Below are 144,179 nucleotides of genomic sequence, written 5' to 3'. Positions count from 1 at the left end.
CAGCGGGGCCCCTTGGGAAAAGTTCTGTATCCGCCACTGCGTCCCGACTGCTTTCATGCATAGATCAGTCAACGGAAACTCCCGAGATAAACGCTCAACATTTGCAGGAGAGAAATCCCGGTGACCATTTATCATCTGTATAGTAACGCCTTGTGTTAAGCATAGTTTAGTTCAAACATATTTTATTGTACAAAAATGGATTAGACACAAGTTTTTCAACTTAGTAACGTCTTCTCCAATACATACATACATATACACATGAATGAACACTTCCCTTCCGTAGCAGCTGATATCATCCAAAGTGTTGGATGGGGTTCATGCTGCTTAGTTTTAAGTTTTCTATGTTGTGTCTTGTGTACTAGTATTTGTCTGTTGTCTTTTTTCTTCTTTGGCTATGGCGCTGTCAATTTATTTTCGATCTATGCGTTTGACCTTTTGTATCTTTCGCCACTGTTTACAGTAATGTATTTTTGGGCACGTGAAATTATTTTTTTGACTGAACATTTTGTAAAATGCAAAACAACCTATATATAATTAGATATACACTATATGTTTACCCGTGTCTAGAACATTTGCATATTCTTCAATATAACGTGGACCCATACTATTATTTGTCTGTTTGTCTTTTTATTTTAAGCCATGACGTTGTCAGTTTATTTTCAATCATTGCATTTCACCGTCCCTCTGTTATCTTTCGTCCCTCTTTTAAATATATCTGACTTTAACCAATTATTATTTTAGCATGAAAATATACAAATAAATTACATATAAATTTGAAAAATAGAATACACGGATATTTTCCACTTAATTAATTAATCGAGTGCGTCTATTTTCAGAAGACATAAACACAAACACACAGATCTATGTAAAATAAAATATGTTTTAAAGCATTATCTACATCAATTATATTACTGAGGTCATTACTGGTAGTACTACAACTATTACAATGTATTAATTCTAGTACTACTACTGTCATAAATAGTGTCATAGCTTAAAACCTTAATATTGAACATGTTAAACAACGTGGGTTCCGGTTATGGAGGTTCATCATAAGGAATTGAAAAATATGGCCGTGTTTACACCCCAAAAATTACTATGAGTACAGACAAACTGGTATATCCAGGACAGTTTTAAGGCATGGCAGGAACTAGATATATAAAAGTTATACGAAGTCTACGTTTCAGAAAATTAAAAACTTACCTGGATTTTCATGTCCAGTTTTTTTCAGTCTGCAGAAGATAGCAAAATAAACAAACACCCGAGTTTCATTTGATACGGTCCACTCAGTTACACAGTTTAAATCACCTATTGTTTACAGGTGTCTATTGTCCATCCATTGTCCATTTAAATCAATACTACTCACAACATTGATTATATGAGGGGAGCTTCTCAATCGTTTTCACTACTTAGTTAATTTTTGCACCTTCTGCAGGAACGAAAAAAACTGGAAGTCAAAATCTAGAAAAGTTTATAATTTTCTAAAACATAAAATGCATTTAAAATTTATATATCTAGTTCCTTCCATCCCTTAAAACTGTTGCAGGTGCATAGGTTAGTCTGAACTCAGAGTAAAATTTGGGGTGTAAATACGGCCATATTAGACAAAAGGTTATAATGAACCTTAAGGTAAGGTTCATCATAAGGAATTTAAAAATATGGCCGTGTTTACCCCTCAAAATTTACTATGAGTACAGAAAAACTGGTACATCTAGGAAAGTTTTAAGGCACGGCAGGAACTAGATTTATAAAAATTACATAAAGTATACGTTTCAGAAAATTAAAAACTTACCTGGATTTTGATGTCCAGTTTTTTCCAGTCTGCAGAAGATAGCAAAATAAAGAAACACCCGAGTTTCATTTGATACGGTCCGCTCTTATACACAGTTTCAATCACCTGTTGTGTGCAGATGTCAATTGTCCATCTATTGTCCATTTAAATCAATACCCACACAACATGTATTATATAAGGGGAGATTCGCAAACCTCTTTCCCGACTTAGTTTATTTTATTTTTGCAGGAACGAAAAAAACTAGAAAGCAAAATCTAGTAAAGTTTTTAATTCTCTAAAACATAAAATGCACTTACAATTTATATATCTAGTTCCTGCCATCCCTTAAAACTTTTGCAGGTGAATATTTTTGTCTGTACTCTGAGAAAAATTTGTGGTGTAAATACGGCCATATTAGCCAAAAGGTTAATAATATGATGAACCTTAAAATTGACCTTTATATAAATGATCATGACCAAAAATGAACACTGTAGTGTGGTTATCAACTTACTTTTTTATTACTAGTAACTGATAATATATTTACATAGTATTTAACTTATCTCTATCTATATATAGAACGCGTAAAATACACAGTCCTACAGTAAGTGTGCTCGGGTGTAAATATAAAAGAATGTGTGAAAAGGTAGGTTTTCAAATGTAACTTCTATTTGAAAGAAGCTTATATAACAAATGCATAATACATGTATATGTTTAAATGTTATTAGAATATTTAATGCGTATAATTTTAAACAGCATCGGGAAATATAGAAACGTTTAGCTACTTGATATGCAATATCAAAAAAAATAATGATTGTTTAAGTGCATTGTGAAACTGTAGACGGGTTGTCTTTATAACGTTCTACTGTTTCCAAACAATCTGGTTTTGTGTAAGTGCTCCAGAGTTTCATGAAAGCTATTTGAAAGGTGTGTATGGGTGTGTATCAGTAATAAACCGGGTAAGTTAAGATAAACATGATAAAACGATGTCAACTATTTTAAGGATTTATTCTCCTTGTAATTGTATCATCAGCGTTTTAAGCATATTTTTCTGTTTAGAAGTTAAAAAAAGCAATATCTTAGAGAAATATAAACCTAATAGCCTATCAATTATATTAACATTGTTATAAGAGATCTGACCCTATATATTAAGATCGTTCAGTAGCTGATATATATCTGTTTAAACTACATACTGAAATGTCTATAAATTTACTGAACAGTCATGACAGATATAGGAAGATGTGGTGTGAGTGCCAATGAGACAACTCTCCATCAAAATAACAATTTAAAAAGGGGTAAACCATTATAGGTCAATGTACGGCCTTTAACATGACAGAACTGAATTGACTACATGCGAATTGTATGTTCAGTACTGCAATTACCGGTCTATAAATCTAAGTATCAACTACAAGACTGAACGTGAATTGATAATTTATTGTTCCAACCTGTCATTTGATGTCCAGATCAAAAGACCGTTGCAGACTTAAATTCGTTTACAAGTGTAGGATATTGATAAAAAGCAAAAGATAACGGAGGTTAAATTTTCTTTGAACAGATTAAATTTGTGCATCAGCTGGATGTCAAAATGTAGACATTTTTAATTCATAGATACAATCATATCAAAACAAAACAAATTGATGAAAGTCATTTCATGAGATTTATGCAAAATGTATCGAATGATACTAACTGCGAAATTAAAACAAATGCCCCAGTCGCAATGCCATATCAAGTTTTCATACCAAAAATATTTGGTACCGTCTATTTTCATAATATTGTATTTATCTTATTAAAGCCGACAAAAAAATACAAAAGTGAAATAAATATCTACAAATTCATTATCTTATTAAACATATAGGTATGATGCGGTTGTCAATGAGGTAATTTTACCTTATAATGAGAAAAATTTATATCTGTATGACGTCTGAAAGTATTATTTTCTTTTTTAAGATGGCCAACTTATCCATAATCAGTTAACTTACTCTTTCACATGAGCAACGGGTCCACGGAATCTATAGTTATAGTTGTAGTTGCAATACTATTTCTCTTATCATTGATGGGATATTGTTGTATTAAGGCAGCATGTGCACGCAGAGCTTCCTCCAATCTTAACACAAGTATGTGAAAGTAATTTCAAAATGAATACTGAAAAAAACTTGTTTTTATATAACTAGAAATAAAGCTGTTATTATGTAGACCGAAAATTAGATTGATTAGATAAAACTTGACAGAATGAAATTAGACGAAACGCGCGTCTGGCGTATATAGTAAATTTAGTCCTGGTATCTATGATGAGTTTATTTACATCAAACACAATTCATAGCATGTTCAGTTTTATGTATACATCTTTCTTTTACAAAAATAAACCAATTTAATATCATTATATTTTGAACATTAATTATATAATAGTTCTTGAAAAACTGGTCATTATCGTGATATATGGACTGCCCACAGGACAGTGGTATTGACTAAGAAAGTGATAATGACTGAGGCGAAGGCGAGGTCATTATCGCTGTCGCAGTCAATACCACTGTTCTACGGGCAGTCCATGTTTCACGATAATGACCAGTTTTTCAAGAACTATTATGTTTATTTCATTGAGAAACCATGTTTTGGAAAATTCTTATAAATTCAAAACGCCTAAAGCGAACTCGAGTAGTTGTACGATTTCTATAGCAAAGAGTGAAGACCAGTCGTAGTAATACTGCCATTCATTTTAGTGCAACTTTTCAGTATATAAATTCTTAATTAAGTTCTCTTTAATTTTACCATTAACGAAAAAATGTAATAAACAATTCAACAACTTAAAAGTAATATCAAAAACAGGAACATGTTTTATAAAAGGTCCATCTTTCTAAACAGAGAAACCACGCCCCAACAGTCATTATCAAACGGAAACAACGCCCCAACGGTCATTATCAGACGTAAACCACGCCCCACCGGTCCATATCATGTAAAAGTTCATTAACGACCGGTTTTCTGGTCCGTATTGTTTTGTTAATGACCGATGGAATTCATTACTGAAGATTAATGAATGTCATGTGACCCCTTTTTATGCAATAAGAGAATCTTATTCTCAACCGATATGAAATAACATTCGTTACTCATCATTAAGTACAAATATACCAATCCACTACACCGTAACGAATAATCTTTATAAGCATCACCAGAGTGAGAGACGAAAGTTTGAAAAGCAAATGACAGCAAAAAACATCAGATTCGTCTCTGTATGACTCTGAATATATTGTTACATATCATCTTGTCATATTGGACTTAAACAATAATTTATCGTGCAAAACTTTTTAAAATTACTACTCTTTGTTGTTTTCTAAATTTGCTATAGTTGAAGACACGCCAGTATGGACCCTACCACCGGCATATTCTGATTTATCTCAGCATCTCCCTCCATCTTACAGTCAGGCTTGTCGTGTAATTGACTATACAAGATCAGAAGACAACATTGTTGATGGACAGATAAACCCTAGTTTTGAGATTCAACCTGATGATACCGATTCATATTCGAGTTCAAGTACGAACAATGTTATAAATTTTCCAGATGTACAGGAAAATCAACAAGAGAATATGTGAAATACATGTATAGTGTTCTCAATTCATCCTGATTATTGCAAAATTTCACAATCAATTGTCTAACATGAAGACAGAGAACTGATGAAGGAAGAAGATGAACTTGACAGGAAATAAAGAACATACTCTAATGACCTTCGTATGAAATGTATAATAGCTTATTAACCAACAGAAATCTTTACGTAATAATCGAAACTGTTCAAGGTCAAATTCGTTTAGAAAGTGGTCTAGAAAAGTCGGTAACAGTTTTGTGACAGATTCTTACTGTGTTGAATTGATTCCAAATGTACGGTCTTAAATATTGGAAAAGTATCTATACAAGACAAGTTTTAATTCAATTTAATCAACTACACTTGAATAAGATTGATTTACAAAGTTAACAATAACCAATTCTAGTTAATAGCAAACGCTGCTCATAATTATGAGCGTCACTGATTAGTCTTTAATAGACGAAACGCGCGTCTGGCGTATAAATATAAAATTTAGTCTATGATGAGTTTATTTATAAAGAAATCAAAAGAAGTACAAGGTCTGCTGTATAAAAACCACAAAATGTAATCCTGGAAAAAATGATTTTTAGAAATGAACGCTTTGTTTTGATATGCTTATATAAGTTATTAAAAGGGTGTAATTAATGATAACTGCTATCTCTTTAACTATGAGACAGCACTTAACAAGGAAAATTGTGTTGATAATACATCATGTAAAATTAATGTTACTTACTTTTTGCCGACCAGCGGGTCCAGACTCCATTTGCAAGATGGTATGGTTTCTGAAACATGGATGAGATTCGCTTCACGAAATGAACTTAACCTTTTTCTTAAAACGTCATAGTCATACTTGTACCTTTTACTTTCCGTTGGCTTAAATATGATCGTGTTTACTTTGATGACATCCATAGGTACTTTTCCATATAAAGAGATTAAAACGTAATATTTAACGTAGTTCCTGAAATAAGACATACAAAAAAGAGGTGGTAGATGTAAAATGGACAATCAAGTCACGTAAATCGAAGAGAAACCGACAACGTTTAAAAACGTGGTCAAAAGACGAAACGATAAACCGGTCCTAAAAAACTAAAAAGATCATTAGAAACACGAATCCAAACCAGACACAGGGGTGAAACTGCGCCATTAGTGACAGCCGCATTGCTGATCATGGTTCATATATAATTCGTTATTAATTTTCATTTGGGGGAAAAGAAGTCAGAATTGTGGTTAAAACATGTGGAACATTTTCTTGGTCATCTGATAACGGATTACCCAAATCCTAGTAATGGTTCATCAACTCGTAAAACGTTCAAAGGGCTGACCTTATCTTTTCTACTTAGAATTCTTGGATCAATAACAAATTTTAAGCAGAAACACTCTATTACGGATATCATGATAGAACGAAGGATCTAGAATATCGTATCGAATGGAAAATTTAATCCTTATACAGTCGTTGCTGAAATTGTCTTTACACACACAATTAGATAATTTCCATTTGAGGAGTTGAAGACATCCCCTTTGTCGTACAGATTTGATCTAAGCCGACCCTTATAGTTAATTTGAGCTGTGATATGAGACTGACGTAACTGTATTTGTAATCTCCTTTCTTTCAAAATCGACTTAAAAGGTTCGTTCAACAAATTTTTTTTTTTTAGTTTCTTTTTTTCTTTCTTTTAAATTTTCTTTTTTTTTCTATTTTCTTCTTCTCTTTTTATAAAGTTCTCTTATGCTCATTAGGAGAGTTATTGTCTTGTACATAATTGTTAAGTCATTTACAACTTTATCCTTAGTTTTAATAGATTCTTCAGTATGAAGAATTGATAGATATAGGAAGACGTGGTGTGAGTGCCAATGAGACAACTCTCCATCCAATTAACAATTTAAAAAAAAGTAAACTATCGATATCTACTTAATTGTTATTGCTTTTTTCTAACACATATATTTGCTTTATCCAATCTTGTTTAAATTTAAGGTTAGATAAGATAATAATTTCTTTAGAGTAAATAACAAAATGGAAAACGGAAATCTAAACCTTTATAGCGGAATATTAAGTTTGAAGATAATGATAGGATCTTTCCTTTTACTCCTGTATGAAGTCTGTTTCATATGAATAAAAGAACACATTGACATAAAGAGGGGCACGGTTGCTACCGAATAAGACTTTTTATTAGGTTTGTACTAATATGATAAAAACGACGAGTACCACATGTAGAGCAAGATCTACTTACCCTTCCGGAACATCTGAGTTTTTGGTATGAGGTTGCATGTTTTACAGTTTTCTATGTTGTGTCTTGTGTACTACAGTTTGTCTAATTGTTAATTTTAGCAATCGCATTGTCAGTTTATTTCCGGTCTACGAGTTAAAATGTCCCTCTGGTATCTTTCGTCCTTCTTTTGCCTCAAATAGTATGGCTGATTGTTTGTTGACAATCCCGTCCTGCAAAAAGAAAAAAATTATAACGCATTTTTTGTTTGTTATTGTTATTGTTATCATGAAGCACTGTTAAATGTTTCGTAACGTTTGTAAACAGGCATTGGCTTCAACAAAAATGTTTACCTTTTTGCATACAATATACACCTCATTGACAAGAGAACGTGTGAAATAAAATCAACTAGATATCTACAATAAAGCTCCATTCCAACTTTTTCAAATCTCATTTGAATACGGTTCTTTGTATTTTTTAAGTGATAAATTAGTTTGCCAGTAAAGATTACAAAATACATAAAAAAATTGAAGTACCCACACATATTGTCTATCACAATCGACCATTTTCCCCGTAGAAACAACGAAGAACGGCAAATGAAAGAGAAATAAGAAAAAAGATACACTTATTCAAATAACATAACTTGTAGGTGCACAACATGGTGTGGTCTGGTCGTGCAACAGAGATATGTCTACACTTTTAATGATATCTTAGATAAAGCAAAAAAAACATATGTTAATGAACTTGAATGGCTATGTTTTACTATAAAAATTGGTTATTTCCTAAATGAAGATGTAAAAGAAATGCCCCGACTAGAATGATTGTCTTCACGTATTCCAATTCGCCTATACATCTTTTCCTACTGCAGTGACCGGGATTCACGTAGCGCAAGTTCTAAGAGAATAATCCTAATGAAAATTAAGGACAAAACAAACATGGATTAAAGATGATATTATCAATCTTTTTTATGGATAAGTTTTTATATTTTATACACAAAATCATTAACTAACTATTATGACACCGTCTAATTTACCAAATGGAACACAAAGACAATACAAAGAAATAATTAATATCACTCCAATATTTCACTCATTCTTGCGTTCTCCGTGATCTTTTGTTTGTTTGTCAAGGTCAAATTCGGTAAATGGCGACACACGAAACCGTAAATTTGATTAACAACCACTAAAAATGATATTTGGTCGATTATACGTTGCGAATTTGTCATAGAAATTAGAAATAAAACGTTCTCAGAGGACTTTGTTTAATAACCATACATGCATTGGTTCAATAATTTCATGACTTTAAATATATTTATGTACCATACAAATAATAAAAAAGAGTATACCATTGATAATTCACTATATGAATTATTTTTAAATTATCTGTGTAATACAAGGACACACATGAAATCATCTTAAAATGATGCGCACATTTTAAAAGACAGGTAGACAAATCTTTGCATAAACTTTGTTGAATTGCTCGCAATATTTGTACCTATCATATGCATGGATACAGAAAAAATGTTCGTCTTATTTAAGGTGAGTGATTTTTTAATTTTATACGTAAGTACAAATTCGAGGACTGTAAAGAAATATAGTGTACACAGTTAAAAATATACATGTATAATATCGACATAAATTAGCTTTGAGAAGTAACAGTTTGGGTTATAATCTATTGACCTTTAGAATGAGTTGTCAAAATATACTTTTAGATTGCATAAGAATTATATGTACGGTTTTAAATTCGTTTTCATAGCAATTTTTACAATTTTTTTAATGCGAAGACGCTTTTAAAGGTAACAGAATCATTAATCGAGTTAAATAAATAAGAATTGCCTATGAAACAACTTTTAACTTTGGAATTTCAACCAAAGATGAAGAATTGGATCTTCCATCACTTTATTGGATACCTAAACTACATAAGTGTTCTTACAAACAACGGTATATTGCTGGGTCTTCCAAGTGCTCCACGAAACCTCTTTCTAAATTATTAACATCTGTTTTATCATAAATCAAAGACGGGCTTCAAAGTTATTGTGAAACTGCCTATTCTAGACGTGGCGTGAATCAGATGTGGATACTTAAAAATTCCAAACATCTTTTAGAGTACATACAATCTAACCCTCTTTCATCTTGCAACAGTATTAAAACATTTGACTTTTTTACTATTTACACAAGTATTCTACATTCCAATCTAAAAGACAAATTGAAAGAGTTGGTATTACTTTGCTTTGCTTCATAAAAAAGAATATGGCCAACGTAGATACAAGTATCTTGTCTTAGGGAGGGATAAATCCTACTTTGTAAAGAATCACTCTGATTCAAACAAAACATTATCTGAAACTGATATTATCAAGATGCTTGATTTCTTGATTGTCAACATATTTGTTACGTTCGGAGGACGTGTTTTTCAACAGACTACTTGCCGACTTGTTTCTTTATTATTATGAGGCTGACTTCATGCAGGAATTTCGTAGGAAAAAAAGATAAGAAGTAAGCAATATCCTTAAATCTTCTTTCCGCTATAAAGATGATGTTCTTTCAATAAAAAATTCAAAATTTGGTGACTATGTGGAACGCATCTATCTCATCGAACTAGAGATAAAGGATACTTCAGATACAATTAAGTCGGCTTCATATCTTGACTTACATCTAGAAATTGAGGGTCGGTTGAAAACAAAACTTTACGACAAAAGATATGATTTCAGCTTTCCAATTTCTAAGTAACAACATTCCAGCAGCACCTGCATATGTGGTCTATATCTCCCAATTGAAACGATATTTCCGTGCTTGCATTTCCTATCATGATTTTCCTGATATAAGGTTGCTGCTCCAAATGGTGAATTTGAAATCATCCTTTCGTAAATTTTACGGACGCCATCACGAGTTGGTTGACCGTGATGGAATAACCGTTTCACAAATGATATCGGATATGTTCCTTACGTTGTAACTACAATCCTCTTGTCTTTCATGAATGTGACCTACCGAATTAGACTATTTACACATAAGCAAACCGACGGGTGCCACATGTGGAGCAGGATCTGCTTACCCTTCCGGAGCACCAAAGATCACCCCTAGTTTTTAGTGGGGTTCGTGTTGTTTATTCTTTAGTGTTCTATGTTGTGTCATGTGTACTATTGTTTTTCTGTTTGTCTTTTTCATTTTTAGCCATGGCGTTGTAAGTTTGTTTTAGATTTATGAGTTTGACTGTCCCTTTGGTATCTTTCGTCCCTCTTTTTTTAACAAGTGACCAAACGACACAGAAATTAACACGTATAGGTCATCGTACGGCCATACCGCATAGTCAGCTATAAAAGATCCCGAAATGACAAATGCAAAACAATTCAAAGAAGAAAACTAACGGCCTTATTAATGTATTAAAAACTGAACGAAAAACAAATATGTGACAAATCAACAAACGGCAACCACTGAATTACAGGCTCCTGACTTGGGACAGACACATACCTACAGGATGTAGCGGGGTTAAACATGTTAGAGGGATCCAAACTCTCCCCTAACCTCTTGAACAACTGTATACTACTGTTGCCTTTATAGTCAGGTCTTTTGATCTACAAGACATACTAAAACTAATATTGTTTGTATACATGTACTTGATATAAGTAAATGTCTGAGTTTTGTGTTATTTCAGATGTCAAAGTAAATGGTACACATTATAATGGTTATGTTTCATGGCCTCAAGTTCTGCTGTTCTTGCTGTTGTTGCCACTGTTGGTGTTATATCAGCAGTTCTAGTATTGATTTTGTGTTGTCTCAAAACACTATGTGAACACAGACTCTCACGAAATGATACTATACGTATGTAGACACGCAATATTTACAAATACAAAGTTGAATGCAAAAATGAATTTTGTTGAAATATTTAACAATATTCATAACAAAGAAATTAATGTATTGCTCTTAATGCAAAAAACAAACAAAAATTTAAAGAAAAACTGAGTTTTTTTTCCCTACCAATCCGCCATATAGAAGATTGTCATTCCTGATAAAAAGGTATGAGATTATCTCCAAAATTGGGTTTAATATCCGATATGGGTGTAATACTCCAAATTGGATATGAATTTAATTTGCAAACAAAAATGGATGAAAGGAAAAATAACGCATAGTACAAGAAATAACGATTGTGCAAGTGATTACATAAAAGGCAACAGATTTTGGTTAACAACTGTTCTAAATATCTGGTTGTGATTCTTGGAACAATAAACAAATCTTATTCTCTCTCTGGAAAAGTCGCCCGGTAAAGTGCTACCATTCGCCTAAAATTGAAACAAAATTTACTGCATTTTTCAAAATGTTTACCTAATTCAAAATTTAAGATTTTTTGCATAGAATAATATTTTAAACGTATATCCCAATTGGGCTATCATATCACAACTTATTAGATAATTTCCAACTGATGAAATGAATACTATATTTGTTATATTATTAATTTCCGAAAATATTTGTATCAAAATCAAAATCGTCATTTTGATTTTGTTTGAATTTTAAAGATACATTTATATTTACAATATATTAAGTTGTTATTTCATTTTTTTTTTGTCATCTTATGTATTTGAAGATTTTTTTCGTCAAATAATCGTTCACAGTTATCATATGTTACAAAACGTTTAAGATCGTTTAACAATATTCTGAAATGCATTACATGACGTCACAAAGTATATCGGTTTTTAGATATTCTAAGTATAACCGTGCAATTTGCTCTTTGCTATCCGCCGTTTTCTGTCTACCTTCGAAAATATATTTTAACGTGTGACTATCCCTAAACGAATCAAATTTGTTAACATATACGAATTAATTATATAGAACAATGCAGTGTTCCATACGGAAAATTCTTCTAAATTTCATCAATAGAGGCAAAACGAGCAAATAAAAAGTGATACAATCAATAATTAAAGTATGTTTATTTTTTAAGTTACAGAATTTAGTTCCTTACAGAATGAAGATACAGCTCCAGAGAACACTGCACAAAATGAAGGGACATTGCCACCAACATATTCCAACCTTTCACTTCTTCAACTACCTCCGTCGTACAGTGATGCTTGTATTGTAGCCGATAGACAATCATTGGATAGCAGTATTGACATTGACAGGGGATCACTAGGAAGTATTTCAGAGGAAGAAACTGTTTTATGATAAAATATGAATCATACGGAGTAAATAGTAAATGCTCACTTCTTGCTCTTTAGTAAATCAAAGCTAAACTATCTCATTACGTCACGTTTGTTCTTCATTTCATTGGTGAACAGATTTGAAAAAAATGAACAGACAAACCAAGAAGGCTAAGAGTAAAATTTGAGGTATTTCGCCTCCAAACGTACGGATTTGACATAGTTATTTTATCTGTGTAAAGGACATGATTGTTATAACTTACCGTAAATATGAATTCTAAATCAATCAAGTACGTTGATTATTTTAAGTATTGAAAATTACAAAATGATAAAAATAGAGCATGATGTCGTTTGATAATACATTGTAGTTATGTTGGAATCGTCAAAATATTACACTTGCCATCAACAATCATGTACATTGTATGTTCCACTAGTGTTGATTACCTGCTGCTTCCGATAATAAAGTTCGAAGGCGAACAACATTCAATATGTTAGACGAAAATTAATATATTTGTACAATATATTTTAAATATAAATTAACAACAGCACATACTATGTATATATTTTACAGCAAACTGTGACATATTGATGGATCGAATCATTTTTCCTCATTTATTTAAATGGACAAAACCTTTCAAACTATTGAAGATACAATTTTTAATGTATAATGATTATATTTCCACTGTTGCCTGTACTACAAAATATGATACATGTATTTTATATATGTAATTGTCAAGGATAATGCCAACAGCTTGCTTGTGTGTACACTAATAAGTCCTTTATAAAAGTCATATTATTAATTAGATGATCTATTTTTAAAAGTATGAAATAATTTGTAAAATAGAGAAACTGACAGAATTAATAAAAAAAAAAAGCTTTTGTTTACAGCACGTTAGTTCATCATCAATATTATTTTAAATTACAAATGTTTGAGTAAAAATATTAAAAGTGCTTGTACACAACCAGATGGGTCAACTGTGTTATTTTGTTCTTATAAGCGGCAATATTGAAATTCAGATGACAGCTGTGGTTACCTTTGTAGTCTAGAAAAGCAATTGGAATGTTTGAACACATATTGTCAAAGCACAAATTCACATTTCTGAACCACGTGTAAGTCGTTATTTTGGTTGAGTCTTAATATTATTTTCCCAAAGAATCGGGTGCTGTTTGGCATAGTCTGTTGTGGTGACTAATATTGTTTGTGAATTTTTACATCTTTTGTGTATATTTTTCTTGTTTACAGATTTAGAATTTGAAGTTACAGGGACATTAGCTTTCAAATTCATGTTCACTTATAACAGACTGAAACGTATATCAAAATAAAAAAAGTATAAAACAAAAAAATCTACGATGCATCCGATTGAAATTACGTATCCGCATTTTGTGTGTGTATTTAGGTCTAGGGGCCATCTAATTTACCATCGAATTGACCTTCCGAAGACAGCCGACGGTTGCATAACCCGATATAAACAAAAACATCAATATAAATAGATAGCCAACTCGTGCACTTGAAATTACTCTAGGTCCGTTTGATTTTATTTTGTAGGTTAAACAATGTGTTGATATTCGTTGTGTAAGAATGAGTTTTTGAAAATCGAAACAGTCAACTACATGTAAATGGTGTACTCTTGTTTCACTTTCAATGATGATATCCTGTCACGTGTAACCCATCTCTAAGTGAAAATTCATTAGCGAAGCTTTTTTGCTTATTTTGACAAAATGGAACAAAACTGGCTGCTAAAAGCGATTTTTTTTCTCTCACAATTTGAATTTCGCGCTCATTAATGATTGAACAAATAAAATCTATTTTTTTCTACATCTCGTCACTACTTCCCCTTTAATTTAAAGGCAAACTTTTGCGATTTGGTACCTACGACAAGCCTAAATTATATGTGCATTATTGAATAAGTACCTTTTTTGATACTTAAAGTTTTAAGTTTTGTTTATTTAAATATGATCTACAATGTTAACCGGCAATAATGTATGTGCTTCTGAAAAGTACACATATTTCGCTCCAATTGCATTAGTCGTATCTGATAGTTATATAATTTGGAAGTCAATGTGACAACGCGGCACATAAATATATCGGAGGAGTGTTATCAGGGAAGGTCGTATCAACAAATAAAACAGAAAACTAAAGTTTGTTTAAATCACATGTATTGGATATTTATATTATCCTGTGCATTTTTGAGTTGACTAAAAGAAAATGTTAAATACACATGATAAATTAAAGTGTTCATAGATTAGACAAGTCGAAGTGTGTGTATATTATACACTTGTAGACAATGGTATAAAAATATACTTGCATTTACAGTTTGCAATTATAACTTTACATTTGAACAAAACAAACTTCGTTCACTTTGATGTAATGGACGTTTCAACTTAAACAACACTTTGTTGAAAAAATATTATGGTAAGCATATTATTTCATGCATGTTTTATTACAGTAGATCAAGGATATAATTATTCCACTTTTTTGCATATAGAGAATGTTCCTTCCTTTTATGTTCATTTTCATAGGTACAAAATGAGCCTCCCTTGTGTAGAGATTTTGATTGTTCGTTTTATGATGTTTGAGGTTAGATGTTCGCATTTTATCATGTCATGCATGTTTACATCTTCTTTTTGTTTCTGTTGGATATGTGTCGCAGTAGCAAACAAACCACGTCTTCCTGTTTTTATATATCAATTACATTTGTGAAGTAAATACATATTTTATGTTTTTATTTTCGTTATGTTATTTCCTTCTTCAATGAAAGACCAAAATGGGGAATAGATTAACTAGCCCATCCTGAGCTCCCTGTTTTATTTCCACATTTTCTTGACAAAGCTGAGGTGTTCAGTATTGTATGATGATTAACTATACAAACAATGGCGTAGCTTACTTTGTGACAACCAACCGAGGCAAAGACAAATGAAAGAAAAACCAACTGTTAATTTAACACTACACAAAAGCGTCTGGTGATTTTTTGTTTGTCTCAGAACATTATTGTGTAACGAAAAGGTATATTCTCGTCGCTGCGGTTGACATTAGACTTTAAATTCGGGGACGGTGTCAAAACATTGATTATAGATTTAAACATGTAAAATTTAAATCCTGTGCGTCTTGGTAAATTGAAATCACATTTATTTAGAAAATCATTATGTAACATCCTATATGACAATTGCTTTTGTGATATCATTGCTGGCTATCACACGACATGAAATGTTTGCCCTTGCAGGAGTAGGTGGGCTAGAAAAAGGGGGGATGAGAGTTATACAAGGTCATTCGATTCTAAATTGAATATATATTCACAGTAAGCCAGTTAGATATTAGTTTTATTGTTGTATTACAGTTCCTGATAAAGTTTAATCTGTCGCTCCACTTATCCCGCACAAAGTTCTACAGACTGCTTGATTTTGTCTCTCGGGTGTCTCTATCAGCTTCCAATGACTAAAAGTTTTATAGCGTGTTCGACATATACCCGACACTCTGATATACGCAAATTCTTTTTTTATTTTTACATTTATTCTTTCTGTTCGTGGTTTAGCTATTTGTTAATGGCATCTGTAGGTGGTAGAGAGGGGCGATGACAAAATTCTGGTACAATTAAAGGCAAACGAATATTCATTTTGGTGTCCTAGAAAACCTATTCGAATAAATCTTATATGATTTCTGTTGTCCACAATCACTTTTGTATGAATGCAATGTCTGTGTCTGTGTTCTTGAGGCTCCGTCTGAGGTCTGTATAAATGACATGAGAGGTTCTGTCGATTGCAGCTAACGCTGATACGGGTAATGTATGCCACCCACCGCGTAGTTGGTGCCAATTGTTTTTCGGATGGCCAAGAAATATTGGGGCATATTTAATTTCCCAAAGAATGAACAGAAACGTCAAAGAGTTAAGACAGCATTACATAGCAAGGGTAGCTTCTCAATCACAAAATTACCATCATTAGACGGTTGATTGGAAATTCAATTGTGCCTAACATTTCCGATAGTGTTTCTGGTGTCACAAACCTCTTCTGGTTCTGAAAATGCATGACATATTTGCCTCTGGATGTTAAAAAACCAACGATCAATCAATCACAAACCCCTTATAAAGAAAGAAACAAATTGAGCTTTTAAATTCAGACAAAGTTGGAAAGAAATAAAGGAATAAAATACATGATTTTGAAGCTATATGACAGGGAGTAAATTTTCTAAAACTATAATGCATCATGTTTCAAATTGAAATTGTATAAAAAATCGTGATTTAGGTGTTTTGAAACAGACCTTGTTCGATAAAAATTTAGGTGGCAAACAACTGAATCAAAAAACATACACTCCTTCGCTTGCTTTTCATAACTATATAAAAATGACCGTTACATATATATTCAAGAGTAGGTATAAAACAGAATATATAATACTTAAGATTATTTGCAAGGTTTATTAAGACCTCGCCGAAGAATTCACACACGTGTGTACCCCGTGTCTCCGTTGCCCTACACACCGACTGCATTTACATATGATCGCTCCCCCTCATTATTTTTACATTAGAGTTTCTTAAAAATATTATAGTTGTTAATCATACTGTTAAACAGGTTCAGGTTCGACTGCGCTGATATCGCGTCAGACAGCTCATTCCGGAGTGTAGGTCCAGGAATGAAGTCGAAATTGTGTTGCTCTCACCTGTGGTACTTCAAATGTCTCTAGCTTTCTGAAAGATTAAGGTACATTTTTAAAATTCATAATATCATGGAGATGAATTGGTGACTATTTATGAAACATTTTAAAAATTTATTTTGCCATCATTCTTAGAAGTCCTTTTTTTAAAGAAATTAACCAGATTTTAACAAAGAGTTTCTAAGTCACTATTGATAGCTATCAATGTAAAATATCATTGTGTTATTGTTTTATGGTAATTTTTCGTTTTGTGTCTTTCATTTTTGCTAATGTGCTACGTCTATATGCTTTTTTGTGTTTCATTTATACATATGACTTAGCTCTATACTCATACATCCCGTCATTGTGTTATTGTTCAATGGTATTTTCTTGTATTCTTGTCTATCGTTTTTGCTAATGTGCTTGTCTATATGCATTTTAGTGTTTCTGTGATACATATGACGTGGATCTGAACTTAAACATCCCGTTATAGTGCTATGGTGAATGTTTGTATTCTTGTCTTTCATTTTTTCTACTATGCTTTGTCTATTTGCCTTTTTGTCCTTCTTTCTTACATATTTGTACAAGATCTAGTTGTTAATCATACTGTTAAACAGGTTCAGGTTCGACTGCGCTCGTATCGCGTCAGACAGCTCATTCCGGAGTGTAGGTCCAGGAATGAAGTCCAAATTGGATTGCTCTCACCTGTGGTACTTCAAATGTCTCTAGCTTTCTAAAAGAGTAAGCTACATTTGTAAAATTCATAATATCATGGAGATGAATTGGTGACTATTTGTGCTACATTTATAGACGTCTTATTTTTAAAGAAGTTAACTAGATTTTAACAAATAATTTCTAAGACACTATTAACATCCTCATAGATGAACCTCAAGGCACGTTCTTGTAGTTGTTTCTATTTTTTTTAGTGTTTACCTCTCCACAAAAATGCCAAGCCACTGGACAATATTTGAAATTAGATATAATATATGAATGATAAAAAGTCAACCTTTCCAATTTAGATAGATGTCTCCGAATTCGTTTTAGTACATTCAACTGCCTTTAAATTAAGTTCATTTGTGGAGTTAAATATAAACTTGGTTGAAATATTTGTCCCATACTGTATCTAGCCAATTAAGTAACAGTTTACTATTTATTGTTTTTAATAGAGAAATATATATATTTTTTGCAGACATATTATGACCTCGTTGTAATCATCCCAGTTGTTATACTAGTAGTTGGAGTAGCTTTTGCTGTCCTTCTTGTGACAGTTATTTACTGTTGGATGAAAGTTCATAATTCACCAATAAACCACGAAGCTAGTAAGTGATAGTCAGTGTAGGCCGAACAATTTATATCGATTTTCCATGTAAACGATATTATTTGATGATTTACAGTCCCACTGTATCCAGTTAAGTAAATTAAATGTGTTCCAAATTACTTTGTATAAGGGTAAGAATCCCATGTGAATGGCGTCTGATTACCTTTGATGGATGTATAAATATCTATATAATATATATACGTCTGGTCGGAATACATTGCCGTTAAATTCGATGCCTCCTGTAAGGTGAGTGCAATGTTCTTCAAGCTAAGACAATTCTACAACGACTATTTGGGCTCATCCTTAGAATCATTATTTAATAATATTATCTTGATATAATTCCTTCAATGAAGAGATGTCAACTAGTAATTGAATAAGTAAATATTTAATTTCAAACCGGACATATGCTATGTCAAAAGTCTCATAAGCGGTTGTTTTAACACATAAATAACTTGTTTTTCTTAATTAAAGATTTAAAAAGGTTTATAGTAGATATTTGTTAAGACTGATTTTTGGTTGTCTGCACTCATAGTATTTCAAATTTGACAGTTGTCTTTTATTAAAATGGCTATTTCATTTACAAAAACCAGACATATTTAATTTATTCATATTTACAATTGAAACAAATTATATATATATGCTAGGTGTCGTTATTTGTTTAATGAATTAAGGGGCATTTTTGTATTTTTATAGGCACTGGCAACGTTTTTTCTACAGACAACATACCGCCTTCATATTCAGAATTATCGTTTGGTCTCCCACCCTCGTACAGTCAAATTCATTGTTCAATGTTATGTAATACACAATCAAGTGACGGGGTATCTTTGGAGGAACAGACGGCGAACACTGAACAGGTACTAGCCAGAATAAATCATACAGAATCACTTACACATCTGAATGGACTGGAACATACAGCGCACAGTGAACAGGAAACCAGTATACATCATACAGCGAACAGTGAACAGGAAACCAGTATACATCATACAGCGAACAGTGAACAGGAAACCAATAACAGACAGCAAACTTTGAACAAGAAACCAGTAATATATCAGCAAGTATGACTGGAATGGAACAGACAGTGAACACTGAATAGGAAACCAGTTTACATCATACAGAATCATCAGCAGATCTCAGCCATATTAATGTGATATTTTTTTTCACACTATAATTGAAAACTTGTGAATAAAACAGTATGTTTTCATATCAAGAACGTTTGATTTAAAACATTCACATTCTCGGTTCAGATTAGTCCAAATAATTATGACGTCTTGAAAGGCTATTATAATTTTTTTTCTTTGACGCCTTACATCGAAGTAAGGCGTCAAAGCAAACAAATTATAATAGCCTTTCAAGACGTCATAACTATTTGGACTAGGTTCAGATGCATGATACTCATTGTTTTCCGAAGTGATACATAATACTTTACTGAATCTCTTTGTGTTAGTTTTACTCGAAAAGCCATGTAAAATAATGTGTTTAAATGTTTAAATGCAATTGTATTATATCAATTGCAATAATATGATTTTTTTGATTTTTTATTCACATCTGCAATTTATAGCAATTTCATATTAGTCTTTTACTTTTCGATTGAAGTTGTATTCCAATTATAGGAAAATGGTAATCTCTTGCTCTCAGATAATGTGCACCATTAACACTCTATGATGTTTAAAGACCCTCCCATGACAAGTTGTTGGTATGCAACCACAATTCAGGGACGGTCGATCAATTATAGGTAAAATATTTGGGTAGTTTTTGTATCGAAATGAAAGCCTGAGGACTTGGGATCACTGTAGAACCCTTGTTAAAAGTTTCTTTTGTTTGATAAAGATGTATATAACATTTTCATAGAAGGGCACATTAATGTTGTCCTATTGTCCATATCAGAAGTACCTGTTTTGTACAATGTACTATCAAACTTCCGGGAACCAGTAGTCTCTAATTAGCAACTTCAAGGATGTTGAATTATTCAGCACAAATTAGCATATGATACAGTGTTGTCATGAAATGACTGCCGCTTTAATTGAATGTACTAAGACAAAGTAACAATTAATGCTTGAAATTGCAGAATTTAATATAGAATGCAATGAGGCTATGAATTAGTGATTTGTACCTGTTGGATTTGCAGATATCCTTTTTCAAGGTATGTTTTGCACATTTAACTCCTTAAGTATTTCAGAGCGTTCAAATTAATTTTGTTTGGTAGTTCCATTCGAAGATTAATCCAGAAAACAAGTTCGGACACATCAAATTCATACATGTAAAGTCATGGTTATATTCATGTACCTTGTTTGACTTTTATTTCCCCTTTTCCAGAAATGTCATGATTTTACGCTCCGTCATTATGCATAAAAACTTCCCAACAACAATTGTTTTAAATCTTAAGTTCAAGTGTTTGATTATTTTGTTTTACATGAATCGTCAGATATTTTCTCACGATTTAATGTGTTTCTATCATAATTATATTGATGACAAAATAAATACAGTATATAAAGTGTATATCGGAGTTTTTAAGAATTATTCAAGATTCTGAAAAGCTTTAAACAAGGCCTTTGATAGAGTTTGGCGAGATGGCCTTTTCTATAGAAAAAATGGCATTCAAGGCAAGTGCTGGAAATTTCTTTATAGCAATGTACATGTGTATCTAATAAAGTCTTGTTTGGTGCTAGTGAAACAGTTTTTTTCGACCAAGAATTTGGCTTAAACAAGGCTGTGTTTTGTCTCTAACACTTTTTCTGTTTTAATGAATGACCTCGCAGAAATGCTTGAAACCAGTAATATTGGCGTCGAGCTCTCCTCACAAATTTTGAACTGTTAAAAGTTTTCTGATGATGTAGTCCTTACAAGTAATAGCTTTTCTAAAAAGCTTGCCGTATTTTAGCTGATTATATTGAAATCAGTGGTTTGTGAGTAGTTTATTTTCATTGGAATATTGCACTTCAAGCAATATGAAAACATAGCGCTTTTTTGTACTAATATGTAATTTTTGTTGTATTATTGGTGGACCTGTGTTAAATGGAAGGAGACTTTATAAAAGTGAGAATGGAAATGGGGAATGATATTATAATAAAATGTATTCTGTGTCTATAATCAACTTGATAAAAATAGCATATAATGTAAATGTACTATTGAGGATTACTACTTGACAAAATAGACAACAACAGAAGGCAGTGGCAGATCCAGAGGGGGGCGTAGAGGGCGTACGCCCCATCCCCCCTTTTGCTTTTAAAAAAAAAAATGATGAATCATACTAGACTATGCGAACTTCGCCATTTCCTGTGTACTCTATTATTTGATTTTTATGCGACAAATCTTTACTTAAAAAGATTTTTTTCCGCCATAATTTACTGATTGTCAAAGTCATGTGATTCACTATGGTGGAGTTGACCAGTGCTTCGAAAAACGCGCTCAGTGATTTTGAAATTCAAATTACAGTAACACATTGCTTAAGCTGAGGATGACAATCATGACACAATCAAAGCAACATAGGATTGAGCAAGAACATATTGACTTCTATTTCACTATTCCACCAAACAGGAAGTAATACTCTATAGAATATTACAGTCTCATGAAAAAAATGGCAATATTATTAACCTACGAAAACATGTTTAACCCCAAACGGCATTGTCATGATTGATATGGACTATATAAAATTGTTGTTTGGTGTGAACCAAGCTTTGCGTTGAAGACCAAACTACAACCTTTAATAGTTTACTTTTATAAATTGTGATTTGGATAGACAGTTTTCTTTGGTACTTACATGTATATGAGATCCAGTAATGTCTATCTTCAAGATTGAGAACACATTTTTTTGTAATAAATTTAAAACATATTTTATTCTGTAATATCTGATAATATGTATCAGGTATTTGTGATTTTTCATTTGATGTGTACCGGTACTCTCTGGTAATGTCAGTATCAGCATGATTAGTTGATTGGTTGTGATAAAAAAAAATGGGCAGTTGTACGGGGCGCCGAATGGGACTCTTGTGGTTTTGTACAAAATTCAATTCTGTCATAACAAAATCATTTTTGTCTTACAAAACTATGTGCTACAGACTTGTTTTGTGAGAACTTCAATTTTGTGATGACAAAATTCAGTTGTGTAGACAAAATTCATTTTTGTCATGACAAAATTCATTTTTGTAGACAAAATTCATATTTGTCATGACAAAAGTCAATTTTGTCTTAAAGGTATGCAAATATAAACATATTTGCATACAAAATTGACTTTTGTTACCTGATATGGAAATTAAATCACAAAAGTCAATTGTGTACGGTAAGATTCAATTTTGTGAGACAAAATTGACTTTTGTGAAACAAAATTAACTTTTGTGAGACAAAATTGACTTTTGTGAGACAAAATTCAATTTTGTCATTTTTGTTGAGACAAAATTCAATTTTGTCATTTTTGTTGAGACAAAAGTCAATTTTGTTAAATTTGTTGAGACAAAAGTCAATTTTGTCAATTTTGTTGAGACAAAAGTCAATTTTGTTAATTTTGTTGAGACAAAAGTCAATTTTGTCAATTTTGTTCAGACAAAAGTCAATTTTGTCATTTTTGTTGAGACAAAATTCAATTTTGTCATTTTTGTTGAGACAAAAGTCAATTTTGTTAATTTTGTTGAGACAAAAGTCAATTTTGTCAATTTTGTTGAGACAAAAGTCAATTTTGTCAATTTTGTTGAGACAAAAGTCAATTTTGTCAATTCTGTTGAGACAAAAGTCAATTTTGTGACGACAAAATTCATTTTTGTGATGACAAAATTCAATTTTGTAACAACAAAATTGACTTTTATGAGACAAAATTGACTTTCGTGAGACAAAATTGACTTTCGTGAGACAAAAATCAATTTTGTTGAGACAAAATTCAATTTTGTTAATTTTGTTGAGACAAAATTCAATTTTGTTAATTTTGTTGAGACAAAATTCAATTTTGTCAATTCTGTTGAGACAAAAGTCAATTTTGTGACGACAAAATTCATTTTTGTGATGACAAAATTCAATTTTGTAACAACAAAATTGACTTTTATGAGACAAAATTGACTTTCGTGAGACAAAATTGACTTTCGTGAGACAAAAATCAATTTTGTTGAGACAAAATTCAATTTTGTTAATTTTGTTGAGACAAAATTCAATTTTGTTAATTTTGTTGAGACAAAATTCAATTTTGTCAATTTTGTTGAGGCAAAATTCAATTTTGTCAATTTTGTTGAGACAAAATTCAATTTTGTCAATTTTGTTGAGACAAAATTCAATTTTGTCAATTTTGTTGAGACAAAATTCAATTTTGTCGATTTTGTTGAGACAAAAGTCAATTTTGTCAATTTTGTCTCACAAAACAAAAGTCAATTTTGTGTAACAAAAGTCAATTTTGTGTAACAAAAGTCAATTTTGTGTAACAAAAGTCAATTTTGTGTAACAAAAGTCAATTTTGTGTAACAAAAGTCAATTTTGTGTAACAAAAGTCAATTTTGTGTAACAAAAGTTGATTTTGTATGCATATTAGTTCACAGAAACCGAACTAAACTAATTTAAATACAAAATTGACTTTTGTCGCTCAATTTTCAAATTAGGTAACAAAAGTCAAGTCTGTGTAACAAAAATGAATTTTGTCATGACAAAAGTGACTTTTGTCCGCTGATAGATAATTTTGTATGACAAAATTTCAAATTTGTAGTATGATACAAATTTTGTTAAACTGAACTCATTTTTGTTGAACAAAAGTCACTTTTGTCCGTACAAAATTGAATTTTGAGTACAAAATCACAAGAGTCCCATTCGGCGCCCCGTAAGTTGTCATGTGCAGGTACACCACATGTGGATCTTCTTTCCCCTCTCATTTATAAAATTGTGCATGATATTTATCACAGAAACGCACCAGTATTTTGGTGAATAAAACACTTGTCATATTAAATTAAAGTCAGAGGTTGAGTTAGAGGGTTTTTCTGGGGGCCTGGGCCACCCCTTTTGTAGGAAAAAAAATATTGTTTTTATAGGGAATCACTGAGGCATGACTGGAGTTGGCCCCTTCTTAGGCAGTCAGTGGGTTCTGATTATAAAAATTTCTGGATCCACCACTGAAAGTTTGAGTATAGTTAGATAACAATTTAATTTATGACAAATAATGTTAAAATTTACACAGATAATGAATGAAAAATCTAGTAAATTAAAAAATAGGCACTACATGTTTTATTAAAAGCTTTCCTTGCTTATTCACAAGGACATATAATATCCTTCATGCTATTCTGATCTGATTTTTTATTCATACATATATGTAATCTGGTGCTGTTCCAAGTAGTCTTCTTTTTTCAGTTTCTTGAGAAGTATTTGTTTTACCTGTTCAGTCACTGTAAAGTGTTACAATTCATATTTAAACGCAACACATAAATAGTGACCAAAAAGGTACGGCTATCACATGAGAATCTAGAAAAAAGTAAAATGTATATATTTTAAACACTTTTGTGGGACCATAGATAGACAATAGTCATAGAACAAATAAGCAAACAAATTCAAAGGAGATGTACATGTAAGATGAATTATGAAAAATAAGAGCCATGGCCTGGCAGGGGCCCTAAGCTTGACAGCACTTGGTGTTGAACAGGTAAAATGTTTGCATTGACAATAAATATAGCCTTTGTTAGAGGTGACCCAGGTGGCCTTTCTCTAAATCAGCTATATTACACATTTCTGGACCGGGTTGAAAAATGAATGAAAATGACTTTGAAAAAATCTAATAGAAATACACCAAATTTGGGAGACATCTATTAAAATGTTTGAAATAATAAGGAAGTTGACAAGAACTAAGCTTTTTCAGATAATATACAGACTATTGCAGTCAGCCTATAAAAGACTCTGCCTTCTGAAATGTTTGCTTATACACTGTGCTTTCTTATAATGATTTAAAATCAGTGTGATAGTTTTCATGAAGAACACTGAGCGCACAGGTATTATGACAAGATAAATGTTGTGTTACATGTATCTACCCAAATAAGTAAAATATAAAAATTCTTGACTTCTAAAACCAGTGATTGATCTCCTGATTTACATCTCATCACTCTATGAAGATGCTGTGTGAAAAAAAAAATTGACTTACCAGTATGCTTCTATCTATTGAGTTGATTTAATATTAATTATTTTGCTTTGAATACACCTTATTGCTACAATACATGTATGTGTATGTGTATGTCCGCCATTACAAACTGAACATGTACATCACAAATATTCCATGTAAAAATTTGATGTTTTAATACAAAATATATGATGCCACAATGAAAAAGTAATTGTTTTATGACGTTAATGGTTATAGAGGGACAGATTCTCAGTTCAGCTGGGACAATAAGTGGGGGTGGGGGAGGTGGACGACTTCTCCAGTCATGCTTCAGTCATTCCCTACATAATCAACCAAATAGTAATGTTCATGATGAAAAAATATACTAAGTGTAAGATCTGATGATGTGAATAAATTGAAATCAGACATATCAAATGAAATTTTCAATGCTATTGATATATCAATGAGCAATCTGATGAGTTAAGCCTTTTTTGACTGATTTTTATAGTTTGTTCGTATGATGTACTGTTATACATGTACCACTGTCCAAGATTAGGGGGAGGATCGGAATCCCGCTAACATGTTTTACCCCGCCACATTATTTATGTATGTGTCTGTCCAAAGTCAGGAGCCTATAATTCAGTGATTGTCGTTGATTAATGTGTTACATATTTGTTTTTCGTTCAATTTTTTATATAAATAAAGCTGTTGAATTATTTTACATGTCATATCAGGGCCTTTTATAGCTGACTATGTTGTATAGGCTTTGATGATTGTTGAAAGCCGTACGGTGACCTACAGTTGTTAATGTCTGTGTCATTTTGGTCTCTTGTAGACAGTTGTCTCATTGGCAATCATACCACATCTTCTTTTTTATAATGACTGCTGATCACCACTGTGTCCATACTGGGACTTTTATATGGTCCAACAACCAGTGGGGGATCCAGAAATTTTCATAAGTGCAGGCCCACCAAATTTCCCAGAAACGTATGGAATGCCCCCTGGTCCCCTTCTAAATCAGCCTCCTGACAACTCCAAAGAATAAATCACCATGTTTGAGTACATCTAAGATCATCAAACTGTTTAACCCAACATGCAAACATCTTTTTGGGAGTTCGCTGTGTTACAAGTTTTTTGGGTTCAAAGGATCGTATAAATGATTGCCTTGGGGGTCATTGTCAAATATAGAGCTGTGCATTGTAAAACGCTAAATTATATAATTTGCAACAGCTGACACTATAGTATCCTATAATGCACTTGAAACCTTGCCAATAATAATACCGTGACTGATGCTTGGTGTAGGCTTCTTTGCACATATTGCTCACCTTGTAATTTTTGTATTCTTCTAATCAGTATCGTCGGGTTTGTTTATTTACACCAGAAATCAATGAAGCGATGAAAGTGCTGGAAACGAAATTACATCTTCGGTAAATTCCGTGATATAAATATTTTCTAATCAATAATTCCAAGCAATGAAAAATAAATGGTTATTTGTTTTATACATAAAGCATACGTTTTGTGTATTTACTATTTAAAGTTTAAGCTTCATACGAAGAAATCTAACACAAAAGTATCTCAATCATTTTACCGTTTTAATACGCTGTGTAAAGTGTAAATTATACACATTACTGTTCTATTTTTAGAGAATAGCAATAATACATAAATGTACAGTTTTTTACCATAATAGCAACATAATTTCAAGATTAAATCATCACATTGTCACATGATTATATAATCTGCACCAAATTGACAGTTTGTCGTGAGTTATCATCATAACTATCAATATAGCAAATGAACACTTTATCATAATATGTTCCTATAACTTAGTATCATGATTTCAATCCGACCCCACTTACGGACGCGTGGAACATATAATGCATGCCACTCATTAATAGCCAATCAGACGTTAGAATGACCTTCATTTCCCCCAGAATCATCCCGGAAACAGCCACGAAGCAGCCATTAGATAGTATTTATAACCAATGAAATAACAGAAATACCGTAAACAGATTTACCCGAACCTGACGTTTAGCCTCTGACTAATCAGACCGTATCACCATGTTCCTATAACTTAGTATCATGATTTCAATCCGACCCCACTTACGGACGCGTGGAACATATAATGCATGCCACTCATTAATAGCCAATCAGACGTTAGAATGACCTTCATTTCCCCCAGAATCATCCCGGAAACAGCCACGAAGCAGCCATTAGATAGTATTTATAACCAATGAAATAACAGAAATACCGTAAACAGATTTACCCGAACCTGACGTTTAGCCTCTGACTAATCAGACCGTATCACCATGGTGATACGGTAATCAGGAAGTCCGAGAAGGAACTGCAGTGACTGCTGGAGACTGCTGGATATAACAGCAAAATTTGCATGTAAGTGGAATTTAAAGTTTAACCCAAACAAATGTAAAAAAATTATAGTAGGTAAACGCTTAGATAAAACTAAGAAATGGTACCTAGGAAATGAGCATTTGGACGAGACTAATGAATATAAATATTTGGGAGTTTATTTTACACGCTCTTTGACTTTTGCTTACCATATCAATCATTTCTTAAAAATATACTTTCGAGCGCAAACTGAAATATATGACTAAGCTACTTAATGAACACGAATCTTTTAATTGCATGTCTTATTGGGATGCTCTCTGGAACTCGGTCATCCGTCCTTCTCTAGCACACGGATGTGCCGTATGGCTACCGTCATCCGCTTCTAGTCAACATATACTTGAAACATGGCAATATAAAACCGCGAAACTGATTTTTCATACTAAAATGAATATTCCAACGGCTGCTTTATTCCTAGATTTGGGATGGGAGCCAATAAACGATTTTCTTCATAGACAAAGGGTGTTTTATTTTGCTAGGATTCAAGGCCTTGGCTCAAGTAAAATATCGGCATAAAGGGACAACCCGTGGTAAAATCTAGATATATTCAAGCCCCCATGAATTATTTCGATTCTAATAGGACAAATACGGCAATTCTTTTGGATCGAAGCGCTCTAGGTGGAGGCAAATATTTGCCGTTCCCATAAATTAACGCACTTTTAGATTGGCGTAAAAGAACGGAGCAAACAGAATAAATGACATGCTCAACATATTTACAATAACGTATTTAGATAGATTTGGATGAATTTTAATGATAATTTACTTATATGTCTTCTATGTATAAAAAAATGGGCTTATACCACATTTTAGCATCGTTTGTTTACGTTTCCTTGTTGTGATGATTTGCGTTATCAGAAGCGTGTATTTTCCCGTAGAATGCTTAAATTATTACGTCATCATTCTATGACGTCGGGTACTTCATTCATAAAAAAACATATGACGTGGGAGTACGATCGGAACAGCCAATGCAATATATTCATATTTTACCACGGGTGTGTACTCAAAGCGTTTGAAGGACGTCATGTTAGAATAACTGATATAAATGAATATCTATGTTTTACTTTCCCGGGCCTTTGCTTCACAGAGTTATCGTCTCACTGGTTGGTGATTGTTTTTATCAGGTTGATCCCTACATTAGTAAAACTTTGGACAGTTTTAGTAAAAAGATGTTCAGTGAAATGTACTCTAAGAGAGTATTGGTTTTGGAACCTAAACTTTAAATCTTATTTTTTACGTTACTTTTAGTTTAGTTATTATTTTTATGCTGTACATAATGTTTATTTTTCTTATGTAAAGATGATGTCTTATTTTACAATGTACCAATTTTAAGTCTGAAAATGTTTTATGAATATTTGTTCTTGTCTGTATAATTATATTCATTGCATATGTTGTTAGACAAACTTGTGGATACCCGGCCTGCAAGTGCCCCCGTTGTAAAGAGGTAGTTTCTTAATAAATATATATAGAGCCCAGGTGGTCGTGTGGTCTAGCGGGACGGCTGCACTTTAAATGTTATTTTTTACGTTACTTTTAGTTTAGTTATTATTTTTATGCTGTACATAATGTTTATTTTTCTTATGTAAAGATGATGTCTTATTTTACAATGTACCAATTTTAAGTCTGAAAATATTTTATGGATATTTGTTCTTGTCTGTATACAAATGTATATTCATTGCATATGTTGTTAGACAAACTTGTGGATACCCCGTCCGCAAGTGCCCCCGTTGTAAAGAGGTAGTTTCTTAATAAATATATAGAGCCCAGGTGGTCGTGTGGTCTAGCGGGACGGATGCAGTGCAGGCGATTTGGTGTCACCATATGACAGTAGCATGAGTTCGAATCCCGGCGAGGGAAGAACCAAAAATTTGCGAAAGCAAATTTACAGATCTAACATAATGATTGTTGGGTTGATGTTTAGACGAGTTGTGTATATATTATAAACCACAGACTTACCTCACGGTTGTTTATATATATTATATATATATATATATAAACAACTGTGAGGTTAGTCTGTGGTTTATCGTTTTCAAAGACGTCTCCGAAAGCATCACGATACGGACAGTTTGACGATTCTCTCTTTAATCTTCATTAAATTCTCTCACATAATTGTTCATTAAACGAGACGTTAGTACTTTATATGAGTTTGGGGGAACAAATATAGGCCTCCGGATACTATTAATTCTCTTTTATTTACAAACATTAAAAAAAGAACAATAAAGTACATATTGAGAAAAAAGTTAAACCCCCAAAAATACTGAACTCCGAGGAAAATTCAAAACGGAAAGTCACTAATCAAGTGAGATACGAAATATGAGATCGCACACATTTTGTGTGTTTCTTTTTGTCTTGTTTCTAACGGTCGTACAAATAAGTTTTATTTTTTCGACAATGTGCATGATGATATTGTATATAGATACGATTCAGGGTTACCAGCTTATTCAATGCAAACCAAACAATGCACGAAAAGCTCTTGATAAATCCGTTCCCTTTTCGTAAATGTGACCTACCGGTTTACACTATTTACAGGGTTTGACTAACTTGAGCAACACGACGGGTGACACGTGTGGAGCTGGATCTGCTTACCCTTCTGGGTTACCTGCGTTCACACCAAGTTTTTGGTGGGGTTCGTGTTGCTTAGTCTTTAGTTTTCTATGTTAAGTACTATTATTTGTCTGTGTGTCAGTTTCGTTTTTTAGCCATGGCGTTTTCAGTTCCTAAGTTTGAATGTATCTTCTGGTATCTTTCGGCCCTCTTTTAAGCGAGACATGAGTAAAGAAATAGTGTCACCTAGACTTTCAATGTCAAGGAGTATGATTCATGAAGAAAAAAATTAATTTAGATTACGGGGTGTATAAATACACAGCTATGTTCAATATGAACATTCAATTCGAAAGTAGGAAGAATATGATACGTTTTTCTCTTTGCAAACTTGAGTGTAGTAAATATGCATGAATTACAATGTATATTTGTCACTGCCCGTTTGGCACACTTCAATTTATCATTTATACCGAAATTACCGAAAAAAACTCAAGACTGCTGACTTATTGTGTATATACAGAAAAAGTTTCAGTGTGCATGTAATCATAATATTTCTTGAAAATGTGATAAAAACCCAGCCGTATGGCCCCCTGTCGAATATTATGAATTTTGTTTGAATTACTGAATTCGTTTTGAAGAAATTTAACCATATGTAGTAAAGGAGCTACTGAAAAGTCTTGATTTATTTTCACTCTTTTTCATTTCCTATTTTACTGTTGTTTTGCAAAGTTTTACTGTACGTATTAAATATCCCTAAGACAAAAAATAGAACGTTCATTTTGTAGTATGACCCAACAAACAGGTAAGACGTAAATGTACACCAACATTTTGTTTTTACCAATTTGTTTTAGTTGAAAATAAAAATAAATTTAATAGATAATTCATATTTACGGAAGCGTATTAGGGACATAGAAAAAATCAAATTGGCAGTGAACTTTTTTCTCAAAGTCGAAATTTTGACTTTTCAAATCTCGAAATTTTGACTTAAACTTGAAATTTTGACTTTTCAAATCCCGAAATTTTGACTTAAACTTGAAATTTTGACTTTCTAAAATCTTGAAATTTCGACTTTTAAAAAAGTCGAAATTTTGCCTTTTTTCAAACTCGAAATTTCAACTTATAAAAAGTCATCAAAATTTCCACTTTAAACTCGAAATTTTGACTTTTTTAAAACTCGAAATGTCGACCTATCTTTAAACTCGAAATTTCGACTTATCTAAAACTCGAAATTTCAACTTATTTTAAACTCAAAATTTCGACATTTTTAAAACTCGAAATTTCGACTTATTCTAAACTCGAAATTTCAACTTATTTTAAACTCAAAATTTCGACTTTTTTAAAACTCGAAATTTCGACTTATTTTAAACTCGAAATTTCAACTTATTTTAAACACAAAATTTCGACTTTTTTTTAAACTCGAAATTTCGACTTATTTTAAACTCGAAATTTCAACTTATTTTAATAAACACAAAATTTCAACTTTTTTTTTTAAATCGAAATTTCGACTTTGATCTCAAAATTTTGACTGTTGAAATCTCGATTTTTTTTACTTTTTCTAAGTACTCTTAAAACTTTGATGTTAGTATTCAAACAGTTATTACAATTTTAGAAGGAGTAGACATGGACGCAAATTATTAAAGCGTCATTTACTTATTTTGGCAATTTATATTCAGAAACTGGTTTTGTTCTTAAGATATGGATTAGCATTTAATATTAAAGAAACCATTCGTAAAGAACATGCATGTTTACAAAATTCCCCCCCCCCCCCCCCTCCGCATATTCCATGTTTTAGTTTCCACGACACTGTCATAGGATCGTCAGACCTGAGGACATTTAGCATCACAGTTGCAAAGGCCTGTTTGGTATACCAATAGCAAGTCACTGACTTTGCCTTGTTTAAACAATGGTAAATCAAGTAGCCCAAAATGCCATGCATATTCAGAACGACCAATGAGCTGCCCCAGTTTTTCTAGTTTTGGAAGTTTGCATTCTTATAACACAACTATTAACCCTTGTCTTTATATATTAGACTGTTGAATAAAAGTATGTCGTAATATAGGTGTGTCGGAATAGCGGGGTTACTTGATACACATATCTGAAGTCCAGACTTGAAATATGTATTTGAACGTGAAACATATTTTATTTATTCTTTGGCAAGAACAATATCTAAAATAACCTCTTTAAAATGTTTTAGTTTATTAAAATATGCTTATGAATCTTTTGTAGATAGTTGTCTCATTGACAATCATACCACATCTTCTTTTTTATATTATGAAGTTTATGATGTAAATGACTCTCCGCCTCGTTGATATAAATGACTGTGAATGTGGTAATCGCAAACGTATAAATACTGAGGAAAAGTCGAAATTTTAAGTTTTACAAAAGTCGAAATTTTGAGTTTAAAACAAGTCGAAATTTTGAGTTTGAAAGAAGTCGAAATTTTGAGTTTAAAAGAAGTCGAAATTTCGAGTTTAGAAAAGGTCGAAATTTCGAGTTTAGAAAAAGTCGAAATTTCGAGTTTAAAAAAAATTCGAAATTTTGAGTTTAAAAAAAGTCGAAATTTTGAGTTTAAAAGAAGTCAAAATTTCGAGTTTAGAAAAAGTCGAAATTTCAAGTTTTAAAGAAGTCGAAATTTTGAGTTTAAAAGAAGTCGAAATTTCGAGTTTAGAAAAGGTCGAAATTTCGAGTTTAAAAAAAAGTCGAAATTTTGAGTTTAAAAGAAGTCAAAATTTCGAGTTTAGAAAAAGTCGAAATTTCAAGTTTTAAAGAAGTCGAAATTTTGAGTTTAAAAGAAGTCAAAATTTCGAGTTTAGAAAAAGTCGAAATTTCAAGTTTTAAAAAAGGTCGAAATTTCAAGATTTTAGAAAGTCAAAATTTCAAGATAAGAAAAGTTAAAATTTCGAGTTTAAGTCGAAATTTTGAGATTTGAAATGTCAAAATATCGACTTTGAAAAAAAAGTTCACTGCCAATTTGATTTTTTCTATGTCCCTAATACGCTTCCGTACATATTCAATGGCGACACTAGAGAAGTGAATAATCGATATTGATAAACAGCGCAAATCTAAAGAATGTTTCATAAACAGAAGATTTGATATACGCTGCACATACATATAATATTCAAGTTATTTAAATATGCTTTTGATATTCAAGGAATGCGTTTGTAAGGAGTTATGATACATTTGAAGTACATGTATGTGCACACGAATAGTGTTGTGATCAATAATAACATGTCGACATTTTGCGTATTTCAGTATCAAATAAATAAATATTTTGATGAGATAAGAAACGTCGAACTATATATCTTAACAGATAAAAAGATTTGATTATATTTTAGATATTATAATGTTGCCAAGCTAAACACCCGGCAAATAAGACATCTGCAGAGTTTGCTTGCAAACCTGAGAACTGTAACCACTGTTTGGATAGGTCTCAAACTATTTTCAGATATTTTAGCATTTTCCCAAAAAAATCCAAGTGAATAGAATAACCCTGTAGACTCATCCATGCTCAATTGTTCCTGACAAATAAAACAAGAAAATATAAAAGTTAAACGAGGATCTTAACTATTTCCAAGATATTTCAGTCACTATTATCAGAAACGGAAATGCACTGAAGAGTCTCACTCTATTTATCCTTTAAATTATTTCATTTTGACATTTGAAACAAGTCAATGCATGGCTAAGGGAGAGAAATCTTCACAAATTAAAGATATTTCAACGTTCTTATTAAATGGGGTTGGGATGCCACTTGTGACTCAACCTATGATTTAAATAAATTTGCATTTTGTCATGTAGAACATTTTCCATTCATTGAATACATGTACTCCATATTTATTACGTATTTTGTGTTATATTCAAAATAGTGTCCAAGGTCATAAGCGACTATTAACCTCTGACCCTTGAGTAAGTCGGAATATCCAATTATAATTACTAACAATCTAACTCTATCATTTACTATTCTTAAGTAACTGTTATAAACAATAAAAATCTGATAGTAGAAGTTTTCTCGTAGATTTCAGTCAACCTATCTTTGTTTTAATACAAGCAGTACCAAATATGAAATAATTTTTAAAAGATATTAATTTTCTACTTTATAATATTCATGTACGTTTCGGCAATAGTGTTTGACAGATTTTAGGTAGTCCTATAGTCACCAATTGCGCCCCTTTATTAGCAGGCTCGTTGTGTACTGTTATGAATCACAGTTTATGACCATACTCATAGAAACTCCGTCTTAATTGGATTAAATAAATAAAGTCAACAACACTCAACCTTATCTTGATAATATTTTTTCGTTATATAATGTAAATATACTGCCTAAATTTACAGAAAGGAACTTGCATAAATAAATCAAATGTAAACGCTAAGAACTGTCTTTTCTAAATTTAGATATTTCAGTTTTACACGGGAAACTCCACACTTACATTTCCGACAAAAGGGACGATTATTCTTTCTTTTGTTAATTTTCCTTTTTCAGATGGTGATGTTCCATTTCACATTATAAAATTATAGTACCTTGAATTAAATTGCAAACAGTCATATTTAAATTAAAAACCTCAAAATGTTTTTTATTTGTAAATTGTATTATTTGTAGAATATATTTAATGCTTAATTGAAAAATTGTTATTCCGAAATAATTTTATTAATAAATTGTAAAATGGTTTTTTTTTGTATTGGGTTATGCATTAGGGAGCTACCATTTGATTTTTATGGGGGGGGGGGGGGGGCTAGGATGAAAAATTTTGTCCTGCATTTTTATTTTAGTTGTAATCTCTGTCCTGCCTTTTTTTTTTAGTTGTAATCTCTGTCCTGCCTTTTTATTTTTCACTCTATCCGGTCCTGCTTTTTTTTTTAGTTTATCCTGACTTTTTTACATAATATCATCCTGACTTTTTTTTTTGTAAGTGTCTCATCCTGCCTTTTTTTTTACTCAAAACTCCTGTCCTGCCTATTTTTTTTCAAATTTCATCCTAGCCCCCCATAAAAATCAACTGGTAGCTCCCTAAGTGGCTATTCTCGTATGTTATATTTAACAATTAGAATTCCATTAAATTGACAACGATGCGTGAACAAACCAAACAGACATAATATGTAAATATTAAAAATACAGCAGTCAACATTGTTTTATAATCTTAATCACGTTTAGCAAATGTAAAAAAGAAGCACACAATGAAATATAGACCAAGTATATTAGCAAAAATTGAAAACAAAAATACACAAATTTACTATTAAAATAGTACAATAAAAAGTTTTCGAAGTAACACCAAAGGGCATATAGACAAAGCACATTAGCAAAAATGAAAGACAAGAATACGTCTAACACTGATTAGACAGACTTCAATAAAAAATCTGAATCAAAGTAATTCAGAGAACAAAAATATATACCACAACAATGCTAAATAATGGTCAATGAAATTTCGTTACCATCGGAGTTCCAGTCTGTTTGTTGTTAAATTCAAGAAGTAATAATGTTTTTGAATCCAACAAAGATAAAACACCAAACAAATGAGAGAAAAAAAGAATAAAATAAGATTTAAAAAAAAGTTAAGGTGAAACAAGTTCTTCTGTCTCCAAGTACCTAATGGATTAAAGGTGTATGCCACGATGTCACAACGTGATGTTAATATCCTCTCCACGAACGCAACATGCAGCTATAAAATAATTAAGATGTATAAATAAGAATGGTCCCACTAAACTTTTACAACGAATGAGAACGGCTAGACTGTTTTTATGGAAAGGGATGTATAATAAGAGACAAGCACCAAAAGTTTAATTTAACTTTTTATAAACGCTTTTATGTGTATTTCCGATTTTATGAATCAAATCTAAGACCTAATCAGCTGCTTTTTTCAGTTAATAGTTCAAATGTTTGACGGTTTGACTGTTTCAACACTATCCCAAAACGAACCTTTGATTCAGTGGTTGTCGTTGGTTGAAGTCTGAATGTCATTTATTTTGTTAACTGTTGTAGTATAAATCATATCCCTCTGCTTTAGTGCTTTGTAGAGTATCACTTTTTGTCATCCCATTGCCTTTAACATAGTTGAAGGTGTAACTTTCCATCATAGCAAGTAATCTGAAATATCAGTCATCCAGAAAAGCTGTTACAAATTTGAAAAGTCTTCTCAATAACTGTTGATTTCAAAACAAAACTAACTGTAAGTCTTCATTGTTAATAAAACCAAAGCGTCTTAATTTTTAAATTACATAAATAATTCCTGGTATAAAAGAACGTTCAAAGTCTTGAAAATACTAAATTCATGGTGCAAGTACTTTTGAAAAAGCTGTTATGATGCAAATATGCTGGCAAATTAAGTTATGTAAATCCACTTACTTACTTAAAAGTGATGTCTATGGACTTAAGAAGTTTCTATTAATTATTCTAATAAACATACGAATCACAAATATTAAAAGTAAAAGTGAAATGATAATGATTTATTAAGTCTGTATTGTCTCTAAGTAAATGTGTACGATCAGAACGTTTTGATTTGTACAATTTAATTGAGAAAAGTATAGAGTTTTATATAAATCAACACGCAGGCATATTTTACCGTTAGGTACATTGTAATTCACATCCAATCTTTTAGTGTAATATTCTATACAAAGCACAACAATGTCGGAATTCACCACAAAAGCTAAATGAACATTTTAACAGACTTATTCAGATGTTCATTAAAGATGCCATCATGGCATATTATGGTGTATATATTGATTCACTCATAGGGTCTTTGCAACGGAAATACATACAATTATTCCTAAACCAGTTGTTTGTATGATACGGGTTATATTTTCTTCTTTTATATTTTATGATGATATGATACTAAATCCCTAACGGTTGGGATTGTGCTTGATTTTTAAATGATGAAGACATAATTTTCTAATCAGTTTAATTGAGGTCTATAACGACTAGTCCCTTCTTAATTATGTATCATTGTCATTTGTTTAGTTTCTGTTGTTACCTATTCTGAAATCGGACTCGATCAGATTTCTTTTGAAAATTTTACTTTACGTATTGCTGTGTGCTCGTAATTCTACATATATGTTTTGGAGTTTAGTGAAATTTCTGTTTTCTCTAAACTTGTATACATTTTTAAAGGGCTAGCTGAAGCGGGTTTTTTTTTGCCGTGGGCCATTTGGTGATCTTAGGCTGTGTTCTGCTCTTTGGTCGGGTTGTTGTCTCTTTCAAATATTCCTCAGTTCCACTCTTCCTTTTATTAGTATAAGCTTGATGTTTTTCATGATTATCAGAGACCAATAAGGCTTCACTTCGCATCTATAAATGTGTAGTTTGTTTTTACATACGATAGCAAAGAGAACACAAATACATCGTTTTTCTTAACTTAATTCCATAACATGCATAGCGAATAACAATAAAGTGACAAAAGTTTTGACAAAGCCATCAACTGTTGGGTTATTGTCCATAAATAGTACCAGGATTATAATTTAACACGCTCAGATCAAAATAGTTGTAAAACCAAACAAGTACAAAGTTGAAGAGCATTGAGGACCCAAAATTCCAAAATATTGTGCCAAATGCGGCTTAAAAGTAAAAACACAAAAAAACTGAACTCCGAGGAAATTCAAAAAAGGAAAGTCCCAAATCAAATGGTAAAATCAATAGTTCAAACACATCGAGCGAATGGATAACAAGGTAATCTTTTCCTGGAATAAGAAAATCCTTAGTTTTTAGAAAAATTCAAGGTTTTGTAACAGGAAATTTATAAAAATGACCACATAATTGATATTCATTTAAACATAGAAGTGCTGACTACTGGGCTGGTGAAACCCTCGGGGACGAAACGTCCACCAGCAGTGGAATCGACCCAGTGGTGTAAATTGTTATCAAAGGTACAAGGATTATAATTTAATACGCCAGACGCGCGTTTCGTCTACATAAGACTCATCAGTGACGCTTAGATCAAAATAGTTGTTAAGTACAAAGTTGAAGAGCATTGAGGACCCAAAATTCCAAAATGTTGTGCCAAATACGTCAAAGGTAATCTATGATTGGGATAAGAAAATTTTAATGTTTTGTAACAGGAAATTTATAAAAATGACCACATAATTAATATTCATTTAAACATAGAAGTGCTGACTACTGGGCTGGTGATACCCTCGGGGACGAAACGTCCACCAGCAGTGGAATTGACCCAGTGGTGTAAATTGTTATCAAAGGTACAAGGATTATAATTTAATACGCCAGACGCGCGTTTCGTCTACAAAAGACTCATCAGTGACGCTCAGATCAAAACAGTTATTAAGTACAAAGTTGAAGAGCATTGAGGACCCAAAATTCCAAAATGTTGTGCCAAATACGTAAAAGGTAATCTATGATTGGGATAAGAAAATGTTAAGGTTTTATAACAGGAAACTTATAAAAATGACCACATAATTGATATTTATTTAAACACCGAAGTGCTGACTAACAGACAGAAACTTAAATTTTGCCATAAAATTACATTCTAAAAACTATGCAGAATGTTAATATCAATTAAGATTGTTTAAAGTTTGAAAGTGTTCTGCAACTACACATTGAGGACGAGTCGTCAAGTTTAGAGTGATAAAAAGTTATAGCGCTTAAAGATAAATAACATGTCTCGCTTAATAAGTTTTGTTGGCACCAGCTTGTAGACATATGAAACTTCGTTTTTAATATGTAGAAGTAATAATAAATATTGTATGAAGTAATAACATACAATTTCTAGAAACAGTAAGTTCCTTAAGTTGACAAAACAGTGGTAGCTTTAACATACCCTTACAAAAAGATAAGGCGGTTGCTCAAGTATAAAAGCACCGTAGCGGCTTTTTGACAAGCAGAAATCAATAACTTGAATAAGGTCACTACACATGATTTGGAATCCGGATAAAGAAGAAAATAATATATCTGATGGTATTCGTGATCTACATAGTATATATTCTTCTTTCGTTGTAAGGTTTGTTCCAATGCATTGTTAGATTGTTGTATCCAAATCTTTTCAAATTACCTTAATGCCCGCGTCACACTGTCTTGATTTTTATATACGATGGACACCCGAATTCGAAAATTGTAAGTTCGGGCGAAGTTGGTCCCGATTTAGTTGAAATACCAAAAAGTGACCGAAGCAAGTACGATGAATTACGAAGTCTGTACGATGGTGCCGACATTAAATTCGATAGCAAAAGATGGACATACGAAGGTTAACCGAAGACGGGTATTTAAGCTTCATATCTCAGCCGAAGCCAACACGATGGATCACGAAGACTACACGGTGGATTACGAAGGCGACACGACGGATTACGATGATGGCGCTATGGCCATACGATGTCTAAAAGACTTAGTTTATTATCCCCTCGCCAACTGCATGTAAGTTGCGAGTAGAAAAAAATTGTTATGGACACTCTAGAACAAAAATGTTCAAAACTTGGTATGGTGTTACTCTTCAAGAATATCTTAAGCGCTATTGACTTTAAAGTTCAAAGGTCAAGGTGACAGTGGCAGTTGTAATACAAGGCAATATCACCCTTGTGGACACTCTGAAACCAATATGCTTCAAAAGATTTTAACCACATTTGGTATATTGTTCCTCCTTCTAACGATCTGACATTTTTTACGTTCAAGGCCAAAGGTTAAGGTCATGCAGATGGACTTGATTTTTCTCTCGTTCAAATAGCATAATGCACAGGAAATTGGTTGCTCATTTTTTTAACTGCTGGTTCTATAGACAATTTTAAAGGTATTTCCAGTTACTGAATGTTTTGGTTGATTTCTAAAAAAATAGTTTATGTATCAAATATGCATATTCAATTTACCATTTTCTGAATGTGTCATACACAAATATAGTGTCCATGTTTGTCCCTAACATGTTACATACGAGGGGATGCCACTCTCGGCATTGCCTTGTTTGAACTGTAAAATGTGTGCACAAGTCTGAATAATCACCCATAATTATGCCCTTGTTTACTGATCTATCTTAAAGGTATGACAATGGGTTCGTTGATCCCTTTTATTCAAAAAGAGCTCTTTCCATGCAGGAGAATATCATAATATAGACAAAAGGAAGGATGTGGGGAAAGCAACAAATGCGGCAAAATATGACATAAAGAAAACAAAATGGTTATGGAGTAAGTATTCCTGTGACAACAACTCAGACGATACATAAAAAATCAGAATAATGAAGAAAAAGTTGGTTTCCCTATATACATGTACCTGCAGTGTTGGTGTACGAGGCGCGTTTATGATTTTCATTATGTTACTTGATATGAAAAATTGACAAAAAATAATATTTTACTTGTAAAATTAAATTCTGAGCCTGTAATAGCTGCTCTTCTTGATCCATTTGAATTAATAGAAACAACACTGTCGCCTTTCTTGTTCTCATAGAATCATATGATATGAACTCCATGTTTTGTGAACGTTTTTTTAACTGTCGAAACCGACATAGTAAATGTGAAAAGTAGGGTTTCAGATTTGGAGGCAAGTTCAGAGGGAACTGGTAATCTTTTTGATGAAGTGAAGAGTAAAACTTGCTCTTTAGAAAAAGATATCGAACAACTTAAGAGAAATAACGGAGATGGTAATGATTCTCAGAGTATTAAAGACGAACTTAGAAAATTAGAAAGTTATAGTGAGAAGCTAAAAGGAAAACTACTGGACATGCAATGTAGGTCTATGAAATATAATCTCATTTTCACGGGACTTCAAGAGCAAAGGGATGAAAACTGTGAAATGAAGATTAGACAGTTTATTTACAATGAAATGAAGATCCAAAAACCGTTAGAATTTGGAAACATTCACAGATTTGGTAAAAGTGAGCCAGGGAAACCGAGACCAATTATTGCAAGATTCCTTTATTATTCTGACCTTGATATGGTGAAAAAAGCAGGACGAAATCTAAGAGGTACATTTTACGGTGTAAACGAGCAGTTTCCACCAGAAATAGAAGAACAACGACGAAAGCTATACCCAATAGCGAAACAGGCGAGAAAAGAGAAATTAAAAGTTGTAATGAAAAGAGACAAACTTTACATTAACGACAAACTTGTTAAGCCAGATGAAATCGCAGACGATACCGAGCATAAAGAGCCTCAAAGATCAACCACCAGACCGAATAAACGTCCACGGGTGAACTCTACTCCTGAACGAGACGGTTCATAGGATAACCATGGAAGACATAAGTGTATTAATAAACCAATCGATAATGATTTGTATAATGTAAATAAATGTTTAGTAGACAAAACAGTTATAAATATAATTACCCTTAATGTTTGTGGTTTAAAGAGGCGTATACAATACCCAGAATTTTTAGAATTGTTAAATGAATTTAGTATTTTGTGTTTTGTAGAAACAAAAACTGATGATTTAGACGTTATAGATTTGCCAGGTTATAAATTTGTAATGAAAAATAGATCTCACTTAAACAGAGTAAAATCAGGTGGAATTGTACTTGGTTTTAAAGAATCATTATCTGATCATATTTCTGTTGTTGAAACAGACAGTAAATATATTTTATGGTTTAAAATTGACAAACATGTAGTTAAACTACAACAAGATATTTTGTGTGGTATTGTGTATATTCCGCCTGAAAATTCTGTATATTGTGTTGGTGATCCATTTAGCGAAATTGAAAGTGAATTTTTGAATTTTAGTACAAGTCATGACAATATATGTCTTTTTGGAGATTTTAATGCTCGAACTGCAGAAGAGTCAGACTTTGACGTCGTAAATTTTGAAGAATTTTCAGGAATGTTAGACATTGAAAATGAGGGTGTTTGTACTTTAGATGAGTTAAATATAAATCGATTAAGGAAAAGTATGGATCACAAAAAAAACAATTTTGGTAACTTGCTTCTTGAATTTTGTAAGAATAACAATATGTTTATCCTAAATGGAAGAATGTGTGAAGACAAAGGTCTGGGTAGTTTTACATGTAAAAACACTAGTGTAGTGGATTACAATATTGCTTCCCCAAATTTTCTTAAGCTGGTTCAAAATTTTTCAGTATTAAATTCTAGCGTTTTATTTTCGGATATTCATAATCCACTGTCGTTAAAGATTACTTGTTATGAAAAACAAAACGACGTCAGTCATGATGATGAAATGCCTGAGGAGAAGATTAAGAGATGGGAAAATGAGCAAATAGACACCTTTATTAGTAACATTGATAGACTTAAAGTAAATGAAATACTAGCTCAATTAACGGAAATGGTTGAAAATACAAGTGAAAACTCAATTATTAATAAAGTTGTTGAGGATGTATGTCATTTACTTACAAATGCGGCAAAGTCTACATTCGGCACATTTACTAAAAGAAGTAAGCATACACAAAATATAAAAAAATCAAAACCATGGTTCGATAGCGAATGTAAGGAAGCTAGAAAAAAGTTTCGGTCTAGTAGACGAAAACTTAAGCGAAACAATACTGACGACAGAGTGAATGAAACAAAGAAACTAGAAAAGAGTTATAAGCGAGTAATGGATAAGAGCATTCGTAAACATAGAAAGAAAATTAGACACAAGATAGAAAACTTAAGATCGATTAACCCGAAAGAATACTGGAAGATTTTGAACGGTGGTAAAAGGGGAAACAATCCATGTGTACCTATTAATATTTTGTTTGATTATTTTAAGAACTTAAATTTAGGAAATTCTGAAGATGAAGAGATTGTTTTAGAAAATTTGAACAATGTAAAAGATTTAAATGTTACATTAAATTCACCTATTACAGAAGAGGAAATTGAAAAATCTTTGAGAAAGTTAAAAAATAATAAATCCTCTGGTGATGATATGATTGTAAATGAATATTTAAAACACTCTTTTAGTGTTATGTCACAGGTGTTTGTGAAACTTTTTAATATTATATTTGACAGTGGAACTATCCCTGAAAATTGGCTTTCTGGAAATATTATACCTTTATTTAAAAATAAAGGAAACAAACATGATCCTAGCAATTTTAGACCTATAACAGTTATAAGCTGCTTTGGGAAATTATTTACTTCTATTTTGAATTCACGTTTGAATAAATTTTCTGATGATTTTTGTTTACTATGTCAGAATCAAGCTGGTTTCAGAGAAGGTTCTTCTACTACAGATAATTTATTTGTTATCTACATGCTTATTAGTATCATGAAAAATAAGAAAAAGAAACTATTCTGTGCATTCGTAGATTTTGCTAAAGCCTTTGATACTGTTTGGAGAAAGGGTCTTTGGCATAAATTACTTGTGAATGATATTAACGGTAAAATGTATAATGTAATTTTTAATATGTACACTGGTATTAAATCTCGTATTATGTATAATGGTGAAATGTCAGAATACTTTTCATGCAATATCGGTGTAAGACAGGGTGAAAATATGTCTCCTTTTTTATTTTCATTGTATTTGAACGACCTTCAACAGTTTATTGAAGAAAAAAATGTATGTGGTTTAAATTGCATTACTGATGAAATAGAGAATGAGTTTGATATCTACTTAAAACTGTTTGTGTTATTATACGCAGATGATATTGTGTTATTTTCGGATAATGCATCCGATCTACAGTTGCAATTAGATATGTTCTTTGAATATTGCAGTACCTGGAAATTAAAAGTTAACACAAGTAAAACTAAGATTATAATTTTTTCTGGTGGTAGATTACCCCAAAATATTAACTTTATATATGACGGAAATGCATTGGAGATAGTCAATGAATTGACATATCTTGGGTTGAATTTTTCAAGAACAGGTAGCTTTATGAGTGCTAAGAAGATTTTAGTTAGAAAAGCAAATAAAGCAATGTATGAAGTATTGAAAAAGGGGAGGTTGCACAACTTGTCAGTGAAATCACAATATGATCTTTTTGATAAAATTGTGAAGCCAATTCTCCTGTATGGGTGTGAGATTTGGGGTTTCAGTAATACTGATATTATAGAAAAAGTGCACCTAAAATTTTGTAAATTATTATTAAACCTTAAGAAGTCGACACCCAATTTTATGATTTATGGTGAACTTGGTATTTATCCCATGTCTTTATATATACAGCTGCGTATGGTTAATTTTTGGTCAAAAATGGTTAATGGGGATGATAACAGGATTGCTAAAATACTATACAAATACGTGTTCTTGAAATATTCGGACAACCAATTTAGGTCAGATTGGGTGAAATGCATTAAAGATATATAAGATAAATGTGGATACAGCAATATATGGTTGTCACAAGGAAATTTTAATTCTAAGTGGTTGGGTATTAGTTTAAAACAAAAGTTATTTGATCAGTTTCAACAGAAATGGAGAGCTGATATTGACAGCTGTTCGCCAAAAGGTTTGGCCTACAAATTGTATAAACAAAATTTTGAATTTGAGGAATATCTGAATATTTTAAATGATAAAGATAGAATAACATATTGTAGATTTCGTACGGGTAACCATAAGTTACCCATCGAAACTGGTAGATGGAATAAGATTGAGCGAAACCTTAGATATTGTAACTTATGTCATTGTAACGAGATTGGTGATGAATTTCATTACACTTTGCAGTGTAGTTCTTTGGCAAATTTTCGAGCACAATATTTGGATACTTTTTTCTAGCACAGATGTAACATACTAAAATTTGAAAAACTATTTCAGTTAAAAATTAAAAATAAGTTGAAAAAGCTGTGCAAATTTATCAGGGTTATAACTTTTCAAGTGAGTCTTCCTGGTTAATCACCACTCTTCTTTACTATACTGTTTATCATGTATTATTTGATATTTTCATCTCATCTTGTCATGTGTGTTTGTGTTATGTTATATGACTTTTGATGAACTTCTTTGTACCATTGTATCTTTATGGTGTTTAAGAAATAAAGAATCTTGAATCTATTAGACTGACCAGTGCATATCGCGCATGACACTTTAAATGTATTTTAGCGCGAAAATTAACTTACATTTAGCTGGATTTATTGCCGTCGTAGTTCCATCTTGTCGCCTTCGTACTTTTATTCGATGGTAACACGACGGAATTACGAGGTCTTCACGTAGTTGTACTGTCATCGTAAGACCTTCGGTAGCTTCGTGATTCATTCGTGTAGACATCGTAATGTCAAAACCGCCCGATGGAAACGATGGAAACACGAATGCAATACGATTTTCAAAGATGCATTCCCGGTGACATTACAATGGTGAGGATGGTGATACGAACTCAATACGAACCCTCAACATTGGACGCACCTTCGGGGATTTTTTAACATGTTAAAAAATTTAGAACCCTTCCCGAAGTTGTCCCCGAAGGCTAGAAAAAGTGCCGATGGTTCTACGATGGTTAAAGATGGCACTACGAATAGCCCGATCTGGAAACGATCAGTCCCGATTTGAAAATTTTCATAATCGTGTTGCCATCGGAGTAAAAATCGGGACAGTGTGGCGTGGGCATAAAGAGACACAAACAAAAACATAGACTAACAATATAATTACATAAAGACACATGCTTCTATAATTCTCTTCGTCAGGTATTCCCGACCTCAAAAGAACCAAAGAACATACATGGAATTTAACACTCTAGCCAAAACGGTCCAACATGAACATTCAATTTGCCTGTGTGAGTTTAAGCAATACACATTTTCACTTACAAAGAAATGAGTAAAAAATGCTCGAGCTATTTTAAAATATTCCGTTTGATTATATGTATGAAGTTATTATGATCGTGTGTGCGATAAATAAATTAAAAAAGTAAAATAACAAAAGTATCGATCTCCAAGCAAAATATCAAATGGAAAGTCCTTTAGCAAATGGAAAGTCCCTTAGCAAATGGAAAGTCCTTTAGCAAATGGAAAGTCCCTTAGCAAATGGAAAGTCCTTTAGCAAATGGAAAGTCCCTTAGCAAATGGAAAGTCCTTTAGCAAATGGAAAGTCCCTTAGCAAATGGAAAGTCCCTTAGCAAATGGAGAGTCCCTTAACAAATGGAAAGTCCCTTAGCAAATGGAAAGTCCCTTAGCAAATGGAAAGTCCCTTAACAAATGGAAAGTCCCTTAGCAAATGGAAAGTCCCTTAACAAATGGAAAGTCCCTTAGCAAATGGAAAGTCCCGTAGCAAATGGAAAGTCACGTAGCAAATGGAAAGTCCCTTAGCAAATGGAAAGTCCCTTAGCAAATGGAAAGTCCTTTAGCAAATGGATAGTCCCGTAGCAAATGGAAAGTCCCGTAGCAAATGGAAAGTCCCTTAGCAAATGGAAAGTCCCTTAGCAAATGGAAAGTCCCTTAACAAATAGAAAGTCCCTTAGCAAATGGAAAGTCCCTTAGCAAATGGAAAGTCCCTTAACAAATGGAAAGTCCCTTAACAAATGGAAAGTCCCTTAGCAAATGGAAAGTCCCTTAGCAAATGGAAAGTCCCTTAGCAAATGGAAAGTCCCGTAGCAAATGGAAAGTCCCTTAGCAAATGGAAAGTCCCTTAGCAAATGGAAAGTCCCGTAGCAAATGGAAAGTCCCTTAGCAAATGGAAAGTCCCTTAGCAAATGGAAAGTCCCTTAACAAATGGAAAGTCCCGTAGCAAATGGAAAGTCCCTTAGCAAATGGAAAGTCCCTTAGCAAATGGAAAGTCCCGTAGCAAATGGAATTTCCCGTAGCAAATGGAAAGTCCCGTAGCAAATGGAAAGTCCCTTAGCAAATGGAAAGTCCCGTAGCAAATGGAAAGTCCCGCAGCAAATGGAAAGTCCCGTAGCAAATGGAAAGTCCCTTAGCAAATGGAAAGTCCCTTAGCACATGGAAAGTCCCTTAACAAATGGAAAGTCCCTTAACAAATGGAAAGTCCCTTAGCAAATGGAAAGTCCCGTAGCAAATGGAAAGTCCCTTAGCAAATGGAAAGTCCCTTAATAAATGGAAAGTCCCGCAGCAAATGGAAAGTCCCTTAGCAAATGGAAAGTCTCTTAGCAAATGGAAAGTCCCTTAGCAAATGGAAAGTTCCTTAGCAAATGGAAAGTCCCTTAGCAAATGGAAAGTCCCTTAGCAAATGGAAATTGAAAGTCCCTTAGCAAATGGAAAGTCCCTTAGCAAATGGAAAGTCCCTTAGCAAATGGAAAGTCCCTTAGCAAATGGAAATTGAAAGTCCCTTAGCAAATGGAAAGTCCCTTAGCAAATGGAAAGTCCCTTAGCAAATGGAAAGTCCCTTAGCAAATGGAAAGTCCCGTAGCAAATGGAAAGTCCCTTAGCAAATGGAAAGTCCCTTAGCAAATGGAAAGTCCCTTAGCAAATGGAAAGTCCCTTAGCAAATGGAAAGTCCCTTAGCAAATGGAAAGTCCCTTAGCAAATGACAAAAATCAAAAGCTTATTAAAATAGGGTGCTTTCCAGAGGAAGAACACAGTCTGAAATGCAAGTTGTGTGCTATGATGTATATACAACAGATATAAGAAGATGTGGTACCTTATGAGTGCCAATGGGACAACTTATATCCAAGTCACAATTTATATATTAAATAAACCATTAGAGATCAAAGTACAGTCTTCATCAAGGAGTCTTGGCTCACTGAGCAGCAAGCTATAAAGGGCCTCACAATGTTCTAGTGTTAAACCATTCAAACGGGATTACCAACGGTCAATATATCTTTATAAAAACGAGAAACGAGAAACTCTTATGAACCACATCAACAAACGACAACTACTGAACATCAAATTCCTGACTGCAACTGTAGGAAACCTTTGGCTTGTCAAGTAAAGTCAATCAAATAATGGTTAGTAGTAGGTTGCATACGAGTCTGCTAAAATTAAATTAATACATATATATGTTAACAGATACGTCCCCAAACGATGCGAATTTCTCCATCAAAAATAAATAGTACACATTATGTCATTTTGTGATAAAATTTGACCGAAATAGAAGATAAATTGTACATTTGTCGGGTTTATAGGTCTACTTTAAAATTAAACGTTACGTCTGTGTTATCAGTTATGAGTAACAAGATGACTTGTGAAATATTTACCGTTTGATAGATAATAATTTGGATTAAAAAAAAATACAGGTGGCGATATTAAAGTGACGAAAACCTAGCTACGCGAGAACTAAACTATCCCTACAATAAAGAAATAAAAATATGAACACAAAACGCAGTCCATGTCTTTCATTATGATACCATACTATGGATTTGTCTTCAAGTTGGCAGTCCTTTCTCGCAATGAATTACCTTATATTTGTAACTATATCTCACTCTTATGTGTCTTTAGTTCTGAATAAAATTTTACATCTTGGCAAATCATGTAATTTAAAAATATATACATTTAACCAATGTATGCATTTATTTTATTTGCTGAATTAAAGTAAAATGGGTTAGACACAAATAATTCATACTTATGAAGTCTTCTCCATAATACAATGTAAAGTTACAATAATAGTTTAATATAATGGATATGCATATATATAACAGTTTATAGAAATTTATACTAGCTTTCATAGGTAAAAAAAATGAGGAGAGAAAGTAAAAAAAGAAAAAGAAGGTTTGAAAAGTCGTATAATTATGTGACGATGACTTTCGTTTTGATGACGATGATGACGTTCCATGCAAGTAATAATAGCGCTCTATCAAGGAATAAGAAATCTGTTTGACCTTTTTATGAAATTTTGAACATGTTTGAAAATTTGAATATTTTGTTCGTTCGAAAGTTCCAAGCATAACGTATGCATTATTGGTACAAACGATTTCAAAGAATAATACAGAAAAGGGAGACGTAGGTGCACGTTATATATTACGCAACACACTATAGGCATTTGGTAAACAAACCAAAAAATGCAGCCCTTGGAAATAATATCTACGTTCTATTATATAGAATCATGCCATCTTATATTTTGACCATAATTAGGATGATTCACAGTTTGTTGGATAGCCATAGTTTTTAACAATGCTCGCTAAAATAGAAATAAAAGATTTGGGGTATCCATTTAGTAAAAGCACAATTAAAACACAAAAAGCAAACGCACAGCGCTTTATTGCCAAGTCATCAACATGGGGCGGATTTTTTTTTGCCAACGGATGATCACGCCACAACTGTGAATTGAATAATGAGTTTAACATAGTGACTGTCATTTATTAGCTGAGTGAAAGACCATTGCGTAGTCTACGTGAATTCGCATTTTTGGATCACGGACTAGTCATTTTTCTCCTGGTAACGATTATAGAAAGAACACACTAGATAATTAACTTTCAATGGTATATCTAAATGCGCTGTAAGTGTGTATTTTTTTCTATGTTTAAATCTTGTTATTGACTCATGACAGTGATGATATCAGGGGTTGAGGTCAATTGATATAACCGATGTGTTATATTGTTTATTTACTCAGACAACAATCTCTAATAAATGTAGATAAACCTTATTAGGATTTTTTTATTGATACTCTGGTAGTTTGTGGAAGCACACATATTATCGTTTACTAGAAACAGACCCACCTAATATATTTTCTTTTCCTAGCAATGGGCCGAAACAGCAGCTAGAGGACAGCTTGTGGGTGTCACATGTAGAACAAGCTCTGCTTACCCTTCCGGAGCACCTAATATCACCATCAGTGTTTAGTGGGGTTCATGTTGTGTACTTTTATTTGTCTCTTTGTCTTTGTCTTTTTAGCCATGGCGTTGTCAGTTTATTTTCGATCTGTGAGTTTTACTGTCCCTCTTGTATCTTTTGCCCCTCTTTTATCCCCGGAAGCCCTGTTTATCTGGAGTGTGATACGTTTGGTAAATCATCAGCTCAGAATGTTCAAGTGCTGTCTTTTATACCTTTATACTATAGTAAGGAGATTTTCAAACATTTTTTGGGGAAAGTTCTTTCATCTGCATAAAATGAAATCCCTGTGGATAAACGTTAAATAGTCCGCAATCTAACAAAACAGTTGTTGTAATTTTAAAGAAGAGTCCACATCTCAGTTTATAAATAAATTGATATTGTAGCTATCTCTATATAATGTGTGTTTTATAATATGTGTATGGTGTTTTCGACTTTAAGTAAATGCCTGAAAAATCTGTATCTTGCCGTTAAGTCAATCTTTATTTACAATGTAAATATGCATGCATGTTCAAATCACTTTTGGTTGTTTTTGTTTGTTGTATAATTCTTTACAAAAGCTTTCGTTTGAAGTTTTCTAATGAATACTTCTTAAATGATAATATTTTAGATTTTGCTTAGACTTAAGATATTTGAAAATAATGTTTTTTAAACTTGAAACCTAAACAAGGATCGAACATAAAATAATATGGCATCAGTTATCTCAAAAGTATTACGTTGGATATACATAAGTTTCAAAGTACACTTGGAGATATATTTGATAACAAAAGCGATGACAAATTTGGTATCTAACTATAGTCAAGTGAAAATATGGGACGTGTTTTCTACCAATATATAACGAAAATCTCAGGTAGCAGGGTATATGATCTTGGAGTTGATTTAAAACAGTCCCAGTTGATGCCATCGAGCTGTACAACACAATGGCAAAGATGTATGTCTACTGTTTCCTATTACTACTGCTTAGATGTTCAGTTGCTTTAGAGGATAATTATCATGACATAATACAAAACAGTTATCAAACATTGAAAGGATATGCACAGCATGTAAACCAGACGGTTTTACTTCAAGATATAAATGCAATGAATAAAGCATTGAATGTACGGAACTTAATAGACAATCTTCAGACATTTTCAGATGAGTTGGACAAGTTGTCAGAACTATCGGATAGTGTTATAATTAGAAATACCACGTATGCTAATGGTTTTGATGTCACTTCGACTTTAAACCAGAACACAGATATCAATTATTTGCCTACAACGGCTTATGCATCTCCTGAACAAAGCAATACCACACTTGCCAAAGAAACACCAGCTGTTCTCGTTACCACAAAGTCAATAACAACAACAGTTCTACCCGTAACAGTTTCTGCTTCTAAGTCTCCAGTTACAACTAGTACAACCACACCCTTACCTAAAGTAAATGCACTCTGCTTGAACCATACCCAAAATATTCTTGCGGGATTATTTGGAGGAAAACAATGGGCTATGCAAAGTAAGTACATGTAGAATGCCAGTGCAATAGAAAATAGAAAGAAGTAAAATCACGAAAATACTGAACTCCGAGGAAAATTCTATAAGGAAATTCCTTATTCAAATAGCAAAATCAAATGATAAAACTCCTGGTAACTAAGACATGTAATTTCCACTTTTAATTGCAGTATATTTATGACTTCTTGTATAACTGTTACTTTCTGTCAGCGATCATCTGATCTTGAACTGAATAGGTGAAAAATTATTTCAACTGCTTTAAATTATCATAGATGTCTTTCGTCCTTCGCCGGACATGACTAATAACTAACAACACGATAGGTATGTTGCAAGAAGCAGGAACACCCGGGTTAACCCATATTTTTTTTTTTTTTGGGGGGGGGGTATATCGGTTGGTTGTCTGTGTCTCCTGCCGTTTAGGTGTTTTCATTTTTTTGTTTTGTTCTCTGTTTTTTATAGCACTTTGCATATACATAAGATGTGGAGTGAGTGTCAATGAAACAACTCTCCGTCCAAGTCACAATGTATTTATTGTTTTAAATTATAGGTCAAGGCCTTTACCCAGGACTTTGGCTTACAACTTATAACAAGCTTTAAAGGGGCCCAAATGATTCAAACAATTCAAACCAGAAAACTAACAGTATATATATGTACATTCTACTGTTATACCACTGTCCCAGGTTAGGGGGAGGGTCGGGATCCCGCTAACATGTTTAACCCCGCCACATTATTTATGTATGTGCCTGTCCCAAGTCAGGAGCCTGTAATTCAGTGGTTGTCGTTTGTTTATGTGTTACATATTTGTGTTTCGTTCATTTTTTTACATAAATAAGGCCGTTAGTTTTCTCGTTTGAATTGTTTTACATTGTCTTATCGTGGCCTTTTATAGCTGACTATGTGGTATGGGCTTTGCTCATTGTTGAAGGTCGTACGGTGACCTAAAATTGTTAATGTTTGTGTCATTTTGGTCTTTTGTGGATACTTGTAGTTGTCTCATTGGCAATCATACCTCATCTTCTTTTTTATATAATCTATATGCAACAAGAGAAACACATTTTATTAAACCACGCCAACAAACGATAACTAATAATCAATAGACTCCTAATTTAGGACAGGTTCATAAAAATGCAGCGGGGCCATATGCATAGTTTTGTTCCGCCAGCAATCGATATTGAAGTGATGGCTACACTTTCTGCGTTCTTTATTCTAGCAACAAAAATTAGCATGATTTTGTGAAGAATCCTTGACTTTGATAAGAAATTTGAGTTTTAAATGCTCGGAACAGTTTAGAAGGTCGCGATTTTACGTTCTGTACAGCCTACAGGTATTTTCCTACGTTATATTATATATTGCAGCACTTCCATTTTGGATATCTCACAAAAGTTAATTTTGTCTCACAAAAGTCATTTTTGGCTTGCAAAAGTCAATTTTGTATCACTAAAGTCAATTTTGTCTCACAAAATTGAATCTTGTCTCACACAATTGACTTTTGTGTTTTAATTTCCATATCAGGTAACAAATGTCAATTTTGTATGCTACAAAAATGAATTTTGTCAACACAAAATTGAAGTTCTCACAAAACAAGTCTGTATCACATAGTTTTGTAAGACAAAAATGATTTTGTTGTGACAGAATTGAATTTTGTACAAAACCACAAGAGTCCCATTCGGCGCCCCGTAAATAGACAATATCACTTTTCCAGATCCGGAAAGCGTGAATATCAATAAATAAATAAATTTCGGTTTGATAAAAAAAAAATGCAGACGGATCCGTCGAACTAAATATTAGGAATTAAATAAGTGTGGCCTAGTCTCTATTCTCTAAACACAATACAACCCTCGTACATTTAAATGGCTAGAATTAAAAAAAAAAACATATTTTTTTGTGAATGACTGTATTAATATTATTCCAAAATGTATCAAATGTTCGCTTAACGAATGTCTTTTTTTTTTTATATATAAATATTCAACTTACTTGCATAATAACTTTTCCATTTTGCTCGTACATTTAAATGATTACAAAAACTCAGTTTTGTTTATATCAAGAGCATGTACTAATATTATTCCAAATATATCATACATGTTTGTTCGATTTTTTTTGATTTTTTTTTTATAAATATGCAACTTACTTGCATAATTACTTTTCCTTTTTGCTCGTATAATTGAAATACGACTTTACAGGTGATATGTAAATGTACCTGTACTTAGAGCTGAAATGTCTGTAACGTTTAGCAAGAGTGTCTACTTACTTAACCTGAATATACTAAGTACACTTTCAGTTTTCTTTTTCAGTGTTGGATGCTTTGGGAAAGCCTCCTGCAGGTTTACTTCGCGGAAAATTTGCCTGGCTTGGTGATTATGACGAATGTATTGGTATAGAAGCCGAGGAATTCCACGGAGAATACTGTCTTGCCAAGTTTTATGTTGCTTCTATTTCCAATCCAGTACGTACGTTATGATTTTTAATCTATAAAATATTATAAAAACACTTTTATAATCATTCTTATATTTTCCAAAGTTATGGAGCTTTTTATGTTACTTAAAGAGAATATTGAGAATGTAAGCAACAGTTGCTGATGCTTGAAAATAACAACAAGATTTAATTGCTGTAAACATTTTTTTTTTACCTTTGTCCGGCTATTCGTCTGTCCGATAAAGGTTGCATAGCGTGACCTCTACATATATACAATATCTATATTCTATTTTTATTAAAATGTTTGTATATATAGATGGTGTGAATTTTATTAGGATTTCAATTTCTTTCAAAATTTCCGCAAATAACAGAATATTAAACTGTAATTTTTGGGGTAAGTTAAGCATGCAGGACACTTGTTTTTTCCAGCTATTACTTTCGCAGTTTTCCGGCCAGAACTAGTTTTTTTTACAATAACATAAGTATTGCATTCTACGTTGTTACATTTGTTTGGTGTTATTCTAAGTGTCTGAATACAAATATATTTCAAATTCACCGGATTTCATTTATTTAAACATTCGCAAACTACAGAATGATAAACTTTATCATACGTAGTGAAATTATCTATATGGGAGACATGGGGACTGCGGCTGACTTTATGGTTATTAAGCAAGAACTTTTGTATTATGCAGGGTATTTTAACAAGACTTTGATATTATCATTATTTTGATTTCCTTTTAAACGATTCACAGGATAAGCGGATCATAAGTTTTTAAATATTCACAAGATAAACAAATCACATGTTTTAACGATTCACAGCATTAAGGGGAAGGGTTTTCTTCTGGTTAAGAATCTAACTTTTCTTTTAAGTTTAAATTATGAGAACAGTGCATAGCTTGATTGATATTTCTTTATTTCAAATGATATTATTTCAGCTAACGAAAGCAAAAGGAATGGAAATTATGGTCGGGATATGTGTGCCGAATACTTGCTCTATTTCAGACATAAAAAATCTGTTCAACTCTGGTATGTATTTAATTATATTTATGTCAGGGGACAACTTTCTTTTAAACATTGAGTAAATGAAGAAATTAAAAAAGTCGATAAAGTGTATGCATTAATCCGCTTTACTTCGCTATCTGTATTTTGTTACTGTGTCGTTCATACAAACTGGAGAAAAGTGTTACCTCTATGTCGCGCCGATGCTTAAGTTTTTGTCACCTTGATGTATTATATAGAAATAAAAGAAGATTTCAGGAAGGCTAGGAATGCAGAAAGATACATCAAATTAGAACAAAACACATTACCGCTAGCAGAACTAATAAAACGTGAGCCGCCCTAAACCTAACAAAAAGATGTGTGAACATAGATACCGTAAAAGTGACAGTTGCATGGGTGAATTGATTTTTAACGCTTAGTGGCAAATATAACATTCATATGAAGATGTGAACATGTGAATTGATGCCTTTTAACCAGATCGACAATTTTGAATTCAATTTGAATGTGTTATAAAAAAAAAAGATGTGGTTTGATTGCCAATGAGACAAGAGACCAAATGACACAAAAAGATACAACTATAATAGGTCATCGAACGGCCTTCAACAATTGATGAGCAAAGCCCATACATCATAGTCAGCTATAAAAGACCCCGAAATGACGAATGTGAAACAATTAAACCAGAAAACTAACGGCCTAATTATATACAAAAATGAACGAATAACAAATATGTAACACATCAACAAACGACAACCACTGAGGCACATGCATACAAAATGTGGCGGGGTTAAACATGTAAGCATGATCCCAACCTGGGACAGTGGTGTAACAGTACAACAAAGGTACGAACTATAAGAATCAGGCGAAAAAGGCTTAAGTCATCAGACGGATAAACATACAAATATTACACCGAAAGGACGTTGCTGGGTATTTGTATATCCCAACAACAAAACAACACTAAGTCCAGATCTGGGAGTACTCGCAGTTACTAACAGTTAGTTCAAAGCCACTTACAAATAATAACAAAAATCATGCCTCCATGACTAGTTCACTAGGTAACAGTTTGCATTAAGACATGTCACCCAACCCGACATATAAGTCAGACTCCGAGTTCACCAGACTTTGCGCTTTCTCCCATATGTCAAAATGCTTTCGGGAAACTTTTGTTTGACATGACCGGAAGTTAAATCTATTTCCTCCTGTACTTGTGAAGATCACACTACCATGGTACAAATGTATTTACGAGGCTGTTGCTATAGTAAGCAATTCTCAGAGAAAGTGGAATTAAAGGGATGTGTAGCAATACCTGTTAACATACTGAATTTCATTTACAATATCACTACACAACTTGTGTATTTGTTTTCAGTGTTACCTAGGATCTCAAATAACACCGTATACTCAACTGGCGGAGATTTCAAGAAACCTGACCAACCTATTGATTTTAGAGCAAGCATAGCATTGTAAGTATTTGCAATCTTACAAATAGATGTATCTGTTTTGGGAAATGTGTATGCCTATTTTAGAAGTAAATAAACATCTCAAAGTTGAATTTTACCCATTTATACTCATTTCAGTTTATATTTTTTTTTAAATCAATACCGGGGACTGTGGTGAACATCAAACTGCCAAAAAAAAAATAGAAACCTGGTAGAAAGATTTGACTCATCATCGGCACAAATACCCACCACCCAAAAAGGGACAAACAATAGTAAAAATTATTTCTAGTTCATAGCGTAATATATATAAAAATAAGAGTTATCTATTTGAATCGATTAGGTAAAAAAAATAGCGTGTATGCAAATGTTCGTGAAAAAATCCCTGTAGGATCAAAACTTTATCGTATGCCCTTAATGTCGAGAATGTACGTAATACTGACTATTTCATAAACCCGTATCTTGCTAATGAAAAATTGGTATTTACCCCGCCAACATTCTGCATTTGCCTGTCTCGAGTCAGGAGCCTGTAGTTCAGTGCTTGTCGATGGGTCATGTTCGTCATATTTAGATTATATCTTTCGCCAATTGTTTTTTTAATAAATAGCTGTCTAATTGGCAATCATAACACATCTCCTTTTTTTTAATATTAAAGAGTTTAAAATGTTTTGGATGGGTACAATTGTTTTTTTTTACTATCAGTCTCCAAATGTACACGCCAACTGGTAGTCACTTGTCTTTGGAATTTGCATGTTAACATGGTGGATTTAAATGAGTATACATTTTCAGTTCACGAATTAAGTATTATAATAGATCTCGACCGCGATTTTTTAGTATTCGCATTGTCCTTAGAAAAAAACCATGCTGGTTATAAGGTCACTGTTTTCTCTGCCACCAAAATTTTTCTGTTTGAAACCATCCTGGTTTTCTAACTATAACCAAAAAATACTTGTAGATACCGGGTATATCTTTCGGTCACCAATTCAATTAAGTCGTGTTTATCCCTGTTTAATGAAGAAGTTCATGTGCGATTTTGAGATGTGTAGATAGCAAATTCAAAATACACCGTTTGGTGATGCGCCTGACAGATTAGGTAACAGGTAACTGGTACATTTACTATTGGTATCGGTATTGGATTCGAACGGGGACTTATTAATTTTTGATGATATTAGTTATGTTGAAATGAAAAGGCCTGTATGGTGTAATTGTTCATCAACACCATTGTCCTGTATTAGTTATATATATAAAGTTGATTTTTTGTTTTCGTCGTTTTTACGCCATGCCGGGTAACAAATTGGACCTCGCTATTTTAGTAGTATATATATAAAGAACTGAAATATAGTTAAAATTCGACCAATATTTTGATTAAAATTCTTCTTCTTACAAACTCGACATCTCAAGCGTTCAAAAATTGGTGAAGGTTATTTAATAATCACGCGTTGCAGACAAAGCATTGTTAATAATATGGGTTTTATAAGTAGGCATAAAGACATTGAATACTAACAGAGACATACATGACTGAGACATACATTTATCATGTCTCTGATACAAATAAGTTGTTGTGTGATTAAGTTAATATGGAAACAATTCATTTGTAGCATTATAATAGGTGTACTTGTTGGACTTGCGATCATAGCTACCGCATACGATGTTGTCATTCAACAAAGGTCAAAACCAAAGAAAAACAGTTGGGATCTTTCCAATGGTCATGCTACGACATATGATTCAGCTGGTAATGGGCATGTCAATAACGGATACGAAGGCGAAAAAAATGGACCAATCAGCGATTTATCTGGCCAGGAGCATAAATATCAATTTAAAGAGCCTGATAGGTCAATGTCAGTTGAAGAGCCGTCTACAACTCAGTACAAACCAGGTAAATTATATTCTTTGGTACCGTCCATTCCATCTTTTGAGGGTTTTTTTCGGGGGGGGGGGGGGATGTTTTGCTCCCGACTTTGATAAAAAAAAAAAAAAACACTATCGGTTTTGTTTTGTTTTCAATAACATACAGGAACACGAAAATTTACTGAAACTCAATGTTACAACTAATTTCCCCCTTCTTTACAATGGTATAGAACTATTCTTTTTTTTTTACTTCATAATCATTCCAGTCAATTTGTATTAAATTAACCTATCTATTATAAAGTCGCTTAAGATAACAACGATGTCATCTATACTCTATATTTGGTGAACCTCATTTGTGTTTCGCTCACCCAAAACAAACGGAGAAAATATTACAGAATGACTGTTTCAAATTACCTTTTCCGTGTAAGCACTTGGTCACTAAGAATTAAAAAAAAATCAAAATCTACATCACATCAGAACCATGTATATAAAGAGCTTATAGTATAAAAAAAGGGATAATGATCCGGCTCTACTTGACGCACAACTTTACATTATCCGTCACAAAAGTAACTTCAGGATACTTCCCCTTTATGAATTATTATAAATTTATAGAAACGTTATCCTTGCCAGTTGCCAGTTACCAAGAACAATATTTATTTTCTGCTGGTGTGATGCACGAACATATATATATTTATAACCACAATTTCAATGCTTACAAATTTGAAAGTCTTGTCGGGTTCTTCTAATCTACTGTTCCGTGAGTTTCGTAAATCATCAACAGAAACAGTAAATTCAATTATGATATAATTCGTTTGACATCTGAGTTACTGCGAACTAACTCAGCATACAAAGGATTTCTGAATCACATCGTTCATCCATAGCAAACCAAATTGAACAGGCGAGGTTTTCTTTTCCTTACCTCTCTATTTAACAAGAAACTGTTATCAGTGCAAAAGGTGTCGTTTTCTTAGTTGAAACTTTCGCAAATAAAGGCCATTATACAGTTACGTCGAGCTGGATATATGTTACCATCGTTCTAAGGCTTCCTTATAAATTCAGCATTTTTGAACTTAATATATTTCAGGATTTCTTGGCAAGTTACTGCTGTCATTTTCTGTTTACACAAATGGAGTTAAGATATTGAGTACAAACCAAGGTTCTGGCACGCTAACCGCTGTCAACGGTATACGGTTTATTAGCATGAGCTGGGTTATTCTAGGACACACATACGCGTTTGGCTTGTCCTCAGTAGGTAAGTTTCTTTCTGGTTGAATATATATACACATATATAAACGTCTAGCATAACGATACACATTATACACAAACTTGTCTTTTTTCCCTTTTTATTGACATTTGAAATGATTTGATTATTCATTGTTGAAGACCCTGAACCAACTTTCAAGATGAAAATAAAATTGCTGTTCCTTCCACATATTATTTATTTCCCATTATAGTCTTTTAAAAGAGGGACGAAAGATACCAGAGGGACAGTCACATTGATAAGTAACTGTATTCCCCTTGGTAAGTGCCTCACCATAAACTGAGAAGTTTTGAATTTAGCAAATGTATATTATTAGTATGGTAAACTGTTATAATTTAAATTGTTTTAGCATAACTTAATGATTCACGTTCATATTCCATATGATTGAAGCTTTTGTTTTTTGCTAAAAAAAACCCAAAAAACAGCAAAAAAAACCAAAGACACTTGTTCTTTTTTTGTTGGGATTTACCAAGAATCGTCCAATTTTCCACCGATGTGATAAATGTTATAACAGAGTCATAGATCAGAAGTGTTTCACACAACGAAAATAACGCTGCAATGAATTTCATTTAAAAAAAAATCAAATCATCCTGAAGGTATTACTTTTCATATTATTCATCTTTATCTAATTGTAATAATACTGATGTATTTTAATTGCTTCGCAATTACAGGTAATATTGGTACGCTTTATGGAGCACTGCTAAAGAGAAAAACCTTCATGGCTATTGGCAATGCTGAAGTATCAGTAGATACCTTCTTCGCTTTAAGGTACGTTAGGTATTTCAAAATGAACGTAGAAATGACTTATAAGATAAGATGGGGGGACAATTAATGAGCAAAACATTTCAACAACAAACAGATAAAATGATAATGACTATTTGAATACCATTGTAACATTGTGTGTTATTAATCATCTAAACAAGTTGTTAAAAAGAGGTCAAAGAGACCAAATGAATAGCCAAAATCTAAAGACGAAAACAACCTGAAAAAGCCATTGAAAAAACGATATTTATTCCAACTTGAATGTTTCATTTTCTCAAATGTGTCAGTTTAATTGACAATTATCTGTAATTAAATTTTGGTACATTTACATTATTTTAGTGGTACCTTACTTACATACGTAGTTCTAAATCAACTGAAGAAACAAAAAGGCAAACTGAATTGGTTTATGTTTTATTTTCATCGGTTTTGGAGGTAAGAAATATCATCAGATGTTTTATCCGTCAACAAAAAAATCATGTGATCATTTGCATGTATTTATTCATTTACTGATATTATATTGTTTGCCAACCATATTCACAAATATTGCACTGAGTGCATCTTAAATATTATATATAGATATACATATATTGTTTGTTTTGAAGGTAATATATTTCAATTCAACGAATGACTTCATGAAGAACGAAGCCCTTTTCGAATGTTACATGTATATATTTGAGATATATTTGCATAATATGATTATCTGTGACCTTTCATAATACCCGGTATTATTTTTCATTGAATATGATGGATGTTTATGTTTGTTCTTAAACGAAGAGGACATGCAGCAAAATGTGTGTTTGTCCGTTCAGTCTTCTGTACGTCACATCTTGTTTGGTCTTTTGACATTAAAGCCCTCTGAATACGTAAAAGGAAATTAACAGGATTTCTCACTACTCCACTACTACAAGGCGTGCCTTGTACATGACAGAAATCCGTACATTGAAAGTCAGTTTCAAAAACTATAATAAATTGTACATATATGTAAACATAAATCGTTTCGTTTCCCAATTTAAAAGATATGGAATCTGATTTTGAAAGTTGGTAGTTTATTCACATATAGAAGAAGGTGTGTCACGTACGAGGAAAATGCATGTAATTGAAATTCTTGCTCAACTTAGCCATTCCTGTGCATATGTACAAAATCTTTTCCTCTTTTTTGTAACTATTACAGATGATATGTTTGCATTATCAGCCATGCATATCCACAATCAGTTAAAATGTGACAATCAGGAATAGGACACAATCTATAAAAATATCAGGATTATAATTTGATACGCCAGACGCGCATTTCGCCTACATAAGACTTATCAGTGGCGCTCAGATTAAAATATTTATAAAGCCAAACATGTACACAGTTGAAGAGCATTAAGGACCTAAATTTCAAAAAAGGTGTGCCAAATACGGCTGAGGTACTGGAAATTCAGAAATTATTGTGAGGTTTTTATTATTTCGAAAAATGCGACAGAGTTGGAAAAGCAATAATTTAAACTCGCATTCAGAAATATTCTATATGAATTAAACAATATTTTTCTCAAAATCGTAAAAATCGAAATCGCATTGAAGTCTAAAATGACAAATTCGTAAAAATAAATGCAGTTATTTATTCCTGAGATAAGAAAATATTCAGATATTAAGGAATCTTAAAATGCAATTCGTGATGGTGACCGTTCACCTTTAAAAAACGTAGTTTCGATGTATGTTTATTTAGTTTAGTTATTGTGATCATTATTATTGCGGTTACTGTGGATTCATTCGTTTTCGTGTGTATTAATTTTCGTGGATTGCTGAAAACTGTCATTTTCGTGGATATTTTATTTCGTGGTTTTGCCAATCTCTGTATACAAAGCCTATTGAAAATATGTTATTCGTTGATCATTTGAATTCGTTGTTCAACTGAACCCACGAAACCCACGAAAATTGGTATGCTACGAATAATAATGAATCCACAGTATTAGTTTTTTTTTGTAAATATGCTGTTGGTGATTGATTAACTGATTGTTGACTGCTTTTCGCCGCGTCAGCAGAAAAAGCTTATGTACTACTTACCAGTATGTTCTTTTTTTGACCGGGCCTGATCAAGGGGTGCTACATCTGACAAAATCTATCCAAATTATTACTGCGAATAACTCCGCTCAAGCTAGTGCTAGAAGTCGTCTTAAACTTTCAGTGAGGAGAGAGCAGGCCTCGGTGTGAATTTGAGAAGAAAAAAATCAAGAATGTGCCGTTTCCTTTGCTTTTTGTCAGTGTTTTATTGTGTGCTGTGCATGAACTGATTTTGCGTCAAGAATGTATACCACATATCTTTTGTTTTTTATTAGATCGTGGCGATGAACTGTTGGAATATATTATTCAATAACATAGTATGTACTCATTCAAATATTTTTAAAACATACACTAAATTTTGATCAACTGATGTTGTCAACAAGAGAGCGATTCTTCTTTTTTTAACCTATAACAGATTAACCCCTCCATATATGTTAATTATGATGGTGCAGATATGCATCTCTAAATATCTGGGAAGCGGACCCATGTGGATAACAAATGGCTTCGAAAAGAATTACTGTAAAGATACGTGGTGGTGGAATCTATTATACATTAATAATTTTAAGACTGCTGGAGAAGAGGTAAACGTTTGTTGTTTTATCCCTAAGCATTACTGATAACACGATAAAAATATATCTAAACATGCCAGTCATCATCTGATATTATGGACCAGATCTCCAAGGAGATTTGTCAATCTAATAAATATTTTATATATCGTCTAAAACAACAAAAGAAATAATTAATTTGTGAACAAAATTTCATTCACTGATCTTATTAGAGTTTTAAAAAAGTCACCAAAGAAACTCATTTATCAAGACGATTTGTTACCATTTATTAAGTTTCCCTCATGTTGACAGGTCAGATTATCACGTACACCATCTTATAACTTAGATATGTCAAAAAGGACTAGATTTTGTCAATTTGTCAAGTATATCAAAACATATCCTCAATTTATACCCTTGTTATCTTACAGATTACCCTCAGAAGGCATGATAGTATACATTTATTGAAAACAAAACTCCTCGTTTTTTTATAGATATATACGTATACTAGTATATGATTAAAAATATAGTTGATAGAAGTTTATCTATGCAACAGCGAATGATACTGAGTGTCATAAAAGTTATACTTAATTGTTCTAGTCTTAAAAATATGAATACTTTTGTAGGCATAACAAGAGGACTATAAAACTTACAAACCACATTTTATGACATTATTTGATATATTTAAGTAAAGTATTTATAAATATCTTGTATTGAAATATATCTTCCTTTAAAAGTCTGGAATAACGCATAATAAGAGTGTTAAAATGAAAAAGCAGTTAAAACAAAAAAATGGTTTTGTATTTATTATTTCAGTGTTTTGGCCATGCATGGTATTTGGCAAATGATATGCAGTTTTATATTATAAGTCCACCTATTCTGCTTGCTCTTTATCAGTAAGTTCAAATTACTAAGTATATAATGGTTTTTAATCATACATTACTTTCCTTGGTTTTGTTTATATCTGTATTGTTCCCGCCGTGAATTTGTACATGGGGTGTTTTTTTTAATGAGTACTAACCACTGTTATTGATATCGACGTGCTTGTCTCTAATCCTTGATTGGGCTCATAAGGTTTATGGTATACCACATGATTATAGAAAGTAATTGAAACAACCAAACTGGGACCACCCGTGGATCCCGAATCTCGATTTCACTTATGAAACACAGTGTCCGCAGTCCAATGACGAAACCTAATATTTACTTTAAGTATTTACTATGTGACCATGTTTTTTTGCTAAGTTCACATCTCGTTTAAAAAAGGACTCAATTAAATCTTTAAACAAAATATACATAAATAAAGGCGACAGCAGTTAACTGATGTTCAAAGCTTGTTAATCGTTAACGATAAGAGATTAATCAAGGTAACACACAAACACTTGAGGGAATGGCATAAACTCCAAAAGGAGCGAGATCGGGTCCGTTGACAGAATTAGCGAATCCTGCTTTGTATGCATCACCTGTCATATTAATCGGTAAAATTACTGATTGGACCACTATGCTGGTACCTTAATATATAAGACCGCAATACTATGTGGGTATTGAATTGAGACACCTACACATTATTTTGGTAAGCAAATTCTTGATGGCAACCCGGTCAATTTCATTCGTTCTTCCTTACAACTCTAATGGGAAACATGGTTTTTATGATCGAAAACAAATATAAAAAAAAACACAGTACGTAACACATCGTGGTTCTGAAATGTATTATCGCTTTGGTCATTTTACAATACTTATACAATATGCGTTGCAAATACTGGAACACGATTATATCATTAAGTGCTAGTTACCGACAAACAATATGAATATAACTACAACACTTTGAAAGCAGATGTACTGGTATAATTGGACGAGTGGTGTGCGTTTTACTATGTACTAATAACTCATTCTTAGCATAAAGATGATTGTGAATCTCTGAAAATTACAAACCTACAAAATTACTTTTTTTTTTCAATTAAAACACATATAGTTCGTATGACTTGAAATTCATACTAAAGTGATCTCACTTTCTACATGGCGTTTACTTTGCCCCACAAAAGTTATAAACATAACAACATAAGAAAAATGAGAATGATACAGTTAATAAACATTAGTAATATCCAATATAATTTCTAGATATCATTATTATATCAAATAACTTTATATCTTCACGCATATTTTAAAACTAATCGTAAAAAATGTGTGCAACATTCATTCTATATTTTTCAGTTCTAAAATAGCTGGGACTATTGTTACTCTCGTAATATGGTTAGGAACAGCCGCAGCGACAGGATATACTTCAGTGCATAAGGACCTCCGTGTAAATCCATTTAGGTGAATATTTAGACACCACCAAACACTGGGATGATTTCAGGTGCACCGGAAGGGTAATCACATGTGACTTCCGTCGTGACGCTCATGTCATTACAAACCCAGTAAATAGTTCTAATTAAGAATGCATCTTTTATAAACGGAAACAGTCCGTTCGTTTATTTAAGCACCTAAAGTATCTGCATTAGATTTCCCCCAAAAAAATGGAATTAAAGAACTAATGAGATGACTGCAAGCGGCATAGTTGTCTCCTTCTGTCTTTACAGCAAGGAAATATCTGAACAATTTCCTGACATCTTAGAAAAAACATTATGATGTACATGATTTTAAGATCACGTTCAGATACTTGCATGGACTAACACAACATAATTTGCCCATGCATGCATGAGCTAAACTTACTTTACATGGACATTGAAAATATTCTATTTTTCAAGCAGACTTAGTCAATGCAAGCATGGGCTAAGTTAACGTTAAGGTAGGTTCTCAAGTTTTCATGTTAACATAATGCTATCAAGCGTTTGTAATTTATTTAATAAGGTAAGTAATAATGCACAATATACTTTAAATCATAAATTTAAGATTGAAAATGAAGATGTCAACCAAGATGAAAAAATGACAGTAACATCATGATAAAATATAATTGAACTAAAATCATGAAATAAAGCGTTAAGGAGTAATACGGGTTTTCTAAACTTGATGTAGATTTCCAGTTTAATTTAATACCTTGTTAACAGTCAACCAACTCATGATGACGTCCATACATTGAAAAAATGATTTTAACTTCACCAATTGCTACTCTTAGTTTAAAAGCTTCCTTGATATATTTTTCCAAACTTCTGTCGTGACAATATTAGCAATCTTATTTCATCAACTTTAATTATGTATACCTTTTCAGTGAAGGTGACTATTTTGATTCGTATTATCAAATGCCATACTGTCGAATTGGACCATACCTGGTTGGAATGTACACAGGCTACATTCTTTACACAAAGAAATGCAAATGTAAAATAAATAAGGTAAGACAGTTTGAGAAAAGAGGCAATTAAAATGTGATTTACACCGCAACAGTAATACTTTTTCATTGTAGCATATATTTTAGAGAATGAAAAAAGGATTAACCCATTATGCTTATATGGAAATATTACATTTTTGTTGATGATATCATGTCACAAACCAAATGATTATGATGTCTTCTATGAAGGACACTGTTTTGGAATAATTTCAACGCATATCGTTTTTTAAAAATAACATTAACGGTACTGGTTTTACTCCACCAGATGCAATGATTTGTACAGCAAATGTTGTTTGACAATCAATTTCTCTTCAGTGATGCTCGAGACATCAAGACTGCTATTTGTATTAATAAAAACGTTGTTATTGTAATAAAGGGACTACATTGTGAGTAAACCTCTGAACTTTTCCTCTAAAGATAAGTTTATTTTTCAAATAACTCTTTGATTACACATCGACACGTCAAAGTTTTGAACAATCATTGAATATAAATGACTTGTCGAACTGGGCATATAGTGCAGTAACATTGGTGCAATTCAATGTTATATCATAAAACCTAAAGAAATAGGCCATGCGCAGAGTTTTATCTACCATCAAATAAAGCTGCACAAAACTTCTCTATACCTTTATATACTGCGTTCTTTGTTTCAGTTTGTAAATATAACTATATGGGCGGTGTTTGCTGCGTCGGCTTTAGCTGTACTTTATGGTATATATGACGACATAAATGGTGATCAGTTATCCACAGGTGTTGCCGCACTGTACAATGTCCTACACAAAACAGTGTGGGGTGCTGCTGTCTGTTGGGTCATATTTGCATGTGCTACTGGAAATGGAGGTATATTTCTTAGTATATGTTAACACTATAAGTGTGTCACTAATTAAAACAGAAACAATATAGAGCAATTGGAATTGTCAATAACTTATTATTCAAAACCTTCAATGAAGCAAAAAAAGATGTTCTGATAGTATGTCGCTAAACAAATCATTTTTTTTTTACCAGAAGCCATTAAATGATCAAAATAACATCTATTACAACAGGCGTGTATACTCTAGCAGTGTGAGCAATATCAATAAAATACGAAACATGAGAGAAAAACTGTTCAATATTTTCAAAATGTTGCTCTGGATAGTCACCAAGAAGCTTTTTTCCATCTTCCATAAAGTACCATGAAAGTTTGATCAATGCGTTAAAACTTTAAGCTCTTTTATGTAAGCATTAATTGCAAAACAAAGTCCATTTATCAGTAAAATAGGGAAAAATGAAAAAAACAAAATATTAACAAATTGGAAAATATTTCTACTGATATATTCTTTTGATTTAAAGTAGCGACTGCCTATGTTTTAGAAAATTCTATCCTCAAGATATTGCTATATATCTAGCCAAACATTTTAAACTGTACGATACATTTTGTTAAGTCATATTTTTCAGAATCTTTCGAAAGAATGTAAGACACTATTTATAATTGCATTTTTTTATTTCAGGTTTCGTAAATACAATGTTGTCCTGGAAAGGATTTGTACCTTTGTCTAGACTCACGTACTGTGCCTACCTGATACACCCACTTGTTATGTACTTTTACTACACATCACGAAAACAATTATTGTTTTGGGATGACCATGAAGTGGTAAGGATGATAGTTTCAAACAAGATATTCAATTTGAACAATATCTGTTGTCGAATTATTAGAATTTGCCCATAGCATAAATGTAAATATGAAACGTGTATGATCATTGATTGTTTTTGTTTTAACGGATTCAGACTATATGGTTGCATTTAGAATTTGATATCAATAGATATAGTAAGATGTGGTGTGAGTGCCAATGAGACAACTCTCCACTCAAATAACAATTTATAAAGGTAAACCATTATCAACCATACTTAGCAAAACTATTAACTAGAGGCTCTCAAGAGCCTGTATCGCTCACCTGATTCTACCTGGGTTTTTGAAATCATATAAAAAAGAGATAAAATTTGGCTAAAGTAACAACACTTGGCCAGCACCTCATTAAGAAAGGAACATTTATGCTATGTTTGGTTTCATTCCATTCAGTGGTTCTCTAAAAGATGTAATTTGTATGCATTTCCCATATCGTCCTATGTTAAAGTAAGTCCCCCCCCCTGGAGGCCATCTTGAATGATGAATCGGCTACAAAGTAACAACACTTGGTCAGCACCTCATAAGGAACATTCATGCCATGTTTGGTTTCATTCCATTAAGTGGTTCTCTAAAAGAAGTCATTTGTATGAATTTCCCATAGGGTCCTATGCTAAACTAAGACCCCCCTGGCGGCCATCTTGAATGATGGATCGGTTATAAAGTAACAACACTTGGTCAGCACCTCATAAGAAACATGCATGCCATGTTTGAATTCATTCCATTCGGTGGTTCTCTAAAAGAAGTCATTTGTATGCATTTCCCATAGGGTCCTATGTTAAACTAAGCCCACCCCCCCCCACCCCCCCCTTGGAGGCCATCTTTAATGATGGATCGGCTACAAAGTAACAACACTTGGTCAGCACCTCATAAGAAACATTCATGCCATGTTTGGTTTCATTCCATTCAGTGGTTCTCATAAAGAAGTCATTTGTATGAATTTCCCATAGGGTCCTATGCTAAACGTAGACCCCCTGGCGGCCATCTTGAATGATGGATCGGTTATAAAGTAACAACACTTGGTCAGCACCTCATAAGAAACATGCATGCCATGTTTGAATTCATTCCATTCGGTGGTTCTCTGAAAGAAGCCATTTGTATGCATTTCCCATAGGGTCCTATGTTAAACTAAGTCCCCCACTGTCGGCCATTTTGAATGATGGATCGGCTACAAAGTAACAACACTTGTTCAGCACCTCATAAGGAACATTCATGCCATGTTTGGTTTCATTCCATTCAGTGGTTCTCTAAAAGAAGTCATTTGTATGCATTTCCCATAGGGTCAAATGTTAAACTAAGTCCCCCCTGGAGGCCATCTTGAATGATGGATCGGCTACAAAGTAACAACACTTGGTCAGCACCTCATAAGGAACATTCATGCCATGTTTAATTTCATTCCATTCAGTGGTTCTCTAAAAGAAGTCATTTTCATACATTTCCAATAGGGTCCTATGTTAAACTAACTCCCCTGCTGGCGGCCATCTTGAATGATGGATCGGCTATAGACTTGCTACATGTCCCTTCCTAATTATGTTTTTTCTCTTTTTTTTCAATTTTGCCCCTTTAATAATTTTACTGCTATAACTGGGAGATTACAATTATACTGACATCTGCAGGAGGAAGGCAAGGGCAATCAGTAGGCTGGCACTTATCAGTAAACATATAAATTAGTAAGAGAGAAATAATAGAAAGGGAATTGTAGCAAGTCTAGATCGGCTACAAAGTAACAAAACTTGGTCAGCACCTCATAAGGAACACGAATGCCATGTTTGGTTTTATTCAATTCAGTGGTTCTCTTAGAGAAGTCATTTGTATGCATTTGCCATAGGGTCCCCCGCTGGCGGCCATTTTGAATAATGGATCAGCCACAAAGTGACAACACTTGGTCAGCACCTTAAAAGGAACATTTATGCCATGTTTGGTTTCATTCCATTCAGTGGTTCTCTAAAAGATGTAATTTGTATGCATTTCCCATGGGGTCCTATGTTAAACTAAGTCCCCCCTGGAGGCCATCTTGAATGATGGATCGGCTACAAAGTAACAACACTTGGTCAGCACCTCATAAGGAACATTCATGCCATGTTTGGTTTCATTCCATTCAGTGGTTCTCTAGAAGAAGTTTAAAATGTAAAATGTTAACGACGACGACGGACGACGAACGCCAAGTGATGAGAAAAGCTCACTTGGCCCTGCGGGCCAGGTAAGCTAAAAGGCAGTACATTTACAACCTTTATATACTAATCTATCCTGTCAAAACTAACAACAATATAAGAACAATAATCTTGAATTCGCTTGTTAAACGTTTCAATCAAAAAATGAACAACGTGTAGTAGTCAGCCAAAAACATGCTAAGGAGAACTATTGTTAGCATATGATTTATTACAATCGTTCATCAGAGCTTGATGCGAGATTCCACATTTGAATAAATTCTTAAAAATAAAATCATACTTCAACAATTAAGGGCATACGATACAGTTTTGATCCTGTATTTACAAGTTCATGAACATTTGCATATAGGCTATTTTTACCTGATTAAATCAAATATGTAATAAAAAATATACCTTCATGTGCTACTTTTTGAGTTAAATGAGGTCGAAATTTTGTATATTTGCTCGAAATTCAGATTTGTGCCGTAATTTCTTTTTCGAAAGAAAGACATAACTTTTTTGTTATAAAAGATAAAAACAAATTGATTTTCTGTTAAATAATCGGTAATTTCTGTATTTTATAAATATCTTTAAAAAATATGCATTTTTTTCAATCAGAAATAACTCATATTTATCAAATGTTCATGAATTGAGAAAAAACGTAATTTTTTATTGCATGTTTATCACAATTAAAAAAAATTCCTCTATTTACAGTTTTTTAAAATTTGGGTCACATAATCTCCATGCAAAATGAAACAAAATGCCGTTTTGAAAAAAAGGGGTCCATGAACTCGTTTTCAAATTAAATCAGTTTGAATGATGAAAATCAGTTGAAAAATGCATCTTTTCCCAAAATGTCACAATTTGACGTCGCGAAAATAACATTTTACGTTAGCAACGTCATTACCTCCCCTGTAACTGTATCGTATGCCCTTAAAGCATATTTGTTTTTTTTAAACTAAGACAAAGTTTTAACAATCTTATTATATCTTTATTCCTGTTGTAGTTCCAAGGACACAATTATCGTCCTTTGGTTTTTGTTGTCTACGAATACAGTCCCTAGTGTAAACAGTGTATAATCTCTGCATGATGTGTCTATTTATGACTTGCTGCCATGCATACAAAAACCGTTAGGTATTCATCACATTCGCACGAAACTTTATTCATTACCCCTTTCAAAACTTCATTCTCTGTTCAATTTATGTTTGGAATCCACTGTAACAAACCCTCATTCAAACCAATACAAACTACAAGCTATAATTTCGGATATTGCTAGTCACAGACTTTTCAAGCCAGTTCGCATTGGAAAAGATGAAAAAGAGAAAAGATCTTTTCTAAATCTTTCCTTTGCCAACAAAGGTCTCGATGGCGTCAACCTAGGCAATATCCTTCATCATAAATTAGTTCAATCGAAAATACCTCCTTATTTCAAAGACCAGTCTGTACCAATAATTTCTTATACCTATACCAAACCTATTGCAACTAAAATTTTCAATTACAAACGCGTTTTGCAGGATCTCGATATTGACGACTTCAAGTCTAAACCTCCTGATTGCACTTGTGCTAGTTCCCAATTCACATATAATCCTGCTGGCCACGTTATTACCGGTGACCTTAACATTGTTAATAACACTTCTCTACGAAACGTGTTATCGAAAGGTCCGAAATATCGTGAGTCTAAATCCATCAATTGGAAACACAACTTTAAAATTTTGATGGATTCAGTCGAGGATTATGCCAGGCAATGGGCTAAGCGCGAGAAGGAAGACGTAGACACTCTATCCGAATGGATTAAGGCAGTGAGGTCGTTAATACAAATCAGAATTAAGAAACTGAATGGGTCCATCAATGCCCATGCTACGTCAATCTTCAAAGATCCAAATGTTGCTAAACACCTATCTGACCTCCATGATGAATATGTTGTTGTCCCCGCAGACAAAGCCCCAAATAACATCGTTTTTATCTGTAAAAGTCATTACATTAATTGCTTGATAAACGAATTAGGTATAGACAATTCACTTGGAAACCCAACATATACCCTCACGACACTTACCAAAGAGGAAATCCTGGATAACCATAGGTCTGTTCTTTGTTCCTTTGGTATTTCAACCAAAGATGAAGAACTGGATCTTCCATCACTGTATTGGATACCTAAACTACATAAGTGTCCTTACAAACAACGGTATATTGCTGGGTCTTCCAAGTGCTCCACGAAACCCCTTTCTAAATTATTAACATCCATTTTATCAGCAATCAAAGACGGGCTTCAAAGTTATTTTGAAACTGCCTATTCTAGAGGTGGCGTGAATCAGATGTGGATACTTAAAAATTCCAAAGATCTTTTAGAGTACATACAATCTAACTCTCTTTCATCTTGTAACAGTATTAAAACATTTGACTTTTCTACTCTTTACACAAGTATTCCACATTCCAAACTAAAAGACAAATTAAAAGAGTTGGTATTACTTTGCTTCATAAAAAAGAATGGCCAACGTAGATACAAGTATCTTGTCTTAGGGAGGGATAAATCATACTTTGTAAAGAACCATTCTGATTCAAACAAAAAATTCTCTGAAACCGATATTATCAAGATGCTTGATTTCTTGATTGACAACATATTTGTTACGTTCGGAGGACGTGTTTTTCAACAGACTGTCGGCATCCCAATGGGAACAAACTGTGCCCCTCTACTTGCTGACTTGTTTCTTTATTATTATGAGGCTGACTTCATGCAGGAACTTCTTTGGAAGAAAGATAAGAAGTTAGCAATATCCTTTAACTCTACTTTCCGCTATATAGATGACGTTCTTTCACTTAACAATTCAAAATTTGGTGACTATGTGGATCGCATCTATCCCATCGAATTGGAGATAAAGGATACTACAGATACAGTTAAGTCGGCTTCATATCTTGACTTACATCTAGAAATTGACAATGAGGGTCGGTTGAAGACAAAACTTTACGACAAAAGAGATGATTTCAGCTTTCCAATTGTGAACTTTCCATTTCTAAGTAGCAACATTCCAGCAGCACCTGCATACGGGGTATATATCTCCCAATTGATACGATATTCCCGTGCTTGCATTTCCTATCATGATTTTCTTGATAGAGGGTTACTGCTCACAAGGAAGCTATTAAACCAAGAGTTCCAAATGGTGAAGTTGAAATCATCCCTTCGTAAATTTTACGGACGCCATCACGAGTTGGTTGACCGTTATGGAATAACCGTTTCACAAATGATATCGGATATGTTCCTTACGTCGTAACTACAATCCCCTTCCCTTTCATGAATTTGACATACCGAATTAGACTATTTACCGGATTTGTAATCACATAAGCAACACGACGGGTGCCGCATGTGGAGCAGGATCTGCTTACCCTTCCGGAGCACCTGAGATCACCCCTAGTTTTTGGTGGGGTTCGTGTTGTTTATTCTTTAGTTTTCTGTGTTGTGTCATGTGTACTATTGTTTTTCTGTTTGTCTTTTTCATTTTTAGCCATGGCGTTGTCAGTTTGTTTTAGATTTACGAGTTTGACTGTCCCTTTGGTGTCTTTCGTCCCTCTTTTGCATGTTTTATTTGATACACTTTCCCAATTTATTTCTTGATATTAAATACATGAAATATTAAGTAATGGGATTAATTACATGTTAAAACAATTTGGGTGCTGAATCTTTATGTTAAGTAGTGATTTGATCCAGTTCAAAAAGGTCAAATTTTATCACGTCTGAAGCTGTCAAACTGAAGTTTACATCCCCTTAACACAGAATTGTCAATATTTTTGGTTAGAACTGGTAGAAATTTCTATAGTTTTGATATTATTTGTCTCACTGGTAGTACACTACACTGTAAAAATCTTTTTGAGAAAGAGCAAGTGCGATTTTTTTAATTTAAATTTATTGTCTAAAAGAAATGCACTACGAAATAACTGTTTTCTCTGGCCAGCATATATATCTCAAATGTTTAAATATCGAAGACACTTTTGCATAAGTATGGCAATTGATCGCACGACCATCGCGAAAACTGAAAACGATACCTTCCAAAGGTTAACTATATATATAAATAAAGGCTGCAGTAGTATACCGCTGTTCGAAAGTCATAAAACGATTTAGAGAAAACAAATTAGGGTTACAAACTAAAATCACAGGAATCACATCAACTATAAAAGGACAACAACGAAACAACAGATACACTGAGGTGCAACAAAAATCAAAATACAATGCAACAAAACGAGAAACGAACTATAAGATAACGACTGCCGTTTTCCTGACTTGATATAAATGTTAACATATTTTATACATTGAATTGTGTTTTGTTTTCATTTATTTCTTAGATATACGAATTTTTTGCACATCTTGGGATGGCTTATGCAGTTGCATTCGTGGCCTCACTGGTATTTGAATCACCAATGATGGGATTGGAGAAGGTGGTGTTTAGGAAAGACAAGAAGAAATAATTGATTTGAAAATAAATATGAAAGCATCTTATTAATAAAATGTATATGAACTATTGTTACTATGAAATGGATGATTTTTTAATTTTACTTTTCAAGAACTTCTGGGTTTTAACAGAGTTTTCATTTCTGTATTCTTTAATTTTGTCATCTTTTCCATTTTTTTGTGAGAATCACAGTATTCCTTTATAAATTTTGCAAAGGTTCTTGAGATATTCTTTCGCAACTGTTAACATGCTTTTTTGTTCGTGTACATTGATATTAAGGATACTTATATATATACAGTGGTCGAATTTAAGCTATTTGCTTACTGACCAGCCGGCCAGTGGACTGCAAAATCTACAGGTCCGGCTCCAAATCTAATGATAGTACCAAAATGACATTCCCTTATTCACGTATATTTACAATTATACACATTTCCAACGACAAAAACATTTTCATATTATTGATTTAAGTTCTAAGAAAAATATTTTTATGAGTATCCATTGAAAAATGAATTTTATAACAATCGCTAAGAAATGTTATTTTGCGCTCGATAATGTCAGTGTATTTATCCTGTTTGTAGATCGGTAACAATCCAACCACGAAAGTTACGTAACGGAAGTCTAGGTGACAGCAATACACCAAAATGCCCTCACGGTCACCCGATGTGAAAAATCTCTTATAAAAAGTTGATTCAGAATTTCAGTTATGTTGACTTATTCGAAGATATTTTGTTGCTAATTATTTTTTGCTGGTGCAGTTATTCCCTATTAGTATCACTGATAAGTGCTACTAAGATACCGTAATAGTAGAACGCAAAGGTTAAAACTTAATTTCAAAGATCTAGCTTATATGGACTAGATTGCCAATTGCAGTTATGAAATACAGAAGATGTTGTATGATTGCCAATGAGACAAATCTCTTGCAGATTACCAACAGTTTCTATATAAAACAATATGCACTTCAACAATAAGCAAAACTATACCGCAAAGTAAGCTATACAATGTTTACCTATTTGCCGATCAATTTGACTTAATTTCACATAATTGCTATCCTAACGTAATATTTTCAAAAAGCCAAAAAGACAAATAGGTGATCATTGTCATAGAATAGCATTACATGTATAAGTTGACTGTCAATTTAGGTCATGTTGATTAGTTGTAGATCTTAGTTAGCTGATCATTATTGCTGTGTACATTTTTGTTTTCAAATAGAATAAATGAGAAAATTGTGAATGGCCGTTTTAAAGCGTAATAACTCCTGTGAAGAGGCAATTGAAAATTTGGATCATAAATTTTACTAGAAAATTGCATCATAAATTATGTTTCATTTCCTCTGCTTAAGCTGGGGTCGCACATTCACGACTTTTACTACCGTCCTTGACAGGACCATTCCCGATTAACATTTAATAAAAGTCTGATCAAGATCCTGTGAATCGTGGATGGAAATTCAAACTTCAATCAAAATTTGTAAAAACAAATTATTTGATCACGACAACAATCGGATAGTGTTCAAGAAGCGTCGATATTCAACCGTTTCTAAGCAAATTAGTCCCGAAAATCCCGTTCTGAATCCGTTTCTAATCCGATTTGTATTTTTCACCAGGTAAAATTTGACCGAGTCTGCCACGACTGCGTCCCGACTCTACCGAATGTTATCCGACAGATATCAAACAGTGACCAGACAGTGAACCGACGCTGACGGAAGTTATCCGTTCGAAAACTGTTGGCATATTCGGGATAATCAGGTACTGTCGGAACGTAATCCTATCACGACTGCGTTCAGACAATGATAGGACATTCCAGATAATTGAGGATACTAATTCGACTTTTTCACTTTTCGTGACGTATTGCTGTCTGATCTCAAACGGGAGCAATAATCGGCAATGTGTGAACCCCGCGTTAAGGCTATAACTATCCCACAGGGCTCTGTTTTGGATGTACATGATGTACAAATACAATGCTGCATTAGGTTGATACATCTTAATCTTCCAGTTGCAGTCAAAATGTCATGATTTTCATCCTCATTATCGCAGTCACCAAATATGTTTAATATGTTCCCGTCTTAATATCCATGCAACATTTGCCATTGTACATCAAACGAAGTACAATTAGTCAATCGATCAAAATATATTCCTACTTAAAAGGATTGTATACTTGTTTACACCACAGACATAAACTGGAATTACATTACATTGAGAATGAAAATGGAGAATGTGTCAAAGAGACAACAACCCGACCGAAGAGCAGAAAACAGCCGAAGGCCACCAATATGGGTATTCAATACAGCGGGGAAATCCCATAACTTGAGGCGTGCTTCAGCTCCCCTAAACAAAAATGTATACTAGTTCAGTGATAAGCGACGTTACACTTAACTCAAAATATATAACAGAAACCAAAATTAAAACATACAAGGCAAAAATAAAAATAAGAGGCTCCTGACTTAGACAGGCACAAAAAAGCAGAGAGGTTCAACATGTTTTTTTTTATTACGCTCTCTCTATATAAATCTAGCCAATTTAGAAAAACACATCATTAAACAGTAAAACTCAGTTTAAACGAAGTCCGAGTCCGATTTCAGAAAAGCAACAAACGAAACTAAACAAAATGACAATGATACATATATCAACAAAGGCCTATTAGCAGTTACTGACATGCCAGATCCAGACCTAAATTAAACTGTTTGAGAGATTAACATCAATTCTCCATAAGGATCAACCAACAGCTGGCCACTTGAAAAAATAATTTTACTGGAAAAAGTTTTTTTTGGTACAAGCTAGTTGTGTTTTAACTAGAAATAAACAAGAAATGTTGATTCTATCGTAAATTCTTTATTGTTGCTATGGACAAGACTTTCCCTAGCAACCATGACAAAAAATAAAACTGAAACTGACATTTTGAATATGGTTAAAATCAGGTTTTTATGCAATCAAGATGAAATACAAAACTTTAATGAAGACAAACATTATATTCTTAATAAAAAAACATTAAGATACTTTGCAATATGTGATATCATATTTGAATATGCATGGCGCAAAATATGGTCTTAAAGATTATGTCAAATTTAGCCAAAATTGATCAAGTTTGGACCCTCAAACCTTTTTTTTGCAGAAATGTAGACCATAAATGACTTGAAGGTTATTAAGAGCTTACTTTATTCAATACATCTATGAATAAAAACTTTTGGGGCATTATCACATTATTGAGGTATATGTTGTAAAAAACGGTATACCACCCCCTTTTTTTTTTACAAAAAACATGAAGTTACTATCTAATAACAAATTTTTTACGCATATATCAGCAATTCCTCAAATATAACTTCATAGTACTGATGTTTCTGATCTAATGGTATAATATTGGTATAACTTTATTACCCTGACTAGTTTTCCTGATGAATTGCTATTAAAATTTACTCTAAGATAGCCTCCTAATTTGATGATATTCTATTGACTATGGACTTATTCAAATTTCAAATACACTACTCATTGAAGTTTATTCTTCAATTCTTCTTTTCCATACATGCAGTGTTTAATTCAGTCATATACTATGTGTGCGTGTACATGATTCAAGAAAATGAGGCCAAGGTCAGAAAACCCAAACCAAGATAATATACATGCGTTGATACACCAAATATGTATATTTCCCCCATCTTTGAATTCAAATTTGAAAATTATTTTATTGAGACAAAAGTAACTCCTTAACAACAGAAATCTTCTAAACTTAAAACTTTTAGAAGGTTTCTTAAACTGTAATCCATACTACAAAAACACCTAACATTTATAAATGCTTTATCTATAAAGAATACATGGTAGCCTAATTTTGTGCACTTCAATATCAAAGTTGATTTTATCTACACAAAATATTGTATGTTGTAGGTCTTATATTACATTATTAAAAAAAATTACACATATCATTTTTTTATACTAGGGTCACATTTAAAAGAATGTTTGTTTCCCCTCCCCCAGGTCAACTCTTTGTAAACAGTCCAGCAAGGCAAGTTATTTTTTTTAACTGGATGTCATAGCATGGTCACATGAAAGTTTGACTTGTCCAGTCTGGGCCACATATCAGTTGTTTGTGCTCAATTTGAGTATATTTATTTAGATTATCAATCCTTTTGCTTTCAAGCCCTTTTAAAAAATGGAAATGAATTACTTTTGTTATGAAAATAATTTATATTTTTTTGTGGAAAATATGTTTTTTACCCGGGGGCTTATTTCTGATTTTGGTTGGGTTGGGAAACAAACATTTTTTTTTGGACTAGTCTCAATTCAAACTTTTGTTCAATACAGGATAGGATAGAAAAAGTGACCAATATTAGGAAAAGCCATGCATTCAACATGTTTTAAAACTGAATTCAAATAAAGTTTACATTTTGAGACAATAGTTAATCTATATATCAACAGTGATCCATATGGTACAACAGATTCCAACTTAACTAACTAATCATTAAGTTTTGTCAAAATCTCTTCTCTAACACTAGACAAATGTTCTTCTATGGTGGCAGGCATGTTATCCTCAACTTTCTTCCTGGAAACTCTTGAAAAATAACTCCCTATTTGCTGTGATGTAAGAAATTCACTCATTTTGAATCTTCTTTTGCCCTTCACTTTAGTAGTTCTCATTTCTTGTGATACAGTTATAGGATCCTCTTTCTTTCCCGTTGTTTCTCCTATCTTAAACTTTTCATCCAAATACAGCTTTTGCTCTTTACTAAATAAAGTTGGCGGTTTTCTTGTCTTTAAAGCCCAACCTTCTGTAATATTTTCTTTAGCAACAACTGTATCAGATGACAAAGAATATGTTTTCTCAACTTTACTGGTGACTTTTGTCAAGTACATTTTTTTTTGTCATGTCAAGAGTAGGTTCATTTTTGAATTTGAATTTGCAGTTCCCAATCAAAAGATGGTCTTCCAAATTCTTATGTTTCATAAAACTTTTGACACACCCATCAACAGGGCAACACAGCATTCCTCCCTCATTCAAACTGTTTTCTTCATCACCAACTGCATCCATATCTTGATTACCATCTTCCTCCTCACTACAATGCTCTTCCTCATTGTTACTTTCCCTTAAGCCCTGTCTGGCTTCAGAATATTTTACCTTGATATCAGTAAAAGTTATGTTTTCGGAGAAATCAACAACTTTAAGACACACTGACATTTTCTTGGTACAGTCATAGATTTGATCCCATTTGATCAGCTTACCTGGAAAAAAACCAATGAAATATATTCTTGATCATAACATACATACATGTACAAGACTAAATTGAAAACAACGTTCAAACCTTTCATTTTGTTGGACAAAACAGCAATTTTTATATGTGTGCATTCATAAAGAATTTCTTGGTAGAGGGGTCTGAATACAACACAAACAATATGATTAAATTAAAGGTCTGGTACCTTTGATAACTATTCCAAAAGTCCAAAAAAGTGATAAAGCATAATTCAATATCATTTAACTATTTTAACTAATTTGATTTGTTCAGGGTTAGTCACATGTTACACTATATTTTTGAAGGTAGATTGTAAAGTCGGATAGCAAACATGGCAAAGAGCATAATTTCTTGATATTATTAGAATATCTAAAAACATAATATCTAAATTAAGAATTTCATGATATTGTTAAGTTTTTAAAAGTGCATATATTTATTACGATCTATTCATTGAAGAAATTGTTTTCAAATTCATAAGATATTTCAAAGGAAACACTGTAAAAATAAATGATATATATAACTTATTATTGGCTAGGAGACAAAATCCAAGAATCGTCTATCTTACACTGACAATTCTAATTTTTATAAATTTTCTGTTTACAAAACTTTAAATTTTTGGAAAAAAAAAACTAAGGATTTTATTACCCCAGGAGTAGATTACCATAGACACATTTGGTTCAACTTTTTGGAATTTTGGGTCCTCAAGGCTCTTCAACTTTGTATTTGTTTGGCTTTTTAACTATTTTGATCTGAGCGTCACTGATAAGTCTTTTGTAGACTATCAATACCTCAAACAAAGGCTATAATTGCATTATGTATTTAGTACAAGATTTCCATTTAAAGGCGTTTCCCGACTCTATTAACTAGTTTTAAAATGTAGGCGTTTTTGTTGAGAGAATCAGTAAAACATAGACTCATAGTTTTTATCAATAATAGTTACCATTTCCAATCCCATATGCTTTCAAAACTGTCAAACCATGTTGAGAATAATTAAAATTACTAAATGATGAAATGGAAGGAATTGCCTTCACAGATGGTTTCAGGACACGTCCATCAATTTCCACAATTTTACATTTGTAATTTTTGTTGTTTCTTGAATCTATTGCCTGAAATAAAAAATCATTTTTTAATTAAATTAGCTATGGTGGTTGAATGTTTGCATAATTAAATGTTATAACTGTAAACACTTGACAGCCTCTTTCTTTTTTTTAACCCTTATTTTTCTCTGAACTTCTGATGTCAAGCTATGCGAATAAGCTATGGGAATAAGCTATGCAAATAAGCTATGTGTGAAATGTGTAGATGGAACAGTCTTCAACTTTTAGTTTTGACAAGAATTTGCATCATAGAGGTGAAGGGAGATAGATCATTGCACCTTCATTATCCCTTTTTCAAATGAATTGGGCATAAAGCAAAACAAGAGTCACACAAAGTGAAGTTTAAGATCTAAAGGTGATTATTGATACTTTCACTGATTTAAATTAAGGTAATCCACAGGGAAATAGAACAAAATTACCTCACAAGAGAGCTGACCTTTGAAATAAGGTTCAAATTCATATGTATAACTGATCTTTATGTACTACAGCTGGCAGGTAATCAGGTGGCCTACCAGACAAGTCTGCCAGTCAGTGAGGTGAAATTTATAAAAGTTATGCTTGCTATGTGTAATGATGATTTAAGGATTTAGTTTGAATATTGTTGCAGATGACCTTTATTTTGTGTTAAAGCTTAAAACGGAACAATAATGTTGTAACTCCACATTTTAGTTTTTGTATTGTTTAGTTGCTGTTTTTTTTTGTAAATTACTTAACCTCATGTACAATCTAGAACTTAAAAGCAAAAGGCATAAAATAATACCTTTTTTCATGTCATTTGCATCCAAAACATTGTGTCCTTCATTTACATATCTTTTAATCTCAGCCTTGATATGAGATGCTTTCCTGTCACAGGCCCCTTTTCCATCCTGGGCTTCTGAGAAATTATAGGATGATAATATAGGTCCCAGATTGGCATATATCATTGCCAGTGTGAGTGTGCTTTTATAACACCCAGCATTGTCTGACCAAAAGCTAACATCTGTGATTTCTGGCTTGAGAGTTGATAAATCAGAAACAATATCACACAAAATTGATGCTGTTGTAAAGCCATCCTGGGCAACTGGACTTGGGAACAGATGAACATATGTCATTGCTTGAAAACCACTTTCACCATTAATTAAGCATACAGCAATGTGCCAATTTACCCCACGTTTACCAAACCAGTCTGTTTGTCCCTGTCTGAATTTTCGAGGCAGAAATTTCACTACCCAATCTAACATGACAATTGCTTTAGATCCATCAAGCGAAGAAATGACATGATTTTTAGCACGTAGTTGATTTTTTGATCGGACAATGTGTTTTTTCCATTCAACAATATTGTCTATCGCATTGGAAGTTTTGAACAATATTTCATCATACAAATCTTCAATATTTTCAGTTTCCAGTAATTGAACCCTTCTCTTTATTTCATCTAGCAAATCTGACAGCTGCAAACATTTAGGACAGCCACTTAAATGTTGGTGATCACAGCATTCATTTCTAAAATGAAGATCTTTGTCATTCAGGGAGAAGGTCATGCAATGGTCTTTGATATCAGTCTTCTCTTCAAGGTGTATCTAATGAAAATAAAAAAATTGGCTATTTTAAATCTGCTAGTATGAATCCTAATCTTTTCATGCATACTTGGAAGATAATCACTTTTTTAATTTAAAATCTTTTTTTTTAATCGAATATCTTTTACACACGAATGTGTCCATAGAACACGGATTCCACACTGGCACTATCATTTTCTATGTTCAATGGACCATTAGGGAGCTACCATTTGATTTTTATGGGGATGAAATTTGAAAACTAGAGGCTCTCAAGAGCCTGTATCGCTCACCTGACTCTATTTGGGTTTTTGAAAAGTAACAACACTTGGTCAGCACCAGATAAGAAACATTCATGCTATGTTTGGTTTCATTCCATTCTGTCGTTCTCTAAAAGAAGATATTTGTATGTATTTCCCATAGGGTCCTATGTTAAACTAAGTCCCCCGCTGGCGGCCATCTTGAATGATGGATCGGCTACAAAGTAACAACACTTGATCAGCACCTCATAAGGAACATTCTTGCCATGTTTGGTTTCATTCCATTCAGTGGTTCTCTAGAAGAAATTCAAAATATATGCATTTACCGTAGGGTCCTATGTTAAACTAAGTCCCCCGCTGGCGTCCATCTTAGATGATGGATCGGCTACAAAGTAACAACACTTGGTCAGCACCTCATAAGGAACATTCATGCCATGTTTGGTTTCATTCCATTCAGTGGTTCTCTAGAATAAGTTCAAAATGTAAAATGTTAACGACGACGGACGACTGACGCCAAGTGATGAGAAAAGCTCACTTGGCCCTTCGGGCCAGGTGAGCTAAAAAAGGCAGGACAGGATTTTGAGAAAAATAAAAGGCAGGATGAGTAACTTGGCAAACAAAAAAAGACAGAATGACAATTGTTGTAAATAAGTCAGGATAAGCTAAGAAAAAAAGGCAGGACCGAATAGACTGAAAAATAAAAAGGCAGGACAGAGATTACAACTAAAAAAAAAGGCAGGACAAAATTTTTCATCCTAGCCCCATCCATAAAAATCAAATGGTAGCTCCCTTAAATTAGGTAAAAACTCTTAATTTTGCATTTCAAGTAGATATATTATATCTCATGGAACATGTGTACTAACTTTCAAGCTGATTTTACTTCAATTTCAATTAAAAAAAACCAACCTTGACCAAAAACTTTAACTTGAAGTGGAACAGACAGAGAGATGTATGAAAGGAAGACATACCATAAAACATAATGGCCCTTTGTGGGTCATACCAATCACATGAAATTATTTCTAGTATTAAATAATATCAGAGGTTACTTTTATACACTATTTTAGATTAAGCACACCTGTGGTCAATCAGATGGTTGAAAATTAAAGTTAGTTTTCTGGGCAATTTCAGTTCATGTTTCTGGTATTTTTTCATGAATTCCAATTAAATAATTTGTTTTTTTTTAAGCAGGTGAATTATAATTTAAAGACCAGACATCAAGTGAAGATTGAGCCAAATATGGCAATAAAAGCGAAAAAAAAAAAGCTCCATGTTATGTAGTTAATGGCCCTTTAAGGAGGCTCAAGGGTACAAACATTTCAGCCAAAATTTAAATTTTTTATTTTTCATTACAAATTTTATTTTTTACTTTATTAATTGGTACTTTATCGTATGGTACAAAAATCAACCAAAAAAAATCAATTCATTTTGGCCCCAGATGACTTTTAAAATGTACATGTCCTTGAAAAAGCTCCAAATTATCTCCCTTTTGTTAAAAAATGCCATTTTTTTCAAATTAAAATTGAAATATCTTTTTTAACTCTGACAATGGTGACCTATATTTTCATTAATTTTTTTTAAATAAGCTGCACACTTAAACTGAGCTAGCCTTAAATTTAAGCAGTTCCTATCATTTAGTTCTTTTTTTATTTTGATCTTACCTCTATTTCTCCTATATTTTTTTTTTCATCCGAAAAAAAAGTACCTGTACAAAAATGTATACTTATTTTAAAGGCAGATTGTGAGCTGAACTGAAAAGTGAACCCATTCTTCTTTTTTTTATCTCATTTATCTATTAAGTATATAACAAAGTTCATTTATAGAAAAAATATAGCGAAATCCTCCTGAATCTCAAAAGAGACAAGACGAATGATGTGTTACCTTAAAATCATGCTTCAAGTACTGCTTGCATTCAGAGAGATCTTTGATCATTTGGTCCATTTCTGCTTTACATAGGCGAAGCTGAGTTACAACCCAAAGTAAGTCCTCAATAGCTCTACCACCCTCTACCACAAAATAGTCTAAACCTTCCATGGATTTCTGAACTGAAGCTGGACAGACTTGCATTATTCTGTACATGGTACTGTGACCTGTAAAACATTATATATTTACAAATAAGTAAAATTCAATGTACGGTGAATTGAACAAATCAGAACCTGTTACATGAATTTAATAAAAAGAACATATATCTATCAAAAACTAGTAAAACATTGTCCTGTATGTCCTTTTTTCATGATAGATTTAGGGACGACATCAAAAGATCGATGTAGAATAAAAAACTTAAATCAAATAGTTTCGGGGTAGGGGGTGTTGGGGTTAAAATTCTACAAGTTTTGTATCTGAAATCAATTTTTACATATATCCTTATTGGTAAATAAATGTTTCCTACATTAAGTTAAGGGGGGGTGGGGTCAGTGAAAAAACTATGTGAATTAAGATTTTTATCCTACATTGAACTTTTGATGTCGTCCCTTATTCCTAACTTATCCAATAAATTAAAACCTATATATATACCTATAAGCAATACAGTCATCTAAACTCATTATTGACTTTGCTAAATGTGTATGTAAATGTATATTTGCAGTTTAGTGGTGAAAATTAATATCTGCTTTTTTAACATTATATCAAACAAAACATATTTTTACAAAATGACACAAAATTTGTATTCTTACTTAATCTAAGTTTTGAAATAAATCTTAGAAAATCTTTTGAATTGTATCGAAAATCATTATAAAGTGCCAAAGACAAAAGTAATCACTTAAAAATATATGCATAGCTTATATTGCTTGTAACTGATAACTACCTAGTTTTTTAATGTCGTTTTCTTCACAATACTGATCATACTGCCTCACAATAGCTGCTGGGGCTATACAGCGTATCACATTTGGAGTTGGTATAACTTATCCTGATGACAGTTTCATCTTCTTTTCTCCAAATGGCATGTCCTTTATTACTTCAGAGGAGGTTATAAAGTCTACAAAGCTTTCAATTCTCTCAGGCTCAACTGTTTGACGATACTTTGAATCAAAAGGTACTGGACAACCCACTCCATATTTCAGACCATGTCTTTTTGCTATTTTGTAGCGGTAATAAGATACACTTGGAATGAGTTTTTTAATGAAGTTATATGATTTATTTGTGGCAATGACAGAAAGTAATTGTCTCTGTGAAGTCCATGTATTAGAATTCTCATACGCCTGTTTAATAGATTCTTCTAGATCCTCATCAACCACGGTTTCTATTGAAAATAAGTGTTCATAAAGCTCTTGTTCTTCTCCTGGGCAAATAGTATTAAGTACAGCAGAAATACATGCTTTTGCTTTAGATATGTAACGTCGTCTTGTGCGTTCACCAGCATTAGAAAATGAAACACGCATTCTTTGAACAGGACTTAAATTTACTGTATTTAGGAAAGCATTTAAAGATGTCAGTGGATTATTATTTTCATCATGGTCATTTTGGCTGTCTGTTTCCTGGGAACAATTCTCTGGATTGAATAAACTACATTGAGATTGTTGTGTGTTAGCTTCTGAGGTCTCTGTATCTGATAACAATGTTTCAGTCTGAAAAAGAAATGTACATGAATTAAAATTTAAAATCCAAAAATAAAAACTTGTTTTTCAAAATTTGTTCTTTAAAAAAAACAAAAAACTTTTTACCCAATATTTGTCATTGAAAATTCATTCTTAGTAGCTATTTATACCTCAATCAAAAAATTGGTTGAAACAACCCATGATTTGATTTAACTAAAATTTCAGTTTTTACCATTTTTTTCTTCATATTTGCCATCTGCAATCACAATGAAATTGCTATTACAAATATTCAAATTCATTTTTCCGTGCATTATATATTATTATAAAATGTGTGCTTACAAATAAATGCAAGTTACATATTATACAATCAGGAACTCAGAAACTTATCGAACTAACTTTCCTTTATCCTTAATCAATATAAGAATTGTGACAACTTTAAAATTGATCCGGTGTCTTTTTCAGACCACCTCTTCTTAGCATGTTGCAAAAATACTTTTTTGGTTCAATAATGTTTTACCTATTTTATTAAATAAACAACAGAAACATCTTAAACTTGAATTAAAAGATTAACTGATCAAAACATTTGGTGTCCTAATGTCAAAGTCATTTAAATAAAAAAAAAAAAAAAAAAAATCAAGGGCAGATAATTATTGTGAATTTGATATGACAATTAATTTTGAAAATAAAGCCTATGACCACTTCTTTTAATTGATTTTTCAGGAGTATTTATGAAAAACAATTCCTTCATTGAGTTTTAACCAATTCTGTTGTTTTATCATGACCAATATCAAATAATAAACAAAGTGATTATATTTATGCTAATTTTAATGAGGAAAAAACAATGTTCATGACCCCTAGTTTAATATTTGAATTTGAAAGTCCAATGATTTATTAGGATAAGTAGTGTTACGATTATCGTTTTAAAATTTTAAAACTACAACAAGCATTGTTTGAAAACTGATTATTAAAGTGAAAAGTCCAAGGACCATAACTCTGCTCAAAAACATCAGACTAGAACAAAATCTGAACTTTATCTGTAAGACTGTTACATGTCATGATAAAACTAAAATCAACAGAGTCGTGAGACCAGAACAAAATTTGAACTTGCTCTGTAACTTGTCATAAAAAAAAATTATATTAAATAAAAAAAAAAACTTCAAGTATTCATCAGTAGGGGAATAATACATGTTCTGATAGAAGTGTACATATTGTTTTCTACTAACTTCTTCTGTTGTTTCTTTTGATGACAATCCTCCACTTTTCCTTCCATTATCTAGATCAAATTCAACAGCTGGTTCAGTATACTGAAAAACAAATTTTACAATAAGATGTTTTAAATTAATTACAAATTTTCACTTTTTGTTTACCTACTAAAAAGTCTTTATCATATGAATATCAGACACAATCTCTCCCATTAATTGTTCAGTATATACCATCATAAAATACATTATAAGAACATAACCTGTATCATACCAACAACTGGTTTTAGAATATATGTGTTTATTTCTGATGCAAAGACCATGTAATTAACTTTTTTTTAATTTTTAAAGCTCTGACGCAACATGCTTTTGCTCTGGTACATTTTTTCTACCTTAAAAAGATGAAAAATGTTAAATAATGTTTCGTCATTGCAGTGCGTCCATTCATATGTGTAACAAAATTAAAAGAATGTTGTAATCAATCATCTAATCATGGAACAGATTTAAGCAAATCTTGCATATGATATAGATTTAAATCAAATTACTGGGGAAATTACAGTTTTGAAAATTGGTAAACACTAAATGGCTTTTGATTTTTATAGGTTCCTAATTGTCAAACTAGAGTTATGGGATTTTACCATCATATTAAGGGCAGTTATTAACATGTTATGCACTAAATCTAGTATGCCCAGATAAAATTCTTACAATCTTTACAATTGTGTTGAGATCTGTAAATGTAAACTCGTGTTTAACTTGAAAATTTATTGATTGTTGTTCCAAATTTATTGGAATCTAAAACAGTAAAATTTAAGGCAACCATGTGCAGACAATTATATCATGTGCGTATGGCACAGATCTTTATTACTAGTAACTATTTTTCTTATCAATTTGCTTTTATTTTGAACATTATCATTGATTGATAGGAAATGTATCGAAAAGTTTAGAAAAAATTACAGTCATATTCATCCTGAAAACTATAATAGATAATTTTGAAAATAGTCCTAATTGGAAATCTATTTAGGTTTTTACTATGAAATATGGCTTTTATCCATCTTATCATTATTTGCTGATACTAGAATATAAAGCAAAATGTTTATGCACAATGAAATATGCATGTTGTCAAATGACCTATCATAGGAGTCTTATCCTTGAAAGGTGATACCATTTTTGTTTGTCTCGACTGCTATGAAACTCGCAGAATGCGAGACTTAGAGATTACATCTGGTGACGGTGTAAACTAATTGTAAAAAGCTTTATAATTTAGAAGAGTACCTGGATGATACCTACCTTGAATACAAATACTTCGTGTTATGATGTTTCCGTCTGCCCTGTATATCCATTTTTCGTTTTGACCATAGTTCATGGTCTAATGACTGTTGAAAAAAACAATTGTATCGGCCCGACACAAAGTGGTATTATAAATAGTCATTGTGTCACTCTGTCATTCCGCTACGAACAGTAATACAGACTTATTTTCTAAACGTCTTCACATATTGAGTTGATTTTAAGTATTTGAGTCTACTATCATGAGTTACAAATCGAATATATATCTATTTGAAACATTTTCTTGTTTTATATATCCATCCCGCTTGCCTGAAAGTGCACACACTGCTCCATGCTCCGCCTCATTTTTAGACTTATATCTCGAATTCGACTGACACAGTCATCTCAGTACCAGAATCTATGACAAACGAGACGATTTCAATTTTGAAATTATAAATTTCCCCCACCTTAGTAGCAATATACCAACTTCACCTGCATATGGGATATATATTTCCCAACTTATTCGATATTCAAGAGCTTGCAGCTCCTACTCAGACTTTGTAAAACGTCATCAGTGTCTGAGTAGAAATAATACACGATGGTCTTGATGTATAGATTCTGCGTACTGATGTTGTTTATCATCTTAACAACATGTTTTATTGTTCTTTCATTTGTCTTTGTTCTATTATATATATTACTTTTACTGTTGAATGGTTTTATGTGATATCAGTTTTACGTGGCTCGGTACTTATACATCTCGTCAATGTGTTTGTATTGGCTTTCATTTTTTTGTGGTTTGTTTTGTATATGCGACTTTTTGTATTTCTTTTGTTCTTATTACGTGACTCTGTAATTTAAAAGATCTCGTCAGTATTATATTGGTCTATTATATGGCATGATGATATATTTCTATTATGAATTACTATATACGTTGAACCACATACGTCAAAATCATTCAATCGCGTAGTGGTATTAACTATTTTTGGATTCTCAGAAATTCTACCTATAACTTTTGGACTAGTTTGAATATCGGTCTATTTCTGTAATTTATTGTATGCTTACATTGCCTATGTAAATTTTAAAACTATTTGTATGTACATTGAACGACAAATTTAAGTGACGTATAAAATTTTCTGACGTCAGACACTCAAATCAATTAATGTGTTCGTAGATAGAAGATGTTTTTGTGTTCGGTTAAATTGTCCCCTTTTAAAATTGTTATACGATGATGACTGATGTACCCATATTTTGACTATTTTATTAATTTCGACTGTTTATTTAACGCATCATGTAAATATAACGGAATTTGATGAGACTGTTATTAAAGTGAGAGGGTTAGCGCTATAGAACCAGGTTTAATCCACCATTTTCTACATTTGAAAATGCCTGTACCAAGTCAGGAATATGACAGTTCTTGTCCATTCGTTTTTGATGCGTTTTGTAATTTGATTTTGCCATGTGATTATGGACTTTCCTAATTGATTTTCCTCTGAGTTCAGTATTTTTGTGATTTTACTTTCCCTGCTGTTGTGACAGTTGCATATTACGTAAGACAGATTGATACTGCACTAAATTCATACAGTTTGAACTACTTGTTATATAAATAAAGTCAGGTGTGTTATACTGATATTACATGTATTTTGAAATTACAATGAAAATAACAATTATTACACAAAATTGGGTTGGTAATTAGAAACTAAAGTAATTAATTGTATTATCTAGCTTTGTCTGTATTTCTTCTAACTCAAACTGAAACCAAATTATAGTGTAAGTTAAGTTGACCTAAACTAAAAGCTTATAAATGAAATTAGATACTAAATTAATTAATTGTATTGTCTAGCTTTGTCTATAAACTGTTTAAATGGTGTGAAATATCTTTTTCTTTCTTTTCAAACTAGCATACTTTAGTTTCCAAAACGCCGTATATCTAAAGAGGTTGTATATCTATTTCAATTTTTTTTCTCACCTCACCTAAGTACATCCTTAAAACAGCTATCAGCATAAGTCATTTAAAAATGGAAATGCGATTATGCGCTTCATATAACTTTTGAAGGCATTCATTCACAGTAGCTTCACATTTGTAGATTGACATATTTTTGTAAAACAAAAATTATAGAAAAATGCAAACCAAACTGAAATAATGTATCACATTCATATCATACATTGGTTCTCAATACTCTTCAACTTCGTACTTATTTAACCTTTTTAACTTTTTTGGATTCGGGCGTCACTGATGAGCCTTTTGAAGACGAAACGCGCGTCTGGCGTATATACTAAATTTAGTCCTGGTATCTATGATGAGTTTATTTACAACCACTGGGTCGATGCCACTGCTGGTGGAGATTTATTTCCCCGAGGGTATCACAAGCTCAGTGGTTAGGACTTTTTGAGTTGACATAAATTGTCATTGATATGGTTATAGTTATAAATTTACTGTTTACATTTTTGAATTTTTTGAAATACTAAGGCTTTTCTTCCTCAGGCATAGATTACCTTAGCTGTATTTGACAAAAATTTTAGTAATTTTGGTTCTCAATGCTCTTCAACTTCGTACTTTATTTGGACTTTTAAACGTTTTTGGATTCGAGCGTCACTAGTGAGTCTTTTGTAGACGAAACGCGCGTCTGGGGTATATACTAAATTTAGTCCTGGTATCTATGATGAGTTTATTCACACTTTAATATAACTACTTAAATGTCATTGAACGTTTTAATGGTGGCAAACAAAATGAATCATTTTTTGGAATGATAAAATCCTTACGTTTAATAATTCATGATTAATTTTGTATGTTAATATTATAAATAATATTCCTTATTTTTATTATCATGTTACATGTAATATACAAAAATACTTAATGTTTTTTCGGAACACAGCTGATAAATGTTTCCAGAGGGTCAAATGATGGACAACTCAAGTGAGGATGTGTATACTTATAAACTATAATTGGCCACTCATCTAATCAACTAATGAAATTGACAAGTTTCTATCCATCTTCCTCCTGTAAATATATTGGGAAAAGCGTGAAATATTTTCTCCGAACTTTGTTCGAATGATGTCCTTACATTTCAAGTATTATAGGAAAACATAATTAAGCAAGTGTGGGATGATTGTTTACTGATTTACTTTATCAGCAAATCAGCAAGTCAGCAAACACTATCAAAAGGGGAGTTCTGGCACTAACATATGTATTTTAATATAAATTTTAAATAAGTGGTAGATGTGAGCCACCGCAATTGATAACTATTTCCACCTTCAGAATATAAGATACATTTTGTGACATTTTTGCTATCATTTTGAATTGTAATGTATATATTCAATCGGAAAACTAATATTGAAGTTAAGATATATGTAAGTAAAGCGGGAAAAACAAATTGCAAACTACCAAATTGTCAAACATCTTGTAGGGTTGTTTGCTTATCAATCAATCAATTAAAATAGAGATTCTGACTTTAGTATGCGAGCACACGAGTTCTCACTGATAGATCTTACTTCTAATCATATTGTCCTTCAATGATATTTAACCCATTCTTTGCAATTTTAGCTGTCTGGAAATCAGACAAAAAAAGAAAACCTCCGAAAACAAATATATCAATCAGACTAGATTTACAAGTTCTTTCTGGTTGTTCTTCTGACAGTTCTAGGGTTAGAACTGATTTGGACAGTTCTACCTAGTTTTAGACAGTTCTACCCTAGAACTGATCCTGACAGTTCTATCTAGTCACAAGAACTGAATTGGTCAGTTCTATCTAGAACTGAATTTGTCCGTTCTATCTAGAACTGAATTGGTCAGTTCTATCTAGAACTGATTCTGACATTTCTGCTTTAAACAGTTCTAGGGTAAAATGTACTAGGAAGTATTGTTCTAGGTCAGTTTAGAACACTTAAATGACAGATTATTCTGTCAGTTCTAACTAAAAATAATTCAATATATTCCGATAATTGTAGATTTCCTTCTACATTTAATATTCTGAGATGGTAAACTTTTTAGTACCGTACCACAACTGTCTTGTTTTTTTAGAGATGCAAGTTGCCGTAAAATTTGTGTCAATAAAGATACAAAACTCAAGCATTTTATAATACATTTAGGAAAACTAAAAGAACATTTAAGATGGAAAATAGGTATAACGAATACTTTCAAATGCTTTTTCAAAATTAAGTCAATTCAAACTAAATCAAGACCAAACGACCCTACGGTCATTCAACATAATATTACAGATTTCAGTTACATTATTTAGTGATTATGGTTAAAATACTTATTACTTATTATTCAAAATAAACAGTTCAAACCTTTTAATAAAATAACATTTTAAACGATGTACTAGTTTTAGAATAAAACAGATAAAACATTGCAATTAAAAAACATTAAAATTAATGTTCGCCAGGTACTGATATAGTTCCATGTAAATTATACCTCAAATTTTAAACTGGAAATTTATTTTGTAAAATATCATTTCATGTAAAGTTTTTGAAAAAATTCCAGTCGTATTATAATTTTAAAATGACCTTAAACTGGGACAAGGTATAGACAATCATAGGATGTGTATACTTAAAACAATACTTATTATCAATAAGATGTTATTACATTATATCGCCCCCAAAATTTTCACAAGGGTGATAGTATTTGGATCTTTCGTCGAAACATTAATCATCAAAATTCTATGTACACTTTGAGATCTGTTCATCTCGACATGAATACTCAACTAAATGTACATGCGTAGGTGTCATGTAGGGCAGTATAAATACAGTTGCAGACTCAAACGTAGTAGACAAAGTCGGCAATTCTTTAAGGTAAGTGACAAAAATAATATTTTACAAAAACGAAACTATACAAACAGAAACAATATTTGCAGAAATAGCATGAAGAATATAGATTTAAATGCAGTTTATAATATTTTGGAATAAAACATTCTTAGTAATTAAAAGAAGTTCATTACTAAATAGGATTTTTTTTGCGATTGGCACATTGCTTAGACATTGGTCTATTGTTTGCAACTTTCCGATGAAAAAAATTTCAATTTTTGTTGCTGTCTAGTTTGAGTTATTAAAGTAGCCTTGATACAATTTGTTTGAGATGATAACTACACAGTTCAATAAGTATTGTAAACAGGGCAAATTAATTGTTCACAAGAGAACAGTCCTCTTCGATTAGCGTTGATTGAGGGAATTGCTTTCAAAGTTTTAGTGAACTTACAAATTGTATTTCAGACGTGAACATGACTTTCATGGAGCATTCTGATTATCTTTTGTAGAGTATTTTAGGTAAAGATTGAACTAAACGTAACAATGTTTAGAATGAAGATATGTGTGATGCTGTTGGTGTCATTTGTTACAGCATTTGATTTGGTATGTACGCTGTATAATGTAACACATTTCTACAAATATATTTAACAGTATTTGAAACTATTGCGTGTTTTTTTCTGGCTGAACTGATCAAAATGTTAGAACTCTGCAATTAGGTACTAGTTTGTGTTATCGTCTGTATGCTTAATCTGTTAATTTTGATAATCAGAAATTAGCATTAAGAATTTTCCAAGCACTATAAATAAAGTGTATATTTAACAAATGTTTAAAATATTTTGGTCAGTCAACAAACATGACAGTGTTAATCCAAATACAATCTGTAATTCACTTCAATACTCTAAAATCATTTGGAAACGTTATTTCTTTTAAAGACTGAATTTCCTTTAATTTTAATTCTATAATTCTCTACTAACATTTTAAAAAAGGTTTTATTTTCCCCGAACCAAAATGACGTCCAGACTTATAAGTCGAAAACAAACTGACAATACCATTGCAAACAAAAATCGGTGAATTGGTGTTTCAATTTCGTTTTCTGATAACTCCTTTCATTCATCTCAATTGAACTCTTTGATATTCGATTTTATCGCCAACATCTCAACGAAAATATTCAAAATGTAGTATTTTAAGATATACGACCAAACAACCTAAAGCATTATTTAATATTAAGACAAAATTTTATACTTCAATTTGATTTTTACTTGCAGAAATTTGATTACCAGATAAGTGAAGGGAAGGCCAGATTTGTTGAAAATATAGAAACTAATCTAGGAAAGAATATAGTTAAAATTCATACTCCAGCGCACAACGATATTCTCGAATCATACCTTATGCAAGATTTCCAAAAGGTTTGTAAAGAAAGTATATTAATCGTATTATCTGAAATAAATGTGCAAACACGTCAACTTAAAGATCTGAAGAATAACTTTAAATTGGTAGGATTTAATGAGAAGCTAGAAATATCACTGCTGTAAAACTATTTATCTCTGATGATCAACTTTTAATATAATACCAAATAGTTACCACTATTTTGAAACATCTTGAGACACATTTGTGACTTAAATCTTAAATCACTTATGACTATAGTTGATAAGGCGCCTAGTTGATATATCATTGATACAACGAATTCGGGGCTATTTCCGATACATTCTGAATGAAAATCAACAACATCAAAACAAGATTATTAAAGAAGGATACAATTCTGATAGATATATACAGAAAGATTTAGACTGTCATCAAATCTCAGCTATGTTTCTTAAAAAAATGCTAATTCATCGCGAAGAGTTTGAATAACGATTAGATAAAAAAAAAAAAAAAAAAAGAAGATGTGGTATGATTGCCAATGAGACAACTATCCACAAAAGACCAAAATGACACAAACATAAACAATTATAGGTCACCGTACAGCCTTCAACAATGAGCAAAGCCCATACCGCATATAGTCAGCTATAAAAGGCCCCGATAAGACAATGTAAAACAATTCAAGCGAGAAAACTAAACGGCCTTATTTATGTAAAAAAATGAACGAAAAACAAAGTTATCTTTAAAGTAAGGTTGCGAATGCCAAACGAAATGGCAGATTGTAAGATGATTTAGATGAGACCATGAACAACTTGATGCCAACAATGACACACGCTTCTGTGGTCTTGATATAGTAAAAAAAAACTATCCCACCTACCGGACTATATGGATTGATATTGTTTGATAAAGAATGAAGTTATAAAACTTAGGCTGAATACTCATAAAAGCTAGCAAGGCAGTATTTAAAAGAACCTCAAAGCAATAACTTGTCGTTGTCAATTAAAAAACATAATATACATGTATGTTAAGCGAATATCACTACCTAAGACTGAAAGACGTACATTGGGAAGCAGACCGATCAGGTCAAGATGTCAGTAAAATATATACCTGTGAGAACAAAGCTTAAAATATTCAAGAGGATATAAAATTTAATTTCAAGCATTTCAAATGTAATGACTGATTAAAATGACCGCTATATTGCCTAAACTATTGAAATTTGAAGAAAAGCTAAAATTATGCATTATTTATAGGGTATGCAAATAAGGTGTCTTCCATCTTTACTTCAATGTAAACTGAGGGTTATTGATAGAAAGACTTCGTCCGATGCTGGTAAAGTTACAGAGTCATTTGTACACAGCTGGGTATGTATTACACCCATTAATATGGATAATATCAATGACATAAATGTTTTTTGAAAAGGGCACCGAAAACAATATTTTTAGACAAAGATATTAAAACAAGATTTTTACCATGTATGAGAAACATTAGGTTTATTTTGCTTAAAATATTGAATATCAACACATACAAAAAAAGTATTGAACTCCTAGTTATGCCTTGTATACGAAAGTAGAGGGCATAATGTTTCCCAGTATGTGTGTTTGCACGTCCGTCCATTAGCAGCTCAGAAACATTTTAGTTTAAGAGTAATTGTCACATTACTTACTTACTTGAAACTGAGTACACATGGTCATTATTCAAAGAACTAGTCAATATGTATGTCAAGTATGAGGTTTTTAGCAAAATTGACGGTTTACTTAAAGATTGAAGTGTAATAGTGCGAGCTTGTGTCTTATTGGTAACTTTTCTGGTAAATACTATATTCTAGAACTTCCTACAATGTAACAGAGCATTTAATATAGAAAATAGATTAGTATTATGAATTAAATTATTCAAGTTGTCATTGATGGTGAAGCTAATTAGTCTCTCCGGAAGTTATCAGGAGGAAAAGCATTGCGAAAATTCTGTGACACCGATGACCTCGGAAATGTCACGCATTTGGTCAAAATCCGCCATCCTTTTCCCTTTTATGACTTCAACAAATCTGAGTTATTACATTGGTTTAACCCTCCATTAATAACATACAGGTTGACACCAGTATAACATGAACTGTCTATCCTTATGGGCATATGAATCAACATTCAACGTTTGTCTTTATAAGATTCATATACTTTCTTTCCCGTAAGTGTTCTGTGTTTTTATGTATTATAGTATGTTGTCTTCCCATATCTGTGCTTTGATACGTCCGTTTACGTGAGGTATCATGATAAACAGTTGTCCATCTGTCTGTTTGTCCGTCCCTTCATTCGTTTGTTCATTCGTCTGTCTGTCCATTCATCCGTCGTCAATATGTTGGACAATATTTCTATAACGTTTTAACGAATTTGCACACGAAACGTTTGTGAATTGTTTATTTCTATTTACGTGAGCTCCCTTTTGTTTGTTTTTTAAAGTTTGGATTATACGTTGCCGATTTATGGGATTATATTTGTTAAAAAAAAGGGGAATTTTCCGGTTTTCCGATTATAACTCAAAAATCATTGGAGCGGTTTCATGAAACTTTGAGGAATTGTTAATTACTATTGATCTCCCTTTCAATTTTTATACCAGATTTCGGACAATAACTCAAAAGTTCCTTGAGCAGTTTTTATGAAATACTAGTGACTGGTTTATATCAGTTAAAATAACCTCCCTTTATTTTTTTTATTGTTTTACAATCTTCTGATATGACATTGAGTAGTTATATGAGCTTATGGTGCAGCTCATAGTTTTCAACTTTAAAACAAACCGAATAGTCGTTTGAATTTGATTTTTTACTGTGTGTGGACTGATTGTCTATTTTGTTTTGTCCACGTTGTTATATGATAAATGCATTTAAGTAAAGTATGTTAATTCGCTTGGACATCCAGACTTTATGATTTCATACTGTTCTGGCTTTTACATTCTGGTGATTTACTTAATATTGTAATGAACTATACCTGCATTTTTACTGATTAAGGATATATTCTTCTGACTTTTCAGTCTCATTCAGTCTCGTTGAAATCTCGTTCTTGAATTATTTCCAAAACATGTGATACAAGTGGAAAATATCAATGAATTTTAAAAATATTATAATCAAACATCTCTCTGTGAAAAAATTGTGTATTTACAATGAACTGTTTTTGAGTAATCCAGTTTTCAAATTTTACGACCAAATAAGTCAGTACATTTAGCAAAATTTTGGAGAAAATGGGTGAGGGATACAAAAAATGATTTTACAAGAATCATGTACGTCCCATATCATTTTGGTCTTTTCAAAGTTCTTAGATATGTATTTTTTCAATCATTTCTAACAAAAAAGTTGAAATAACATGCATTTTGTTCTTAAAACTGAGAAAAATCACAAAAATACAAATTTGAGAGCATGGTAAATTTTACACCAAAAAACGTCAAAATATGATAAAACTTTCTTATATTAACACCTACCTATGATTTTTTTAAGTAAAATTTATTCAGATTGGTCCTCTCCATCTTTCTAGAAAGTATGAACAAAAGTTTAATTGTGGAACTAATATTTTTTTCACAATAATAGCCCAAAAATAGGTGAAAATCGATGAAAAATGGGAAAATCATCAAAATTGGGCATTTTCAAAGGGCCGTAGCAAAAAAAGAAGTGCACCACCATATGATTTTTTCTTCACCAATTATTTCGTTACAGTCTTTTAAACCCAAAAACCAGGTTAAGAACAAAAGTTTAATTCTAGAAATTTTTGGCTCCTCAGAGGTGTACATCCTTAAGATTGGTGTTTTTTTCAGAATAAAGGTACAAACAGTATAACAAGCATCAATGCAACAGTGGTAATAGAGATGTACTATGTTGATGACAAAGAAGTAGTTGACACTGTTGCAATTGGGGAAGACTTGAGGAGATTTTATGAAAGCTTTGAATATCCTCTTTATTTGGAAAAGAAAATACCCAGTGACGCTGAAGTACTCAACATAACCAATTCTTCCGGTATGTTAAAATGAAAATATAAATGATAACATACATTGACACACCATTGGTACCTTTAAAATCGATTTCTTATTTGTTTGTTTTTCATTTGAACATAAAAAAAACTATTCTTTCTTCAATTTTGGTCATTGTGTTGTCTAAACTTTTCTGAACTACGGTTTTTGATTGCATGTACCCTGGGTTAAATTGTTTACATTTGCAGTGGTAGTAGATTAAGGTTTTATTATTCTGAATTAATCAAATATGTTAATTATCGTTTTTATCTGTATAAGCATGACTTTTAGTGAACAGAATACGGTAGGTCAACCAAATGTCACTTTCCATGTTTACATTCTTTTACTTTTAACAGCTGAACACGCCTTGTTCATACGTAGTCCATCACTAGCTAAGGAGTTGAATATAAGGTCACATTAATACGGATTCAGTTATGTTGAATGATGCACTTGCAATAATTCCATCAGCGATAATTCTTCACTTTTATTTCACAAAATTGAACCAAACTGGCTACTGAAAGCGAATTATCAGTTCACGATTTCACTTTCGTTAATGATTTTAACAATATGTTTTCCTATCTCGTAGATGATGCCGCTTTCAGACAAAATTATATATTACTTTCAATCATGTATGTATTAAATTCACAATGAGTCAAAAGAACGTAAACAAATTATCAATGCTCTTATATTAATCATCTAGGTTAGCAAATTCATATTCTGATTTCAGGAAGACGGTTTAAAAGGACATTCATTCCACTAAATTTAAACAATTGCAAGGGACAACAACCAAAACAAGTTTTTGGTGTTGATACTGGAAGATCATGAAACTATCTGAAGATATGTAAAGAGTAAGTATAATTTTTCAAGTTATGAGGTAGAAAATGTCCAACTCTACGTTTCTGGCTGTATCCATTTATTGTAAATCATATTTCTTTTTTGATCATTTAAAACATCTATTGGAATTGTGCTGTTTATTTGTATAAACACGCAACTGAAATTGAGAGTTGATATAGAGAGTCTACATTATGGCGTGCATGTCACAAATAAATACCCTTGATGAATATGTAAAGTCACTCGGTAGGTGCCACCACTTACCATTGGACGTTTTGGACCCATGGTTTTCTTCGTCAGGCCAGCAACAGCACTCATATGCTTACATGGACTATCCTTGATACATTATTTCTGTAATAAAATTAACGGTATTAATTTTCTTGCACCAGATGCGAATTTCGACAATACATGTCTCTTCTGTTAATTCCTAGTTCATCTTAATCATTCGACAAATTATGATTTTTCTAACCTAAAGTCATAGATGGCATCAGTTAGATTCGAAATAATGTTCTGAAATGAAGGAGTTTTAGTACCTCTTAACTACGTATTGATTTGGCCTTCCAATTGTTTTGTTTTATCAGTCTTGTCTCGAAAAAAAGTTCATTTGTCATAGAAATGTATAACCTCCTAATAATGAGGGGTTGAGGTTCCGCTGCCATACATTTATTGCGATTTTCGCCAATGTTTGCTGTCAGTAAAATACATGGAAGTCATTCTAAAACGTAAAATAATGATATAGATATTCAGATATGATGTCTTCCATTATTGTAAAAACGGTTGATTTACCAAGTCAAAACGGATGAATATTTCAAATTAACCTTAAGTACAGTTTTAACATGTATAATGACATCTGTTTTGAACTTTCTTTTGGTTTATATATATTTATATATATATATATATATATATATATATATAACTCGTCTAAACATCAACCCAACAATGTTCGATCTGTAAATATTTTGTTCTTCCCTCGCCGGAATTCCAAACCTTACTACTGAGATATTATGACACCAAATCGCCTGCACTACAGCTGTCCCGCTAGACCACACGACCACCTGGGCTTCAATAATAAAGCTTTCGGTGGCCGTGTGTTACCTTTCCTCGTCACTTTTAATCTAGCGTCGTACTACAGTACATGATATATGAGGCATGGAGATGTTATTGTTACAGATCAGCTCAATTATCTATAGTAAAGGGTCCTACAAATTAATGTAATATACATTTTGTCGTTTTAAAACCGTCAAAGATAATATAAAAGAAACCATCCATAATTAAATAATATTGCCTGAATCTATCTAGACAATTTCCTCTTTTTTTAATACATTTACATGTATTTCGAAAGGAATCTCAATCAAAATACAGTTGAAACATTTTTGTACACAATTACCAAAAACGTTTTGGGATACAATTTTTTTTCATCAATTCTATATCTTTCTATTCAGAGATTTCATAATTATTTTTTTTTCATTTAGCAAGATTTTGTATTTTCATTATTGGAAATACATTTTCATTGTGAGTATAATTACATAACAACATACGAAAAATATCTCTTTATTTTTAATACAATCATAAACATTTAAAATTACCATTGTATTCCTTAATGCCGACAATTGATCCTACTTTATTTTTATAGTTTATTACATTTTTTATCAATCCTATTGGTAATTTGCATTGTTCATATACCATGAAAATCTGAATTGTCTTTTTTCAGTATTGAATTGGTTAACGGTGTACAGGTATTCGGAGATTGTGGCAATATTCACATTTTGTCACCGCTTGCATATATTTGTGTGTGCTGTCCACAAGTCAAAGCCATAAACATATACAGTAACGATTGTTCTTGTACAAAGATGGGACAGGCAAGCAGAGGGTGAACAAACGAGACGGATATTTTTGCATAATAAAAGAAAACTTTATGTATTTTACCAATTTGTTTGTTGTTTGTTCTTTCCTCTAATACATGGTTGTTAAAAGCAACTAATACTTAATTGGAGAAATCAAATACATGTATTCATAAATAGCAGAGTACCCAGTATCGAAAAAGACGTCTTGTAAACGAGTTTAAGTTAACGGATAACACACGGTTATATCTATTTGCAAACTATTGGAAAATCATTAAATTTTCCAAGCATGAATGTCGTTGTCAGCTCCCGTGGTTATGTTTTTCATAATTTTGTGATTTCTTAGGGTACCCAAAGATACCTCATAATACGGGCCACCTTCACCACGGAAATTAAATTATTGCTTTTTGTGTTATTTGTTCACATGATACTTAACATTTACTTAATAGCCGAAAATGAAATTTATCATATATGAAGAAAGTTGAAAAGATTTATAAAATTTAAGTATAAGTATTTCATGAATTTAGTAAGACTATTCTTTTAGCTGCAATTTACCACTTTTTGAACGAAAGAAAATTTATTTCGTGTTACATTCACGGGATTTTCATTCTGATTACATCAATAAGACATGGTTCATATGGTGTGCTATATGTCTTTTGTGTAATGTTAATCGGTGTGAAGAAAATAGCAATTTAAAACACAAATTTAGTTATAATTCTGCCTTGATTCAAACATGCTTTTTCTCCTGCCGTTAATCGTTTTGTAGCTTCCACCATCAGGTTATCAATTAACTAGGACAATTGTCACTAACTTCATTCCCTTTTTTTGCTTGTTGTATGTTCAATTTGTATGTTTTGAATAGTCCATTTAATTTTAAATCGTTTTAGGAAATATTTTTTTATTGTTTTTTATAACTATTATTGTTTTTTTTTTTAATTAATAGTTTTGTCATAATTGTAATATACAAAACAAATCATTCGGTCACGTTTCAGACCCGGAATATGGCACACATTCACATTCCTGTTAAACTATGCCCATCAAGCCCTAAACGAAGTAGGAATGAAATATAATGGGATAAGTGTGTTTTATGTCAGAGTTCTTCTACTGAATTGCTTATTAATATTTAAGGAATAAGCACAAACAAAAGCTTTATCGAAGCTATGGGACCACGGAAAGATCATGTATATTTTAGTATATTGCATGATGCTTCATACCTAGAGCATCTTCGTACTGATGATTATAAAATATCATATTACCATTTTTACTATAAATTATACACTAGAAGACACAACTGCAGTTATTTTAAAGCTGAATCAAGTTCTTGTTCATCTGTAAAAGTTTGTAAGGTCAGATATAGAAGGTCGTCAAATTCCTGACTCGAAAAAGTTTCTTTGGATTAGTGAGAATTAGCAGGCCTTAATCAAATTTCTTGGCGAATCGATTGTTCAGCATCATGATAGAGCAACAGTTTATATGATACATGAGAAAGTAATTTTTCTAGCTAGCACTTCTAAGGACCCTAAATCTGCTCGGAAGGAGTATTCATGTTTTAAGAATTATTTCGTACGCCCGATGAAGTAGATACTCACATTCAAAAGTCAAAAGATACAGATGTTCTAATCTTATGCGTTCATTACCTCCCCTCCATGCAGCATACGTATGAACTATCGTTTCAAACAGGCACTGTAACTTGCACACAATATATTTCAGCCGCTATATACATGTAAACGAAACATGTAAAAGTCTCGGGTTTGCCTTCTGCAACATCCTACCAGCCGCACATGCTGTAAAAGAAGGACGAAAGATACCAAAGGGACAGTCAAACTCATAAATCTAAAAAAAAAACTGACAACGCCATGGCTAAAAATGAAAAAGACAAACAGAAATTAACAATAATACACATGACACAACATAGAAAACTAAAGAATAAACAACACGAACCCCACCAAAAACTAGGGGCGATCTCAGGTGCTCCGGAAGTGTAAGCAGATCCTGCTCTACATGTGGCACCCGTCGTGTTGCTTATGTGATTACCAATCCGGTAAATAGTATAATTCGGTAGGTCACATTCATGAAAGGGGATGGGATTGTAGTTACGACGTAAGAAACATATCCGATATCATTTGTGAAACGGTTATTCTATAACGGTCAACCAACTCGTGATGGCGTCCGTAAAATTAACGAAGGGATGATTTCAACTTCACCATTTGGAACTCTTGGTTTAATAGCTTCCTTGTAAGCAGCAACCCTCTATCCAGGAAATCATGATAGGAAATGCAAGCACGGGAATATCGTATCAATTGTAACATGATGCGATACAACGTCACACCTGTTTAGGATCGGTACGCGCACTGTTTTTACGTCTTGAAGAACAACCAAACCATGATGATTTCACCGATTTGTCAAACCTTTCTAATTGTGACATCGATGAATCTATAAATGCAGCTAGAGATCTTGTTGTTAGGTTGAATGATCTCAAGTCAAAGCTCAAAATAGATCATTGTGACCTACACAAATTGAGAGTAAAATTGGCTACAAAATTTCTCCCTTGTCAAACTTCCTACTTGTGAATCTACTTTTAAACAAAATGTAATAAGAGTTCACACCAGACATAAATTTGATGTCTTACCATGTAGCAAAACTACCCTTACATTCTCCTCTTCAGTTCGGATGGGAAAAGAAGAATAACTTGATCCTGTCTATGTCGAAGATCAGATGTTAAATAATTTCTGCAAGATTCTTTTGTACTTGTAAGGGGAAATCTGTGTTATCAAAGGGTTGCATTTGCTTCGAACAAAATCTATCATGTTTAGATTTATGCTCATATCAGTCAAAATGTGAATAATCGTCTGGTTGCAATTAGAAACATTGATGACGACGAAGTTGACGATGCATATGATTTTATTTTTCTGTTTGTACCTCATGAATCATTGTTAGCTTTTAGATAAAAAATTAAGCAGTCCATTTTATGTTCTAAGCAATAAATAATACATCTAGTAATCAATTTTGGAAGGTTGCTCATTATATCATCTTTATATGTGAGCTGGAATGATTTACCTGTTTCTAATAGACGTTTTCTTTTCATAACTATTACCTCCCTTTTTCTCCGTTTGCAGTATTTTTTTTTACTTCTGTAAATCAAAGCTATACACAGAGCTTTATATTCAACCAAGTTCGACACCAATGTTACACAAATTTCGAAACAAATCATTTATATAAACTCTTTCAAACCCAAAACAGATATTTGGTATTTACCTAAAAATTGACGAACACCATACTATCAAAAGAGGTGTAAAACCATTTTGTTTTAGACAAACTAATATAAAGGGTAAGATCTAAAAAAAACTCTTTACGTCTAACGTGTAATGAATTGAATACAAGAATTTCAAATTTATAAATTGAAATAGGGTAAGGTCGTTGTTATTTAACAGCTTTTTGAAAATTTCTAATTTGAACCCTATATGCAAAAAGTAGTTTTTGGCGATAAAAAGCCTAAATGTAGAAATAAACGATATTTTTCTATAAATTAGTTGTTTTTATTTTGCTCCAAACGCATATATGTAGGAGAAACAAGCTATCTAAATATGAATGTGCATTTTTCTGGAATTTTTGCTTTGACCATTGACCCTGATTTGAAAATAACGTGACCAAGACAGACAACGACGACAACGGTATTTCGACGAGGCTTGTTCTCCTCTTTCAAATGATAAAAAATATAGAGACGTCTCAGACGTGTGTTATTCCGTTTTAATAGGCACTCTACTAAATATTTCAAATTAGATTTGAGATAGATTGATTGTTACGTTCGTACATCACGTTCCATGGCAAATATTATATATATACAAAAGGTCATACCAGATTAATCAAATGCACTCGAATTTGTTAAACAATCATACAGTCAGAAAGAAACTAACATCTTTGAAGAAGATTACCATATAGTTTTCTACGTTACTATCATTTAGTTCTATTGTCCTCGACTGGGACGTTTTCGATTACGAACAAATCTTCGATAATATGTGGATGTTTATCACCAAGAAACACCAAATATAGATAAGACAAAAAGACAATCAATAGACAACAAACAAAATTACAGAAAAGCTAAACATTGTCAATATATGACTAATAACACTATAAAAAACAACTATGGTTATCAATCAATGGAAAATGTTAATATAATGAAACAAAAACGCTTTTATTATAGAGATTCTGTCGGAATGTTTCTGTGAATGTTAAGGGACGCAGGCGTTGGTTAATGCAGGCGTTGGTTAACCTAATATTCACATCCTCCTTGTCCTACTGTAATTATATGTCTAGATCATTCTGAACTTCGAATTCAATTCAAAGATCGTACGTGTATTATACATCAGTTTTCCCTAGTCTTAAGGGTGACATATCATGCACATTTGACTGAATACATTGTTGAACATCTAAAACAAATTATAGAACAGCGGTTTACTACTGTTGTCTTTATATAGCATTACTACTGGTTAAGTTTGTGTTGGCTGTAGAATTTCCAAAATTTTCTGATATTGTTGGACAGAAAAACTTAACATAATCATATATATATACTTCGTTTTCAATTTAGACTCGTTCATATTTTTTCGTTTGGGCTTGTATCGTATTTTCCCTCCGGTTTATATGATCCTTTCATCCTATATTGACTCTTAAAATTAAAGAGTCTATCTAAAAATAAGGGTACATTTTATATGGCCTTCCAAATACCCTTTCGATACCTAACATCACTGAAGAGACATTTATTGTCGAAATCCGTATCTGGTGTACAAAAAAATATTAACACATTATGTTTGTGGCATAACATCGTGGCCACAAGTTAATTGTTTCTGTTGAGTATTAAATTTATATTAAGATCCATTTTGTTACATCTTGTGATCAATTGTATTTGGCAATCGCCAATGGCAGTCAGCAGGGTTAAAGAACATCAGTTGTTCGACCTGTTAGTCAAATGCGTTTTGTTTAAAAAAAAAACTTCTTCACTTTTTTGGTCTTTTGGAAAATGTTGTTTGTGCTGTATTTAGACCCTTCTACAACGAAATTTGTTTTACATGCACACGTATATAAATTGCGGTATTTATCCAACGCAAACATAGGTTTGAACGTAGTTTTCATTTTAGACTCGTTTATATATATATATATATATGATTAGGTTAAGTTTTTCTTTTCTTATATATATATGTCGTGTACAAGTTGCGATTTTGTACAGGTTATAACATATGCAAAACATGTGTACATGTTTTAATTTGTACAATGCAAAAAAACAAGTTATAACATGTACAAAAGTACCTCATACGTGTTATAACATGTACAAAACATTGCTTAAAAATGGGTTTAACTGTAGTATTACAACACATGTCATTAACCTCAATAATAATATAAAAAAAAGAGCACAGTGATCATGGTCTATTGATTCATGGCTTATGTTGGTATAGCTCTTTTTCAGGTCGTTGTATGTGAAATGCAGTCCACCATGGCATACATTAGAGTAATTATGTTTTAGAATAGCATACACTTCATAAATGGCCACAAAGTAGATAATTGGGTTCACTGACGTTTCTAAAAGCAATGCCTTAACATTTTGAATTATACACCTCCTCCCTCTTTTCGTAACATATAAAAACTGAAAGCAAGGTATCCTATGCGTACGATATATAAAGTCTTGAGTGAAAAAATGGTTTTCATGGGAACTAGTTTAGATATAAATAGCTATGGAATTAAATATATCTGCTTTTTCAACGTTGTTTTACCTTCAACATAACTAATGAGTATGCAAATCTTTATTGTTGAAACCCCTCGGCAAACTAACTAGACTCGTGATGTCATTGCAGAGACTTTCAACAAAAGCTATGGTATAATTTACGAAACATAGCAAAACTTTACAAAAGATATGAAATATCTGTAACTTATGCAGCAACTTATTTTTTGATAATTAAACAGATCATTGCACGAGTCGAAGGTCATTTTGTTGTACTGCGAAACTTTATCTAACTGCAATCATTAAGTATTCTGCAATTTGGACAATAATGTACCCTTTCATAAGAATCTTGAATTTGGAAAAGATTCTTTTAACAGACTGTATCAACATAGCACTCACCATCCGATGCTCTCCTTTTGATTAATTTTTCTAGGGTTCAGGCAGCCAATATCTCTCACTGCTTCAGAAGGGTTCTTTCTTTGTTAGTAGTTTTAGCTGCATCTTTTGCCTGCTTAACACTCCTTAAATACATTTCAGTCCTCTCCTCTGAAAACAGGAAGTTGTTTGCAGAGGAATTGGTTCCTCTAAATATCTAGGATTTCATTGTAAAATATATACTGCCTACCCATTTGCATAATATATAGGAACATTTTTTTCATATTTTGTACAAGTTAAACCCATTTTAAAGCAATATTTTGTACATGTTATAACATGAACGTGGTACTTTTGTACATGTTATTACTATGGCGTACGGAAAGGATCAAAAGTAAAAAAAGCAGCATAAGCTATATTTTATAGCTTATGCTGCTTTGTAGCATAAGCTATATTTGACGTACCAAAAGGGTCAATATAAATTTGTCTGATTATGCTGCATTTTAATCGCATATGCTATATTACAAACATTGACTATGCTATATTTTCAAATTGTAGCATATGCTGTACTATTTCAAACACATCAATAAAGGGTCAAAACTCGAAAGTAGCATAGGCTGTATAATTTATGTTGATTGGACTGTATATCTCACTGTTGGAAGGCGTGTTTAACGAATCTAGTAAATTGTCATCACTAAAGCCTCCGCCCTTTTTTTTTATCAATACTTCTAGAAATGAAATGTACAATACGATCATTTGAAAACAAAAACAAAACTTTTTTAATGATCAAGTCGGAGTTTATTGAACAAAAAAAATCTTTTTTTATATTATTACATTTTATATATAATACATATGTTTTTGCCTGGTATATTAGTGGATTTTATAAAACTGTCTTCGGGTAATTTTAAAACAAGGTGATTGGAAACATGGCACACATGAACAATAATTGTCTTATATCATCTCTGTCTCAGGTGATGTATTAACTATGTACCCAGCAGAGCCTTCTCTCTAACAAATATTCACATGTACGTCCATGCCGTGGCAATTACGTACCTTCAGTATCACTTAGTAAATGTTCAGATCAATAAGTCTAAGTATAGTATTGAATGCTTCTTGTAAATAATTTCATAGAGTTGCACATGTATTAGCGTTGACTGCGCTTCTTACAAAATGTACTTCGGTCAACCCTATGAATTTACACAAAGAAACAAAATTTTCAAAACCTGATAATAAAATTATCAAGACATTGTCCAAATAATCTTTGAACTTTTGGCTAAGGCCGAAACACGAACAGATATGCCAGTGACAAAAAAGTACGTACATGTATGCAGCAGGAGAATTTGATTTCAGCTTTAAAGTGGGACTAAGTTCATAATTTTATGAACCATTTTTTAAAAGTTTTTACAAATTTTCACTGGCTATAGTACTGCTCTGAATAAGATACCGGTATTAACAGGAACATTTTGGGGACTCTAGTCTTCAGCTGCCGACGCCGAGTTCTTAATTTGAACAAGAAATATAAAAAAGAGTCTTAACGGGATATTCCTTAATTCTAGATAAAATGCAACCAGGAAACATAATTTCTATGTTGAAATGATACCAAAATCTACGTTCTATCATACATAATTCTATAGTTTTTGAAAATATTCAGAGCTCTCTGTAACATCCATAGACAAACAAAGAACACAAAAAAAAAACAGAACAGAAAAAACTATTTCCTTGAAAATCGGCACAAGCAAAAAAAAAGAATTTCAGCTTTATATAGAGCGAGAACAAGAGTCATAATTCTATATTACACAATTATGAAGTTTTTAGCCGGACAGAATCCAGAAATATTGGGAAAAAATAATACATTTCATAAGTGAAAAAATTCGTGTATGTTTTGTTATAATAAAACACCCATTCAACCACGCATCTCATTTTGAATGATAGGACCCGACCCGAGGCGGATTTAGGGGGGGGGGTGGCCTTTTTGGGGGAAAAATTGGTTGCTTATATTGGGAATCACTGAGGCGTGATCGGAGCGGGCACCCTCTTAGGCAGTCAGTGGGCCCCCATTTATGAAAATTCGTGATCCTCCACTGCCGACACTACTTTAGTGTTTCGGCAGTTGAGCTTTGGATGGTCATTTTTTAAAAGATGCATTATTTGAATACAATCAAATATGAAAGTTATTCATGTATATATTAATATATTATTTTTTTTTTATTCTTCTTCAATAGATCTAGTTATTATGACAGATCTGCCATCACCAGGGGTCCAACTGTCATTTTTATGTTAAAGTCTTTAACTTTGATCTACTAAGCATACGCAACAATTGGTGCTGTATTGAATATGTGTACACAATCTTCGACAAACTGTAATAAATGCCCTTGTTTCATAATACGTTTCTTTATCTTACGTATATATGGATTATATTTAGTTATTGAAACTAATGGAATATTTTTATTTTTTTATTTGTTTTGTTGTAGTAATTCAGTACGGCCAATTGATAAAACATCAGTAATACTATCATTTATTTCCACGTTATCATAACCCTTATCTAATAATTTCACTTTGAAATTAGTGAGATTGTTTATTTAATTTGTTGTGGTCACTTGTATTTCTAATTTGACGTATTGCTTCACATTTAATAAATTCTCTGACTACATGCTGTGAGTGACAGCTATATCTGTGCAGAAACAGATAAGAATTGGTTTCTTTAAATGTATTTCAAGGTCAAGCATTAAATCAACATCTAAGAACGACATTTTATCAATTGAGATTTCATAGGTGAACTTTAATAAGGGATTATAATTATTTGCTAGACGAAACGAATATATAATTTCATCTAGATATGCAGATCTGATTAACTTTCATAACTTTGCTACTGCAAAAATGTTTTGTCATTGTTCAGAAATGTTAACAAAACAAATGATTAACTACGCAAAAATTACTCCAAATACAGTACTTGTCTGTACTTCTACAAGGAGCGTTAACATTTAAGATCATTTAAAAAGAGGGGCAAACGGTACCAAAGGAACAATCAAATTCAAACTCAGCAACACCAAAACTGGAATGATCTAAGATGCACCTGAAGGAATTGAGATCCTGCATTTTGGTCACGGAAGATTTTTTTAAAAATATGAAAGTAATTGTGCAATCACAATCATTTTTTGAAAGCCATTCAGAGTTTGTTTATATGAACATAAAGTTTTTTTTTTCATTCGTTTTATGGGTTGTTTTCTTTTTGAGAGTCCGTATTTTCATTAGGTCCAGAATTATTTGTAGGACAAAATGTTAATGTTTCAACACAGGGAGAAAATTTCGCACCCTGCGGCGGGCTACATCTATCACCCTTAAAGAAAATGTGTACTAATTCATTGAAGAGGTCCCTGACTTGGGAGAGGCACAAATATGCAGCGGGGCCGAATGTTTACCAATTTTTTTTTCACACGATCTTTAAGACGCAAACGAAAAAATGAGACGACTGTCAAATGATTTTTATTTGATCTCTTGATGGATATATGTAAACAGGTTGAGAAAAGGTATCACTCCAAGGGATTGAAATTTCAACTTTTGATCAAATTTTGAGGAAATGTGTGACACCTTAACACCACTTTTACCAAAACATGTAGGTTGGTGCCATATGGAGACCTATATACACGGGTCATAATCACAGGGTTGACACTACTTAATTGTCAAATAGCTACCTATTGTAGTATTTTAATCAGTAAGACTTTCTAAGATAACAAGACTAAAAATGAGGAACAGTTTTCAATTTGTTAGTGGGCATACATGACGTAAAACAGCGAATTAAAGAATCCATCTTTATTTATAACTAATACAGGACAATGTTGTTGATAAAAAAATACTCCATTCCAGGACCTTTTGTTTTCCAAATAATTAATATTACCAATAATTGATAAGTTCCAGTTCGACGGGTTCAAACAGAAAGATTTGAAAGCAGAGAAAAACTGTGTATCTTATAATCGGCATGACTTTATCAGATGACAATACTAATACTAAAATAAGGCTTGCGCATAGTTATATGCCTTAATTCAGTCACGGACCCGCGATATCACGGGTGTGTTCTAGTTCAGTATTAAATGAACAGTACATCAATCTCATTCTTGTATTTTTCATCATACAAAAGACAATTTATAACTAGTGCTTGCTGTTTGGTGTGATTTTTACTAATTTTGTAAGGTCTCACAGCGACTTGAAGACGTTCAAATGCATTGTTTTTCGTACCCGTACCTTTATCTTGGTTGTTTGCCTGAAATTTAATCTCGTTCATCCAGCTTTAAATCTTATAGGGTACCCAAAAAAGTAAGAAAGATTAAAGTGCCATATCAATTTAAATGTCGAACTATTTTTTTATGGTTTTACTTCTATCAAATAAATTAAGGAATCGATTGCAAAACAAAAGTTGCTGTATTGTGATGTCCACACTAGAATGAAATAAGCTTCTTTGTTTTTCAATCCATCTCAAAATATTTTAAAGATTCTTGTACAACACAGTTTGACCTCCGAAACCATGTCTCAGATTTTCCCTATTGCATTTCATTCTCTCATAAACCTTCAATGAATATGTCAACCTCAGTTTATAAGAGATCACTAAATTTAAGTGGGTTATAACGTACATTTGTTCTATTGATGCTTTTTGGATCTGAGACTATATGTTGAAGATAACTGTTCAAGGAACAACATGTGTGAAAATCAGGCATATAGGGGCACACTTCCAGTAATGTAGCTAATTTCATTTAAAACTACATTGTAATGTTAAAAATGAATGTGTCAAAATTGAATAAATAAGAACTGTCCTACTTGTACCCCATTTAATTCAATATAATTCACACATAAACCATGTGGATACTTCAGGATTGGCCTTTCATCATAAATCAGTTATGTTTTGACCAGTAAGAAGCATTTCGTTTCAGCAATTCTAAATATACAAAGACAATGCACACACTTACGCATCAAAACACATCTGGCGGGAGATGTTATATCATCATTGACCTTGCTGCAAGTCACGATTGCTAATGACATGGTCAAAACTTCCGCTTATTATGATAAACAGTTCGGCACGGGACGTTTGCGCTTTTTCATAGGACATTTGCGCTTTTTTTTGTGGACACTTGCGCTTCAAAACATAGGACATTAACGCTTTTTAAAAATGGACATTTGCGCTTTTTACATAGGACGTTTGCGCTTTTTTTTTTTTATATATATCTATGACTTCCCTCCTCTTTTATCCGGGCTTGGGACCGTCTTAGGTTTCAAAGTAAAATTTCTATCATCACAAACTTCAACTAGCTTGGTAAAACAATAATGATATATTTCTTCAGACTTCCCAGTCAACAGAATAAATACAAGGGGAATATAGTTTCCATTTTAAATCTATGAATGGTATAGAGCTACTTAAAAAATTTAGGGCAAAATTTAAATGTTCCGTCCATAAAAATTTCTTTGGGAAATTCGGTTGGGATTTTCTTCTCACTCTATACATTGCCTTTGAAACAGACTTCAGACCCTTAGGATGTAAATAATCCTCACCAACATCTTTCAATCCAGCACGAATGATTTTTGATGGTCTCTGTGTGCGGTCGTCAGCAGCCTTTCGTTTTGCATACACTCTTAGCTGATGGCGCTCAATTTTTCTGTAGTCGCATTGTTGATGATTATGATTATTTTTCTGACTCAAAATATTAGAAGTCCCATTGTCCGTTTTTTAATTCTTGCATTACAATTTTTAACGGTACATCTCCATGAAAGGTCTCCAATTTTTAGGGTTTGGTCGAAACGATATAAAAATCCATCAAGACATATACATTTTTTTCTTTTCTAGTCTCTATAACTTTAAAATCCATGTTCAAGACTGTGTAAATGTGAACTAACTAATGACAAATATAAGTCATTAAGATTACAGGTAGTCGACTATAGCTAAAAAGCGCAAATGTCCGGTCAATTTAATACAGGTGAATCAAAATTAAAAGCGCAAATGTCCATAGTATTTGAAGCGCAAATGTCCTATCGTTTTACAGGTAAAAAAAGCGCAAACGTCCTGTGCCCAAACAGTTACAATAGATAAAACCAGGATAATATCAGAAGTTTAATTACACATTGCATTTTCAATATGGATTTTATAACTTTTAGTACATAAAATAATAATTATATTTTTTTTTTTTTGCATTCATTTTTGTTACAAAAAGTAAGTTATGCATGTGTACATTAAAAATGATCAGTTGGTCAGTTTAGATGACCTTCATGGGGAATTTCTAGAAATATAATTGTATACAATGACAATATGGGGTTTTACTAGTATATTTTTATTTTTATTTTTGCAGTTTGAAAATGAAATATTTAATTCTTTCAATAAGAATTCATATCTGTTACAATATCCTCAAAGAAATTCTAGTATAAACCTCAGCAACATTAATTCTTCACACAAGTAACAAAAACTGTTGAAAATTAAATTATGATAAAATGTAGTTGCTTTTGTATTGTGCTACCTTAAAATAAGCATGATAATTTCATGTAAATATTCCGACTTTATCATTAACTCTCTGAACTCGACTATCAATTATTTAAATCATAATGTTCTTTAACTTTCACACACCCTTAACAAAATGTGGTTCTGATTGGCGTTATCCTAATTTGTGAAAAGTCTTCAAAGTTGAAGAGTGATTGGCAGTAAATAAATAATAGAATCATTTGTGATTGACAGTAACCCCACCTTATAACCATATGGCACAATACAGCTTATGCTACATTTACTTTTGACCCTTTCGGGACTGTTATAACTTAAAAGTAAATAATGTACATGTTTAAATAATTATAGCGTAATCTGTATTTCCTTTTGACCCTTATGGTACGTCAACTGGACGCTTAAGCTGCATATGCTGTTAATTACAGCATAGGCTGCATTTAATATAGCATATGCTGTATTAATTATAGCATATGCTGTATAAATTATAGCATATGCTGTATAAATTACAGCATATGCTACATATTATAGCCTAAGCGACATTAATTACAGCATAGGGTACATAAATTATAGCTTAAGCTGTAGTTTATATAGCATACGCTGTATTAACTGTAGCATATGCGAAATAATTTACTTTTGACCCTTTCCGTACGCCATATATTACTTGTATTTTTGCCTTGTTCAAATTATAACATGTACAAAATTTCTGTACATGTTATAACCTGTACAAAATCGCAACATGTACACGACATATATATATTAAACTTTTTTAATTCGCAAACTACATTTCTCATCAAATAATAACAGTTCGTTAAAATATTATATATATAATTACATATATTGATATAACCATTGTTATTCTTTATAAAGCTAGCATTTCAGAGGAATATTCTACTATGCTGAGTACTTGTCTGATCTGGAATGCGAAGAGAATTATAAAAGTTAACTCCATGTTTAAATTGTTCACAGCCATGATTAACCTGTTCAACTATCATAATATACATCAGTTAATATGGAGGTTTTTGTTTTGTTGGGTTTATGTTTATGAACTACTCATCATCTTCTTGTATTCATTTTAAACATTTTAACACTGTTGTTATTTTTAACTGAATCTACATTTCAGCAAACTATGAATATTGTAAATGCTCGGTACAATCTGCAAAAGACTGGTGATAAATACCTTTACGAAATATCAATATGCTTAAAAGACTACTGTAAAGATAAATATTTTTCTATGCATCAATTTTTTTTTGTGCTTATTTAAATTCCCACATGTCACAATAAAATGACCCTTCACATCGTTATCGTACAAACTGAAAGAAAAAAATTACTTTAAATCTATGTTAATGTTTGCTGTAAATCAGAAAAAATAATCATAGAAAATCTTTTGCCTAAGCAGAAAACCCTAGTCGTATTTGGCACAACCTTTTTGAACTTTTCATCCTCAGTGTAACTGTTATTCAACTTTGTACTTTTTTTGACTCTCGAACTTTTATTCATGTGTTTCTTTGTCTAAACTGTTCTCTTATTTATTTGTATTGTAGTCCTGTGATATTATGTTGTAATTTTAATGTTATATTTAACATTGCCATTTAGGTGCGAGGTTTGGCATGCCACAAAACCAGGTTAAATCCACCATTTTTTTCTTTTAAAATGTCCTGTACCAAGTCAGAAATATGGCCATTGTTATATTGTGGTTCGTTTCTGTGTGTGTTATATTTTAACGTTGTGTCGTTTATTTTCTCTTATATATGAGTGTGAATTCACATTACAATAAGACGTGTCACGGTACTTTTCTATCCAAAATTCTCTCAGTTTTAGTTTGTTATCCCGATTTTGTTTTCGGTGCATAGATTAACGAGTTTTGAACAGCGGTATACTACTGTCGCCTTTATTTGAACTAGTATATTTTAACAGAGACATATAATGCAATTGTATTATATGTCTCTGATTTTAATAAGAGCCGGAAAAAAGCCACTGCCATGAAATAGCAATTCACGCTTAACATATATTACTTTGGGATACACTATGACATAAGTTTTTAATATGGGGACGAAGTCCCCAATTACGGTAGAAAAATCAATAAAAAAAAATAAAAAAAAAAAAAATTTTCATTGTACTAATGAACTCAAAATCGTTAACTTTTTTTTTCAGATCTACTTCCTGTTCCGGTTTTCCCCGCATTTGCGCAGATAACTGTCTTGTTTGCATGAGACTTTGAAATCTTTTTTATTTATCAGTCTAGTAAAATAAAACATTGCATGGATCTCAATACAAATTCAATTTTAATAATTGTTTGATATGAAAAAAACGTTACCTGATGATAGCGTTTCTTTGTTTACATTGCATATGACGTCATAACTTAAATAACGTCACAACTAAAATCCCTAGCAACAGAACCAAAATCGGAAACGTTACGGTATTTCCGTTTCTTTTTTTTAACAAATATTTAAGTTACAAAAAAATAATTCATATATACTTCGTCCCCATTTACAGGTAATGCCTGCCTCATATTATGGGGACAAGTCCCCAATTACGGTAGAAAAATCAATAAATTTATTTTTTTTTTAAATCGGGAAAATTTTGCCGAATTTTTCATTCTTTTAATGAACTCAAAATCGTTAGACTGGTTCCCGATCGCAATATTAAGTATGTTACACATATACCAATATAAAGCAAAAGGTAGATTAGACAAGATTCCTTAGGAAAAGGTCCATGTTCTTTTCTTTATTACAATTTGTAAAAGTACCAGAAAAAAAATGTCCTAATCTATTGGTAAAATAAGGAAAACAACATGTTATACAATTCATTATCATCAGGAATACTCACAGTCAAATATTTGAAAGCCAAGGATGTATGAGGACCGAAAACATTGACGTTATCAACCAAATTTGCCAGCGGGGCTTTAATTCATCACTTTCTGTTTATTTCAAAATTTAACAACAGGCAATTTCAAATCAAGTAAAACTTGAAAAAAAGTCAATTATATCACAAAGATTTCAAAGGGGTTAATCTGAAATCTTCCCTTTGAAAATTGGAAGGATGCCATTATGAGTTGGTTGACAGCTATGTAATGTTTTACAGCTGATGATGTATATATTCTTATTGTTGTAACCCTAATCCGGTCATATTTTTCATAAATGGCACCTGACAAATTACTAATCAATGGATTTCGACTTACTTGAGCAACAGAACGGGCCACACATGTGGAGCATGATCTGCTTACCGCCCTGAAACTCCTGGGATCATCCATATTTCTGTTTTAAAATGTTCATTTCGATAGTGCTTAAAAGTTTTAAGTTTTGTTCTTTATGGTTTTTAACTTTTTAACTTCTGCATTGTAACTTTGTTAATACCAATGTCACTCATGTTCATTTTTTTTCATAAAAAAAAACCAGTTAAATTTCACACTAGTTTCAGGCTCAGGATACAAAAAAAATAATCCAATTGAGTAATGGTTTGCAAATTTGATGATGTCTTAGGGTTGAATAAATATATAAAATATTTGGTCAAATTGTATGTCAGAAAAATATGAAATTTTATGTATGAATCATGTATGTGGCTCAGGAACCCTAGTTTTTGGCCTAATACAAAAATAGATATGTTTCTGATAAGGCACTTTTCAGAAATTATATTGTTTACAGTAAGTAAGAGTTGTGGTTCTACATGTAACCTCCGATTTAAACATATCTCAGAGTGCTTCACTTCGAAATTTTGCTGAGAATATGTTGGGTTTTTTTTTTTAAGTTTTTGATTAAATATTTAAGAGGTCAATTTCTTTTTGCTCTTTAAGGTGGTACCCAACAATTTCACTAAAATTAATAGGGCTCGTTTAATTTTCATAAAATGTTGTCAAAGTATTTACTTTGACCCTTTGACAAAAATATACTAATTTAAAAAAAAATTGAACCAACCGTTTTATCAGAAAAAATACACTGGTTGATATAGCAGTTTCACAAACACTTATTTTGATCATTGAGAAGCTTAATATTCTCTTATGAACACAACGTCACTAAAACCTTCTGCTGATTTTACAGAGTTATCTCCCTGTAGTGTTAGGTACCACAAATACTATTGTTTATTTTAAAGAAACCCCTGCCTCTTTCTTCTGAATTTTGTTCAACTAGAAATGGCTTGATGGTCAGTATAGGAGATCATTGCCAATGGAATATCAGATTTCATAGCATGCAGTTTTATATTCAGGACTTTAAGAAAAAAAAGTCTTTACTTATAAACCCAGGAGAGGCAATAAACAACACTATAAATTTCTGTGTATTTATTTTTAAATAGCAACAGCATATAAATTTATTGATTATGTTACAATAAACATGTAGAATAGCACACTTTTAGTAAAGAATCTTGCATTTTTTATAAATTAAATGCATAATATCCAAACATATTCATTCAGCATGTTCAGGTAACATGTATCAACAGTATATAAACTGGAATTCAGCAAAGAAGATTTAAAACTAAAAACTTTCTATAACAGTACATTATAAAAGCAGCTAAATAATAAAACAAATGTGTACACATTTAATATCATAAGCACTAACAGACCAATAAATGATAAACAACTGAATGTACACATATAACTGCACTATTCATTCATTAACTAATTTTTAACTAATTTTCATAGTTATATGAAATATCTATCTCATCAAAATATGTAAAAATTCAATATGATTAATCACTAAATAAGTAGTTCAAAAGTGTATTTATCTTAAACCACAGCAAAGTTATTCTGGATAAACTACAATATGCTTAGTAACATGGTTGCATGTTTAAAGTTTACATGGAAATATAAAAACCACCCTTCAAGGCCTTGAATGTCTCGCCTGTTTTACCTGTCATTGATCATAATGATATTGCATCATGGATTTATATAATGATGCAAATGGGCAACACACAGAAAATTAGTATTTAGATAATCAGAAATAAATATAATTCAATTCTTCATTCTACAGAATGGGCATACATGATCATTAATTTAGATAGTTTTAATAGAATAATATGACATGACACGTAAGCCTTTCTTGGAATATAAATTTTTAGTAACATAATTTATTTTTTATTGGAAATTTTCATATTTAAGTTTTAAGTTATTTGCAGATCTCTTTCTTTAATCAATTTTGAAAGCATCTTTATTTGTTACAAGGATCACTGGACATAATGTAAAAAGGGGTATATAGGTATGACAATGCATAAATCATGTAAAACAAATAGTTTTGTATATGTTTAAAGAGAGCCAAAGAGGACAATGACAACAGTTAGTGACAACTACAGAGCAAATCAGTAAAAATAAGAATTATATCTGAATTATTTTTCTAGTTTTTGATTTCTTAAGTCTCATATATTTATAAAAGAAAATGTGAGGTAGAATTTTATTAGCAAGGAATTCAATTATGCAATTAAAAAAAAAGACATAAAAAAATATTGCACTAAACCATGATAATGATATATATATACAATCTATGAGGCACAATTTCGATAAATTCACAATTCATTCAGGCATTACTATAACCCTATTTCATGTTATGATCCTGAGTTATTCTCTGATCAAGATTACCAGTAACACAACATATGAAATAATCATTTGGTTATCAGTTTGAGGATTGAGATTTAAACAAGAAAGACTAGTTAAACCCCACTTCATGTTCATTGTCCTGTCTGCAGATTACCAAACTACTTTACTAATTAGAATGCCATATGCTGTCAAATAACTTAAATAAGGAATCTTCTTGTCAGTTGATGGTTCATACGTCAATCAATATACATGTGTATAAGACAATGATGACATTAAAACTTGGCATATATACATAACAACAAATAAGCTCTAGTATAATTATGTTAGAAAGTACATGTTTAATGGGTTTTTTTAAACATTGAGTAAATTACTTGAAAAACGACAACACTGTAAAAATTGTAATCAGTCAATACATATAAAAAAAACCTGTGGGTTTTCAAAATATCAAAGGACTACATGAACTTAAAGTAACATATAAACAACAGGCAAACTTTGTGTTAATATACAAGTATAAATTTCCTTACTTATTAAGCCAAGGTTCCGAAGGAATATGGTACAGAGTTTGGTAATTTCCTGATCTCAGGTTATACAAGTTATAAAATATGTGCCTCTTTTGGGAAAAATAGGACACTTCACAGTTAGTTCGGCCATATTGATTTTTTTTTATAAAGAGGTGGAAATAGTACGAGATTCTGGGAAATATATATATATATATATGTTATATCATGTTTCCAAGCATCTGCTCTGTTTTTATGATGTTTTTCCATATTTTTTAGACCAATTTTACCTCCATTATGAAAATATGCCACTCTTCAATATAGCCGAACTAACTGTTAAGGGGCGTATTCTAATCAACATAAATGTGAATTTGTATTCCTTGTTTGCAATAAACATCCCACTCGAAAGAGGGAGAACATATGGAATTTGGTAAATTCGCTAGTAAGTATATATGTTTCAATGTCCATTTCAGATCCTCAGATATTTTGCTGACTAGATAAGCATAGCACAAAAAAATGTAATAACAATTTACAAAAAATAAATCTTACTGTTCTACACATAAAAAGTTTAATTTCATAGTGTATTGATTTACGTTTTTTGATTGAGTTAAGCCTGCCAATTGATATTTTATCGTGTGTTTTTCTATGTTGTGATGTTATGCTATTGTTCCAGAAAAAGGGAGAAGGGTTGGAACAATTACAACGTTTAATCCCGCTGCAAATGTTTGCACCTGTCCTAAGTCAGGAATCTGATGTACAGTAGTTGTCGTTTGTTTATGTAATTTATACGTGTTTCTCATTTCTCGTTTTTTTAATAAATTAGACCGTTGGTTTTCCCGTTTGAATGGTTGTACACTAGTAATTTTGGGGCCCTTTATAGCTTGTTATTCGGTGTTAGCCAAGGCCGCGTGTTGAAGGCCGTACATTGACCTATAATGGTTTACTATTTTAAATTGCTTTTTTTGGATGGAGATTTGTCTCATTGGCACTCACACCACATCTTCCCATATCTATATATGTCACGATATCTCAATAGCATGCGTTCGAATCCCGGCGAGGCAAGTACAAAAAATTTGCGAAAGCAAATTTTCAGATCTAACATTGTTGGGTTGATGTTCAGACAGAACATATAGAGTTGTATATACAGAATGTACACAGCCATGTATCACCATCACTGCTGGTGATCCGATGGATAAATCTGAATAAATCAGAGTTGTCACTGGTTCAGACGTAATTATAAATATAATTATTTCTGTGACTGTATCTTACATTAATTTGTAGGTTCCTTTACTTAAGATAATTTAGCTGATCTGTAAAAGTAACATCTTCATGTCTTATTTAAGGCTTATATATCATGTACTGTAGTACGACGCTAGATTAAAACTGACGTGGAAAGGTAACATTTGTTACGATTCGAGGACGTTTTTGTTACAAAAGACAATCGGCATTCATATGACAAAACAATGTGCCAATCTGTTTGCCGACTGATTCCTTCATTTTTTATGAGGCAGACTTCGTACAGTTTTCTCAAGAAATATGAAAAGAAGTTGGTATTTACCTTTTACTTCATTTTCCGTTATTTAAATGCTGTCCTCTAATTAAATAATTCAAAGTTTGGTGACTATGTTGACTGCATCTTCAGTTTGGATCAGATTTAACCTGTCTTAAAAATGTGTCAGGAACTTTCAAGACAAATTGGCCCCTAGAACAGTCTCTAACTGGAGTAGTTCTAACCTGATACATATTTGGAAGTTTTAACTTATAACAGATTTGGAAGTAATATAACCATAAGTATATTTGGAAGTTCTAATCTATAACAGTTTTTGAAGTTATAACCCTAGAACAGTTTTGAACACCTCCACCATAGAACAGTTTTAAACAGTTCTACCTTAGAAATGATTCTGAAATTTCTACCCAAGAACAGATTCTGATAGCTCTACCATAACAGAGGTCCAGACAGTTCTATCTCTTGAAAATTTTGGGCAGCTTTATCAGTTATTCATTCTTTTAAATTATTTTCTGTCTTTATCTTTTTATTTCTTAATTGTGTGCCACTAGTGGAGCATGAACTAAAGTTACCAATCCGAAGCTACAGAAATCACCTCCGGTTTTATGTGGGGTTCCAGTTGCTCATTTTTTTATTTTCTGTGTAGTGTTTAGCAGTTATTTTGTTTGGCGATGGTTTTGTCTGTTTTAATCTATTAGTCTTGTGATCTGTTATCAATTTTTCCTTTTTCGCTCCGTCCTGTTCTGCTACATGTGTTATTACCTTTTCGATTACATTTTTTCCCCCATTTTTTGCATATGATATTATATATGTATATGTTCCGGACCATATGAGTATTTGGACCATACGCGTATGGTCATGACCATATGAGTATACGCATATGGTCCGACCATACGCGTATGGTCCGACCGTACGCGTATGGTCGGACCATATGAGTATTATACTCGTTTGGTTATTAACGGGCCGGACCATATGAGTATTTGGACCATATAGGTATTTTTTTCAAATATACAATAGAAATAAAACGTATTAATTTTACATTTCAAAAGCTACATAAACATTTAATATTGATGCCACAGTCAGTTGATCTTAGTTTTCATCGCTAAGTGTATTCGTGTGTGCTTTTGTATACTTAGAATGTGATTCTCACGGTACCATACATGTAGCTTTTCTGTGATTGCTTTTTTTGGCTGCGTGCAGTGATATCGACTCGGACAATTCCGATGTGTCTACAATGTTTTTGAGAAACTCTAGATCTCCAATATCGTAAAATGAATATAACAGATCAAATTAGATAAAGGCAGTAGCTAGTTCATGGCTCTAAAATGCTACTTTTAAGATTAAAACAAAAGTATAGAAATAAGGAATAGAAAAAAAATAAAGAAACATACACTTTAAATATTTTACTTTAATCAATTAAATTCCTTTTACAATATGTTCATTTGTTTTTGACATCTTCTTATAATTGTACTTACAAATAGTAAGTAATATTAACTGTGTGAAACTGTTTTTTTATACGTTTTTTTAATGCTTAATACAATGACATTTTAGTGACGTAACATTAGAAGGGTCACACCTAATGAAGAGTTTAAAAGTATTGATTACCCCGACCATACGCGTATGGTCGGACCATACGAGTATATACCCATATGGTCATGACCATACGCGTATGGTCCAGATACTCATATGGTCCGGAACATATACAAATAACGTTAGGATGGAAGAAAAAGCCGATAAACATGATTGTATTATTGGTATGGGACTTTAGTGTCTAAATTTATAACAAAACCTAAATCATTTGTGCAAGACTTTTGGTGATATTCCAATACTATTCTTTTTTATTGATCTTGATCGTTACAAAACTTTTACTGAATAATAATTATATCTCATTTTAAGCATTACTCCGAAGATTATAAAAAAGCAATGCCAATCACTGTTTAATTGGTCAAGGTTAAAGAAATGTTAACGTCATGATCAAATAAATGATGTCAACAGCCTGAATTAGACTGAATTGACTTAAACAACTTTTAGAAATTATGCCAGTTACTCGCCAAAAAAAAAAAGCCAACACAAATATAGCTCTAAGGGTTAATTAGTAGTCTATATTAAAACCATAAGATGTGTGCACAATACATGTACTAAAAGCTTGACTATAAAAGGCGATTGTTGATGGACCATTGTTTCTTACAAATAAATGAGCATTTCAGTAATTTAAAAGTTAAAGTGAGAGTATTGATGTGGTATACAGAATTATAGGGTATTGGAATTGACACTATCGAAATCTAGTAAATAATTGATTATATAAAATCAAAAGAACAAGAATTCAAAATTTCTGAAAACATCAAATGCTTTATTTTCTAAGTCATCTTCAACTTAATACAAATCGCCTTCGGTAAGTCATTAACAGTTGATCAACCCATCTTTGTACATGTACACTCGCTTCCTTTTGGATTGATGACAGTAACCCATGGACAGCATACACATATATATGCAAGCGGCGATGTAATGTGTACATTGCCACAATCTGTGAATACCCTGTTTCCGTTTACCACTGCGACCCTAAAATTAGAAAAATCTCATAAACGAAGGTAATATATTTACAATTAAGATTACCAATAGAATTGTGTTCTATTAATAACAAATGCGAGATTTATTGATTGATTAATTGATTGGTTGGTTGGTGTTTTAACGCTACTTATAACTCTATTATGCTATTTCGTAGCGGTCAGTTTTTATTAGTGGAGGAAGCCAGAGTGCCAGGAGAGACCAACCGTCCCTTCAGTATGAAAACTGACAATACTAGTAAATACTGCTCCGTACAGGATTCGAACTCACAATCTCAGTATTGATAATATCGAATCAGTTGTATTGCAAAGCGTAATTTGATTAATGATATAACATTTAAAAAAGAGACATTTTCAGTGTTTTGCAATTTGTTTGAGTGAAAATAGAAAAACATTTCTAATGGTGAAAGATATCAAATCTTGCTGAATGATAAGATGTTATAACGGAAGTTTTTAATTGAAAAAGATGAGATTCTTAAAGAATTGATTAATAGTATTCAAAATCTTTGGCCAACCGAATGTTTCAGTAAATGCACACTAGAGAGTTTCATTTTCATGATTCGTTGTTTAGAATATAACAAATTAAAAAGCTGTCAAAGTAACAGCAAACCGAATTTTTTAACATTTATTTGTTGCCTGACATTTTCAATATAACAAGGAACATAATTGTTGAACGGTAAAAGTGACAATCATCAACATCGACTTGACCTCCATTTTGTCATCAGGAACAACATATTTGAATTAGAAAAGATTTGGTTGAACGTTTCATGATTTAAAGCACGGACACTGTTTGGCAACCGCCCATCCGCCTAAATGATGCCTTCCGGGATCAAAACAGAAAATGTAAAACGCATCCCCTATCCACATGTTGAACCAAAAAAACTAAGGATAATAATACTTACTCTTGACATATCTTAAGATAGTTACATGATCTTCCGGAATCAACACCGTAAACTCTTTTTGGATCTTGTCCGTTGCAATCATTGTTCAGTGGTTGCAATGTCCTTTTGAACCGTCTTCCTGAAATCAGAATAATAGAAAATAGTTGATATTAGTTATGAAATTTAATGACTAATGGTGAATCTAATATGAACGTGGTTGTAAGCCAAACTTATCGCGATGACTTGTATAAGTACTGTTTTCAAGATATATGAATATATATATATATACAGATCTAACATTGTTGGGTTGATGTTTAGACGAGTTATATATATATATATATATATACGAGTCTAAATTGAAAACTACGTTCAAACCTATGATTGCGTTGGATAAAAACCGAATTTTCATACGTGTGCATGTTAAACAAATTTCGTTTTAGAAGGGTCTAAAACAGCACAAACAACATTTTTCAAAAGACCAAAAAAGTGAAAAAGTATATTTCAACAAAACGCATTTGACTAACAGGTGTCGAACAACTGATGTTCTTGAACCCTGCTGACTGCCATTGGCGATTGCCAAATAAAATTGATCACAAGATGTAACAAAATGGATCTTAAAATAAATTTAATACTAAACAGAAAAACTTTTTAAACTTGTGGCCGCGATGTTATGCCACAAACATACGGTGTCAATATATTTTAGTACACCAGATCCTGATTTCGAAAATAAATGTCTCTTCAGTGATGTTAGGGATCGAAACGGTATTTGGAAGGCCATATTAAGAGTATCCTCATTTTTAGAAAAAAAAGTACCCTACTTTTTAGATAAACTCTTGAATTTAAAGAGTCAATATAGGATGAACGGATCATATAAACCGGAGGGAAAATATGATACAAAGCCCAAACAAAAAAATATAAACGAGTCTAAATTGAAAACTACGTTCAAACCTATGATTGCGTTGGATAAAAACCGAAATTTTCATACGTGTGCATGTTAAACAAATTTCGTTTTAGAAGGGTCTAAAACAGCACAAACAACATTTTTCAAAAGACCAAAAAAGTGAAAAAGTATATTTCAACAAAACGCATTTGACTAACAGGTCGAACAACTGGTGTTCTTGAACCCTGCTGACTGCCATTGGCGATTGCCAAATAAAATTGATCACAAGATGTAACAAAATGGATCTTAAAATAAATTTAATACTAAACAGAAAAACTTTTTAAACTTGTGGCCGCGATGTTATGCCACAAACATACGGTGTCAATATATTTTAGTACACCAGATCCGGATTTCGAAAATAAATGTCTCTTCAGTGATGTTAGGGATCGAAACGGTATTTGGAAGGCCATATTAAGAGTATCCTCATTTTTAGAAAAAAGTACCCTACTTTTTAGATAAAATCTTGAATTTAAAGAGTCAATATAGGATGAACGGATCATATAAACCGGAGGGAAAATATGATACAAAGCCTAAACAAAAAAATATAAACGAGTCTAAATTGAAAACTACGTTCAAACCTATGATTGCGTTGGATAAAAACCGAAATTTTCATACGTGTGCATGTTAAACAAATTTCGTTTTAGAAGGGTCTAAAACAGCACAAACAACATTTTTCAAAAGACCAAAAAAGTGAAAAAGTATATTTCAACAAAACGCATTTGACTAACAGGTGTCGAACAACTGATGTTCTTGAACCCTGCTGACTGCCATTGGCGATTGCCAAATAAAATTGATCACAAGATGTAACAAAATGGATCTTAAATAAAATTTAATACTAAACAGAAAAACTTTTTAAACTTGTGGCCGCGATGTTTATATATATATAAAACGTCTGTATAGTAGTCAACGATTTTCCCCACGAGGGCGCTGGATCGTTACGAGTAACGATACATGTACACAATAAATAAATTATATAAACGCCTAAAAAAGTGTACACAACAACTCCAAATACAAAAAAGGTAACTATAAATGTAATTATTTATAAATATTTCGGATAACAGATATCCTTCGTCAGTCAGATTCTGATGTGAAATGAATCATCTTTGAGTCTCGTTAGATTAAACTTTTACTAAATCTTGAAATTTATACAATAAAAAAGTCAAACCGAACATCAGTGAAGACGCTTGCACCATTCTAACAAATGTTTACATGACATAGGTTATATGGTTTATTACAACAGAGAATTCATATATATGCATTAAATACAAATAATAATGTGCGATTTGAACTAGCACAATTCTAAAACTGTATCGGGAACGACAATTATGATGGTATAACATGTATACGCATGATAACGTCTGTAAAATTACCAAATAGACAGCACTGAACGATCTAAATATTTGAAATTGAGAGTAAAGTAGCTACAACAGAGTCTGAATATTTAAACATCGTGAACAAACGGCCGTAAAAATGTAATAATATTTTTTTACTAAGTATAACTAGAAGAACGTGGCTAGGTACTTATACATCCCTCAAAAAATTAAGCAATTTAAATTGGTATCTTCAACAAATGTATTTAACAAATGAAAAAGGTTAAGAAAAAGAAACAGAGACTGTAATAATATATATATATATATATATATAAAGAAGTCTAAATTGAAAACTACGTTCAAACCTATGATTGCATTAAATAAAAACCGCAATTTTTATGCGTGTGCATGTTAAACAAATTTCGTTGTAGAAGGGTCTTAATACAGCACACAAACAACATCTTCCAAAAGACCAAAAAAGTGAAAAAGTATATTCAAACAAAACGCATTTGACTAACAGGTCGAACAACTGATGTTCTTTAACCCTGCTGACTGTCATTGGCAAAATGGATCTTAATATAAATTTAATACTAAACAGTAAACAATAAACTTGTGGCCAAGATGTTATGCCACAAACATGAGGTGTCAATACTTATATGTACACCAGATCCGGATTTCGACAATAAATGTCTCTTCAGTGATGTTAGGGATCGAAACGGTATTTGGAAGGCCATATAATTTACCCTCAATTTTAGACAGACTCTTGAATTTTAAGAGTCAATATAGGATGAACAAATCATATAAACCGGAAAAAATAATGATACAAGCCCAAACGAATAAATATAAACAAGTCTAAATTGAAAAATACGTTCAAATCTTTGATTGCGTTGGATAAAACCCGCAATTTTTATACGTGTGCATGTAAAACAAATTTCGTTGTAGAAGGGTCTTAATATAGCACAAACAACATCTTCCAAACGACCAAAAAAGTGAAAAAGTATATTCATACAAAACGCATTTGACTAACAGGTCAAACAACTGATGTTCTTTAACCCTGCTGACTGCCATTGGCGATTGCCAAATAAAATTGATCACAAGATGTAACAAAATGGATCTTAATATAGATTTCATACTAAACAGTAAACAATAAACTTGTGGCCAAGATGTTATGCCACAAACATGAGGTGTCGATACTTTTATGTACACCAGATGCGAATTTCGACAATAAATGTCTTCAGTGATGTTAGGGATCGAAAAGGTATTTGGAAGGCCTTATAATTTACCCTCAATTTTAGACAGACTCTTGAATTTTGAGAGTCAATATAGGATGAACGGATCATATAAACCGGAGGGAAAATATGAAACAAGCCCAAACGAAAAAATATACACAAGTCTAAGTTGAAAACTACGTATATATATTTGTGTGATTTGGTTCTATAATATTTAACGAATTACTAAAACTATTTGAGATAGACGACATAAATATTCAATATTTATATCATTATATTGATATCTTAATTTAATTGTATCAGTTATATATTGATATAAACTTACCAGAAGAACTAGCTATGTTGAGTACTTCAGCGTCACTGGGTATTTTCTTTTCAATGTAAAGAGGATATTCAAAGCTTTCATAAAATGTCCTCAAGTCCTCTCCCAGTTCAACAGTGTTAACTACTTCTTCGCCATCAACATAATACATCTCCTTTATCACTGTTGCATTGGTGCTTGATATGCTGTTCGTGCCTTTGTTCTGCAACACAAAGCTCTAACTTGTTTAGAAGTGAACGTGCATGATAATAATTCGTCAAAATAAAAGTTGTGTTTTTATGTGTCATTTGGTCGTCTCTAGTGGAGAGTTGGTTCATTGGCAATCATACCACATCTTATTTTCATTTAATCAACTTAATGCATATACCGTGCAATATGGAATTTTGTTGTTTGGTGATTCCTCTGAAAACATGTACTGCGAAAGTATTAGTCAATGCTTTACAAAATAATAGAAGGTACAAAAAGCGTAGTAAATCGTCGCAGAAGGACATAAAACACAATCCACAAAGATCGTGTCACAAAAGCTTAAACAATACCAGTGCCAGATATGGACCTCCAACATTTAACTGCATTTTATTGATTGAGGCTGCATGTATTCTGAAGCATAACATAATTTTGCCTTTTATTTGACGAAAATTACCTTCTACAATGAATCTTGTAAAATGTAACACTATTCGCAAACAGAATGTGACTGCATATCATATGAAAACACGCTACAAGTCTTAATTATCAAGAATTTAGTGCAAACCAAATATGAAATCTCTCGTCCATACAAGCCAAGAAAGTTTAAAGAAAAGTTTATTTGTATGTAGGACTGTATGTATGTATGTACTGGTAAATTCCTCTGTTATCCGAAGAACCCCTCGAGAGCTGGTAGGGTAAAGTGAAATCCGCGTACACTTCATATTTGTCTTAATAGAGATGTCACTACCGTTTTTACAACAATATTTTAAAGGAGAATCCAAACCTCAACACAAGGGGAGTACTAGGGCACCGGGAAGTCTGGTTATATTGTGGAGGAAAGCCGAAGAATTTGGAGAGAACCACCGGGACACTCTGCGGAAACAGACAAACCGGAGAGATAGATTTTATCAGAAGATCTATCTACATGTCAAAGTTGGGGGCAACTTTGATCTACCAGGATCCTAAAGTAACCATTCTAGTTGAAACTTAGGTCTGGAAACCTTTTTAAATGAATGTTGTTAAAATTTGAACTATCGGAAAAAAGAAGTGCCTGCACGGCAGATCTAAAACTTTCTCACGCGCTGTAACTGATCGATATCATTGACAAACTAATTACCAAATATAAAATCATTCTTTTTATAATTATAACCAATCCACAAACAGAAAGTGACTGCACAGTAGATATAAAAATGATTACATAGTACGATAACTCATCATCAGGCTGCAGACCAAGTATATAATCATTCCCTTCAATAGAAGCTAAGAAAAACTTGCTGAAAGTGTTCTACACAAGATCTTATGGATGGGCGGACGGACGGACGAACAAACAGACAGATGGACATATTTAAGTGGTTACTAGACCCACTTTAGCCATCAGCGACGCAGGAAAGAATTTTATCAGATGTTTCAGAAATATGAGCCAATATTGCTCCATTAGGGACACTCATCATGTTACTTTCCTTTTAAAAAGTATTATAAGTCTGTCAAAAGGCTTCTCAAATATTGAAACATTTCAATATTCGTTATGCTCAATGTTTCGTTTTCTTCGTAATGTTATACATACCCAGCTGTGTACATATGACTCTGTAACTTTACCAGCATCAGATGAAGTCTTTCTATCAATATCCCGCAGTCTACATTGACGTAAAGATGGAAGACATCTGATTTGCTTTCCCTATAAATAATACATTTTGTTAGCCTTTTATGTTCATATATTAAATAAAACAACAGTCATTCTTATCTGGTTACGTTTTAAATGTTTGAAACTAGACCCGTTTAGTCCTTCTTAAAATTTTAAGTTTTTTTAACACATTTTATATGGTCAATCCGGTTCTGCCAAGCTAATTGTCATTTAGTACTAACACAATTTACATAAAACATTAACTAGTATAAATATATATATAAACTTAATGCTATTTTACGAACTTTTCCTTTGATCCTACTGACTAACAATTTCCGTCCTCGGCACAGTAGAGTTATATGAAAAATTATCGCTAGAAAACTCAGTGTGCACGTCAATAAAATTAACAACACTGTCTTAGATAGAATAGCGATAAACAGATTGTCATTGGTCATCTCAACTCAATAACTTTTCTTATTTTCGCCGTAATTGCTCATGCGAGAAAAACAATCTCGTTTAGATGACCAACGATAATCTATAAATATTAGAACTAAAATAGAAGATGCCGGCAGCAATTTTGAATTCGAACGTCTTAAAATATGGCATTGCATATTATGTGATGTATAATGATAATCTACCCGAGGTTCCATCCAATTCTTTGTCAACCTAAACTGTCTTCACAGTTTGTGTTACATCCTTCGCCATGATGAGCAACTCACTGATTCAGTTACAAGTAGCTTTTGGCATATATAGATTGAAATATACTTTAAAAAGTCGTTCTATGATCTTACCTTAATTGATACATGTATGTTAACTACTGCAATACGCTATTTCATTTTTGATAAGCAACCGTACTTTATAATCTATACAATAAACTTGTCGTAGAAATATTCGTTTTTTTAAAACATAGTTTAGATTTCAGAACAGGAACTAAACCTTATAAATATATTATTAGTATCCTTTTTCGTCATCTTGAATAGACGTGGTTGATTTTTTTCTCCAATTAACAATGCCATTGAATGCGTTGATATATGTGATATCGCTGACCGCCATACCAAACAAGTTCGCATATTTGCCGATGTGTTGTTTGGCAAAATGTTTGACCTTGTTTGATTACAAACCTTTTGAAAATCTTGCATAAGGTATGATTCAAGAACATCGTTGTGTGCTGGAGTATGGATTTTAACTATATTCTTTCCTAGATTGGTTTCTATATTTTCAACAAATCTAGCCTTCCCTTCCCTAATCTGGTAATCAAATTTCTGGAATTAAAAACAAATAAACTATAAATGATCTTTTTAATATAACATATTTTGGTTGGGGTTATCATTAAATTAACATTCTTGAATATTTTCATTTAGATTTGAAGGTTAAAATCAAAATGTCAATGTGTTTAATTTAAGCATAACAAACTTAAGGATCCAAAGTTAAATTTTTCATATGAATAACTCAGTATAAAATACAAATTATTAGTATTATTACTTTCAATAACATAAGTTTGTAGAAATGCGTTGTAATAAACAAAATACATACCAAATCGAATGCTGTAACAAATGACACTAAAATCACACATATCTGTAGTCTTAACATTGTTACGATCTGTGCAATCTTTTATTAGCAATACTCTGAAAAAAAGAACGAAGATTAGAAGCGGCAACAAAAAACTTCTATTATTTATATATGTATATATGTATAAGTTAACATGAATATAACATAATGATAAAAGTGATACAATGTGTACAAAATATGTTCATGTCTAAATAACTTTAACTGTCAACTTGTATTCGTACTCAGATTTTTAAAAGCAAAATCTATACAGAACCTTCTAAAGACATAATGATAGAAAAAAAATACCTTACAAAGCTATTTAGTTTGATGTTCGTGGTATTTGATGATATTCTGACACTAAATATCCTACATTTTAATGAGTGCTTACGTATCAATTTACTGAGTGATTAAAAATTAAGGATTAGTACCAGAATAGAAGATGTACTTCATATTGTGATCTTTTCCTAGAAACTGACATATATTGACGACTTCAAACTAATTCTATGACAAAGGTTATGATTTCAACTTTCCAATTATCAATTTCTCATTTCTCAACAGAAATGTACCTCTCTGCTACATTGCATATCGTATGACATTTAAATATGGCAGTTAAAATACGTTTATACACATATACCGACTTGATTAACAAGGGTGAGTTCCTTACATTAATACTAATACAACCGAGGAAAAAGAACGAAATAGACAGAACACAATTGTTACAGACACCAGCACGAACAAGGTTAAATTATGCAATTTCCCTAAGGTTGCAATTCCTTCTGTCAATGCTTATTGCTTAAATAATTTTGACTGTTCTGTTCAAAAGAATTTAGTTCTCATGTTTTCAAACAGTTTATGCATTTGACGTCTAAAGCGAATCTTATAAGAGCTACTGTATAGACACGTTTGGTGCGAACTTAAGATAAACAGTTACCAGCAATACAACATACCAAAGACACATATAGTCAGCACACAGTTGTCAAAAATATACAGTATATTCAACTGTCTATTCAAAATCAAAAAATTCTTTGTTATAATTATTTCTTACTTTACAAAGATATAAACTGCGTTTTTACCATTAGTTTTTCTCAGTCTTAATTGTCGGTTTTTGTATGTATAATTTTTTTTAACAGACGAAATCCATGCGCAAAAATAAAATAAAAAATAGTGTTTATAAAAAGAAGATGTGGTATGATTGCCAATGAGACAACTATCCACAAAAGACCAAAAACATTAACAACTATAGGTCACCGTACGGCCTTCAACAATGAGTAAAGCCCATACCGCATAGTCAGCTATAAAAGGCCCCGATAAAACAATGTAAAACAATTTAAACGAGAAAACTAACGGCCTTATTTATGTAAAAAAATGAACGAAAAACAAATATGTAACACATAAACAAACGACAACCACTGAATTACAGGCTTTAGCATGTTTTAATCTTATATCGACCTTACTTTTCTATAAGTTCAAGAGAAACATTTCACTGTAATAATTTAAGTCACTTACCTTAATGATTTGTCAGGTTTCTGATACCAAATTTGGGTCTGCAACTGAATTTATAGTAAATGACAGTATCCCACATAAGTGGTAGCTTAATTTTTCTCAGAAACAATGTCAAGAGTTTTCTGAAAAAAAGCGATTGAACAGTTTCGGTAAAAACCCCAGGTTATTTCTCATTTGAATATAATAACGTCATTGGCTTATTAGAAAAGGAAGCTTACGTATAGTGTTAATTTGTTTAGAGTACTAAGTATACATATCCTCGATGAACACTACTTAATTACTTTTACTTTTCGGATACAATTGTCAGCTGTGTTTCCGAAAACAATTACTATAAGAGCAATCCTTAAGAATATTAAATTCACGATAAAAATCATTTGCCGTAATAAACGTTTATACATTCACTACAAATTTTGAAAATCTGTAAAAGGCCTGCAATCTGTTCATGAGTTTTCATCTATTCTATATATATCATTTTGTTGTTGATTTACAAACTATTTAATTTGTACTTTTCGTAACAATATTTTACTGGTTAAACTTTTTACTTCTATCAATTACATTTTAAGAGAAACGGGAGAGGGAACTTATCTCAAACTTTTAGTCTTTGTTGAAACCATTTCTGTTGTCACATGCTCGACTCCGGTTTTGGCGTTCGTCGACTCTTGGATCGTTTTATAAAAGTCGTCTCATCTGAAGATGCTGTGACAATTTCAACCAAGCAAACATTATAATCATCCCCAGAGTATCTGTTTAGGTGACAACCCGTCATCGATGATCAGTATATATATAAAGAAAAAGACGTGGCATGATTGCCAATGAGACAACTCTCCACAAGAGACCAACATGACACAGAAATTAGCAACTATAGGTTACCATACGGCCGTCAACAATGAGCTCAGCCCATAACGCATAGTCAGCTATAAAAGGCCCCGAAATGATAATGTAAAACAATTCAAACGAGAAAACTAACGGCCTTATTTATATAAACAAATGAACGAAAAACAAATATGTAACACATAAATAAACGACAACCACTGAATAACAAGCTTCTGACTTGGGACAGACAGAGGCCTGTCAACTAATATGTCCAACAAGACAAACAAAATGTTCGTAGCGGCAATATATTTTATTTAAGTTTAGATTTGATTTTCGATAACAATTTGCATTCTCATGGAACCATCCGTGCTTCTCTTCTTGTCGCCTTGTTCCTTTATTCAGACGAGGATGACTTCATTCGACTAGAAATTGACAATTAGAGTAAAAACATTACGACTAAAGAAATGCGTTTATCTGCACAATAGTACACTTTCCGTTTTAGTTAGCAGTCTCCAGTATTTCCCAGCTGATACGATATTCCAGAGCCTGCATTTACTATAATGATTTCCTTGGTAGGGAATTGCTGCTCCAAGGAAGTTAATAAACCAAAAGTCACAAGTGTTTAAGTTGCAATGCATCGCCTCGAAAATTTGACGGACACCGTCACAAGTCAAAGAATATCTATTTAACAGATGTCCACGGATGAGTTTCCAATTGTCGTTACTACAATTCCTTCCAATAGATCTTCTTATCGAACGTAACCTGTATTATTAGTCTTATCACCTTGTTTGTTCTTTAATGAGCATCACAGATGCCAAACATGGAATAGGATCTTTTACCCTTCTGAGTACCTGGGTTAGCCCCGATTTATATTGGGGTTCGTATGGCTTTTTATGTTGTGGTTTTTATACGATTATTTGCATTTTGAACATTTATTGACATGGCGTTGTCAGTTTGATATCAATGTTGTTTAATGAGTTTGAATGTCCCTTTAGAATTGCTCGGCTCCCTTTATAGACGTTTATGTCCCTTAATGATATTTCACACCATTTCATTTAAAAAAAAAAAAGTTTTTAAAAATATTGTTGAACGAGACAAACATATTACAGTTATCAGCAAGACAAGAACTACCAATAAGTCATATTGGCTAAAAGCATCAGTCGATCCTCAATGCATGTATTGTCTTTTCGTGGTGTTTTTTATTTTCATTTCTGCTTATTAGCTTGAGAACCACAAATCTGTGTTCCTCTGCATCTATTTTTGATTCCGACCTGGCAGTTTAACACAAAGTGCAATAATAACAAAGCAAATGGCATTACGCAATAAGGTTTACTTAACTTTAGGACATGAGCTATTATGCATATTGACAGATACATTACATATTTTTGTTCTTTAGTTTACACTAAAATTAACTCTTTTCATTTAGTCCATGAGAAGTCATTAGTTGTTTCTGCTAATAGAGAACACAGTTTATTAATAGAATTCAAGCTAACTACAGAATTCGAACTAACTACTAACATAAATTAGGAAACGTGTCCAACTATATGTAGGAGTTTGTGTGGTCAGCTTTTTGAGAAAAACACTTGATTATCTATTTATAGCTAAGGACATTCCGAAAATCAGGTTATTTTTATATATAACTAATGATTAAGAAATACAGATATTGATTTCAATTGCCTCTTAGCGTCAAGTTTGTAACACAAGGGGTCAATTTGTACACAATTTGTTTATGCATAAATCTATGATGGTCTCAGTAATAGGTTACGGTTTCATGAACCAGACCATTTTTCGTTTTATTTATACATTATTCATATTGAAATAGTTCCAAATGTAACATCCCACACCCTCATTTGCAAACACATTATCTTACAAATTGTCAAATCGTTTTTCTTTTTTTAATAAAAGGAGATTTAAGTAAACGTTAATGAGACAAGAACCCGACGACATAAAAAAAAACAAATAAATTAATATTTAGAAGGCATCACGAGACAGGTTTCGATACAATATGCGAAGCTTTAAATCATATGGACGTCAAGTTGGTTACTTATTCCTTATTCGTTACTTATTCCTTATTCATTACTTATTCCTTACTTTTTCTTTATTCGTTAGTTATTCCTTATTCGTTATTCCTTATCTATTCGTTACTTATTCCTTATTCCTTATTCGTTACTTATTCGATTTTTAATATCTTTCTCCCTTTTTAATTCTTTGTATTCTTATCTTTGGTAATAGTATTTATTTTGTTGAGGTGATAGTACCCTTTAAACACGTTAATATGTATCCGTTTTTTATGCTCAACCGATCCTGTTATTTGTTCTTTTTCGATTTTAATACGTTTAACCTTTTAACTGCTTTATTTGCGTATATCTGTAGTTGGTTCTTGGTTCGAAGAGGTGAAATTAACCTATTATTAGCGCGTGTGTACCCGTTTCGAAGCTAGACTAATACCTTGTTTCTTATTCGCTTATAACACGTGTGTTCTATTTTGCACCTTTAAAAAACACTTTTCAATCTTATTTTTTCTATACATCTCTTTGTGGTAACTATAGGTTCTTAGAGATGGAATAACCCTATTAGCGCGTTTGTACTCGTTTCAGCGCTAGACTGTTACTCTGTTACTTATTCGTTCCTTATTCGCTTATGATACGTTAGTTATACGTTGCACCTTTTAAAAAAAATCTTTTCAATTTGTTTCTTGTCTCTGGTGGTAATTATGGGTTCTTAAAAGTTAAATAACCCTATCAGCGCGTATATACCCGTTTTAGCGCCCGACTGATACCCTGTTACTTATTCGTTCCTTATTCGCTTATGATACGTTAGTTTTACGTTGCACCTTTTAAAAAAATAATTTCAATAATGTTCTTGTCTCTGGTGGTCATTATGGGTCATTATAGGTGAAATAACCCTATAAGAGCGTATATACAAGTTTCAGCACTGGACTGATACCCTGTTACTTATTCGTTCTTTATTCGCTTATAATACGTTTGTTTTACGATGCACCCTTTTTGCCTTGTCTCTGGTGGTAACTAACGGTTCTTGGACGGGACATAACCCTATTAGCGCGTATATACCAGTTTCAGCGTTCGACTAATACCCTGTTCCTTATTCGCTTATAATACGTTAGTTATACGTTGCTCCTTTTAAAAAGAAATCTTTTCAATTTTGTTCTTGTATTTTATGAGGTCAATATGGGTCCTTACAGTTGAAATAACCCTATCAGTGCGTATATTCCCTTAACAGCGCATACCTTTTTACTTATTCGTTCCTTATTCGCTGATAATACGTTTGTTATAAGTTGCAACTTTTAAATTTCTAATTTATTTTTCTTTCCTGATGGTAACTATGGGTTCTAGGAGGGAAATAACCCTATTAGCGCGTTTGTACCCGTTTTGGCGCTCGACTGATACCCTGTTACTTATTGGCTTATAAAACGTTAGTTATACGTTGCACCTTTTAAAAAAAAAATCAATTTTGTTCTTGTCTCTGGTGGTAATTATATGTTGTTACAGAAGAAAACAAGAATGTGTCCACAATACACGGATGCCCCACTCGCACTATCAATTTCTATGTTCAATGGACCGTGAAATTGGTTTAAAACTCTAATTTGGTATTGAAATAAAAATGGTCATATCATAGGGAACATGTGAAATAAGTGACAAGTTGATTGGACTTCAACTTAATCAAAAACTACCTTGATCAAAACCTTTAACCTCAAACTTACACTATCATTTCCTATATCAATTGGACCGTGAATGGGGTCAAACATCTAATTTGGCATTAAAAGTACAAAGATCATATCATAGGGAATAGTGTACTAAGTTTGAAGTTGATTGGACTTTAACTTCATCAAAAACTACCTCGACCAAAAACTTTAACCTGAAGCGGGACGGACGGACGAACGAACGAACAGACGGACGAACGGACGCACAGACCAGAAAACATAATGGCCCTCTACTATCGTAGGTGGGGGCATAAAACCTATTAGCGCGTATGAACCCGTTTCCCATCTTAGAACCCATAGTTAACAACAGAGGCAAAATTAGAAAATAAAATCTTATTTTTAAAAAGTACAACGTATAACAAACGAATTATATATAAGCGATTAAGGAACGAATACGCAACAGGGTATCAGTCGAGCGCTGAAACGGGTACATACGCTCTAATAAGTGTTGTCATCTGTTAGAACCCATTGTTATCACCAGGGACAAGAAGATAATAGAATTTTTTTTAAGGGTGCAACGTATAACAAACGTATTGTAAGCGAATAAGGAACGAACTGATCAGTAACGGGGTATCAGTCGAGCGCTGAAACGAGTACATACGCTCTAATAGGATTATGTCATCTCTTAGAACCCATAATTGCCATCAGAGACATGAAGAAAATTGAAAATCTTTTAAAAAAAAATGCAACATACAACACATAATAAGGAACGACTAAGTAACGGGTACAAGTCAAGCGCAGAAAATAGTTTATTTCACCTCTAAATTGAAAATCTTTTTAAAAAAAAATGCAACATACAATACATAATAAGGAACGACTAAGTAACGGGTACAAGTCAAGCGCAGATAATAGTTTATTTCACCTCTAAATAAATAAATAGTTACCACCAGAAACAAGAAAAAATGAAAAGTTTTTTAGAAGGTGTAACGCATAACAAACGTTTTATAAGCAAATGAGAAACGAATAAGAAACAGGGTATTTGTCGAGTGCTGAAACGAGTACATACGCGCTAATAGGCTATAGTTATTTTATCTCTAACAACCTATAGTTACCATCAGAGATAAAAATATAAAATTGGAAAGTTTTTTTTAAAGGTGCAAAGTATAACACACGTGTTATAAGCGAATAAGAAACGAATTTAAACAAGTAAGTAATGAATGAGGAATAAGTAACGAAAAAGGAATAAGTAACCAAATTGACGACCATTAAAATCATGCAGTCTTTAAACATGTAAACATGTGAATAAGTTAAACAGAAACAAGCGAAGATCTGTAAAGTAAAAGAAAAATAGTTCTACAACCAACGAAAAACATTTTAAGATATGTGACATGGAACTGACGCGATCCGTGACTTAACTGGCACATTAAAAGTGGCGATATTAAATATAAATTAAAATTTGATAGTTCGCAAGGGACAGAACGTGGTATAACATCGCAACAAAAGAACATGCAGTTGGAATAAACACAACAGAACAACTAACGTCAAAATAAACAACACACCATATCAATCTAAGAGTTATCCCTGTTACTGGAAGCTAGTTCAAAACCAAATACAACTAACAAATGTACAATATTCTCTAGGCTATAATATCAATCAATACTTACCAATGTTTATGATCTCCACAGAAGGTAAACAAACTAGACACAAAGGAACATACAATTAAGGAACATTTATCACGTAGTCTAGTACTTTTTTTAGGACAGATATTGATCTCAAAACCGCTGTTAGTTGTGTTATGTTTCTAAAAAGAATCAGCAGCGTAATGTCACGACTTGTAATAACCAATATGAAAGAACTTTCAATTGCTTTGGTAATTATTTGATACTGTGATATGATTACTTCAATTCAAAGTAAAAGACTTGCATTACCAACTGATTCTTCTTGAACTGTACATTTACCGAGAGAATACATTTCAAAATCAAGCTAGCAAAGGGTTTAGAATGCTAGTAACCTTACAGGTAGATATACATGTACTGGGATAGCTTAATTTTCTCATTTATAAAAGTGTTACAAATCATAGCGGAAACCATAAAAACAACTTTGTTTAAGTGAGCATCATGACATGCATCTTTCACCTGTTGACCCCTAAATTTATATGCATATTATCCTACCCCTTTTATCTTCCATCTGTATTAGTTTTATTCTTATTAAGCATGTAAAATTAAAATTACCATCTGGATACAATTCTCATTTATTAAATTCTTTTTTCAGTAACTGTCACCTAGATCCTTGATCTATTCGCCTCGTGCACACTAAACACACTTTCCCCACTATTCTACCTGTTCACTATTTCGCCACGCCAAAAACACCTCTGCTATTTATAATTTAGTTCAAATTTTGTTTTGTACTAAACAATCTAAACTTTTCTGATTGGATTCCATTTCCACTAGTATATGTACGATTCTATCTTTTTAATTTCTCGGATTCCTTTATTTAGTAACTATTGGCATATCATGCACAAATATTATTCTTGGTATATACCGTGCATACCATTCTTATGTTATAAAGCAAAAGGTAGATTAGACAAGATTCCTTAGGAAAAGGTACATGTTGATTTCTCTTAATATGCATATTATGTGTATAGGTACCAAAAAGAAATTTTACTAATGTATGAGTAAAAATATAAAAACAAGATGTTATATATTTCATACGTTCAACGCGCTTTCCTGGATTAATCTTCATCAGGAACGCTGAAAGCCAATTATTTAAAGCCAAGGAATGTATAAGGACCGAAAACGTTGAAGTTATCAACCATAAAAAAAATTGCAAACTTTTCCTGTAGGGCTTTTAAGGGAAACCGGTACTATTACATTGTCCAAGCATTATCTTGGCCGTTTGTGTACCAAGGCAGGTGAAGGAGCTCTATAAAGGCAACAGTAGTATACCGCTGTTTAAAACTCGTAAATCGAGGGAAACGAATTAAAATATAAGAGGAGAACAACGACACAACATTAAAATGTAACACACACAGAAACGGACTAAGCATTAGACAAAATCCGATGAGAATGAGAATAACAAATATAACATCAAAACCAAATACACGAATTTGGGATAGAAAAGTACCGTGACACGTTTTATAGTAATGTGAATTCACACTCAAATATTAGAGAAAACAAACGACACAACGGAAGCACAACGTTAAAATGTAACACACACAGAAACGTGTGATTGGATGTAAGGGTACAATTTTTTTTTTTATTTATCTATGAATATCTGCAGTGTGAATATTTACAATATAAATTTGAAACCTATTGGATTATTTCTAGAGAATTATTCGATAAGACTACATTAATTTCATAAATTTATTGTAAAATGACGGTGGGCATCAATATCATAAACAAGCTCCGGGAAGTTGGTCATGATACTTTTTGACTTCAATTTTTTTTAAACAAAATAATAAAATACTAACACCACACATTACTGTTTTATTCAGGTTTTTATTATAAAAAGTGGTAAATTTAGAAAATGTTAGTACATGTATTGTCGCCTGTGGCAGAATAAATAGTACCGTTTTCCCTTATTTTCTGTATAGTTTCAAAGTTTTCAACGGGCAATTTCAAATAAAATTGAACTTGATAGATACAAAAACATTAACTATGTAATTTTTATCAAGAGTAAATACTCGTAACTGAACAGGTAAACTCATTACTGGAAGAAAGTTATAAACCAGATTATACATCCCCCATTAAATACGATATTCAAAAGCTTGCCTTTCCTATAATGATTGACTTGATAGAGAGTAGATGCTAAAGTGTCAACTATAAAAGAGCTCAAAGGTAAAATCACTAAAATGCTGAAATCCAAGGAAAATTCAAAACGGAAAGCCCCTAATCAAATGATAAAACACATCAAACGAATGGACAACTGTCATATTCCTGAGTGGTGAAGCTGAAACCATCCCTTTAAAAATTGGAGGATGCCATTATGAGTTGGTTGAACGTTATGGAATATCTGTTTCGCAGATGACGACGTATATATCTAATTGTCATAACCATAATCCTGTCATATTTTTCATATATGGCACCTGCCAAATTATTTATCAACGGGTTTTTAATTAAATGAGCAACACGACGGGTGGCAGATGTGGGGCAGAATCTGCTTACCGTCCGGGAACACCTGGGTTCACTTCTAGTTCTGTTTTAAAACGTTCATATCGCCATTGCTTAAGGTTTAAGTTTTGTTCTTTGTGGTTTATAATTTCTTAATGTCTGTGTTATAAATACCGATTACAGTCTTGTTTTTTGTCATAAAATACGGTTCAATTTCACACTTCCTGAAGGTTCAGGATAAAAATATAATCCAACCGAGTGATTTTTGCGAATTTGATGATGACTTAGAGTTGAATAAACATATACAATATTAGGTCAACTTGAATGTCAGAAATATATAAAAACAATTGTATGAGGCTGTGAAACTGGGGAAATCGCCTTTCCCGTGTTTTATTGTATAAATTCGGTTGTCAGTACCGAGATGCACTTTTCAGATGATCTTAGTTTGCAGTCAGTAAGAGTTGTGGTTCTTACCTCTGATTTAAACATATCACAGAGTGTTTTTTAAATGTTTGGTGATTTTTTTTTTATAGTTTTTGATAAAGATATTTACGAGGTCAATATATGTTTGCTCTTTAAGTATACTGTTGTTTATTCTAAAGAAACCCCTGCCTCTTTCTTCTGAATTGTGTCCACCTTGTAAAGAAATGGCTTAGTGATCAGTATAAAAGGTCATTGCCAGTCGAATATCTGCTTTCATAGCATGCTGTCTTATATTAGGACTTAGCAAAAAGAAGTCATAACTTATAACAAGGAGAGGCAATAAACAACACTATAAATATCTGTAAATTTATTTTTAAATCCGAAATAGCAAATGCATATAAAGTTATTGATTATGTTACAATGGACATGTAGAATAACAGACTTTAGTACAGAATCTTGCATTTTTCATCAACTAAATGCATGATATCCAAACTCAATTATTCAGCATGTTCAGGTAACATGTATCAACAGAATAAAAACTGGAATTAAGCAAACAAGATTTAAAACTAAACACTTTCTATAACAGTACATTATAAAAGTAGCTAAATAATAAAACAAATTCAATATCATAAGCACTAACAGACCAATAAATGATAAAGATTTCACACACAGAACTGCACTGTTCACTCATTAACTAATTTATCTAATTGTAACAGTTGTATGAAATATGTATATCATCAAAATATGTAGATTCAATATGATGAACTCCTAAAGAGTAGTTCATAGGTATATATATCTTAAACCAGGGTATATATTATACCACAATAAAGAAGAGTTATTTTGAGTAAACCAAACCATGCTACATGTACTGGTTGCATGTTTTAACAGAGTTAACATGAAAATAAAAAAACACTATAATAATGTCCTGTCTGCATTACCTATCAATGAAATAGTAATAATGATGCAAATGGACAACAAACAGAAAAATATTTTTTAGATAATCACAAATAAATATAATTCAATTCTTCATTCTAAAAATGGGCATACATGATCGTTAATTTGAATAGTTTTAATAGAATCATATGACATTACACATAAGACTTTCTGGGAATATAAATTTTTAGTAATATAATTATTTTTTTAATGGAAATTTTCAAATTTAAGTTTTCTGTTACCTGCAGATCTTTCTTTAATCTATTTGGAAAGCATCTTTATTTGTTACAAGGATCACTGGATATAACATAAAAAGGGGATATAGGTAAGAAAATGCATAATTCATGCAAAACAAATAAATTGTATATGTTTAAAAAGAGCCAAAAAGGACAATGACAACAATTAGTGACAATTACAGAGCAAATAAAAATAAGAATTGTTTCTGAATTATTTTTCTAGTTTTTGATTTCTTAAGTCTCATATATTTATAAAAGAAAATAAGAGGTAGAATTTTATTAGCAAGGAATTCAATTATGCAATTAAAAAAAAGACATAAAAAAATATTGCACTTAACCATGATAATGATATATATACAATATATGCAGCACAATTTTGATAAATTCACAATTCATTCAGGCATTACTATAACCCTATTTAATGTTATGTTCCTGAGTTATTCTCTGATCAAGATTACCAGTAACACAACATATAAAATAATCATTTGGTTATCACTTTGAGGCTTGAGATTTAAACAAGAAAGACCAGTTAAACCCCACTACATGTTCATTGTCCTGTCTGCAGA

The 144,179-nt window shown here is 32.3% G+C and overlaps 7 protein-coding genes and 2 long non-coding RNA genes across 9 annotated transcripts; 6 read left to right on the top strand and 3 right to left on the bottom strand.

The window, feature by feature from the left end:
- The first annotated feature begins 2,345 nt into the window (after nt 1-2,345).
- LOC134705062 (uncharacterized) lies at nt 2,346-5,645 on the top strand. Its single transcript, XR_010105471.1, has 3 exons — nt 2,346-2,411; nt 3,713-3,879; nt 5,106-5,645. It is a non-coding gene; the product is annotated as an uncharacterized LOC134705062 (long non-coding RNA).
- A 3,294-nt stretch (nt 5,646-8,939) lies between these two features.
- LOC134705060 (uncharacterized) lies at nt 8,940-13,641 on the top strand. Its single transcript, XM_063563828.1, has 3 exons — nt 8,940-9,079; nt 11,190-11,356; nt 12,471-13,641. The coding sequence occupies exons 2-3, from the start codon at nt 11,230-11,232 to the stop codon at nt 12,689-12,691; spliced, it is 348 nt and encodes a 115-aa protein (XP_063419898.1). The 5' UTR covers nt 8,940-9,079; nt 11,190-11,229; the 3' UTR covers nt 12,692-13,641.
- Nucleotides 13,642-14,930: 1,289 nt separating this feature from the next.
- Nucleotides 14,931-19,669, top strand: LOC134705733 (uncharacterized). Its single transcript, XM_063564453.1, has 3 exons — nt 14,931-15,079; nt 18,480-18,609; nt 19,302-19,669. The coding sequence occupies exons 1-3, from the start codon at nt 15,077-15,079 to the stop codon at nt 19,667-19,669; spliced, it is 501 nt and encodes a 166-aa protein (XP_063420523.1). The 5' UTR covers nt 14,931-15,076.
- A 21,015-nt stretch (nt 19,670-40,684) lies between these two features.
- Nucleotides 40,685-50,079, top strand: LOC134705732 (uncharacterized). The gene is made up of 4 exons (XM_063564452.1): nt 40,685-40,695; nt 41,032-41,720; nt 41,916-43,822; nt 49,978-50,079. The coding sequence occupies exons 1-4, from the start codon at nt 40,685-40,687 to the stop codon at nt 50,077-50,079; spliced, it is 2,709 nt and encodes a 902-aa protein (XP_063420522.1).
- Nucleotides 50,080-50,823: 744 nt separating this feature from the next.
- LOC134707068 (nose resistant to fluoxetine protein 6-like) lies at nt 50,824-74,491 on the top strand. The gene is made up of 15 exons (XM_063566555.1): nt 50,824-51,558; nt 53,846-53,997; nt 54,902-54,992; nt 56,329-56,422; nt 57,994-58,271; nt 59,328-59,495; nt 60,176-60,272; nt 60,606-60,698; nt 62,725-62,890; nt 63,668-63,747; nt 65,060-65,164; nt 66,057-66,177; nt 66,824-67,010; nt 67,658-67,800; nt 74,310-74,491. Exons 1-15 carry the CDS (start codon nt 50,988-50,990, stop codon nt 74,430-74,432), a joined length of 2,469 nt encoding a protein of 822 aa, XP_063422625.1. The 5' UTR covers nt 50,824-50,987; the 3' UTR covers nt 74,433-74,491.
- Nucleotides 74,492-77,225: 2,734 nt separating this feature from the next.
- LOC134705059 (uncharacterized) lies at nt 77,226-80,727 on the bottom strand. The gene is made up of 2 exons (XR_010105470.1): nt 80,566-80,727; nt 77,226-79,617 (listed from the first exon to the last, which is right to left on the bottom strand). It is a non-coding gene; the product is annotated as an uncharacterized LOC134705059 (long non-coding RNA).
- A 69-nt stretch (nt 80,728-80,796) lies between these two features.
- Nucleotides 80,797-87,345, bottom strand: LOC134705731 (uncharacterized). Its single transcript, XM_063564451.1, has 5 exons — nt 87,265-87,345; nt 85,312-86,071; nt 84,390-84,598; nt 81,483-82,278; nt 80,797-80,882 (listed from the first exon to the last, which is right to left on the bottom strand). The coding sequence occupies exons 3-5, from the start codon at nt 84,585-84,587 to the stop codon at nt 80,797-80,799; spliced, it is 1,080 nt and encodes a 359-aa protein (XP_063420521.1). The 5' UTR covers nt 84,588-84,598; nt 85,312-86,071; nt 87,265-87,345.
- Nucleotides 87,346-93,193: 5,848 nt separating this feature from the next.
- On the top strand, nt 93,194-101,342 carry LOC134705058 (uncharacterized). The gene is made up of 7 exons (XM_063563827.1): nt 93,194-93,291; nt 93,753-93,846; nt 94,509-94,649; nt 95,853-95,963; nt 98,395-98,593; nt 99,314-99,434; nt 101,129-101,342. Exons 2-6 carry the CDS (start codon nt 93,787-93,789, stop codon nt 99,409-99,411), a joined length of 609 nt encoding a protein of 202 aa, XP_063419897.1. The 5' UTR covers nt 93,194-93,291; nt 93,753-93,786; the 3' UTR covers nt 99,412-99,434; nt 101,129-101,342.
- A 22,324-nt stretch (nt 101,343-123,666) lies between these two features.
- On the bottom strand, nt 123,667-133,579 carry LOC134707067 (uncharacterized). Its single transcript, XM_063566554.1, has 7 exons — nt 133,442-133,579; nt 131,921-132,012; nt 131,509-131,649; nt 130,331-130,441; nt 128,587-128,785; nt 124,804-124,921; nt 123,667-123,896 (listed from the first exon to the last, which is right to left on the bottom strand). The coding sequence occupies exons 2-7, from the start codon at nt 131,975-131,977 to the stop codon at nt 123,749-123,751; spliced, it is 774 nt and encodes a 257-aa protein (XP_063422624.1). The 5' UTR covers nt 131,978-132,012; nt 133,442-133,579; the 3' UTR covers nt 123,667-123,748.
- Nucleotides 133,580-144,179: the final 10,600 nt, after the last annotated feature.

This window comes from Mytilus trossulus, chromosome 2 (assembly GCF_036588685.1).
Source record: "Mytilus trossulus isolate FHL-02 chromosome 2, PNRI_Mtr1.1.1.hap1, whole genome shotgun sequence".
Classification (NCBI taxonomy): Eukaryota; Metazoa; Mollusca; class Bivalvia; order Mytilida; family Mytilidae; genus Mytilus; species Mytilus trossulus.
The sequence above is the reverse complement of the archived record's forward strand: the minus strand, read 5'-3'. Positions and strand labels throughout refer to the sequence as shown.

What these genes read in the sequence shown, in the direction of transcription:
- LOC134705732 (XM_063564452.1), top strand. An exon ending in CTCTACTCCTGAACGAGACG is followed by an intron (nt 41,721 to 41,915) that starts GTTCATAGGATA and finishes TGTGTTTTGTAG; the next exon opens with AAACAAAAACTGATGATTTA. An exon ending in TTAACGGTAAAATGTATAAT is followed by an intron (nt 43,823 to 49,977) that starts GTAATTTTTAAT and finishes TTCTTTTCCTAG; the next exon opens with CAATGGGCCGAAACAGCAGC.
- LOC134707067 (XM_063566554.1), bottom strand. Translation starts at nt 131,977, where the DNA reads ATGTTAAGACTACAGATATGTGTGATTTTAGTGTCATTTGTTACAGCA. An exon ending in TTGTTACAGCATTCGATTTG is followed by an intron (nt 131,650 to 131,920) that starts GTATGTATTTTG and finishes TTTTAATTCCAG; the next exon opens with AAATTTGATTACCAGATTAG. An exon ending in AGTCATATGTACACAGCTGG is followed by an intron (nt 128,786 to 130,330) that starts GTATGTATAACA and finishes TTTGTGTTGCAG; the next exon opens with AACAAAGGCACGAACAGCAT.
- LOC134705733 (XM_063564453.1), top strand. An exon ending in ACCAATAAACCACGAAGCTA is followed by an intron (nt 18,610 to 19,301) that starts GTAAGTGATAGT and finishes GTATTTTTATAG; the next exon opens with GCACTGGCAACGTTTTTTCT.
- LOC134705058 (XM_063563827.1), top strand. Translation starts at nt 93,787, where the DNA reads ATGTTTAGAATGAAGATATGTGTGATGCTGTTGGTGTCATTTGTTACA. An exon ending in TTATGCAAGATTTCCAAAAG is followed by an intron (nt 94,650 to 95,852) that starts GTTTGTAAAGAA and finishes CATTATTTATAG; the next exon opens with GGTATGCAAATAAGGTGTCT. An exon ending in AGTCATTTGTACACAGCTGG is followed by an intron (nt 95,964 to 98,394) that starts GTATGTATTACA and finishes TGTTTTTTTCAG; the next exon opens with AATAAAGGTACAAACAGTAT.
- LOC134705060 (XM_063563828.1), top strand. Translation starts at nt 11,230, where the DNA reads ATGGCCTCAAGTTCTGCTGTTCTTGCTGTTGTTGCCACTGTTGGTGTT. An exon ending in CTCACGAAATGATACTATAC is followed by an intron (nt 11,357 to 12,470) that starts GTATGTAGACAC and finishes TTATTTTTTAAG; the next exon opens with TTACAGAATTTAGTTCCTTA.
- LOC134707068 (XM_063566555.1), top strand. Translation starts at nt 50,988, where the DNA reads ATGGCAAAGATGTATGTCTACTGTTTCCTATTACTACTGCTTAGATGT. An exon ending in AAAACAATGGGCTATGCAAA is followed by an intron (nt 51,559 to 53,845) that starts GTAAGTACATGT and finishes TTTCTTTTTCAG; the next exon opens with TGTTGGATGCTTTGGGAAAG. An exon ending in TTTGGGATGACCATGAAGTG is followed by an intron (nt 67,801 to 74,309) that starts GTAAGGATGATA and finishes TTTATTTCTTAG; the next exon opens with ATATACGAATTTTTTGCACA.
- LOC134705731 (XM_063564451.1), bottom strand. Translation starts at nt 84,587, where the DNA reads ATGTACAGAATAATGCAAGTCTGTCCAGCTTCAGTTCAGAAATCCATG. An exon ending in ACTTGAAGCATGATTTTAAG is followed by an intron (nt 82,279 to 84,389) that starts GTAACACATCAT and finishes TATTTTCATTAG; the next exon opens with ATACACCTTGAAGAGAAGAC. An exon ending in TGCAAATGACATGAAAAAAG is followed by an intron (nt 80,883 to 81,482) that starts GTATTATTTTAT and finishes TTATTCCCATAG; the next exon opens with CTTATTCGCATAGCTTGACA.